The sequence below is a fragment of the Vidua macroura genome, chromosome 15, assembly GCF_024509145.1.
Source record: "Vidua macroura isolate BioBank_ID:100142 chromosome 15, ASM2450914v1, whole genome shotgun sequence".
In the NCBI taxonomy this organism is placed as follows: domain Eukaryota; kingdom Metazoa; phylum Chordata; class Aves; order Passeriformes; family Viduidae; genus Vidua; species Vidua macroura.
This window is the reverse complement of record NC_071585.1, coordinates 14,511,596-14,654,915: the sequence shown is the minus strand read 5'-3', so window position 1 is coordinate 14,654,915 and position 143,320 is coordinate 14,511,596. Positions and strand designations below refer to the sequence as shown.

The 143,320-nt window shown below is 42.3% G+C and overlaps 4 protein-coding genes and 1 long non-coding RNA gene across 8 annotated transcripts; 2 read left to right on the top strand and 3 right to left on the bottom strand.

Annotated features, from left to right (window-relative positions):
- Window positions 1-52,672: 52,672 nt before the first annotated feature.
- Window positions 52,673-98,793, top strand: CLINT1 (clathrin interactor 1). Its single transcript, XM_053991191.1, has 12 exons — window positions 52,673-52,809; window positions 76,586-76,690; window positions 77,352-77,448; window positions 78,884-78,992; window positions 79,845-80,009; window positions 82,507-82,681; window positions 87,576-87,819; window positions 88,314-88,395; window positions 92,594-92,671; window positions 95,284-95,579; window positions 96,209-96,413; window positions 97,110-98,793. Exons 1-12 carry the CDS (start codon window positions 52,769-52,771, stop codon window positions 97,448-97,450), a joined length of 1,938 nt encoding a protein of 645 aa, XP_053847166.1. The 5' UTR covers window positions 52,673-52,768; the 3' UTR covers window positions 97,451-98,793.
- A 102-nt stretch (window positions 98,794-98,895) lies between these two features.
- LOC128814888 (uncharacterized) lies at window positions 98,896-109,544 on the bottom strand. The gene is made up of 4 exons (XR_008439495.1): window positions 109,472-109,544; window positions 108,210-108,324; window positions 104,638-104,749; window positions 98,896-99,844 (listed from the first exon to the last, which is right to left on the bottom strand). It is a non-coding gene; the product is annotated as an uncharacterized LOC128814888 (long non-coding RNA).
- Window positions 109,545-110,405: 861 nt separating this feature from the next.
- On the bottom strand, window positions 110,406-124,214 carry LSM11 (LSM11, U7 small nuclear RNA associated). Its single transcript, XM_053991336.1, has 4 exons — window positions 123,806-124,214; window positions 119,712-119,851; window positions 118,891-118,974; window positions 110,406-117,392 (listed from the first exon to the last, which is right to left on the bottom strand). The coding sequence occupies exons 1-4, from the start codon at window positions 124,212-124,214 to the stop codon at window positions 117,009-117,011; spliced, it is 1,017 nt and encodes a 338-aa protein (XP_053847311.1). The 3' UTR covers window positions 110,406-117,008.
- A 1,044-nt stretch (window positions 124,215-125,258) lies between these two features.
- On the bottom strand, window positions 125,259-131,199 carry THG1L (tRNA-histidine guanylyltransferase 1 like). 3 transcript variants are annotated; one of them, XM_053991415.1, is made up of 6 exons: window positions 130,993-131,199; window positions 130,032-130,208; window positions 129,418-129,587; window positions 128,641-128,729; window positions 127,960-128,067; window positions 125,259-127,391 (listed from the first exon to the last, which is right to left on the bottom strand). In XM_053991415.1, the coding sequence occupies exons 1-6, from the start codon at window positions 131,175-131,177 to the stop codon at window positions 127,230-127,232; spliced, it is 891 nt and encodes a 296-aa protein (XP_053847390.1). In that variant the 5' UTR covers window positions 131,178-131,199; the 3' UTR covers window positions 125,259-127,229. The 3 variants fall into 3 exon arrangements, with proteins under 3 accessions (XP_053847390.1, XP_053847391.1, XP_053847392.1); XM_053991416.1 differs by lacking the exon at window positions 130,993-131,199 and having other exon boundaries at window positions 129,418-129,583; window positions 130,032-130,118; XM_053991417.1 differs by lacking the exon at window positions 130,993-131,199 and having other exon boundaries at window positions 129,418-129,492; window positions 130,032-130,098.
- A 308-nt stretch (window positions 131,200-131,507) lies between these two features.
- Window positions 131,508-138,954, top strand: SOX30 (SRY-box transcription factor 30). 2 transcript variants are annotated; one of them, XR_008439541.1, is made up of 6 exons: window positions 131,508-132,177; window positions 133,357-133,596; window positions 134,851-135,024; window positions 136,142-136,619; window positions 137,468-137,573; window positions 138,518-138,600. XR_008439541.1 is itself a non-coding variant. In XM_053991443.1 (5 exons), exons 1-5 carry the CDS (start codon window positions 131,571-131,573, stop codon window positions 138,885-138,887), a joined length of 1,869 nt encoding a protein of 622 aa, XP_053847418.1. In that variant the 5' UTR covers window positions 131,509-131,570; the 3' UTR covers window positions 138,888-138,954. The 2 variants fall into 2 exon arrangements, 1 of the variants encoding a protein (XP_053847418.1); XM_053991443.1 differs by lacking the exon at window positions 137,468-137,573 and having other exon boundaries at window positions 131,509-132,177; window positions 138,518-138,954.
- Window positions 138,955-143,320: the final 4,366 nt, after the last annotated feature.

Here is a 143,320-nt window from a genome sequence, read left to right as displayed (position 1 = left end):
ACATGGGCAGAGGACTTTGAATAAAGCTGTCTGACCTCCTTGGCCCAAGTGCTTTTACAGCCAAGCAAAACAATTTCTCTGGACTCTAATGAATAGACTTCTGTCATTGTTCATCATAATAATGCCCCGATTCTGGCAAGATTACCTAGATGCTGCCATAATCCTACTAATAAGTGATGATTATAAAACACACACTTGAGGAAAAGGAAAGGTAGAATTTGGATCTTTTGCCCCAGTCTCTTCCCAAAGGAAAGCAGGATAATAAATGACTTCTGACTGTGATATATGACAAAGAGCCCTTACCACATCAGAGTCTGCTACAGCAAAATCCAGCCAGCTCACTCAGTTTTGTCCATAAAAATACTGCTCTATTCAGTGTGAGAGGCCTGATAAATGGGGGGGACCATACTGAAGACATATAGTGAGATTTTTTTTTTCATTCTGGGAGAAACAGCTGGAGACAGGAAAAAAAAAAAAAAAAGATGAATTGTGTTTTTGTGAAACAAGCATTTTTCCAAGCAGCAAAACTTCCTCATAGTACTATGGAAATATATGCTTCTCTTATTATGTGTGACTTCCTATCCATTTTCAGCTAGTGACTTCTGTTTTCTGGCAGAGACCAGCACCAGTTATTTTACCCATTGGCAAAACTGTTGCATAAGAGAGCAAAGTGTGACTAGACAAATAACTAAATAAATAAATGAAAGTGGGCAAATTCTGACAATTTTGTTCTTAGAACAGAGCATGTGTAATGCTCCTGCTGTCCCACTTCAATTAAGCTGGTGTCTCTTGACTGTGAAAGGTACCAGAGGCTCTTTATCTCAGGGCAGAGTCCCTGTTGAAAACATGAACACTGGAGTTTTTGCTTCAGAATTTGGTCCATCACAGCTGATGGGGGATGCACACAGCAGAGTTCTCCATGCTTGCTCTACTTCTTGTTCAAGTGTAACTGCTGCTTCCAATGTTAACGTAAAGGGATTACTTCATTCAGAAGCAGTGACCGGCAGGTAAAATTCTTGCTGTACTCTGTAACCTTAAAAGCTACAGATCTTGAGCTAGCTTAAAAGCTAGAGATCTTGATATATGCAATAAATAAAGGAGAGTTAAGATCGTCCAAGTGGAAGACCTCCACAGGTACAGCATAAAGAAATCTGGGCAAATGCCATCCTGGAAAACATTTAGATACTCACACAAGAAATGTGGTTTTGTCCTTCATTCCTACTAGCAACATATGTCACCCCATTTGCACACCAGAAGTAGCTGGTGTGCAAGCCTGCGTGAGTTTAGAAAGCTCAATATATAGTTTGAAAAATCATCTTGCTTTCACAATAAAGTTATCAGCAGCTCAGCTACCACCCAATCCAAAAAAGCCTTCGTCTTCAGAGGAGAGCCTTTCTCTTCCCACTGGATTAGGTTTCAGTGGGAGCTAGGCCAGGAAATTGCTTTTATTTATATTCTCCACCCCTGGCAAAGTCAATAGCCTCATTAATCCACTGATGGGCCAGCACCACGATGGAAACTAGAGATGCAGAGGGGAAGAGTGCCAGAAGGACTGCTGCTTTTCTTCTCTCCCAAGCCTTCACCTTGTCCCCACCCCAACTTCACCTTCAGATCCCTCCTGCCAGCATGCAGAGCTTTTGACACCATCTCCTCATTTCTATCTGGATGTCCATCCTTCTTGGAGATAGAAGGAAAAATATACCCCTAAATTTCATGGACACATCACATTTGCTAGGATGAACTGGAAAAGGTGGAAACTAGCACATTGCCTCTGGGATCAGGACCAAATAAACCTTCACTTTTTAAAATATGCAACAAAATTGTAATGCAACCTGCAGAAAATTAATCATGGCACTGACTGGTAAATCCAGAGAACACTTGTCTCCCTTTTAGAGCACAGCTTAAATTCTTGCTGAACCCCTGTTGGAGGGGCTGTTACGCTCTCCCTTCTTTTCAACACATCTTTTTATGTTAAAAGTATTTTTAACCATGGGCTTTGACACTGTGACTGGCTGTGCTGTGATTTTTATTTTCCATATAATCTGTCTTGCAGTGGAAGGACCATTAACCAGTCAAACAATGTTCTATACCAATAACATTATCACTTAAAGGGAGCACGGCAAGAATTTCTGCTAACTAGTGGGCAGTAAATTTACTCTTCTAATAGGTTCATCTTTTATTAGGTATTTATTTCAGGAGGTTAAACCATAATTAGATTGCATTAGGAAGCTGAAAAAGAAAGGAATGGAGATTCCAGCCTGAGAATTTGTTTTATTTGCTCCTCGGATGTCCAAAGAAATTCTCAGTGCAATCTGTATTCCTCCAGATAGGGGGTTGCACAACTAAACAGCTCCAATATTTCTGCCAGGAGTTTGCATTTGTCTTTCCTGTACAAAAGTTATTGCTAGGCTGTAATCCTTCCCTGAAATACAGTGTGTGGAGCCAAGGCTGAACCCAATTTACTGTGGCAGATGAATATAGCCAAGGTGGTGGTCTGAATGTTTGGCCTAAAGGCACAATCCAATTTTCAACTGTTTCAAAGCTATTATGTCAAAGGCTGTTTGCATAAACATAACAATGGGAGCGAGCCCCGGCAGCGGCGGCAGCAGAGGGGACGCTGCCCTCTCGTGTCTCCTGCCTGCATGTGCCTGGAGCTTGCTGCGCGCTCCTGGTGGGAAAAGTCGGGATTTTGGGAGAAGAGCGGGTGTGTGCGGGCACTGCTCCACACACAGCCCATCCCTCGAGGCCCTGCAGAGCGACGCAGACAAATCGGAGGGTTGGGTTATCGCAGCTCTATGAAGTTGAACAAGGGCTGGGTTCTGCACCTGGGACGGGGCAGCCCTGGATGTACGGACAGAGTGGGGCTTGAGGATGGAAAGCAGCGCTGCTGGAAGGGACCTGGGGCTCCTGGTCGGTGGGAAGTGGAATTTGAGTCAGCAGTGCCCTGGCACCCAGGAGGGACATCCCTGTCCTGGGGGGCAGCATCGCCAGCCGGGCCAGGGGGGATTGTCCCGCTGTGCTCTGGGCTGGGGTGGCCTCACCTCGAGTGCTGGGGCAGTTTTGGGCAGTGCAGTGTAAGAACGATACCGAGCTGTCAGAGAGCGCCCAAAGGAGGCCGTGGAGATGGTGAAGGGCCTGGAGAAGAAGCTGTGTTGGTGTGGCTGAGAGCACTTGGTCTGTTCAGTCTAGAGGAGACCGAAGGAGAGCCTCACCGGGGGCTGCAGGTTCCTCAGGACGGGCAGTGGAGGGACAGCTCGGATCTCTGCTCTGTGTGACAGTGGCAGCACCCAGGGAACGGCTGGAGCTGTGCCAGGGAGGTTTAGGTTGGGTATCAGGGAAAGGATCTTCCCCCAGAGGGTGCTGGGCACCTCCCAGGCTCCCCAGGGAATGGGCACAGCCCCGAGGCTGCCAGAGCTCCAGGGGCATTGGGACAATGCTGTCACACACAGGGTGGGATTGTTGGGGTGTCTCTGCAGGGCCAGGAGCTGGACTGGATGATTGTTGCGTGTCCCTTCCAACTCAGGATAAATGTTTCATCCCTGTGTCTGTGCCTGGAGGTGGTGGCTGTGTGCCTGTGCACAAGTGGGTGCTGTCTGACTGTGTGGAAGTGCTCACAGTCACACACACTCACTTCAGCTGCAGGCACACACACAAACACACATAGACAAGTTTTTCACATGCACACGTGTCTACACTGCCAAGATTCTGGTTTAAAAAAAAAAAAAAAAAAAAGTAGATTCTGCCAATGGTGGAAACAGAGAATGTTAATGACTTTTTAAACTTTTCTCAAGCTTGAGAAACAGATGTGATTATTCAATTCATCACAAAAAAAATGTCTTACAGCAGCATGCATGTGATGAGCTGACTGATGATGTGGGAACCTATGAGAAAGCTGTTTCCCTTATTAGAACTGGAGGGTTTTCAAGTCAATGTTCTATTTATCTTTCCCGTTACGTACACACATAGATGCTTTCTTAAATAATAGAAGTATAGGCTAAACCTTTAAATCCATTTCATTTGAGTGATGAAAAACAAAATAGTAGACCCAAAGATTCTGTAACCTGGACTGGAACTTTGCCCAGATCTGCCATGCTCAGACATGTTTGGACTTAGGCCAAACATACAGACTGGACCCAGTCCTGATGCTCATCTCTAAATTTGGAAGATGGGAAGAGGATACACTTATCAATTTTTTGGAGGGTAGCTGGAGCAGGAAAATCATTAAATGACAGAAGCTGCCAAAAATAAACATCCGCTGCTTTAAAAAATCCTCCTTATATAGAACCATAAATGCACAGGGCTTATTAAGACATCTGGCAAATTATTTTTTCTGATGGAGAGAATTCTCAAGGCCTCAAGCACAGAACAATAGAAGTTTCACAGAGAAACAGATTTGCAGAGTCAACGTTGCACATTTGTGGGAGTCTGAGTTCGCTGGGGTCCAGCAGTTACGATGGGGCTGAAGCCAACACCAAGGGGCACAACCCCACAGCCACCCAAGGTCACAGTCTTTCTCATCCAATATCTGATTTTCAGTCAAAGCTGGTATTGGATAACACTGATTAATATGATAATGTGAAGCTGGATGTGTGTGACAGATACTGAATAGCCGGGTTCCAAAATTGAAATTATTTCTAAACTCAGATGTCTAGAATCTCAGACCAAGAAACGTAAGATTTTCCATTGTTCCAAATTTCCATTTTTGCACTGACTCCTGTTAGAAGCACACATTAGCTACAGCTGTGACTGGACATTTCAATCACCTTTCTACAACGTGGCCTAAAATTCTACCTTAATTTTGGCAAATTAAAAAAATGTGTGTCATAGAAGCAAACTCTTTACCATCAAAATATCAGCAATCTGAATGAAAAAAAATTGCAACTCATCATTATGATACCTATTTTAAACAACCCAGTGATTACACACACACACAAAAAAAAAAAAAAAAAGCAAACAAAACACCCCATAACACCAAAGTATTTATCCATTAAAAAGAATAAATAATGCAGAAGGTGAAGGGCCTGCCAGGGTTAGAGTGGGTGTTCAAACTTAGGATATGACCAGCTAACAGACAGCAGCCCTTACTCTAGGAAGCCAGTTGCCTCAAAAAGATGAAGCAGATCAAAGCAACAAAAAGACAAGTAAGCATTAAGGCAGAAATGTGAAAACTGTTCTTCTTCTCTGTAAGTTACAGCACATGATAAATTTCATCATGTATTTCTTTCCAGAACCAAGGCAGGATTTGTAAACCCTGGCTTATGCTTAAGAGGCACCTGGGCTCCCTGGGATCAACAGAACACCAGTACAGCACAGCAAGGTGTCCCCAGGGTCTTCCTTACCTGTGAAATGGGACAGCAACAACTGAGATAATTACATTTTTTTCATAGGACATCATGATGATTAATCAGTTATGGAAGGAGCAAAGCATACAGGAATTAAGCAGCAGATATTTTTATGTGATTGAAAAAAAATATTTTTATATCTCTGTAAACACTGCCTGATATTCAGAAAGGAGAGCAGAGACTTTTTGAGCCATGCCCTGAATAGTCTCCTCAAAGAGAGCATCTGCCTGCAAGATCTACTCTCAGCCTGCCCCCATGATCCTCCCAAACCCTTCCACACACATGGAAATCCATCAACAACAGCTGCTGTGATTCATGTACATGAAACTAAGCATGAACTCTGCCTTTTGGGAGGTCAGGGTGATAAGAATCACGGGACAGGCACTGAAAAGGCAAACGTGACAGTGCTTTTGCCCAACTCAGTAGCAAAATCAAGTCTCCCAACTCCCAGCCTGATGCTTCACGCACAAAAGCATCTGCCTTCCAGGGAAGGGCTGTAGGAGCAGACGGAACTGGGACGCACCAAAGCAGCAGTGGGAACGGCTGAGAGAGACAGCTGAGAAAGGGTTTAATGAAGACCAGCTTTGTTGGATATTTTTCTGCATCTTGTTGTTTTAAATGTATTCCTGTTTACATTGTTTCAGTTGCTGCTCTGTCCTTGGCTTTCCTGGGACCACTGTTAGATCTTCTTGCAGAGATCAGGATGTTTGGAATTGCAGTTGTGCTGCAATGACTCAGATGCTAGAAACCACTTAGGCATAAACAAAGCCTACAACCTTTGGAGTCACTCCCCCAAAAAGGACTGTGACAGCCCCAGAAAGACACCCAAAGGCAGGTCTCAGCTCCACCACAATGCTCTGGGTGCACCAGCTCCAAACAGGGCACATGCACATCCTCAGAGGCATTCTCAGAAGAATTTTTTTGAAGGCAGAAGTTTCAGTGCTTTGCTGAGTAAGGAGGGCTCATGCGTAAGTTTTTCATTGAATTACAGATTGATTAATGCAAAGAAACAAGAAATAACTCACTGCAGGAGGCAAAGTACACAGCTGTATGTTGTAAGGCTGGCCTCTTGTATTAGACACTCATCAGTGAGACCCTACAGACAGGCTCCTGCTCTCAGATGTGTTCCTTGAATGGCAGTTCAGCTCTGAGGGACAACTCCAGCAAAAGCAGAACTGGAAGGATGTGGTAAAGCCACAGAGCCAGGACTGGTTCTGTGTCACCAACAGTTGTGCTACAGTTTGCTTCACGCTCTCTGTCAAGTCAATTCACTCTACACTTTTAACACTCTCCTGGCTATAAGGACCAAATTCCTAGCTTTCTGAAGCACAACTATGTACAAACTGGAGGAAGCAAGAATATCCTTGAGTTCCTTTATCTGTATGGGCTCTGCTCCAGTCATACTCATGCTCCCACACCTTGATTATCAAGACCATGAGTCGAGCAGGAGTTGAGACAAAAACAAACAGTCCTGTCCTGGACAGGAGTGGAAGAAGAAGCCCCCCAAAACCAACTGGCAGCACCAGAAGGTCAGTTTAACAGTGACCAGAAACTCTGGAACAGAGAAAAGGTGAAATTAGTGGAAACTCTAGGATCCTGTAATCCCATTACATAAGCCACTGTAAAATGAGGATAACATCTGTCAAAGATGTGCAGACACCTATGCAAAGAGGTGCAGCATCCTATGTGAAACCAGCAAGTCCTCACTATGTCTCATGGCATGGCAAAGCTTCCCTAACATTCACAAAATGCTGGGAGAGCCTCAGAGGAAAGATGATATTGGACAGCAAAGCAGCATTGTTCATCAGTGTTAGAATTAAGGCGGCGTGCTGACAGCAAAGTAGATGGAACGAAAAATGTCAAAGGCTCAAAAAAACTGCAAACTGCAAGATGCATAAAGGGAGCAGCTGCTTTCCCCCTTCCCCCTTCTTCCCATCACGCTCAGATGTAATAACTTTCCCTAGTTCCGTGGCTCTCACATAGCTAATGCTGTGTTCAGTTGCTGGAGTCTTTACAGATGCAATGCATTAGCAAAGCCTGCCAGTCGGCATCCTGTTTTTCCAATCACTCTTCTGAAACTCCTCCACTTTTCTCAGAGGTTTTATCAGAAAGATGTTCCTCTGAAACATTTCAGCGAGGGGATCTGACAGCTCTTCAAACACCAGCTGAAATTCATTTGTTTTCCACTGCTTCCTGTTTTTACAAGTTCATTAGTGTTTCACCAAGATAGACTCAAGATTAGGGACTTTCACCAGCCATGCTGGATCCCTGACATATAAAGTCATGGGAGACTGCCTGAACCTCCACACTGCATACATAAAACAGAAATGCATGGCCTGTATGCAGAGGTGAACATACAGAAAGGCACACAGCAAAGACATGAATGTGAGCTCTGGGCATTTAGAAATCCCCTGGACTGTCCGAGATATCGAGGAGTGTGCGCGGCCGTGACGGGCGAACACATCCACACACATCCCTAGGAAAAGCAAAGGCCCCATTGTGGGCAGCCTGACACTGAGCCTTTCTCTTTTAGTGGAATTTCTGAGGCCAACAAAGTAAATAAGTGCCTGAAGTATCTCAGCTGTGGTCCATAGGTCAGGGCTGCTCTCAGGACAAGCAGGAGGCAGAGCTTGTACAGATACATTCCTGAGGACTCACAGGGGCTGAGTGTTGCAGCTCCATGAAGAAGGCACTGTGTGTGCTCAAGCATCCAGGCTTTTAGCATTATCTGTCTGGCACATTAATATGCTAATTGTAAGAGAAGAAACGTGGAACTAATTCCGTGTATCATTCATGTAAAAGCATATAGGTAGCAGTAAGATAGGGTTGTATCAAAACAGACATAATCACATTATTTTTGATGTATTCTAGAACAGGAGTACAGAGTATGTTCTCCTATTTAAATAGGTTAACAGGCTGTTTAGTTACAACAGCGGCAAGAAAATTGAAATATATTTCTAATTTACACACAGAAGCTGCTTTCTCCTGTAAACCTGAAATGCAGCCGGACAGCTTCTTCTTATAAATTGCAGTTGTGAAGAAAAGACTAAGGAGCAAGAGAGACAGTTTTCAGATTCAGTAAATCTGTTTATTCCAAAGTCATAAAACACCATTTTGTTGCTAATAATGATGATTTAACAGTTGGCTCTTAAACTGTCTGCCTTCTGTTTGGTTTTTATTACTACTTTCTCAAAATCTCCCATAATTGATCAATTCAGAAATTACGAGAAAAGAAAAAAAAAAAAAGGTGAAGGGAAGCATGTCTGCCTTGGTCAAATAATTTTAAACAAGCCTGATGTGTAAGCCAACAGAAAGTGCTGTTGATATAATCATGAAAGGTACTGGGTACCTTACTGTACTCCTACATTAAATCTCTATGATCCAGGAGCTGGAGTTTTCTGCTTGACTGCTAAGAAAATGTCAAATAACATCATATTTTTTTAAGTGGGTTCTGAGGCTGGTGGTGATTTACAGCCAAACGCCTGCGATAGAATCAAAAAGCCCTTTTTTGTTTGTTTGCTTTTGTTGCAGGTCAACTTCTATGATTTCAGAGCTTCATCACGTGAATAAGACCAGCCTCACTTTAAAAATGGTTCCCTGGATGACCAAAATATCAAATTCCTTTAAAATTGTCCTGAGCCCTTAACAGCACAGAACCATTATTAACTTCTTGCCAGAGACTATAAAAGAGAATATTATTGCTTGGTTACACACTGTATTTGTTGTTTTGTCTTCTGTTTATAAGGGAAGTAAAGCAACTGCTGCACATCTTTCCACTTTGGAACTATTTACCATTTCATGCTATTATTAAAATTATAATTTCTTTCTAATGACTAATGAATACTCTATTATTATGTAGCTCTATATTACTACAGTATTTGGTGTCTCTTTGTGTTCCCTCGAAGGTCTTTTGACCTGCCAAACAGAGCTGAAAACATCATCAGGTGTTTTCATGCTATTTTCATTACTGGCTGAAACCAGCAGTGCTGCAAGAGTATTTTATTTGATGTGTTTCACCTTCACCTTTCAAGGTTTTGCTCAGACCACCACAAAAGGACACTGGAGGGAAAAGTATTAAGTAAACCAGCAGAGGTTTCCGAGGCTGTGGGGAGAAGGCTTACAGTTAGCTCAAGCAATGGGGAAAGGTGCAGATCAGCACCAAACTTTATCATAAAAGATAAGAACCGCCAGCATCATGTGTCAGTGGGAAAGCTTTTTCACCTGGCATCACTGAAATTTTTACCCTGACAGCCATATAGCAAAGAAGTAAAGAGGTCTTTGGCACCCCACAGGCCCTACAAGAATATTGGTGTTTTTGTTGGTCATCTGTGCTGTAAAATACCTGCAAGTGTCTGCAAAACACGACCCTCCTACCTGTTAGCTTTGTTCAGCTCCAGCCAAAATACTTTATTATTCATGACCTACATAATACAAGTAGCACATTAGAATCTCTACAGGCAGGTGGAGAAGAAAGTAATACCAGAGGAAGCGAAGTTCACTGTTTACCTCTTCCTGGCTTTTTAGGAAGGTCTTTACAGAAACAGTGGGTTCCCCATTAACACAAAGGATAGCATGTGCTGCCTTTTGCAGAATCTACCAGCATGGGTACTAAGAGAAAAAAATAGCCTTCAGTGCTGAAGGGGGAGATCAAAAAGTGTTCTCAAGTCAGGTTGTTGAGACAAAACCCTACCCGGCAGTTTCATCAGTTCATTAGCTGTTGTAAATGAGCAATGTATCATATTTACTTGGATATAATCTTTTTCAGTCTTCCAGGCTCTTAAGAAATAAGTGTCACCTTGGGGCTGGTATCCTTGAATCTGAGTAAAACCAACAGAAACATGGGGAAAGGGGAGGGAGAAGGGTAGAACTGGAGATGATAGCAAAGTTAGCATGTTTGGAAATTATTTCTACTGTTTCCCTTTAGAAATCCCCAGATATTTAATGTGGAGTCTTATGAGTGTATAAATTACCTTTTGGAAGGAATGGGTTTTAATGATGTGCATGACAGAGGGGAAGCACAGGGGCACAGGAGAAGCCACCTGGGACCAGATCACAGTGTGACTTCAAAGAAAAAAGCCAAGAGCTCAGAGTAGGAAAATTCATCAGGCAACTTGGCTGAGGCAGCGGAAGGCAGTGGAAAGAGACGAGAGAATGGAGACTAGCTCCAGTAGATCTTCCTTCCTCATTGTTTTTCTGCTGCTACTGACCCCTCCATCTCCTTTCCCTCCAAGCAGCCAAGGCAAGGTGAGACCGTCTGGCGTCTGCAGCCCAATTTCCCGCCCCCCCCTCTCAACACCATCTGGGAATCCACACTCCTAATGGAGTTTCCAGATGTTCATGTCATTCTGGTGTTTGTGTCATTCTGGATCTGCTCCTTCAGTTCTGATATCCTGTGTCTCAGCTCTGGCATTGGGCATGCATCAAAACTTCACACTCTACAGCAGAAAGCACCAGAATCTCAGCTAGAGGAAAGCCTGATGCAGGCAGGGATGACTGAGCCTTCATTACTGGTGTTCACACCAGCAGAACTACCTTGCAGACAGTCACGGATGTGCTGAAGTATCTAAGGGGTCTAACACCCCATTTTACACACAGCCTTTTTTTAATGCTTTTTTTAATTTCAACTTCCAGTGCACACGCCTCAGTTATCACTACTGGGATGTGCATTGCCAGGAAGAGTTTCCCAACAAGTAGAGATAAATGAATATGTAAAATACCAGAAGGAATAACTTTACTACTTTGTTGGAGAAAATTCCATCTAATAGGTCATTTGCACCTACAACTTCCATGCTGTAATAGCAAAGTTGTTCCAAACATGATATTGTAGGGATCCTTCCCAACTTTGCACCTACACTGCTTAAGCCAGAGCTTCTTCAAGACAGACCTTACCCCTGACATGGCTTTAATTAATGTTTAAATGATTACAGATTTGTTTTTTCAGACTTACGATTTTTTCAGACTTATATTTCCTTCAAGTGTCCTTCAGGTGGATATTCCCATCCAGACAGTTTCAGGCTTGGTTTGCTCATTATCCTTCCTGCTTTCAAGGTATTGCTTTGACAACAGGCTTGCAGTAGATGCTGCCCACAAGGCAGGGTTTCTAGAAGCCTGGGAACAGTGCAATACCTCACTATCTACTAAAAGAGAATAATGTATCAACATTATTCTGGCCTTCTGAAAGAGGAAAAATTGCAATATGGTTCTCTGCAGCTGCTCTGAAAAGTCTCAATGTTGCTCTAGTAAAGACCTGACCATCTAGCAAAGGAGCAATAAATAAATGAGGATTAAAATCTAAAACACAGTAGCCATTTCATGAACTCCTGAGCCACAGGTGCCATTTCAGTAGTTTAAATTAATCCCCTGGAAAGTGGATCAAGCCAAACTGCACAAAGGCACTTTAGTACAGAGGAACATCCGCTCTGGGATTTAACACAGAACAGTTACAGTGCCTAAAACATAGCCCCAAACTTATTCTGTACTAACTTCCTGCTCAGATAAGCCCCAAGAGTTGAACTTTTTGCTCCTGTTTTCCCCTGTGAAGCTGTGCAAAACCCAGAGTGGTGGGAGCATGTGCCTTGGAGAACATGGGTCAGAACTAGAGAATCAATTCCATTGTTTTCTCGCTTATATGACAAAAATAAAAAAAGTTCCTTTAAATTCTCAGGCAAGGAGGAAAGTAACTTGGCAAACAGGCTTCTTGTGAGTTGTTTTACTGGAAAGATTTATATTTTGCTCACCACAAATATACAGAGCAGACATATAGCACACTGTGTACATGCCTGTGCTCCTTGTAGCAGAAGGTTTTGGCATTCCTTTCTAGTGTGAGGCTTAGAAAAACTCACGCTGCTGAGGGCAACCTGGCTGTTGTAAAAGCCAAACCCAGCTTTTAACTAGATATATTAGAGATTTAGGCAGTTGTGATTTTAGGCCAGAAGGTACTACTGATCACCCAATCTAATCTCCCGAGCAACACGGGCCATAGGGCTTCTCTAAATTAAATTCCATACTGAGTCCAATAGCTGCAGATGAATTCAACTATCTTTCAGAAAGCCATCCAATTGCAATAGAAAAGTTTCCAGTAATGGAGAACATACCACATCACAGAATACCATCTGTCCAGGATTTCTTGGACAGCCTCACTGTATGTGTGGTGTTTGCACCCCAAACAGCAATCCAGACACTTCCAGAAAGCTCCAGGCCTGCTGATCTCACGCAGAAGTTACTGCAGCCCATGGCCCCTCAGAAGTCAATCTGCCTTTGGATAAGAGCTTCTATCTACCTAGAACCCCTAGGCAAATACAGCCAACCCCCAGATCAAAAAGAATGAGGGGAAATTTCCTCTCTGTGCTCTGTAGAGGACTCTCAGAAGAACACAGGTACAGAGTACCCAAATCACAGCCCCTAGTGCTTCTAAAAGGAAATTATCCTACCTGTTAAAAGCATCTTAGAGATAGATACCTTGAGGAAAGGCAAGTAAATCCAGAAGGAGAAACAAAACCCTTGCCATGGTAAAAGAGTTCCAACAAAGCCCCTGACTCTTTTTCTTCATTTCTTTTTTAAGCTGTTTTTTTCATAGAGACTCTCACCTGCATAGGGCAGATAAGGCCCTACAGCTGCCCTACCCCTCTTCTCAGCTGTGAGCAGACTTTCTCCCCAGAGGAACAGTGTTAACCTTTTGTCTACTGACCTACTGTGCTAATTTATTCTTTGGGGTCTGGGGCACATAGAAAGTGTCATAAGGACTTGCAAGAAGTCGGTTGAAAGCAGAAATAAAATCACTGCTTCTTGAGACTATGGCAATATTGCTGGTTGCAATTGCTGAAGGAAATAAATTTTGCAAATTAAGGTGCATTTGTCTGTATTGTGGGTTACTGAAAGAAGGGAATTTCAACTGCATAATGATTTAATTTGTTCTGCACTTCGTCATGCCAAATTTTAGTGCCTCTCCTGAGACTTCATGTTCTGTCTCAAAAGCAAAGACCTAATTGTTGTTGAGCTTTACCTGTTTCATACAGTTCCTCAAAAGTTTGACAGCATAACAATCACCAGGCTTTTCAAAATGCCTGGTGATCACGAGGACTTTAATTCTGAGGGCTCAAATCATTTGATGTGTTTTCAAGCAGAGAGTCCAGCACCCACTTTCTGAAATGTAGGCATTTTTCAAGTATTTCCAGTTGGTCAAGGAAGTCACTTCCTGAGTGGAAGGGTCTCTCCCTGAGTGTCTGTCCTTAAGGTATTCAAGGAGGTGATTCAAGGTGGTTCCAGTGCTGCTGGTGTTGGCATAAAGCTGCCCTCTGTGGGAATGGTTCTGAGCTCTCAGTGAGAGCAGAGTGACAGCAGTCAGCTTTTGAAGTGGGACCACACAGCCCCTTTTTCCCCTTCACATCCTGCCTGGACCCACCCCAGAGAACCCTTCTGGTTTGTTAATTCTGGATTTTTAGAGCACTCTTGATGGTTACCAGGATGCAAGTGTTTTAGCTGGTGCAAGAAGCAGCATAGCTAATTTAACTAATGCAAATATAAATACAGAGCCCTATCATAGACAATGACTATGCTTTGGCCTAATGCACTCAGAAAAGTCTTCTAAAAACATTGCTAAGCAAAAGTTATAATATATACTTTAAATTGAATATTGGGGATATGGACAGGAGAGTAAGTATTTTTTTTTTCCTCTCCTTTTATCCTGTGTTTAGAAACAGAATTTTACAGGCCAACCAGCCAGCTGGTGCAACATCCATTATTTACTCCTGTTGGACTGGGAATCTCAACAAGACCCAGCACCAGCAACCTGACACTGGCAGCATAGAGTGGAGGCAAGAAAGATGCTCCCCAATGTCCCCAGCAGACTGTTCCTGCTGTCTCAGACAGATGAAGAGCACTGCATGTTGCTCTTGTTTGGAAAGTAAGAAAAAAGAAAGTCTATTTATTTATTTATCTACCCAGCAGCACCTTGGAAGATTCAATCCCTGCTAGGTGGGCCTGATTTTCCATTGCTGCCCTGTAAGACACAGTTTCTTACACCCATGCTCCACTATTTTTGTAGCAATTAAAATGTTGTTATTTTATGTAATAGTATCATAGAATCATTTAGTTTGGAAAAGATCATCAAGTCCAGCTGTAAAAAAATGAAGCAACATAATATTCAACATCAGATTCCTCCACAGTTATACAAGCTTTTCCAGTTTTAGCTAAGAATTCATCTCCACCCCTCCTCAAATATTGCCATGTGCATCTCAACTTTTAGGACACAAGGATTTTGCTATTAATTTTCCTGAGCTCAGTTGCATATACAAGTTCCATTGTAACAGCACAAACTGCATAGCCTTCAGGTGTGAGATAAATGAAGCAAAATAAAAGTAGAGGATGGTATAAAAAAATAAGTTGCTTGTGCACAGAACACTGTTGCTTGTTTTCTGGGTTGGTTTTCTTTTTTTGAGAGACTTCTGGGCAGGGAGAAGCTGAGTCCATCTGGTGCCATAGCACAGGTGTGAACTCTCATTTACACATTCCTGATGGAGGAAGAGAGAGGTGAGCATACAATACCCTCCACGCCTGTGGAAACCATAGACTTCTGTTTTAACCTTACCATGGGTGGGCCTGGCCCTGCAGCTGGGCAGGAATCAAAGTGCAGGAGCTGCATCCTACAGGACAATTTGTGTGAGCTGCCAGAAAGCATTGCTGGCACCAGGAATCCAAGGTCCCACACATGCTGCCCAAATTCCTCCTCTGACTCCTTGTTCCAAGCCCACCCCATCCATACAAGGTCCAAACTATTGCTGGTTAAAACCACACTTAGGTGTTTTCATTTCTGAAATGCATAAGTTTTATTTAGCAGCAGAATTAGCCTGAGAAGAGAGGGAAATTCAGCTTCTAGTCAAAACCCTTTCATTCACTCACCTAGGTAAGTCCTAAGGGATCCTCAAAAGTTAACAACCAAAATTCCACTCTCCATAGACTAAATTCATACATAGTTGTTTGCACTTCTGAAAAATTGGTTGGGTGCACGATACCAAAAATATCTAAAACATGCTGCTTTGGGAAGATGACTATAAGAAGCAGAAAGCACAAACCACAGGCATATCCTTCCAATGTATAGCACGTTAACAAACATATACATCCAATGAGTAAAGATTCTCTTTTTTATTTTTTCTACTGTAGATATTTTGCCTCCCAGCCCCCACCTCACACAGGTTTTCTTGCAGAATGTGTCATTTGTGACCAGCTTTAGGTATTTAAAACATTTATAGGGGGAGAAAGACAGATTGATGCCTTTAGTGCAGCCTGCACTCATCAGGTCTAAAGACAGGTCAGGGAGATGACAGGAATACTAAGCTTAAGGTGACGGGCTTGGCGCCACGCTACATTTAAGCCGAGACTGAGAGTCCAGAAATTCTGGACATCATAAAGAATCTATTATCATTGTGGTCACTTTCAGCAACGTTGGTTTCATTACCATCTGTCTTCATCCACCAATGCTTAGGGAATAAATATTAAATATGGAACTTTTCCTGGACTCGAGTCACAGAAGGCAGAAGGCGAAGCCGTTCTCTAGTAATATACTCTTGGACCACCTTCGAGTAGGTGGAGGAAGATAAAGAAATCACATAAGATCATTAGCTCTGTCGAGTCGAAAATAAGGGTTCCGTTTTCAGTTGAGCAATAATTCTCTTTTCAAGGTGGGCAATATTTAAGCAATCATCCCTAGAAAATTGGTCATTACCACTGGCTAATAACCGATTTGTTAGTTAATAGCCCAAGGTGAAACCAAGGGCACTAAATGCTCTGGCAAACCACCACTGACTGCAGTATTAACAGATTTCAAGGGCATCATTGCTATTACAAACCATGTTCATTGATTTATAACAACACTAATATGTTTTATAAAAGAGCAGTGCACTGTTCTGTAAAAATTAATCATTTCTTGCCAACCCAGAGCTGACTGTCCACTGCTCCCAGTCCTGCAGTGAACTGGATACCATCACGTTTTGTTCTTTTTAGACTGAGGAGCACAAGGAATGGACTAGAGGAAGATGGGGAAAAGAAGGATTCTCTTCCAGAGCTGGGCATGTATATCCATGTGGTCCTGGTGAGGAGATATGTGACTGCCCAGTCTCCTCATCCACAACTGAGGTTTTTCCCTTGGTCTTGCTGGTATCACACTCACATCCATTTCTTCCACACCACCCAAGAGCCATTCATAGGTGGCATCTCCTTCCAAAAGTTTTCACAGTCATCCCCCAAAAAATAAAACAGACAAGTGGCTCAGATATACATTCATACCACAAATTACTGCATTCTGCTGGACTACAAGCCCAACACACATGAGCTCCAGGCATCATCATATGTGATGCAATTTGACCCCACTTGACCTTAAGGAAAGACACTAAACTGGGCTCCTTTGCTTTTGGAGCAAGCCAGGAGTGCACACAAGGATAGTACTGGAGCTCAGTTGATGGGTTATATCTGAAATGAGGTGACCCCAGCTCTGGCCACCACTGAATCCAAAGATCTGCAACTGAAGATGGCAGCTATCACAGAGCTAATCAGATCAGAGCAGAGCCCAGGCATGCCCACATACCACACAGGGCTGGAAGGAAAAATCTGCAGCTTCCACTTGACCTGTGTAGCAATTCCTCCAGCAGCATCTTTCCCATGTCACCCCACAGGGCTGTGGGTATCATACATGCACATGTACTGCTTATTATTTACTATTCTTTACCAGCAGCTGAAAGGGATCTACAGACCTGTGTAAACATCCTGCCTGTGTGCACTTGACTCTAGTGAGAAAGGTGAGGAACTCCAAGAAAAACAGTTTGCAGGAGTTTTGCCTCTTAGCATTACCACTTCGCATGCTGGGAATTCCAAGTGCTGTTGCAGGCCTGGTTGAGTCTTGACAGGACTCAGAAAGAAGAGTGGTTAAAAGAAAAAACAAACAACTTTCTGTTAATCATCCCCTGTTGGCAAAAAGCAAGATTTTCCTAATTGCTGTAGTACTTGAACTGAAGCTAGTCAGCTCACATAAGAAAACTTCGGGCAGGACTATTCCTCATTTAGAAGGATACTGGGAGTTCATTCATCCCTTCTGTTTGTAAATCTGTTCTTTTTGCCAGCAGTGCCCCTCAAGCCTGAAGGAACCTCCATACTTTCAAGGGCAGGACATGGCAGCTCATGCAAGCTTTCCCCAGCTGTAGCATGAAAGCCTCAAAGAGAAAAACTTGCAGGTGCTGGAGCTCAGTTTCCAGATGGCCAAGAAAACTCCCATGATCTCCAATGATGTAGCACTCTTTAAGCAGCTGAAGTTCTTGAAGCCTTCCTAGAGCTGCAGCTGGGATGGTCAGCTCCTCAGTGCACTTACATACTCCTAATACTTCAGTGGGAAGTTGGCACCTAAATTCCATTAAGTTCTGGAGCAAAGTCTTCAAGCAGGGAAGGACTTTACAATCTCTGCCTGCTGTTTCCCAAAGGAAATTGAATGTGAACCCAGTTCGGCCAAAAGAGACAGAGAGATGAGTTACATCTACTATATGTACATACCTGCCTGTATATAGATTAATCATAATAAGGATCTGGTGTGGACATTTCAACCCAGTAATTTTAATGGAAATGAGGCTCTAAATCTGTATTATCACACCAAGAAAAATTGAGCTATTTTCACATCTCAGTTGCCTAATGGACTAGACACACATTTTCCTTTGTCTTGGGGAATGAGCTGCAAGTGACAGGCTCTCCCCTGGTTGTTAATGATATTTTTTTCTGTTGTCTGGCCCACCTCAGCCTGCTTAGCACAGCTGCTGTGAGAAGCACCACTCCCTGCCCTAAAGCAGTTGGTGCACACGTGGGCAATGTGCAAGCACAAATGCACACCTTGGTGAGCAACCCCTTCTACTTCTGGAATGAAAATTCCTGCTGACCTGAAATTCCACTTAAATGCAGCTGTGAACATTTACCTCATGCAATAGTGCAGGACCCCATGACTTTTTTCACGGGTGAATTTTTCCACACAAAAAACCCACCCTGATGATCTCATAGTAAAGACTGAGCAGAAACCAAGTCAGAGTTTTGGGATCTGCCCCAGTTTCAGCAGGCACTGGAAATGTGTTTCCATGTATTACACAGGCTCACTCTAAGATACGTTCTGAAGCTGGCCCTGCCCAACAGACCCAATAAAGATTGTCGACTGCAATAAAACTTCTTTGACAAGTTAGGAAGAACAATTGGAAACATAAATTCCTGCTGTGGATCCAGCACCTCGGCAAACATTTACTGCTTCTTTTTTTTTTTCTTTCCCACAGAAAAAAAGAGAGAAAGAAAGAAAGAAAAATGACAAAGAATTAGCTGTATGTTTGTGGTTTATTGGTTTTCCTAGAATTTATTGCGATGCCAGAAATTAATTTATGAATAATAGCAAGCATGGGATCACAACGAACTTCATGCAAAGGAAAAAAAACACCTAAAGAATGTTCCAGTTGGCAGGAAAAAGCCCCTGCGTCAATTTGAATGCCAAAAAAGGAGGGTAAATCTCACATACCAGCTTTGGAAATCATTAGGGGTTTGTAAATTATGAGACAATGTTGCATTGTCTTCCCAAACATTTTTTCCCATTTACTTCTCTGTGTGCCTAAGCTCACAGTGTCCTGGAATTTTATTGCTTTATGGCCACCGATATGCAGAGATTTGGGAAAATGTCACTCTCTTTTTTTTTTTTTCCCCCAACAGTTGTTCTTTCTTTTTCTTTGAATGGAGATCGCTATGTGTTACTCATTCCCCTGTCTCTTTGACAAGGCTCATTACTTATGTTTATCATAAAAAGATGCTCCATATTACTGTCATATGGTTTCAGGATTTGTTATTAAAATGTTGCAGAGTCCGGAAATGGCACAAAACAAAGACCAGTTTTACTTGGCATTTTTGGGATAGTCTTTTACAGGCAAGCTCCTCCCTTATTGCTTCAATACAAGCATCTCTAAGGTCTAAAATAGAAGAATTAATTTTGCATAGGGGAATAAAAAATGGGACAATTCTCATCTAGGAAAAACAGGTAAAAAATCAGAAGATTCATACAGGAGGTTACATTAGTTTGGAGCACACTTCACATTAGCATTGGCTAATACACAGAATTGTCTAGGGCCTAGGACTGTTTAAATCCCACAAGTGCCAGGAGGAGCATTTCTTCAGCAGGAAGAGGGATTTTTAGGACCAGTAGCTCAGCAGAGAGAGGAGCAGCTGGAAGGTGCTGCTTTAAGCAGTTCAGAGAACACAGAGGTAAATCAGTGACACCTGGGGGAGCAGGACTGGAAGTCATGTGCATGCAAGGACTTTGCAGCTATATGGACAATCCTCCATCCCACTGCCAGAAAAATGCCATGCACTGTGGGATCCTAAAGAAAGAGGGAATACAGCCTCCTTTATTTTTCCTTCAACCTAGCAAATTCCTCCCAGACAAAAACTCTCCCATCGATGTGTAGTTACAGAAGCACTGGAAGCTGCCAGTGCATTGCACAACAATGTACTCGAGAAAAATTTGGGGAAGATACAAGAATTTTCCAAGTGCTGATGTCTGAGTTCTGGGGACGTGCAGAAGGAAAGACTGGCTGGCCAGACAGAATCCACAGTCAGCTCCTGCATGGCCAAGTATCCACTCCACTTTCACCTGTTCAGGACTCATGATACTGGCACAGACACTGAAGTGACCATTTTGTACAGCAAGTTGTCTATCCATTAAATGAATATAATATTTTCCTTACCCAACTCTTAGCCAGTGTTTATGTGGATTTTTACTATCACCAATCAAAGTTATAATCCAGTTATTAAAGTAGAATTTCTCAAGAATTCCCATATAAGGCTACATGCCAGTAAATGCAATATTAATATTCTTTTAAAGACAATTGTGTTCCTAATCTGTAGGAAAAACTGAAGTAGTAACATCTTGACCGTGTAGTTGCCAGTATAATAAACTCTTGCAGTTCTTGGAGAAAATTTAAATAGTTCTAAACATAAAAATGTGAAAAGGAAAATCAACATTTTTGAAGTGTGTTTCATTCTGAATTTTGAAGAAAACTAAAAACTTCAAACTTTCCATTGAAACAGTCCTCATTTATGCTGCATAACCATGTTTTCTGTTAGAAAGGTCAAAATGTGTTCACACTGTATTTCCTTTTAATTTAATTCATACATTATAAGAAATCATATTGAAATTGAAATGAAACATTTTGACCCTTTTGGAATTAAAGGTCCTTTCTTATCAAATGAAGCATTTCAGTCTTATGTAAGTGAATTTTGAAATATCTTCCCATATAAATATTGATGAAGCTGTTACACTTGTGAAAATATTTGAGTTTTGTTAAATGGATATTTTTCCAGTGGATTAATTCTAGTTCACTTGCCACACAGAAATATCTTTCAGAGTAAGACAGACCTAAAAGTGAAGTTCTTCTTTTATAATAGCAAAAAGTACCCAGTGCCTCTGGTAATTGTTAATTTGAGAGATGTTTGATTATATTCAGCAAAACAAAAAGATTTGTACTAGCCAGCAAAACAGAATACTAGTCAGGTTTTGCAGAATTCTGACAGCAACCTCCAAATTGCAGCACACAAAAACCACCTTGTCAAGCTCCCACACTGCAAAACCCCTGCAGCAAAAGATCTTAGATGACTTCTGCAAAATCTTCTGCATGTGGCCAAATACTGGCTTGTCACACACAAGGCCAGGTAAAAACCAGCTAGATTTTGAGGTCCACAAGGGCTGTGCCAGAGAGATTCCAGCTCATGAATCAGAATTAGGTTTCAGAGGCTCGTAGCTGGTGAATCCTGCAGCAGCTCTGCGGATGGCTGCTCGGGAAGCCGGGAGTGCTAATGAACAGAGAGCACAGTTAACACTTCCTGCATTGGAAGTAAATGACAGAGGTGGTTTATCTTATTGTTTCCAATGGGTGCATTTGACAGGAGTTCAGCTGGAGCAGAGGAGGAAAAGGAAAAAAAAAAAAAAAAAAAAAAGAAAAATGTTAAGTCTGGACCAAAATAATAATGACTGTGAATGACAGCGCTTTCCTTTCAAGCAGCTCCAAAGAAACTGTCATCTTAAACAGGGATACATCTTATCAGGAATGGAGTGACAGCTGTATAGGTGGCTGTAGTTATAAATGCTGGCTATAGAGTCACTGGAGTATAAAAAACACATTGAGAGGATGTTTTCATTACACATTTGCTTTTGTCTTCCTTTGTCAGGTTAGTGTTGCATTTGCTCTGTTGTGTAGTAGCAGTGACTTTTATTGATTTGTGTTTTTTATACTGTAAACGCTCCTGGTCAGGGGCTGTCATCATTGCTTGGCATGACTACTTTCTGTATCGTACTTAGCATGAAATATATCAATAAAAATGGGGGAGCCCCTGGAGGATTCAGCTGTGGAGTGCTGAGCATGTCCCTGACACATCTCACCTCAGGATTCACAAAATAAGGACTCACAAAGGAACTCAAAAAGAACATTTTGCTCTGTGTTCCTTTCTGAATGTATCTGCTCCTCTGTGCATATGGACAGGCACTGGCATTTGGGAAAAAAGGAGTCACGATTATATCGGCTTTTCTTTAACCTTCGACTCTAAGAATTGTAAGTTTTTTAAAGATAGAGATAGAGATAGATAAAGATGCAGAAATAGAGAGGTTTCTAAAATCCCAGGACCCTGGAGATTAATTTTTAAGAAAAAAAGATCCATTAGCACGAGAGTACTACTAACATAATGGAAGCCAGCAATGATCTGTTCGGGACTTCCCTTATGAATCCTCCTTAGAGAAACTTTTCATCTTTACTATTTCCTCATGACCCAGTTCAGGATTTTCACTGTGAACCTCTGGGGGCCTTTATGCCACAGTTACTTGTCTAATTCGGGTCCTGAGTCAGCAAGATACTTTACATCTCTGCCTGGTAGCCCCACTGGCTGTACTGGGATTACTCCCATCTTTAAAAGTCATATCTTGCTAAATTGAAATAACATGCCCTACTTAAAATCCCATAAACCAGAAAGTGCTGGGTCCAAACCCCAAAACCATCAGGTGTCTTTAAGCAACTGCAACTATCTAAAATCATTCATGTGATCAGCCTGAACTCGGTAATCTTGTGTCACCAGCTGAATGCAAGAAATGTATATATTTTAGTCTATCACTTTTCACTTTCAGGTCCTTGGGGTACAGAGGATGACAATATTTCTCTGCCAAACAGAAGAAAAGGTCTCAACTGCTTTTAATTTAAGAGATTTCAATCTAGTTATTTGTTAGAGTGATGGAAGGGTAATGGAGCAATCCTGTTTTACCCAGATGAATTTCCCATGACAAATGATATTGGCTCATCATCTCTGGTCCTGATTGAATTCCAGCATTTTCCTTGCTCCAAAGCATGGAGAGGGCTGTAAAGAGCTCTTGTTTTCCTTGGGACATTTGTTTCCAATTTTGCAAACACTGAGAATGTGGTTATTTTTGTAGCGCTGTTATGAAAGCCTGGCATTTTCTTCTTCATGTTGGAGTTAATTATAAATCATCAGAGTTGCACTGCCCACAACAAAGTTCTCAGACCCAGAAACCGAATCACTGCTGATCACTGCTCTCCCACCCCTGCTCTCTCTCTCACTGTCAGTTGCTCTTTGAGGAAGGGAGGGGGCGTTATTTTAAGATGTTTTTATTGGCTTCGGAATATAAAGTGTCAGTTCCAAGGTCTTTTTTTCCCAGAGCAAGATAAACTCCTCTGGGCCATATATCATGGGGCTTTCGCATAACTTGACAGGACCTCACATTTAAATGCCTTTGCAATACCATATCTGATGACTTATGGGAGGACTGTAGTTTTTCAGGGGATGTATCATCAAAAGCCCCTTTCAGTAGCATTGGGCTTAGTCCCAGGTTTGCTTCTTTAACACTTTCAATAGCCACTTTTCTTCCTTAAAAAAAAAAAACAAAGCAAGGAAAAGAAGCACATGAGAGCCCAAAAGCACACACACGTGCACAAGTTAAATCATCACAGGCTGACTGTGTTTCTTGGGGGGTTGTTATTGCTGTGATGCTGTTGTTGTTTTAAATTAACAGCTTAGTTCTTTTGTGAGTTTTGCTGTTGATTTAGGTTTAAGCATGTTCTTTAAAGCAGATTAAGCCTGAAAATTCAGGTCAGAGGATCACATCAAGTTTTGTTAAAGGAAATTTGTAAAAGCTCCCCTCCCACTAACCTACTTAGTGTCAGGTCTGATTTGAAAGTAGGGCACTTATAAGTGTAAAGAGTTTAATCAGGTTTCCTTTTCTTTTCATTAGAAAAGATGAAAATCCAGCCTCTCTTTAAAATAAACTGCTCTATTTTCATTTGAGTCATGGTAAAGGCATTTGTGTTCATTCCTAAGGATGAATGCATTTGCAGGAGCTGTTTCCTGCAGACTCATGAAAGGGGATTGTCTCTGGAAACAAAATAATCATATTTAACTTAAGTGTGCCCTTGTTCAGCAAAGCACTTAAACACAAGTATAAATCTAATCTTACTCAAGACAAGACTTATACAAGCACTTCAACCTGAAGTGCTTAATTTCCAGTGGAGTCAATGGAGCATTCCAAAATCATGACTCAGGTCCTAGAATCATTAGACTGGCATGACACTGGGAAAAAAAAAGCATCCCTGGATGTTATTTTTTTTGCCTGTCACTATGCTGGCTAGAATTTTTTTTTTTTTAAATAAAGGTTCTTCCTTCAATCTTAGTGGCACACTTAACTTCAAGATTTTTTTCCTGAATTAGAGCCATGAAGCATGTCAGTGCATTGCAGCATAACGTCCCCTGAACGGAAGATCTTTCCAAGGCCTGAGAAATCCACTTGTCACCAGAAGACAAATGCAGTGGTATAAAGAGATGTTAGCAGAAGGCATCACTGGAGGTGGGGTCAGAGACCATAACCATTACATGGAGGTTACCATGTAGCACAATGCCCAGTGGTGATTGTGAAAAAAACTCACAACCTCTGGTTTTTAGACTGTAGAGTGGCTGGGGATAATTTACAAATCCTTCCACTGCCTCCTTTAAAATAAACAAGAATTAATGTTGAATGCAAATACCAGAACAAAATGCACATCTATAAATGGTGCATTAACTCCCCTTTCATTTAAATAAACAGCTTTGTGTTTGTGAAGAGGAAAGACAAAAGACATATCTATTCTGCAGTTTCAGGTGTACTGGTACTAAAATATGCCTTCTGGTAAATGAGCTTGTCAGCTTGCATGCATTGTATATTAAGGAAATAATACATTCAGTGTTAAATTACTTCCTGGCATAATGTGTGGAATCCTATTTCTGGCCATACAGCTGCATGCTCATTTACACCAGTGGGCATATTGGCCTTAATTCTACTATTCAACAGGCTCAGCTATTCCTATTTTAAAAGCTCAAACTCATGACAATAAACCTGTGGTTGTAGTAGTTATGTCTTTTCCTCACTTTTCCACGAGCCTAAGACATTTAATATTCCAGGCAACTGCAATAAACTGTTTGCATCTGGGGTAAATCAGCCTTATTCCAGGGAAGACAAAAAGGCAGTGGCAAATCCCTCTAGCTGAGAATCTGGCCTACAGTGCCTGCAACTTCTCTAGAGAGGCTAATGGGGAAAATGCCTGTCATTTTGCGGCTTCTTTCTCTCCACAAACACATTTAAGACAAGTTTGGTCAATTATCCCCATGTCTCCTATATCCATTTAGTGTAATTCCTATTAAGTGCAGTTCCACCTACAGCACTAATGGGAGAAATACTGATCAACCACAGGTCCCTCTCTGCTATATTTAGCGAAGGCAAACGCTTGTGATTCCAGTGCATTGGCAGGGGAATGAGATTGTTACAGGCTGCAGCATTTCCATTTGACTTCCCAGGAGGATAGACCAGCATGGGTGAAATCCAGAAACCTGCTTCAGCAGACATACAAATAATAACAGGCCTAAGTGACTGTGGGCTCTGCAGTCACAACATGCTGGAAGCCAGGCAGCTGAGCTGAACTAGCACTAAACCAGGCACCAAGAAAGCTCAGTTCAACTTCTGCCACCATCCTGTTGTGTGACCCTAAGCAAGCTACTGCATCACTTTGTGGTTTCTACGTTATTTCTCACCATCTTTGTTTTCTCTCTTTGCAGCAAGAACAAGCCCCAGCCCGGAGTGTGTTTTCAGTGAGTCACACCTTGGTCTATGTGCTTATTTTAGCTTCCCCCTCAGCTTTGCCTGTCAGGCAGTGGTTTCCAGGTTGCCTGTCAGCTGCCACCGTACACAGTGCCCCAGCAGAGAGGGAAATGGGTGTTGTCTGCTCTCAGGGACACGTTACTGCCCTGACTGCAGGCTCTGCATGTACACCCACGGAAATGTGGTCCTCTCTCACAGTGCTCTGGGCCATCACTCTTTCTGTAGACACTGGTGCCTGGCATTCCCCGTGGTTCTCTGGGCTGAGACATTTTGGGATCACTTCCCTGATGCTGACCGGAGAGCTGTGGTGGCAAACTGAGGGAGAGTTTTTGATGAAGAATCAAGACACAATTGAGTTTGCTCCTCCTTGGAATGAACTCTGTCACAATCAAAAGCACAGCTTGTGATCTGACCTTACGTGTTTGAGCACAAGTCTCAGACAAGAATCTGCCTGGAGGCTCTGTGGCAGAAAGAAGTATGATCTGGCTGCACTCCACACACCCCCCACAGTCAGAAGCAAACCAGCCACCCCAGTACTCCTGATATCATTAGGTCTGCTGGGTTGTAGGTTCTGCCATAAGTGCGAATAAATAAGAATACTGACTCAAACAACAGTCAGTTAAATGTGTGCTCGCAGCTTGGGATATTTAAAAAGCTTTGTAGAGGTCAGCAGTCAGGCACATGTGCACATCCGCCTCCAAAATGGCTTTTTATTGGGCAGGAAGAGGATGTAACAGATAAGCATGCAAAATCCAGTGAGCAGGAGGGAAAGAGATAAGGAATCAGACCTCTAGAAGGAACGCAATGAACTTTGTTTTAAAAATTTATCCCTGTATCTTTAGGCCTGGGCAGACTGTTCACACACAGACATCAGAATCCTGCACACTCATCCTGCTGCAGAGCCCAGAGCACAGAAAGGAAATGTGCCAACCCAAAATACCAACCTGGGCACATCTTCTGCTTCCTTCCCACTGTGAGCACAGGTAGTATGATTCCCAGGAATCGTGGACATGCACAGTCACCCAACCTTAGATATCTATTCTCCTTCATTCTTCACATGTTTAAAATTGGTCAATTGGCTCCAAAATTGTTGGAGAGGAGGAGGATAGACAAGCAGAAAGTCTGTACAAGTCCTGTTTCTTCAGGAAATTAGTCTCAGGTAAGGTCTGGAAAGGGTCTCAAAAGATCACCTAGACTGTCTGGCTGCCCCAAGGCAGGAGCAGCTCTGCCTACATCAGTCATGACAGATGTTTGTCTGCCTTGTATCAGGCATTGAACACTGGCTTGGGAGTGTGCCCAGGAGATGAGAAAACTAACAATCTTTAAACTACCTGGCAAGCTTCTCCATGAGCTTGACACAGCATTTCTCAACACCTGGAAACTTGAGAACATCTGCTTTCCACACAGGCAGAGCAGGGCTCAGTTACATCAAATCCTAGCATCCATATTTTCACCTTATGCGGCTGAATACCCTGCCATCAGCTCAGGAACACAGGAGCAGGAGTGACTCCACATTCTCTGCAAACACCCCTCAGTTCCTGCCAACGTGGCTGTTCTTTCTTACACCAATTGCCAGTGAACCCCAAAACATTCCAGCAAAGCAGTTCATTGCAGGGTAACGTTCCCTCTCCCCCACACTGCTGGGGTGGCTTTGTTCAAATGCATCTACTGGTGCCATTTTATCCACATACTCTGTCCATACATGGCCCCAAATCAGTGCAACACACCACAATCCCTGTAATGGCCATCAAAGATTCTCTTAAGATGCTGCACCTTTCTGTTGCCAGAACAGGAGGAGATATGAGTTATAGCCAGAGGAAAGGGGGTTTGCTGGGCTGTCCCTGGGCTGATGCTGGGGTTTTTAGCACACCCAAGAAAGACCACACATGAGGCAGCTCTGAGCTGTCAGATGGAAGTGGCATCAGGATTACAGTAATGTGAGAAGAAGCTTCAAATCCTCCTTTTCCAGATTACTGCTTGCCTTTTATATTTTCTATTCTTTTGAACCCTGAAATACAGCTCAGTTCATTTCAGTGCTTGACAATTAAAAAGAGAGGAGTTCAGCTAGGACAGAATAGTGACCTCTCCTTTTTTCACGAGCTGCTGTGAGACTGCAGGTCCAAATGCAGTCACATGCTGGGTTAGTTAGGAATCCATTTCAATCCCAAAGTCCTCATTATACACATGGGTCACTTTGTTGTCAAAAAGTGACCTGCATAACATGAGTAACTCAGTACATGTCAGAAATATTTCTGACTTTATTAAACAATCTCAGTGCTCGGAAAAGAGGTTTTCACTCATCAATCACCGTTTTATTCACGCACGATAACAGCCTCATTAAATCATACGAGAGTTGCAGGAGATTTTATATGCTAATTTAATACCAATGTAACCAATTACACAAACTTCACATAGTATCTTTAAATAATCAAGTGGGTACTCAATTAGCATTCAGTGACCATTTATTAAAATCTCAATTAATTCCTTGTTTAAGGCTTGTGCAGTGATCAAACTGTGCAAATTCTAAATAAACCCACCAGGAGAAGCCCTGGCCCTGAGACAGAGGCACTGCCCAGCACATTAGCAGCAGAGATGCCTCTGTTCTGCAGGAGCTCTCTGACACTGCCTCTGCCCTGAATTTGATGAAGAATCAAGTAGCAGATGGAAAGAGTACAAAAGCTTTGGCTCTGATTCTACTTCACCTGTCTCAGATCAGACTTTTAAGGTCCAGACATGCAACCAAAAGCAGTTTAACAAGTTGCCAACAATCAGCACAGCCCAGTAAACGACTCTGTTGGCATTAGAGATGAAGTAAGGTGTGCCCCACAGGGAAAGTCAGCTGAAGGGCAGTAACTTTCCCCAGGGTTAGTCAGTCACTTGGCCAGGCACTCTGAAGCACATCTCTGAGGAGTACTCCAACCTTGGGGTGGAAATTCCTGGGGCCATTTAAGGCATTCTTGCCCCTTTCTCTATGTCCCTGTTTAAAGAATGTAAAAGAATGAGGTTTGGCCTTTGTAGAGATCTGACTTGCATGTGGGAAGGCATGAACCTCTTTGACGCAGCGCCTTGCAGGGCTGTCTGGTCATGGGAAATTCAATTTGTCTGTGCTGGTGATCAAGCACCACAAATGCAGAATCTCTAAATCTTATAAATAAAGATTTCTATTGTACCTCAACAACAACTGGTCATCTTTGTCGTCACTGTCATCGTAATGCTTCCAGCTCCTACACAAAGTGCATCACAAACATTCCACAGCTTTCCAAGAGCAAAAAACCACATTTGGCCTCTAGGCTGCAGTGAGGTTTTTATGTATTTCCTTATGAAAGACAATTATGTGCATCACTTCCAGCTGAGCAGCTGAAAAATCTGGTTTATATAGACAAAATGTTTCTGTGCACTGAGAACTCCTTTCTCACCTGTGAAAACAGAGCAAGGGTCGTGTGTGCAAACAGTGGTACTTACAAGTGGCACAGCTGTGTTCTAAGAAGCCAGGTGGAAAATTTAGCCCATAGCAATTTTGCATCTTTCACAGGGTTTATTATGAGCTCTCTGACAGTTTTACCCTATGGTCTCTTGGGATTGTGTCACAGTTGGTTTTCATTTAATGGTGTTAATCAAGAAGTAACTGTGAAATTGATGTTTGTCACTGCTGCAGTGCAATGACCATCCACCTGACAGCAAAAAGATCAGATTTGGAGGAAAAGGTAAAAACTACTACCCAAAGTGCATTCTCCTTGTTCATTCAGGGACCTCCTCCTTTCTCCCGCAACAAATCCTTTGGCGGTGTTAAGAGCAATAAAAGAAACGATCATACAGACGAATGGTTGTTCCAGCGAGCCTCGCAGGGAATCAAACCCTGATCTTTCCTGCTCGGCTTGAGGTGCTTTAGAGGAATTGTTCCACTAGATGTCAGGGCCGAGCGCGGAGCGACGCCGGGGCTCGGCTCCCCGTTCCGCCGGTTCCTCACCGCGCTGGATCTTTACCCCGCACTCGGGGTTCGCTCGGACGGCCAATTGTTCTGTCTGCTGCTGCAGAAAGGCGCAGAGAACAGGAGAGGGTCCTTCCCAGCTGGAGTTCTGCCTTCCTTAATCCACAGAGGAGATTTGCGTGCGTGAATGGCTTAGGGAGGAGAGCAGAGTTAAAAGTGACTCTGGAATGTGCTGATATGTTATTCCATGGTGTGCAACCTGTGGACGTTTCCAAGAGTCCCTGGGAGGTTACTGGGGGTGCAGCTCTGCAGCAGCTTAAAGCAGATCTAATAAAGGAGGGAAGAAATGCTCCTGGGGAAAAGCATACTTGGAATTGTGGAGTGTATGGAGGGTTCACCCTACTCATTCTGCCACACAGCAGCCTGTGACCTCTCACACATGGGAAGATGCATGGTGTGTATCAGCTCTCCAGATCTGGATGGACAGAACTCTCAGCTGTGGTGCACAAAAGTGCCTCTGACAGGGATTCCATAAACTTCACTGCTCTCTCCTGACCCTGAGCTGCCATTCACATCCTCATTCTCCTACCAAGGTGTGAGGCTGTGGACCTACACGGCTGCAAGGCCTTGCTGCACAGGGCTGTCTGTGGAAGAACATAATGGGGGATTCTGTCATGGGAGTCCAGAGCTCCAGGCATGAGATTTTGGGAGATCTGCACTGGAGAGTGGTGGCTCAGGGAATCACAGAGATGTTGGGAGACAGCCTCTGAGAAAGGCTGGCTGCGTGGCAGACACTGAGCATTGAAACTCCAAGGTGCAGGACAGGATATTTAGGATTCACACACCTCTTAATAGAGCTGCCTGCACGCATGTTATGGTGCCTTTAATATCTTGTTACCCTTTTACAACTTGCCCTGGCTAGAATAGGAGTTATTGGACTCCCATCTGGAATGAGCAAAGAGCCCATACAATGGTGTGAAGTTTATTTCTCCTGCTAACTGGAGTGAAGGAGGGGCCCCCACTATCATCAGAGATCCCTGCATACAATGTCTGGGTCATGCCTGGGGGTAGGTGTGTCTGCTTAAATACATGAGCTTCCCTTAAAAGAAAGGCAGAGCCACCCTGACTGGTTCAGCTCGTTTTTCTCTGGATTTCTGACAAATGCTTTGTATTCAAAAGGTCAGGCTCGCAATGGCACCTCACGCCCTGGAGCAGAGAGTCATTCCTCACTGCTTCACTCTGCTCACGGCTGGCTGCTCAAGCTTGCTCCATCTCCCTGCATCTGACATCCAAACTCCTCTCAATGCAGGGGAGAGGCAGCCAAGTCCTGCCATCAGCTGTCAGCTCAAGTAGAGGGGAACAGCACAGTGACATCAAAAATGTGTTGATGGGTATTAGCCCATCACCCAAGTCCTGCCTGTAACTCCCATGCAAACGAGTGAGTTTTTCTCTTCCAGCAAGAGCCTTAATTCTTTTGCTGCAGCAATAATCTCACAGTCCTGGGTTTGGAGGGGAAACAGGGAGGCTGTACTATTTTTCTCTACAAATCCTGTAGTAAATAGCTGCAGGTCTTGCAAAAGATACTTGTCATCTTTTGCATATTCTTGTAAGACAAGAAGAAGCAGAGATAGAGTGTTCAGAAGGTGTGTATAGTCCCAAAAAGGGACAACTCCCTCCTCTCCAGCAGTCTCCTCTCATGGGCTGAATTTCGTGTCAGGAAGTACCCACCAAGATTTAACTCTTTTCACTTTCAAGGAGAAATCATTTACCCCAGAGACCAGTTTTGATGACTCTTCCATTAGTAGGTGTGAAAGTGCCTCTAGCAACCCTCTTCTCTGTGTACTGGCAACCCTGGGGAGTCTGTAAGGACTCTCAGCAGAAGGAAATGCATTGTCAGCTGGCAGAGCAGGGAACAGACCTGTCCCAGACAAGAAAGAGATGTGTATAAATAACAAAAAAAGCAAACACGAGTGTGTTTGCAAATACACTGGAAAACCAAAACAGGAAAGTCCTAGCCCGAGTGACTGCATCAGACGTGCTTCTCTTGCTGACAGTCTCATAGCCTCTTTGTCAAGGTCTATCCTAATAGATACTGAACTCCTGTGCACATTACATTTCGTTCTTGGCACAGGAAAAGGCACTCTTTGGACTCCCTCCTGCATCACCGAGTTCAGGTCGCGAAGGTGGCAAAGAAAATAACACTACAAAAAGAAAAATGTCATTAACTTGTGAACTCTGATCCAACGGTGAGCGTGGAGGGAATGCGCAGCCAGAAGCTGTGCCAGCCCCAGCACAGACTAGCTTAGGCTTAGCTTTTGTGAAACCATGCTCCAAATGATCCTAACTTTCCAAAAGACCTGTCTACAAACAGAGACAAGAGGGCAAGACCAGTCGTCTGGGCATTGTGCTGATTTAGATCAGCTCAGGGTAACTGTGAAACTGCTCTGCAAGTGTAACTGCTCTTCTGTGGTATTCAGAATCTCCTGAAGGCCAGAGCTGGGTGGTTGAAGAGGTATCCAAACACACAAACCAACTGTCCTGGGAGCTAGGAAGGGTCCTGTGTCTAAGCATAACTTTAAGCACATGGAAGGCTTTCTCTATAAAACCAAGTTATTACAGCCCAAGAAATGAAGGAGGTTAACCCAGCCTTCAACAAAGAGGAACAAAGCTGCTCACCCTTTCTCCAGAGGATTAAAGCTGATTGCTTAACAGGAATCCAACTTAGGCAGTTTATTTTTCAAAATAGTTGGCATCTGGTTTTATTACACAACAGAGTTTCAGACACAGACTTGTTGAAAGAGAGAACCTTGCACCAAGCTGTTCAAATGAAACCTTCAGCATCTTTCTCAGCATTGGCAATATTTAACACAAAACATCTCATGCCCTTTAAAAATATTCTTAAGCATTTTCTGGTGAAACAAAAAGTATCTCTTCCTGTCTCCGCAACAATACTTATTCTCTGGGTGTTGGGGAACCAAAATAAGAATAATGTCTTCATGAGCATTCTGGTTAAAAAAATTGAAGAATATTTGTGGAGGTGTAAAAAAACCCAGAAAGAATCTTTGCAAACTCCTTGAAGTGAAGGTTTTCAAATGCTAGATTTTTTTCACAATAATACTTTTGTGAGGTGATACAATATGCAGAAAGCCTTTCAGAATTCAGGATCAGGTTCTACTCTCACCTGTACCAGCATAAATAAGGAATAATAGCTATATATAAAAACCACCTGGCTATTATCTTTTCATTAAATATACACATTTTGTCTGACACTAAAACAAAACCGATACTTATATCACTGTTGTTGCAAATTAATCTTATTTGATATTGTAATTAAGATGTGATTTTTTTCCTCCAGATTATTATTTTACATTTCTCTGAAGGATTTAAAATCAGACTGAGATCTTATTTATAGTTTCTAATAACTTATGCTAAATTTTAATCCATCTGAATACCAAAGACTCGTATGAGGACAATATTATTACAGTGCATAGGAAATTAATCTGGAATGATGAGATCCTTCAGATAAGTTACCACATGGCATTTTAAAATGACCCTAATTTCTCTCTTATTTTTATAATCTTAATTTTTTTTATCATCTCCATTGAGTTAAAAGGGCTATCAAAATGTTGGATTGTGAAATTACTCAAACTTATCACAGAAAACCTCTAGAAACTGAAAGTTTACTAATCCTTTAACCTTGTCTTATCACAGAAATTCTACCACTGCCAACATCTGGGGCCACTTCAATTCTCATTAGTGATATACCTGTAAAATGAGAGATGCCAAAGGCACTCCAACAAACCCACTCTTTGAATTGCTACTTCTACCACTCATCTCAGGCTCTGTCATAAATGTGTGACCAGACCATCCCATTGCTTTGACTGGCTCGGGCTGGACGTGTTGGCTGTAGGCTGTGGGCATCCATTAGGCTGAGCACAAATGCATAAAATCCATTCTTTTTGTAAAAAGTAGCATTGCAAGCCTCATCTGAGCTCCTTAAGAGTAGCCTCAGCAGGTTTTATTAAAGCCAACCTCTGAAGCTTTTACAAATGTAAACCTCATAGAGGCTTGAAAATTATAATTATTGACATTCTTCATCACTAGAATTAATTAAACAACAAGCTCAGCAGGCCTCCCTATAAAGCTTTAATGGTTTATTATATTTTCAGGCTGCCAATCTATCCCTTTGCCTCCATACTTCAGTCACTTTTATGTTTGTAGTCCCCATATAACACTTGTTTTCTTTTTACAGTGTCTCTCCTTTAACAAGCTGGAGAGTCAGCAGGAACAAGCTGTAAATGAGACACAACATCTCAGTGTGGCCATCCTAGGAGTATATATTCAAAAAATATGCAAATCAATTCATGTATATCTCTCCTCAGGTGGGAAAAGGTATTGGATTATGGTCAAGATTCACTTTAAATTATCCTCTCAGTTGAAAACAATAACATTCTAAGAAACCAAAGAAAAGGGGAAGAAAAGAACTAAAATTAAGGGGCTTTTTCTTAAAAAGGAGAATTTCTTATGCACAAGAACTTCACCTTCAAAATCCAACTGATGGGCTGATTCAGTGTGAATTACATACATGAGGAGCATAATGAACATCTCACATCTCCCTGTTAGAAAACCCCTTGTAAAGCCAGAGCAGCCACAGTGACCTCAGCACTGCCCAGCATGGCTGAAATGGGGAGTAAATACAGAGAACTTTTGCTGATGTCCATTATTCCATTAATAGGTCAGATTTTGGTATCTTCTTGTTGGTTACAACTATAAATGAAAGGCAGATTTGTGCCCCAAAATTTAATGGATGCCTCAGATGAACTCAGTAGAACACAGGTAATATTTGGAAGCAGAATACTCACTAATGCTGCCACAGAGTCATGGGGCCAATCCTGCTTTCAGCTACACCACTGTAAATCCAGAGAAAGCTTCACTCAGATAAATGAATTAGTTCACATTTTATTAGGATAAATGAGACAACTTCTGACAAATCATTCACCAAGCTGCCACTCAGATGATTTATTCTGCTTGATATTTAAATAAACACATAATAAATGTGCACCATCAATGCACATGGGAACTGAGTGCCGTGTGGCAGCCAACTGACTTGGTTTTCTCCTTGCCATACAGAGACAGGGAAGCCACTGGTGGGAACCAGGCTGCAAGGGGACATGCCAGGTCATTGTGCCTCTGCTCCTAATCTGCTGTATAATTTTAGAAACAGTTTTTCCCTGCCCCGCACCCCCATCTCCCTTTTTATCATGCCTACATAGACTGACAATTATTTGGCATAATAACATTATGATCTGGGTTTTGACTCTGACCCACCAAACTTTAACGTAATAAGAACCTAAGAAATCAGGTCCCATTTTAAAAGAGAGGCTTTTTTCCCTGAAAATCTCTCAGCTGTGACACACAGTTTGGAGCACATAATTTTCTGCAATTAACACCACAGATACACCAAGTCTCTAAACCAGCATAAACCAGCACTGCTGCTGAAGGAAATGGCCCTTCCTTCCCCACACCCGCAGCCCACATTCCTCCTCACTCCCTCTGCTGCTCCCTACCTTGTGCCAGCACAAGTGTTCTTGTGGCCCTGCAATGAACCACATCAGGGAACTCATCCAGGTCCAAACTAACCTGGGGAAAAGGAAATTGTTTCATTTTAAGCTGGCAGAGTTCCCTGGCCTGGTTCACTTCATAATCATGTGTGCGCTGGTGCCAGCATTGGGAAAGGAGCAGTACTGGGCCAGGAAGGAGAAGGCAGAGGAATGGGAATGGTGGTCTGCCCTCCGAAAGAATTTGCTGCAGAGCTGGTTTATGCCAGCTTAAAGTGTTTGTAGAAACACAGCACATATTTAAAATCTCTTCATGGAATATTTGTCTTCAGAGGATTAATGCTTCCCAGGATATTCCAGCCTTGGACATCTGTGGAGCATTGCTTCTCTCTCTTCTCCCAGCCCAATATGCTGGCATGGAATTAAAGCCTTGAGAAACTTGAAAGCGACAGGCCTGGGGATTTTGTGACAAATGCAAAAATGCTCATATTTGTCAAGCCATTAGCAAAGGGGCACAGCTGTTGTGAGAGCCTTGCCCCTGTGCCAAGTACTCTGGAGCCTGCTGAAGGCTGAGAACCTGAATCCAACTCACTCTGGCAACTCCCACCAAGATCCCTTCTGTGGATCTGTGGCAGGTGCCCAGAGAAGCACAGCACACTCCAGGATGTCCAGAGGAAGGTTACTGCACATCACCTGAGCCAGAGGCATTCCCTAAAATGCAGCTGTTGGTTACAGCACTTCCAAGGACAGTCAGGCTCCAGTGCTGCAGCTGCTTTTGCCCACCACAGAGCCCAAGTCCTGCCAGGCAGGAGCCAGCTCCTGAACGCTGAAGCAAGAGCTCTGCACTGTGTGAGAGAGCCCGTGATGCTGGAAAGCCTAACACAGGAACAGTGGAGCAGCTCTGGACAGCAACAGCCCAGACCATGCCCAGCCTGAGTGGTGGCCCTGGAACTGGAGGCAGAAGCTGAAATTTCAAATCTGGAAGAAGACTAAATGAAGCCACAGCCTTCACTCCACATGGCTGGGAATGAGGGAAGAAGGGAAGAAGGAGCAATGTTGAAGGTGTGGAGTAAGAAAAGAGGAGGCAGGAATTGGTAAATCCCAGGGTAAAGAGCAGATGACAGCAAGTACTTCTGTACTAGCACTGTTTCAGGGTACCATTTAGATTGGTAGCTTCTTTCACTAACCCCACTGACCCTAAAAATGTGTAAAGCACAAAATAAACATCTCAGCCCAGATCTGATGGTCTAGGTTGAGTCTGCTACAGACAAGGGCATTAGTCAGACTTCCCGGGATTTCATGGAGATGATTGGTGCTCCACTCACAGCACAGAGCTCTGGACAGACACTGTTAATAGCTAAGCCCAAAGCATTTCATTTTGACTAATCGTCCAAAGTTCAGAGCTGATCCCAAAGTCCTTGGTCAGCAAAGCTGGCTAGAAATGTCATGCGGTTTGGGCTCCACCAGATTCCCAGAAATCTTTGGGCTGGAAATGCCATGAGGATTAGGCAAAAGAGAAATCTTTCTCTCAGATTATCTAGATACTATTTGTCCCTGCTCAGCAGAGCAAATATGTTTGCTTTCCATATTTGCCTATCAGTTTAAAGCTTTTTTTGTTACTGCTGCCAATTTTGGGGTACTTTAAAGCCTGACAAATCCTTCCTGTCTTCTGTACCATGCTATGTTTGCTGGGAGAACTGATTAATCCCTTTCCACCCTCATTCTTTAAGAGCAACCTTCACTGTGTGTTTAGGAGGAATGACTCCAAGGCTACAACAACCCAGATAGAACAACAGTTCAAAATAGAGCTGCCTACTAAAAATAATCAGTTCTCATTCTGGCTGATTTCCATGTCACTCTCTGACCTTTGGTTAGACTGCCACTTTTCTCAAAAGATACAATTTTTTTCTTTCTCTAGGGTTTGTACTTCCATTGTACTCTGCTGGGTAGAATGAACACTAAACATTTTGTGTGCATAGACTGAGCGACACTTCCACCAGTTCTGTTCTGTGACACAGCCAGAGGAGTGAGGAAGGTTTGTTATGACTTAAACCAATGAGAGATTTCCTCTTCTCTCTGTAGTTGTGCCACTGTGAGACCAGCTATGTGACAATGACATGCATAGCAGGCTACAGCACCTTTCCCTCTTTAAACATGCTGATAGACCAGGCTCATGTAAGCGTGCTGTAGTTTGCTTCCTGCAGAATCATTTGGATTTGTCCGTCCATCCATCCATCCATCCATCCATCATCCATCCATCCATCCATCCATCATCCATCCATCCATCCAACCATCCATCCATCATCCATCCATCCATCCATCCATCCATCCATCCATCCATCCATCATCCATCCATCATCCATCCATCCATCCATCCATCCATCCATCCATCCATCCACCTGGTACTGCCTGAACTCAGGATCACGTGGGGTATTTCACTGGCAGAAGGGCTGGGGCAGTAACCCCTGCCAAGGTATGATGATGATCTCTTGGGAACAGCAACATCTTCTACCAGCACAGCTGCATTTGTTCACAGCTGTGTAAATTTTGACCAGCTAAATCCAGCTAGTCAAAAATAGACTTCCAGATGAATCCCAGGCCCCTTGAGCTCGACTTGAGTGAAGTCCCCTCTATGTTACACAGCCCTTCAGCTGCTGGGAAGAGCTCCAGCAGCTAAAAACTACTGAACAACAGGGCTTGTAAAGCTTCTCGGTGCTCCCTTCTCCTAACAGAATTAAATTTTCTCTCAGATCAATCTGAATAAAAAGCATTAAAATCATTGCAGTGCTTTAAGAGAGCAAACATGATCAAGAAATAGTGAGTAAAATTGATAATTACAGAAGGCCACACAGAGATCAAAGACAAAGCAGAACTCTCAATGTTATTAAACTCCCCCTCAACCTCTCCAGCAGTGGATTTAAGATCTGTGGACAGCTCCAGGTAAGCAAGTTTATAAAATAATTATTGTGTCAATGGAACGCCAGATTTTACCCAAATACAGTAACAAATGTTTCAGGTGTTGGTTCAAACTGCAGAGCCAAGGAAGAAAGATGTTTCATGGCCATCCCACTCTCTTCACATGCATGCCCACATTCTCACAAAGACACAGATCCTTCCCTGGGACTGGGTCAGCAAATAAACACTTTTTCATGGATATTTTCCAAACAAAAAGATGAAGAAAAATTCAAAACTGAGAAAACACAGGGAAATAAAACTGTACATATAGGTTTCTCCAACTGTTAGCTAATTTTCTCTCACCAATTAAAGGAGGAAGTAGATTTAAAAATAATAAAATAATTCAGGAAATATCCCAAGTGCAGCATTTAAGAGGTATATTCAGAGGGATGTTTATAAACCTCTTGTGAGGCAGGAGAATTAGTTCTCTAGCTTGCCAGTCAAGACAGGCAAAAGTCGAGTAGAGTGAAAATCAGTGCTGTGATCATTATCAGGAGGGGAAGAGATGAGATGGAACTAGAACCTGTATCTCCTCTGTGATGTGAGTACAGCTCAGTCTTGATGGAGCCACAGGATGATGTCTGTTCTTCTCAAAGGATGCTGAATCAGACTAACACTGAAAACAGAACATGCAGAGACTGGAATGAACATGAACCACTCCAAGTAAAATTCATCTGGAGCACATACAGGGACAGCTGAAATTTCAGAGCCTTTTGTTGGAAAATGTCTACTGGAGGAGCAGGGGGCATTTAGTGAGAACTGGCTTTTTCATGACAATATTCACCCATTATTATGCCAAGGATGATTTCCTTTTATACAGAAAATGAAAAAGGATCTAAGAAAAATGTTAATGAAACAAAAAACTGTAATTGAAATATTTTCCACTGGAAATAAGGAACTGAGCCATTTGCCTGCTGGCTGTCAATGTGTTCATTCATCCCACTGGAACCAACTCTCCACATCCCACCTGATGCCTCTTCCCTCTTGTGCAGACTGGCCTCCCAGAGCTGCAGAGCAGCTCAACCCCCTGCCTGAGATCACAGGCAGAACAACCCAGTCTTTCCAGTCTGCCCCAGCTCCCCAGGTATTTTGGCACAAGTTCACTGACAGAGGCCTTTTCACTTGCAGAGGGTCAGAACTGGAAAAACTTGAGATATTTGAGGTCTGAACCAAACATGTCAGCAAAGCTGAGCTGAAAGGAATCTTGCACAATGTCTGTGTAGTCTGTGCCAGGAAGCAGTTAGTCCTAATGTGCCTCCAGTTCATTAGCATCAAATTGACTTACCAGAAAAAAAAAAAAAAAAAGGAAAAAAAAATTAAGCTGACTGTCCTCATTCCTGATCAACTGGATTCTCAACATAGAAATTCCCTCTCCTCCTTGTAATGGTGTATCCCCCTTCCACGTCAATGCCAGTGCCTCGGGCAGAGGGTGTCTCTTTCACAAGGGGGATTACACTGCCTAAGTGCCCTGAGCTATGGAAACCCAGTGTTCTGCTGGGCTGCACAGCTCCTTGAACATTCATCCCAGCGCTCTCTCAAGTGCAGCTGTGTGTTTCTCAAGAGCCAGTCTGGGCTGATCCCATTCTCTGGAAAAGGACATACATTGTTGCTCAGCAATGGGTGTGCTGGGAAGAAATGCTAGATGTGGCAAGATTTCAGAAGGCTGTTGCTGTCTGCAGTAAAACTGAATTCAGCTGGCTACAGCCAAGGCTTGTGTGGATTCCTGGTGCCAGTTCACTCCCAGATCCCAGTGCTGACTGTACCTGGGCACTGACCCATTTTCACAGGACATTCTTCCCTTGTCTTGAGCTCTGTCAGTGGGCATTACAGACACATTCAGTGTGTGACCTTTTCTGTCTGATTCAAAAAACCAAACTGAACCTCAAGTGAGACCATCCTGCAGCCAATTGACTGCTCAGCTCTGTGCATGTGCAGATGTTCCAGAACAGCAAGAACTCTTGCTAGGAGAAAATCAAGAATCAAGAAATTCTGCTAAGAATGACAGAATCCTTAAGGTTGGAAAAGACCTCCAAGATCATTGAATCCAACCTGTGAACAATCCCCACCTTTCAACCAGACCAGAGCCCTGAGTCCAGGCATTCCTTCAACACTTCAAGGTATGGTGGCTCCACTACTTTTCTGGACGGTCTGTTCCAATGCTTGACAATCTTTCCCACAAAGAAATTCTTCTTGGTGTCCAACCTGAACCTCCCCTGGCACAGCTTGAGGTGATTTCCCCTTGTCCTGTCACTAGTTTTCTAGAAGAAGAGGCCAACCCCCACCCAGGTTTGCCCTCCTGTCAGGGAGTTTTAGAGAGAAATAAGGTCCCCCCTGCACCTCCTTTTTGTCCAGGCTGAGCCCCAGCAGCTCCCTCAGCCTCTCCTCATCAGCCTTATTCTCCAGATCCTTCCCCAACTCCACTGCCTTTCTCTGGACACGCTCCAGCACCTCAATGTCCTTCCTGAATTGAGGGGCCCAGAAGTGAGCACAAGACTCGAGGTGAGCCTAGTACAGAGGGACAACCCCCTCCCTAGTACTGCTGACCACACTATTTTTGATACAGGCTAGGTGCCATTTGCCTTCTTTTGTCCCCCTGGGCACACCTGCCTCTTGTTCAGCTGCTGTTCACCAGCACTCCCAGGTCCTTCCCCACTGGGACACTTTTCAGCTGCTCTGCCTCAAGCTTGGAGCACTTCAGGGGGCCAAAGTGCAGGACCCAGCATTTGGCCTTGTTGAACTTCACACCATTGGCCTTGACCCATCAATGCAGCCTGTCCAGATCTCTCTGCAGAGCCTTCCTGCCTTCCAGCAAGGTCACCCAGTAATACACGTAACATCTTTAAAAGAGTTTTGGTTGTTAAAGTTTTCAGTGTGAAATTATTCTTATTGAACACAAACAGTATTTTCAAATTCCACCAAGCTCAAAGAGCATTTCAACCACCTCATTTTGTTCATACACATTTATTGAAGCCCTGCAAATAATTAGTAATTTTTTTGCAGCTTCAGACAGTGTAGAAATCCATCCCAAAATTTTCCTATATCAACATGTTGTTCTGACTCTTTTGTATGCTGGCTGATTTGCACAACACAACTCTAAGCAAGTAAAGTTAAGTGGATAAACAATTACAAGAAGTTCAAGTTCGGTTTAATGAAAAGTACACTACGTAGAAATCCAACAAAATCAAGTTTTTCACAGATTTTGTATAGTTGTATGGATAGGGAAATTCTGGTTATTGTTTGAGTTCAAGCCTGACAAGAAAAAGGGAAAGGAATAGAGTGTTGTTTGATTAAACTCTGCACTGCAGCCTGTGTCTGGGTTGCCTGAGCAAAAGAGGGTAACCAAAGAGTCCTTGTACTGCCCAAAGCTGTAAATTCTCTCCAGCACCAGATGGGACTTAATTCAGTCCAAGGAGTGGTGAGAAGATTCCAATGCTGTTCCTTGCAGGAAAAACGAAACCCTTTCAAATGGCTAGTCAAAGCCTCTGGGCACTTCTGATTCTGTTTTCTTTATTACTTTGCTGTGAGTGAGCAGAATTTTCCTTCACCAAGTCACTTGCATTTTTTACACGACACACATTAAAGCCAAGCTGACTAATACACAACCCTTTGGGAGCTCTCTGGGCTGGTTGCAGATGCAGTGGTGATATGAAGATGGTTTCAGCAGCTCAGTTATTCCTTCCTGACACTTCATACCCACGGCACACATCTACACTTGGATTCAAGCAGTTTTTCACTGAGCCTTCATACCAAGATCAGAGTTTAAGGAAATGAAACCAAATATAATAATAATTCTATTCATTAAGGCTAAGGCTTGTAATGGTACTTAGCCATGAAAAGATGCAGCCAGTGGGATTTTCAAATTGCCTAAGTAGATTACACATCTAATTCCCATTGACAGCCAATGGGAATTAGGTCCCAAACTCCCTTAGGCACTTTTATAAATCCTATTAGGTGTCTGTCTGCATCTTTGTATGTTTAAATACCTTTGTAAACCTGAGCAAGGTTGTGTTCCCATGTTCCTCATGTTGTTTTCCAGGGTTTTGGAATAGAACAAAGTCAGATCTTCTAACTTATTTTGTAGAAGTCAAGATTTGGAGTATGAACTGCAAATCAGGTGATTTTTTGCTACCTTTGGAACCTCTGACGTTAGAGGACTCCTGCTGAGATATGTTCAGAGGTTGCTCACTACTACTGACTTATTGCTGCTGGAGCAACCCTTTTATCATCAGATCCCAATCCTTTCAGCAGTGCCAGAAAGCTCAAGCCCTGTAGAGTTGAAACTAAACACTCAAAAATGCTTCCTCTTTATTTTATGGTGCCATAAACACAGGTACAGATTACAATGACTTGAATTCAAGTGCACTTGAATTTTGCTGTGGCCACAGCTGGGTTGTATGCTCCTGGCTGAGAGGCACATGGAATATGTTCAGAGTGCTAATCAGACTAAGCTGATTCCCTGGAAGCACAGTGGTGCAACTTTTAAAAGACCACAGCCATGGTTTTCCTAAGTTTTTGTGAATGTATCCTTTAGTGAAATGGCTCTGTCACAATGTGGAACCAGGCAGGCCAAAATGAAAGCAAACTTCCCCCCTCTGAAAGGCTCCAGTGTGATCACAACAATTCCAGTTGAACTCTACTCTAAGCTAGAGCAGTGCTGGTGACTATTTAGAAAATAATTAACTGAACTTTACATGACATTCAGATGTTTCTTGGCTCAAATACAGTCTATTCCTCTACTGAATTCTAGGGATTCTGCAAACAATGAGAAATATTTGCCTAATGGTAGACTTGCATACCATGCTCATGTTGTGCTGAGTCACTGTATCAGTGAAGACACATGCTGAAAAGAATGCTAGATAGAGAAAACACTGCTAGATAGACTTTGAGTGTGATGAAGATTTGTCATAAATATGAAGCAAATATGGGGTGTTTTTATGAAAACGTGCTACTGGGTTTGAAGGCAGATTTTTTTTTTTTTCAGTTCCCCAAGGAGATTCTTCAAAGAATGTGGATTTTTTGCTTGTTGAGATAAAACTGTTAATGTCATTGCTAGAAATGTTAAATAGTCTTTGGCTGAAACAAGAGTTAAATCCAGTTGGAGCACTTATATTTACTGTGAGTGTTCATATCCACTCACAATATATGAATAAAATTGTGCTAAACAGTTTTCTCTGAGGCTGGCATGATGCAAGACTTGATGGCTGATGCTCCTGCAACGCTGGTGCTTGACATAATAATGCCTGATAACTCTGGAGAGTGGGCTCAAACTTATGTCAGGGTGACAGTGTAAACAGATGCGCTACATTTTTCCCTGAAAATCTGAATAAGGAGAAGCTTGTTGCTTGGCAGCCCAGAGAATGTTCCAAGACCAAACTGCCAACTTGTAAAGAGAAAGAGAAAGGCAGACAGATTATGAAATGGTTGAAACAATGGGAGTAAAAAATAAATAAAGACAAAAAACTATGCAGCTTTGTCACCAGGACATTTTTCCTCTTACTGATGTCTGTGTTCATGTAACATATATGTGGGCACACAGTGTTGGTACTGGAATTTCACATAACTGAGGGAAACTGCATTCTGAATTGTCATGAAAAACTGGATATTTAATTTATTCTAGAGAACATCTTCTAAAAATCACCATGACAGATCTGTGAGAACAGACAGACACAGCAGTGAACTAGATGGCTGGTAAAAGAGGCAAAGGTTTCAAATCTGGCCATGGCAACTAAGAAAACTTATGAAACACTTGCACATTATATACATGTTCTTAAAAGCATCTGTTGTCAGCCACTGTTGCCTGTTTTTCCCGAACAACTGTTGCAGTGTTTCAGTTTCACAAAGATGTTTTTGTTATGAAACAATACGTGTGCAGGTGCATCCTAAAACAAATGGCTTCGAGGCCAGTAGTGGGGCTGGCTTTCATTATTTGTGAATCAGAAAATAAAAATTACCCAAAATAGACTTCTTGCTAAGAGGGATTTACTTGTGATAATAACTGTGGACCCGCTGAAATCAAGAAGATGGCAAATAAAAAGTACACAGATTGTGCAAAGTATAATGTAATCTCAAAAGAAGAGAGATGGTACCTATTAAATATTGGTGTGGAAAGATAAACTCTGAGCAGGAGATGTACATAAGACGCTTCCTCACTCAAAAATGGAAGACTGTCTTAATGACTGCAGCTTGCAAGCTCCTTACTTAATGGAGCCTTGACTGGGTTAAACCATTTAACACAATCCTTTAGGCAATAAATAGCTTCTACTCACAGGATTGTAAAAATATCTCCAAACCAAAAGCATCCTTCATGTGCACTAAATACAAGCTGCAATTTAAAAAGCTTTGATGTCAGACAACTCAGAAGGGTTAGAGAAATGATTTTGAGTGGCTCGTGCAGGATGTGTTTGTGCTGCAGAAGAGCTCCCAGTGGTTCAGCACTCCTCGCCAGCCAGTGGAGGAGCCAAGCAGGTTTGCAGGGAAGCACACGTCACTTAGAGCAGGGACTCAGTGGCAAAGAGCTAAATAGTTTTTGAAAGATCTGATTACTGAACGGTTCCCTTTTATTGGCCATGTGCTTTCTCCATGGATGGATTCATTGGATGTGCAACAATAATTGAGTTTCATCCCAGGGGTGAAGTCCATTTGGCGACTTAAGTGCAGTCACTTGTCAGGATGGATTTTTCCACAAATGTACATTTTTCAAGTTTGCATGTCTTTTGTCAATACCTCGGCTCTCCAAGGGACAGCATGTCAACTTCCTACACTTTTACATTTGACTGGTACTGAAAATCCGTCTGCTATGGTTCTCTGAAGTCTGTTTGATGGGGAAGGCTTTTTGACAACTCCTGCCTCTCTAGAGCTCTTACCTCTTTGTTTCTGTGGTAGGTTGGGTCGGGTTTTTTTTTTTTTTTTTTCCTTTTCCCAATAACAAAACCTTTTATTCAGTCCAGCTGTTTTTTTGATTTTTCTGTTCCTCTCTTCCAAAACAGCAAGGAGTCCCCAGACTGATGAACTCTAATGAACAAGCACCTCAAAGCTTAAGGGCTGCCAATATCTCCTCTCTCAACTCAGCCCGCAGCCTGCATCCAAAGGTAACCATTTAGTTCATGACACAGTGGGAGACAGTAAATAAAGGTCACACCAATGGGAACCAGAAGAATTGAAAATATTGGAAATCAAGGAAGAAGCACAAAATTAACCTAACCACTGCATTCTGGTCTTGTGCAACATGTTTGTTTAACTGGGTGGCACTGCATGCAAGGCAAAATTTTAGATCTGTCTGGCAATTATTCCACGAGGAGGAGACAGGCAGCTGGAAACGAGTATCACTTTGTTCCCAAAGTGATCCTCAACATCAGAGAAAGAGTAGATGGTGGCTCTCTCTTGTTATGATGGGATCTAAGAATTGAAGGTCCAGACACAATAAATTCAATACTGAATGAATTGCCAAGAACCTCACAGAAGAACTTTGGACCTGGAGATAATCAATATGTTCAATTCACTGCCTTTCACCTGATGGTGGCCAAATAATCCTAAGAAAGAAGCAGTAGTAAATAACTGTGGATAAGGTTACTCAGTGCTGCAAAAAATGTCCACTTGAATCCCAGTAGAACAGATCTGGTTCTTTTAGACAAGAAATACATGCTGTTTATGATACATTCTTCCATCTGACATTTCTCCCAACTTAACAATAAACCTTATCAATTTCACCTTTGAAACTGAGTTTGCTCTTTCAACTTTCCTTTTCTTTCATTAAAACCTCAGTAGCTTTGATGCTGGTGATGGTGTTTGCACTTTGCTTTTGTAAAATACTAATAGCGAACAGCACCTTTTAAAGCCGTATTTTTGTTAAAAAAAAAATGAACCAAAACAACCACATTCCATGCAAGTAATGGAAATAGGGAAGAGGCCATGAGGGAAGCATGGAAGTCAAAGTTGCTAAAACACCATTTCTTCCCCCTAACAGGACTTACTCAGGTGGGAACTCCTCATGACAGGACTTGCATTTGCACTGTTTTCCTATTGATGCATATAAATCATTATGTGAACTAATACAGAGAAAAGAAACGCATTAAACAGCACTTTCTTGATTATTATTTGAATGTAGAAAAATCAGCAGCACTTTTTCCCATTCTTTTCTTTGAAACACGACCTAATTAAAAACTGTGGTGGGTGGGAAAAAAAAAAAAAAAAACAAAAACGCAGCATTTTAAGGCATTGTCTCCCACTTTGAGATAGAAAGCCAGTTCCTCTGATGAAAACTGGCTGGATAATTCCAGCCTGGAGAGTCCCAGTCTGCCAGTCTGTGAAAATGTCTCCATCTACTGTGTTTTGATCCAAGTCCAGCTAAATATTCTGAAAGGGGGATTTTGAAGACCAACCTATATAGTGTTACCGTGCCAGTTTTAATTTCCAGCCAAAATTGAAATGAGACTAATTTTTGTCTGTTCAAGCACTGTTTTCAGTTCTCCCTGGGTTTTTTGTTAGCTTGCATCCATGAAAATATGTACCATGACCTTTAAGAGAAAAAGTTGCAGTGATTTCTTTGACCATGTTTCTCTGCCTTACCAAAGAGCCTCTGCCTTGGACTACAGCTTGAAGATGACTTTGAATTGCCATTTGTTTCAGCTGTTTTGGGGCTATTAAGATGCACCAACAAGCAAGACTACAACTCTGTCCTCTCGTGTTCACAGCTGACAGAAAGCCATAGTAGGGCTTTATCTGATGCGCTATGTAAGATATTTATGGCACCAGTTAATCTATATGAGAATAGGCAAAGTGAAATGAGGTCTTCAGAGAGCAGTAAAGGAGACCTGTCTTCCTTTTTGTGTCTTGTGGTTGGATTCTCCTGTGTGTAAGACAAACTCCCTGAGGAACATGGGTAAGAATGCTCTCCAAGAGGATCCTCAGTATCCAACTGAACTCCTGCTACAGCCTTTTCACTCCTACTACATCCTTATAGAGCTTTCCTGTGGTATCTCTCTCCACACAGCTGTGCATTTTCACAAAACACAACTTCAAATCCTTAAGCCGGCCACCCCTGTATCTCATCTGATTGAAACTGGCCCAACAGTAATTGCAAGGGGACTGAAAGATACAAATACAGAGACAGGGAGATCTCAGAAGATTTGTATCCTTAGGAAATCAGGCAAACAAGATCTTTCTGGTACGGAGATCTGGCACAAAGCTGAGTGACTTGGACTACAATCAAACTGACAATGTAATAAATGGGAACACTTACATGCTGCAGCCATCCCCAAGAATTCTGACCTCACTAGTCTGGCATGTGCTTCTGGTTCAGCCCTGTTCTGCTACCAGTTTTCTAACTCTGGCCACTGTCATAGGCATTTTGGAACTTGAAACCCAGCCTGCTAACCAAGACAAATCTGTCAGCAGCTGACTGTTACAAAAAGCAGACACTGACCTGTCCTTTTCTTCTCGTCCTATACAGTTTAAATGGCAGAGAGGTGAATTGTTGTCAGTAGACAAAAGAACTTACTGGAGCAGCTGCACAACAGCAACCAGCAACAATCCAGGCTCTAGAGTCTTAGAATGTACCAGAGCTGTAACAAAAGACTGAGGAATCTGGACATGAGTTTCTGGGAGAAGAATAAAGATCATGTGTGGTTCATACGAGAGAATTCTACTGAGGATCAGTTCTCAAATGCAAACTTCTAAATTTTCCATGGGAAGTACCATATCCACTTAAAGGAGGTGTCTAAGGGTGTGATAGAGACAGCTGTGGTGACATAAGGATATAATTCACACGGGGTTTCCCTGTATTTTAAACTTCTAGCAGTGGTAACATTTTAAAACCTGTATCTCCAAAGCCTCCCCAAGAACAGTGTCAGATCAGATGACATCATCAGCCTGAAGGAAAGCTCAGAACATCTAATATTATCCATTAACTGGCAATCCCCAAACCCCACGTTTCCATCCTAATTTGGAGACAAGCATACACAGCCAGTTACTAATGTGGGAGAAAATGAGAAACCAAAAAAAAAACAAGTAGCTCTGTAAAAATTGGAACTAATGAAGATTGCTTCCCTGGGGACATTTGTCTCACAGTTGATTGGTTTGATAATTAAATGGTAATATTTTGGCAGCAGGAATTCACCCCTTTCTAGACATCAGGGAATCCACAACAAAAAAGCAACGCTGTAAATGCCCCAGGCACAGGAAAAGCCAGAATTTACTTTTACTGGACAATGGAGAACCCTGAGAACTCTAACCTTAAATGCTTTTCATTAGAGGCTGAGCACATCTTTTCAGGAGCAGTAACAATAAGGTCTCTCCTGTTCAGTCATTTATTTTGAGACAACTTGTAAGAATTCTGCATAAATTTGTAATTCACTTTGAGAGCAAACCACCTCTGCCTCATCTAAGTGAACTGGTTCAAGCATTTCAAAAGACTGTGAGAGACAGAGTGAAAATCCACACCATGGAATCAACCTTCATTTCTTCAGGCTAGAAAAAAAAGTAGCACTGGGTAGGATGCAGCCTGATGTTAACATTCAGCACAGCCTCCATGCAGGGACTTCTGCCCATGTTCTGCTGGCAGAAGAAGCTGTCTGAAGGGCAGGGTTGTCCTCCCAGTTCCTGAGATAAATCATCACCTCTGCCTGGCACTCCCAGTCCTCCACAAGCACAACACAGGCAGTTGTAGTCTTGGCTCTAAAGCTTAAAATAGAATCATCTTCAGTTCTTAAAAAACTTTGAAGTTCTCATCTTATGCTCCTTTACAGTGAGTCAGACTGGTCCTGGCCATGCAAAGGCTGTTAGTAAATGGGAGGATCATCTCAGCAGGGATAACATTGGAACATCACTCACAGTATTTTTTTCACTCCCCTCACACTTTCCACCATTCCCTGACAATATTCCCTGTTACTGCCTGCCCCTCAGATTCTCTCCAGAAACGAGTGTGATGTGGGCTCAGGGAGTGGAAGCTTCACAGGCAGTTCTACACCCATGGAAGGGACTGGAGGATTTTATCAGAGACAAAACCATTCTGTGGCAGAGCAGGAAGATAGGTTCTGAACCAGCCCACCTAGAGACCCTCTGGTTGGAATATGATGTTTGTGCGGCGGGGATGTTTAACAGAAAGACACATTTGGACTTGGAGAAGCTGCAATTTTCAGAGAAGTGTGGATGGTAACCAGCCTACAAATGGGAAACATTATCCCACTGTTGCTTCTGCCCTACTGACTAATTCTTAGAACAAACAAACTTTATGGAACTCAGATTTCAGCTGTGTAAGTGGGTAAAAAGTGGAGCTTTATGAAATCATGGAAACAAATACTGCTTTAAAAGAAAAGTTTTTCTCAGTCTGTGCCATAGCCTCCCTATGCTGCCATAATGTGATTTCCCTTGACATTCCTCTTTTCCCCCCTTGAATTTTAATTGTAAATTAATCACTGACTTGGACATGTCTCTACTGTGCATTAATATGGTTGATATTAACAACAATATTGCTCTCCAGGCATTTGGAATGTGCAAGACTTTTTGTGCACCAAATGGCCCATATTAACTTCTGGAATAGCCAGGTGCAAACTCTATTGCAGTGCTCAAATTAGTTCAATTTCTCTAACTGCTCTCCCTGTAATTGATGGCTCAAATTATAATAAAGTACAGTTCCTCTACATGATATATGTTACAAGTACTACCTGTTATGCTGAATATTGCATTGCTTTGAAACTGCATTACCCTCTCCCTTCACTGATCAGATCTTTTTTTTTTTAAAGGAATTACTTATGAACCAGAAAGTGTCTTCACATCATTCAGACATTATACATATGCTCAAGCACTTTATCAGCAGCTGACAGAATGGGGATGGCAAAATTACTGTCAGTCATGTTGCATTCAATGTCACATAAAGACCTGCTTTTTACTATACCTTAAAATTGACAATAAATGCCAGTCATCTCTCCTTGCCCCATTACTGCATCCAATGCTTAGAAGATACCCACCTTCATCTTTTAAATCCCAGCTTCAGCCTTTCTTTCTTCTGCATATATTGTTATTCTCCTATGCCTGCACCTAAAATACTCTTTTTTTTCCTGAAGTGTGTGATTACAGTGGGTTGTACATTTTTTTTTTCACATGGAAACAACAATTTCTATAAAACAAACAAATCAGCCAAATCCCAATGGCATATTGACCCTTAACTCTTTCAATTCAAATGTTATCTCTGATGGGAAAATAGTGAGGAGTGGGCGCATTTGATTTTGGGGATATGTGCACTGTGAGGTGTCTCGACCCTGAAATCTGCCTCTGGCAGCCTCCCATGAGTTGGCAGCTCTGCCCCAGCACTCAGAACTCTGCAGCTGCTCAAGGAAACCAGCTCTAACAAGAACATCAATCTCATTGCACCACAGCAGAATCTGGGGAATTTGCAGTTCATCAGAACTGTATTTAGAAATCTGATCTTGATCCAATATGGACTGAAGCCACACTTAAAAATAACAACATTTCCAGCCAATCAGAAAAGGTGTGATTCTGCAAGCTCCAATTATTACACTTTCTGCTATTTCTTCATTAAACAGAGGTTATAAACATCGTCTGCTCCTGAAGACAAATGTCAGTGTACTTACAGAAAAAACCAAAAGGTGATATTAAACTGCAAGAGTCCTCGCCCAGCTTGCTTTGCCAGGTTACAGGATGAAATTTAGCATCTCCCTCCTCCAGTCCTTGATGGCCACATGCCTCACATTTGTGGGGCCAGCAAAACTGATGCTGAGTTCAGTTACACACCAGCCACAGTCACCGTAAGTATTGTGCTGCAGATTAAAATATCACCTCAGGGTTCAGTAGCATTCAAAAATGAAAACTCTGTTATGAACTCTTATGAAGGGAACTGAGTAAAAAAGCCATAAACCATCTCTAGGCTGGTCATAGCCTTCTGCAGAAATTAAGTACATTGCAAGTCTTAGGCAGTAATAAACAGTGCAGTAAGAAATCTACAGATTTCTAAAATTGCAGTTGATGAGGAAAGGAATACTAGAGAATTGTTATGTACTAATTCTCACACTATTTGAAGTGGCAATGCTATGAAGCAGACAATTTAAAACACACAAAAGGAACCATTTTGTCATGTGACAGTTAGAACACTGAATTCATTGCCACGAGGTGTAGTGTAGGTTCATCTAAAAAGGCTCAAAAAGCAATCAGTTAAATCCATAAAACAAAAGTCCATCCAGTGCTCCCAAAGGGAAAGTTTTAGCATGAATACTTCAGAACTGAGTCCCTAAGCCACAGAAAAATGAAAATTTGAAAGATGTACCTGAGGACTGATCCATCCACATCCTTTACATTAATGAACCTCTAATACTACTGTTAGGAAGAGGATGCTGGATTTGATGATCTGTTCAGAAAGTTTTTATATTCAAATAGATTTCATGGACATGTTCAGGAGACAGAAGCCATGAAAGTGTCTGTGAGAAAAGGTACAGTGGGGTGTCAGAAAATGGGCAGGAGTTCAGCTGTTTAGCTTTCCTGACAAGAGAACCACTAACTTCTAAAAGAAGTGACTTATTAGAGCAGCAAGTGCCATTGCAACTGGTCTTTCTCATGCCTTCTTTTGCCAGCTCTGACAGAATAACTAAAATGAAAATATTTTGCATTTGTCTTTGGATAAAAGTTTGCAGATATATATTGTCATTTGGCAAGAAATATTTATTTATGACACAAACAAAAAACATACATCAAGAATGAAACTGGGTCATTTAAAACTCATATTAAATACAATTTTGTAAGAAAATAAATGTATGTAATGAAACTGACAATCCTGATTGCAAACTGACATTGATGACTTCACTGTTTTCATTGTAACTGTGATTCCTGCTCAGTGCTTGCATGGACAATATTTGAAGATGGTCTTGCCTATTGGCAAGAGTGTTAAAACAGCCAATATTCTCCTGAGGCAGCTTTTATGTGGGTGATTGTTCCCTGGGTTTTGTCAATCAACTTGGTCTTTCTCCAGAAGAGCAGACAAGGTTCCTGCCTGTGCAGTGCCTCGGTGGGCAATCCACATGCTGCACCTTCCCCTCTGCTTTTCCAGCCATTTACTTCCAAAATCTGGGTCTTGGGGATCTGGAAATTCCAGCGGCAATTCGCTCCAGACCGTACATCACGATCAGCAGATGGACGGCCATAAGGGCAGAATGCTGCTCTTAAACTTGAGTTCCTCGCGCTAAAAGCCGAGCATAAAACCACATTCTGGTCCCACATGGCTTTTACGCCAGTGTTTTGACTTTAACCAACTATTTCACAGCCTTTTTCCATCTTGTGCCTCGCCGGGCTGCGGACGCAGGCTGCACGCTGCAGGGGTGTCAGGGAGGTCTGAGGGCGGGTTTGAGCCGGGCTGTTCGTAGCCCCCAGACGGGCACAACCGCTCGGTGTCCCCGCCGTGTGAGAGCGCCCGTGCAGCCCTCAGGACACGGCCGGGAGAACCCCATCCCACCCGGGTCAATTGCAATTTCACCCCGCGCAATTTCACCCCGGGCAATTTCACCCCGGCCCGGCCCCCCTCACGCCCCTCACGCCCGCTCCCGGCAGGCCCGCGCGCACAGCCGCGAACTACCACTCCCGGCAGCCCTCGCGGCGCCCCGCAGGCTCCGCGCCCGGCGCCCCCCCTTCCCGGGACTCCATCTCCCAGCAGCCCGCGTGGCCACCCGACCCTTCATTTCCGGGCGCGGCGCCGCGTCCCTTGCTCGGCGGAGGCGGCGGCGGCCGGAGCGCGGCGAGCGGGGCCTCCTGGGGCCGGCGGCGGAGGGAGCGGGGCCGGGCGGGTCTCCGGGCGGTCGGCTCCATGTTGAACATGTGGAAAGTGCGGGAGCTGGTGGACAAGGCGTGAGTACGGCGGGGCGCGCGCAGGGGGCCGGGGGCGGCTTGGCCGTGGCCCCTCAGCCGGGCCCGCGTTTCCCCCGCCCCCCCACAACATGGCCGCGGCCCCTCCCCTGCTGAGGTGGCGGCCTCACACCCCCTCTGTGCCCTGACCCCGGCCCCGTTGTCTCTCCCTGCTCCCGTCCCTGTCTCCCGGTGACTGCCCGGGATCGCCCCTGAGCGTCCTCCCGGCGTGGCCTTGTGGTCCCTCTGGGGCTGCAGGCAGGCAGGGGTTGCTTTTCAGGTAGTCTGTGGCCTTCCCATTGTGGCTGGCTATTTTCCTGCCCCTTTCGGGCGTATCTGGGCCCTTCCAGCTCTTGGCGATCAGTGCTTCAGCTTCGGGTGCCTCTCTGTGCCACGGTCCCCGTCTGTGTGTGCCTGTTTGGTGTAAGAGCCCTTGGAATCTGCTGGATTGGCTCCCAGTGCGGCCCTTAGGCCCCTGAGGGGGAACAGAGAAGTCTCCTAAAGCAGGACAGGGGTAAAGAATCACCTGCACGTTTTCAGAGAGCTTCCCAAGTCACCATATGCTCTTCATAGCCTTTCCCTCCTTCCTGAGTTTAGGTTTGCCTGCCATTGCCATTGACTCACAATCCCGGACCGTTCAGAGTGGTAGAGGGCTGAGATGCCCATTCGAATCCCTTACACATTTAAATAGCTCAGATATTTACAAGTTTGTTTCCTTGAATAGAGCGTCCTTCTGCTGAATACTTGTCTATGGACTTGGTTGTCGTGATCATTGTGTTGTAGATGGAGAGCATGATGTATGTGTCAGCCACTCCTTCATTTTTGGCATGAGAAAAATTTGGTATGGTGGAGAACCTAGCAAAGGTTGTTTTTTCTCCTCAAATAGTAAGTCTGTAGGGGAAAGCTTGGAGCACTTCTCCATCACTCTTTTCAGGGGTGCCCAGTGATGGGACAAGGGGCAGTGGGCACAAACTGAAACACAGAAGTTCTGTCTGAATATGAGGAAAAGCTTCTTTACTTTTGGGGTGACAGAGCACTGGAACAGCCTGTCCAGAGAGGTTATGGAGTCTCCTTCTCTGGAGATATTCCAAACTGGGCTGGATGGGATCCTGTGCAACCTGCTCAGGTGTACCTGCTTTAGCAGGGGGTTGGACTGGATGGTCTCCAGAGCCCCCTCCCAACCCCAATAATTCAGTGGGTTGAAGATGTCCCTGCTCCTGGCTTGGCCTAGATGCTCCCTAAAGTTATGTTTCAATCCAAACCATTCTGTGTTGTATGAATTGTGGAATGCTAAGAGGAACAACTGGCTGAAAGTCTGTAGATTGGTATATCCCAGATGATGTTAATGACAAACAGTTGTACCTGCCCTTACAAGTCAAAAGTCTTTCAAAACTGAGGCTCTGTTTTAAACCTTTTTTTTTTTTAATTTTTGTTTCTCCAAACAGCTTTTAAAAGGGCCTGTGTGATGTATGGGCTTAAAGATGGCAAACTGGAAAGAAGTGTCAGCTTATTCATGATAATCAACTGTTTTGTTCAAGGTGCTTTGTACTAGACTGAGACTTTTCTAGGCCAAGATTTGGATGACATTCAAAAACCACTGTGATTAAGTCTTGTCCTGAGGAAGTTATTTACTTTTTACAGCTTCTTGTATACAAAGTCAGCCCGGGGTAAAGTAGTTTTAATAATGTGATAGATGAGGTATTTAGGAGTACAACTGTGACTTGAGTTCCAGGACCTTTCAGGGAAATAAAGTTTTTCCTAAGTTTTACTTGTGTACTTTTTTTGTCTGTAGGATTAATGATCCCTGTAGCATTATAATATTGTCACTGTTTTTAAAATGTTTACTTCTAAGGCTATAACTTAGTAAGTCTAGCAGTAGATCAAAATCTGAATTGGAAAACACATTCTACTTCCAGAACAGGTGCAAGAAGTGAACATTTCCAATAATAATAAACGTTTTTTTGAATACACTTCAGTTTTCTGGGAATAACATTATCCAAATAAAGAAGATTGTTTATTAAAAGAGGGGAGGAGGGGCAGAAGGAAGGTGGAGCCTGCAGAGTAAATAGTATTTAGAGACATCAGGATCAATAGTCCCATTGTGTGTGGTGCAGATTTGTCATAATGTCTTCTGTCTTAAGGCCATGACTTACAAAATTCTCTGCAGAGGAAGCTAAATAATATAATCTGCCTCATAAATAACAGCTGATGCTGTGGCAGCAGCATACTGAACTTCAACAAGAAACTGCTCTTCTTTCCTTAAAAAGGGACTATGATTATATGAGGATTTTGAAAATATGCAAGTTGCTTGAAATTTTCCTAGTTCAAACCCTGATGGCTTTGATAGTGGTTTTGAGCTCTGCATCTTGGTTCCATATTCAGCTGATACTTATCTCAGAGTTTCAATTTACTCATCTGGGGTTTATTTTGTTATCCTTATTTTTGCTTCAGTGGTTGAGAGCTTGGTTAGGTCAGCTATTTCAACATGAAGGACTTTTCTTACACAATTCTCAGATACTTTGATTCTGTAAGTGATGATAAACAGCTGTGAGTTACTTTAAATATTAAAACCCAGGTAAAAATGGTAAGCTGTTAACATTAATCAAAGTCTTAGAACCAAAAAATAAGTCCGCAACTGCAAAATACATATGGGAAATTCAAATTTATATTTAGTATTTTTGAAGTATTTGGTCTCTGTATTTCTTTGGTGTGGTTGGAATTGGGCAATGAAGTTCATCAGGTAAATTCTGCTTTGTAATTCTCTTCACAATCACCTCTTACTTTTATGGTGGCATTTTCTAGTAACTCTGAGGTATGGATCTGCATGTTGTTGTGCATGAGACAGTTATTTTAGATACTGAGTGGTAGTCCTACTGTATTTGAAGTTTAGGAGGAAGACTCTGTGGTAGAGTATTAGATTTACTGTTCTAGGATGTGGTGGAATCCTTTTGTTCTGTCCTTTGTTAACTTCACTGCTTTTCAATGCCAGTGCAACTCCCTCCCTTAAATATTAAGTACCTACCTTGATTAGGTTTGGCTGAGTCGTAATACCTTGTTTCTGGCTCGGCCTTGTAAATAAGGTTGCAGTTTAAATCAAATAATTAATAAAACCTGTACGTACCTAGTAAAATCTACTTATCATGAGATTTATTCTTGCAATTTCAAAATAACTGTTAAAATTCTTACACCTTCCAATTTCTTAATGGGTACTGCAGTGTGTTCAAGAGTTCTTCAAGTGTGTGAAATTATATTGAATTTCTGGTTGGTTTATAGTTTAGAAGGTGCAGGTCTACATAGTCTTATTTCTTCTGATGTAAATTCTATTACATATTATTATATGAATAGATTAACTTAAGAAGGCAGCTTTTCACTTTTGTGTTCACTTCTGTGGGTTCTTTTTCCCCAGTAATTCAAAACTGAATTTGGAAAGTAAACTAAACAGTTGGAAAATAAATGCAGCCCTCTGTGCTCAGCTCGTTGGCTCCAGGACAGTGAACACTGTTTAAATGGCAGAGGTTTCTGATGGCTCAAGGCCAGGGTGGTGCTTGGTGCAAAGTTGGTGAGTCAGGTGGCAGTTCTGAGTCACTCCTGAGGCAATGTCAGAGATTTCTTGTTGGGTTCTCTTTTGTCACAGGCTTAGCTGAGGGCTGCGGTGTAACTGTGTTGCCTCAGCATTCCAGGCAGGAGGTGGCCAGTTGCTGTGACAGAGCACAGAGGCACATGTCACACACTGGAGCTGCTGGTGGGAGTGTGAGCTGCAGGAACATTTGGCAGGTGGGAAGGAGTCTGGCCTCCCTCCCTCCCACTGCTCTGCTGCAGCAGGGGATCTGCAGCTTTGTGTCTGGATGCTCTGGTCAGAGCAGTCCCAGATATTGTGGCACCCATGGCAGAGTTCAGGTTACCCCATGCCTGCTCTGAAACAATTCTGCAGTTGCGATGAAACTTGAGGCCAAGTGTTGCATTTACTGCTTGTGAGCTGTGTGAGACTAAGGATCTGCAGGCTGCCTGGTACTGTGTAGAAGCAGCTTACACAAGAAAAGTCATATTTTTATTGGTACAGGTGTATCAGTACTTTGATAATCCAATCACCAAGGGCCTTAACCAAGTTTGTCCTCACTATATGATAACAGAGCTGGCAAAAGCTGTTGTAGGCACTGAGAGGGAGTTCAGGAGTCCAGGCTGCGGAAATACAGAGTGGTGTGCAACTTGGTAACTTCACTTTTAAGTCTTACTGGACAAGTACATGTTGTGCTTTGTGTTCCCTGTGAGATTTCTAGGAGAGGTCTACAAAGAAAACCCCATGGCTTTAAAAAACAAAACATCCAAGGAATATTAAAAATTCCTGTTAAAACAGGTTTTAGCTTGTCATAAACTTGGGGATATCAGCTTTGTCTGGTGGCCAAATTCAAAAGCCAGACCATCATTTCACTTTAGATTTGTTGAATTTCGTCTTCTTGAAGCAGAAACTGCTGATTATTTTACTGAAAGGTTCCCTCATGTTGTTACCCTGCACAAGGGGGTTCAGCTCAAAGCAGAGCACAGTGTTTGTGTATATATAGGTAGCAAGGCCAGCTGCACTCCTCATTGCAATAACTTCTCTCTTAATATGTCATGTTAACATTTTTGCTGCCTGGTTTCTGTCACAGAAATGTAGGACATGCAGCAGGCAGGCTGGAAGACCTTTGGACCCATTGAGATCAGATTGCTGCCCATGTAACAGTGTGGTGAGACCTTACAGCCACTTTCTTTAAAATTCCATTGCCATTCTTAGCTTTTGTGATCTTCTGCATGCATGACCTTAATGTGAGAGCTCCTTTAAAGCACCTTTCCACACATCAAAGGATAAGAAAGGGATGAAGGTGACAGATCTGAATGTAGTTAGGACAGTATTATCCAGATGTTCATTAGTTCAGGTGAGTGAGGTAGTTGTCACTTACTTTTACTTAAAAATTAAAAGGAGAGAGCCTGTGAATTTCTTGCTAGTAATAGGAATATGACAGTTGCCATATTCCTGTTTGTGCCATGCTCCTTCCAGTTCAGTTTTGTCCACCTAACTGAGCCCTGCTTTGCTACTACTGCTCTTAGCCACACCGTTCTAATGGCCCAGCAGGAACGTGTTTACACTCCGTTATGTTGCAGAGCTGTTTCCATCTGCTTCACAAGCTTGATGAATTGCCCAGTATGTAATAGTTTAATTTCTTTTTAAATGGAGAGCAAATAGTCTTATTTAGAATTGATTGTAATAAGGAAGCATTATAACACCTTAAAATTTATTTTAGAGGTAGGCACTTGGGTCTTCTATTATTTATTCTGTTGCTACATCTATGCAAAGAGAAAGGATTTTTAGTGTTTGGGGAAAAAGAAGGATTAAAGGAGCTGTTGTCTGAGCTCCAATAGAACCAGGCAGGGGAGAAGTTCTGGTTGATAAATAGCATGTTTTCTTTAGTGCTTCTAATTGTACAATCTGTACAGAGGAGTGTAAATTACTGGTAAAATAGCATGAATTACTGCTTCTATTGTCATTGCAATTTCTTGCTGTTGTAGCCTAAAGCACATAATGAGACCCTACACTTCACTCCCAGGTCACAGATGAGGGAAGCTGGTAAGATAATTCTGTCAAGTAAACCAAGTCACATTGTGCTGGTAACAGTTAAAAATCTGCATTTGTTGACTTCCAGTCTCATGTTGCTGTCTTCTACCTCATGCTATGTCTGCAGGATATTAATGTGATAATGCACCCCAGTCATTTACCCTACAATTACCGACCTTTGACTTTTGATTGCTCTCTGCCTTTGGAATGCTCATGTTTTCCCCAGAAATAGGCAGGATCCCATGTATCCTTAGTTGAGGGTTTTCAGTCCTCCAGCCTAACTGCTTTCTCTTTTTAATGTACCTGTAATTGATCTTATTTACAGGCGATTTTCTTGTGGTCCATGGATTTGTCCACCCAGACTCCTGAGCTCTTTAATGAAATGCTGTTTGCTCATTCAGTAATAGCAGGGATTATTGTAAATGATCCATCATAAAATATATTCAGCAGAAGGGTAAATGACTGTCTAACATTTGTCCATTGCTGTCTGAATCTCCTGTAAACTCCTTTGCTTCAGTCCCAGGATCATTTAGTTTTCTCTATATTTAAGATTTATTTTGGTTTGCATAAGCAAGATCTTCAGGGCAGTGAACACTTCCACAGCTTTATGTAAGGGACAGTTAGTTAACCCTCACTGCATGAGTTATTCTCCTATTGCTGCTAAAGAGGTGCCCTGCTGATAACTGCTTTAAGAACAGCATTTTGTATTATTATTACAAGCCAGATGATGATGATTATCTTCAGCCCTGGAAGGGTTTGTCCTCTGCCTAGTTACCAGAGAGCTGAGAGAGAGAAGAAAGTCTTGGCAATACAAAGGAGGACTGGATTTGAACGTAGCATTTGGCTCTGCAGCCAGGCATGGCTGTGTCTGCCAAGTACTTGTAAAAGCAAGTTACTTCTTCAGGCTTTCCTCCTTCCCTTTAAAAAACTTATAGAAAATTGCTGATATTAATAAGGAAGAAAAAGGGTTCTAGTCTTTGGGCCATGTAATTGAGTATGGGAGATAAGCATCTGTGAAAGTATTATGCTCTGTTATCTCACATACATAGGTACAGTGTTCTCTTGTTTGAATATTCAGCTGGTGGAGTAATCCATCAAACAGGCAAATATGACAAGTTGATGGATTTATTAAGAGTTGGCATAAGGTAGTTGTGGCCAAGCACACAGTTTCATCAGCTCACTCCAAGTGGTGCTTTTGTTAGTGCTCTTTCAGATGTGTTATTGCCATTTTACACCCTGTGGTAGCTGACAATAGTCTGTTTTATGTTGTGTAAGGCTAGCTCAGGTGTTGGCTTTATGTATTTTCAAGGAATCTAAGTGATGTATGTGTGACAACTTCTGTGTTCTTGAAATGGTCTCTAAAGCAGAGCTTTGTGTGTCCTTGCCAAGCAGGACTGGGCTCCTGCTTGGGGAGTGCATGAAACTGTCAAGGATAAGAGCCTTACCTACATCACTGTGTGCAACTGTGGTCAAAAGGATCAAGGTGCTTAACTCAGTTCTATGCTAATTCCTCTTGGTTGTGTTGCCAGTTAGTGTATTACAGAATATTAGCTGATTTACATAATTATTTCTTATAGAAGGTATAATTACTTCCAAAGCGTCAGTCACACTACTGCTTTCTCTCCTCAAGCTTTGCTATTTCAGTGTGCAACTCTAAAGTGTTGCAGTTGCCCTAAAATACAATCTTAAAATGCTGATCTGATTCTTTTATATTTGTCCCCATTCATTTCAAGTGTTAAATTAATTTCTGTATTTACATGAAAATGATGTTTATTTCTAAAAACAAAGATGAGCCACTGCAGAATGAGTGAAGCATTGCTTCACAGGATGAAGAACACAAAAATGTAATGATTGAGAGTTTTATGCTTCATTCTGGAACTTTTGGAATATTGATTTATTCTGAAGTGTGAGTACAGCTTGTCCAAAGTCATAATACAAGAATTCCAATTTGAACTCATCTCCAACATAGAGAGTGTGACTGGCCTGTTGACCTGTTGCTTCAAGTATGTTTCAAATACTTTGCTGGTATGTGCTTGATGAGGAACTTCAGCTTCCAAATTACCACTGTGTGCTCTGAACTTAAACTGAGATGGTATTTAAAGAAGAGGGGCAGGAAATGGAAACTCCTTGAGAAGAGCTGTTCCCTTTAATAGTTTTTTTACTGATATAAAGATGTACAATAGCATAACATTTTATTGAAAGTTGGCTGTATCACAGACTTTGTTTAAATGCTTATTTCATTTTTTTTTATTTATAAGGCAAAACTAATGTAGGGCAAGAGAATGAAAACCAGAATTAGAGGCAAATGTACCAAGTCAATCAAATAGTCAGATTTGCAGTTGGTCTTTTTCCAGCTCCTTGTAGTGATCTGGGTCTTATTGACACAGGTCAAATATGGACCCAGTTAGACACAAGGATTGACAGCTGCTGTCGTGTTTCAGTTTGGAGCAGGAGCTTTATTTACTTGTTCCATTTGGAATGAAGAGCTGTTACACATCTAAAACTTGAATGATGCTTGGTAGCCTCCTTAGAAAGAGCAGTTGTGTAGAAGAGCAGAACTCTCCAGAACAAAATGGTCCTTCTCTTCCGCCTCTGTGAAACAAGATCTGATTCTAACTGGGGTGTACTCATTTATTTCTAAGATATGCTAAGGTAAGGTCATGTGAAATTGTTACAAGTTGGTACCTTACTTCTTTCCAGAAAGCTGTATAGGCTGTGGTGCTCTGAGTACTCTTGAGTATTTTTTCAGTACCAGTTAGTGTATTCATTACTTATTCTTGCATTGTGTGCTCTGTAATGATGGTGTTTGGTTTGCTGCGTGAGGAATTGGAAAGAGGAACAGACCCAACTGGAAGCTCTTTCTCTCCCAAAAGGACTTTTTAGATTGTTTGGGTTAGAGTAGTTCCCTAAACTTATTTGCCATACAATTGTGTTGCGCATTTGAGGAAGCGGTGTTGAAATGGGAAAGGAGAGGAGAGGGACCTAAAGTTCTCATGTAAGTGGAGGACATTGGAACAGGGTTAATCTCCCCTTGTAGTTGCCCTGAAATTTCAAACACAGTCAGCACTTTCACCAAAAAGAAAACAAAACCCAAGCCATGAAATCAGAGTTTGTAGTTTCACAGTTGGTGTAAGCGTAGGCTGATGGTGAAAGAGGTTTCACAGCCTCCTGTCTGCCACAGCCTGCACACTTCTCTCCCTTTGCTGGCACTTGCAGACTTTCTGCTTGATGAGAGAATCTCTGACTAACCAGTTGTTTTTGCCAATTTAGTTCTCAACTGGATTGATTCCCTGGTATAGTTAACTCCATCGTCACACAAATATTTGTACTGGCATAAAGGAAGGAATGGTATTTGGGCAAGAATTAAGTGGCTGGGGGCAAAGTACAAGTTGAGTGCAGTACACCCTTAGCATGTGATTTCACAAGCAGGTTGAAGAGCTCGAAGATTATTTTTCTTCTAAGAGAGAACTAACTCATTTTTATACCTGGCTATTTCCTGTCTTTGTCTTCCTTGTGCTGTTGGTGTGTGGTTCAGTATTTGCTTGTGCTCTCTTTCTGATAACAGCTGAAAGAGCCCCCTTGGTTTTAGGGCTCATAACTGATTTGGTCACATGTTTTACAAACAGCTGCTCATGGCACCACAAACACTTGTGGCGATGGGGAAAGGACAGGAAGGTTGGCTGTGATGCCTTTTTCCATGATAAGACATTTCTACATATTTTTGTTATTTAAAACTGTACCATTAGTGGTTTGTTAGCTGCAAGTTTAAATTTATTTAAAGTTGTTCTCTTGTCTCATATGTCACAACTTAAAAGTCCCAAGCCAGTCTTTCTGTTTGTATCACTGTTGTGATGGGGAAGGTAAGCATCAATATTCTGGTTCCACTCTTGGGTCACAAACTTCTGAGAAAGGATATGAACTGAAGTAGATTTGTGTCTTGTGTGGTGGTACTTTGAGTGATTCAGGCTCAAATTGATCTCAAGGTCCAACAGATCTTCACATGAGAAGCTTTCAATTCAATTTCTGCAGCTTATTGCAATAGAAATACTGGTGGTATATATTTGGGTTATATCAGAATGGTGAAGTGGGTATTCTGTGTAGACTGTTACTTTAAATAGATTACATCTTTCTAGAGGTGTTTGGTTTTCCACTAAGAATGAAACTCCTATGACACCAGTATTGTCAGTGTCTATTTAGGGGTTATAAGGAAACCACCTCAAAGTTGTTGAACTTTTTTTGTCCCTTCATCCAAAGGGTGTGTCTTGTCCTGACCAGTTCAATATTGACTGCATGCTTAATAGATATTAACTGGTTCATTTGGGATACAATTAGAAATATTAGTGTATATTCAACTTATTTAATGAGACTGGCCTGCATTTTTTTTAATCTGTTGTAATAATAATGAGACCTATTGGGAGTTAGTTAGGGAGGTTTTTTTCTCTACTCCATTCTGAGTCAGAGCAGTAAATATGTTTCTTAGTGGTTATTCTCCCCATCCTGTCAAGCTGTTTAGAATCATCCTAATGTAGGTTACAGGCTGTGCTCAGTGTTTCCTCTCAAGACATTACTTTATACTTAGTAAACAAATACCTCCCTGTGTGATTTTTTGGAGGTGTGTGTTTTGTTTTGCATTCCCCAAGACTACTACTCAGTTGAAAGATTCTCTAAGATCATTTCGGATGTGAAGAGAAGAAGTCTTTTAATAACCTTAGATAATTTTATTGGAGTTGCAGCAGGTGAATGCATCTTCTGAAAAATAAATTAGTCTTGGTAACTTACATCTACAAATAGAGCTGATACCTTAAAGATTGCTGTCACTTTTAATTATTCCTTGTTTTGACAATTACTGAATTATTTAAAATGTTTCTCTATATGATCATATGAAGTGGGAGGGGGGGAACTCTGTTCAGAGGTAGTTATTGTCTAAATGAGTTAACTTCTATCACAGTGTTCTAGCTTTCCTTGCTACCAAACAGATGATTGCATTTCTTGAGACAGCTTGAAAACGTAGTGCTAATAGACTCCTAATTGGCAAGTGCAGTCTCAGCCTTCAGACTGCCAGTGTTGTTTTTTTGTTAATTACACAGTAACTGTAACTCCTGTATCTGCAGACATTAGCTCAGAAAAATCCAGTGATCTTACCATTAGTGAGTAAATAAATAAATAGTGCCCATATTGAGCCATTGTGAAATTTGTTTGTTGCAAATACACGGTGTCATTTGAAATTACCATCTCTGTGTGGTCAGGAACCAGAAACTGGGTCTCTGAGGCAAATGGAACAGCTCCTGTTACCTCTTTAGGACAAGAGTTACTTGATCTCCTGAAGGAACCAGTTTAACAAAGGGATACCTATGAAAGGAAAGGAAACATCATTATCCTCCACAAATAAACATGGCTTGGAAATGTGAAAGTTAATTTGTCTCTAATTGACCAGACTCGTTTCACAAAAGAACACTTGCTTTCAGTCAAAGTGCATGTTTGTGAACTTGTGGGGTTTTGTTTGCCAAGCTTTTTAGTTAATGTGAGATACCAACCTAAAAATTCTAATGAAATAACATTAATATGACATTGCTGTTGCAATACTTTTTCCTAATGGCGTGTTCTTACTGCTTGTGCCCATTTTTAGATACTCAGCTGTGAATAGCTCTGGAAGGACACTTTGTCATTAACTATTAACCAAAATTTCTTTGTCCAGCTGCTTAATACAGCAACAGAAGGACTGCTAGGTTGTAACCTACCTTAATGGAAAATAGAATGACTAAAGACAATTGGTATTAAGCAAGTTTGGTCTATTTAGTATTACGGTGACTACTTTTTTATTCTTGGATAAACTCATAGCAGAGAAGAAATGTGGTAATTCGGGTTTATTAACAGATGAAGGATCTGAAGTAGGAAAGTGTTTGGGGTTTTTTGTTTTGTTGTTTCTTTTTTTTTTTAACTTACTGCTGGAAAACTAAATAATTGTGCTATTCCTAGGAGCTAGCAATTCAGGACTAAAGGCCTGAGGGCAGAGCAATTTCAGGAAGAGGACTGTATTTTGTCTCTACCTGTAAAATCTTGGATGCTCCCAACTTATTCTGCAGAATTATCACTGCATACTTGCCTTTACTCTTTCCAAAATATAATGGGCATCTTTTGAAATTGTCAGATTATGATGCTGAGAAGGTTTCCCCTTGCACAGCCCTGCTTATGCTAAAGGTGCACAAAGTACTTGCTGTGAGACTGAAAAGTCTTAATTGCAATTTAATTACAAGATGTTGAATTTCTTTCTTGTTAGCAAGGTGGGATGCAGGGAAAGGTTTAGTGTTTCAAATAGCTTCCTTCTTGGGAAGAGGGATAGGATAGTTTTGGAGACACTGAAACAGAAGTTTGAAGGACCTTGATTGTGTGTTCTCCTCTGTCCATGTGCAGTGGAGTCAAGAAATAAGTTTCTGGCATCCAGACATATTCCATGTAATCTTACATAAAGGCAGCATCTTCCTTATATTGTCTGACACGTAATGGTCTTCTGGATTAGATTTCAGTATTGGATATAAAAGGAAATTCTTCAGGTATATTAGAGCTATTGAGTGTAGCAGTTATTGTAGCTCTTCATGGGATAATGGAATAATTCTTGCTTTCAGCTTCAAATAGCAAACAAGCAGACTGAAAGGAACCAATTTTGAGAAGAGAAGCCGATCAGCTTCTCTGTAGTGACATTGGTGTTCATTTTTTGGTTTTGTTTTGATTATTTTCCAGAAATAAAAGGTCTGAGATCTGATGTTGAGGTGGTGCATTTTGGGTCTTTTTGCAAACAATAGCAACAATAGAATTAATTCCTGTAAGCTTTGAAATAAACTCAGTAAATGATAATGCACTTCACTTTATAATAGCTAGGATAAAGGTAGTGATCTCGCTCCTCCTGAATACCTCCTGCTTAGCAATTCCACTGCAGGACATTTGCATAGATGAAGGAAAACAACTGCCTATGAACCTGCAATTAGATTATTTTGTATAAACTGTTGTTTCCTCTTCCTTTCTCCTGCTCAGAAGTGCAGTTCAGCTTCTGCCTCAGCCTTAGGACATTTTCCAGGGCACAAGGCCATATTAAAAGTGCAGTTGAAGGTTTTCTGGTTTAGTTGCTTCACCTGCTGCTTGGACCATGCTTGTGTTGATGAGATACATGTCCCAGGCTTTCCTAGGTAATGTGCTGGTAATACTTTGCTACCACACAGGTGGAATGGGGAGTTGTACAGGGACATGGCTGTGTAGTTAAAGGCAGGAGGAAGCTGCAAGCCCTTCACAGCAGTCTGGGTGCTGGGGATAGCAGCTTGTGTTGTAGAAGGTTTAGTATGTTCAGTGTGTGTGATTTGAGGTACTTCCTCAAGTTTTCAGAGATCTACAGAACATTTGTGAGGGTGTGGAGTGTCATACCTACATAATACTGTGTATTATTTTTACTGTGAAGTTGGTGCTTTGGTTTCTTTCTTTTTCCTCCCTATCTTCTGCCTCCATTCAAGGTCACTCTCAAAATTTTTTGTAGTCAGAAGTAGGAAGTCTGAGGGTACAGGAGCAAGTTGGATTTGCACAGCTTCAAAGCTCACTGGTGCCTCATGCTGAGCATAGCTACAACTTCCTTGTCCTCTGAAAACTTCTGCCCCTTTTGTTTGTCTTTTTGAAAGAAGGATAAGACCTTATTCTTCTTGTAAATATTTTGTTCTCAGCATTAAAATATTGCACCCTAATCCTGAAAACTCAGTGACTGGGAGTACTTGTGAGTTTCTATCTGTTGAAGATTTCTTAAAATGCTTGAGCTGTGCGCTTGAATGTGGTCTCAATTCTGTGTGCATACAAGGAAGGAAGTAGCACTTGATACTGATTTGGAGAAGGACTTAGGCCACACCTTATGAACCAGCTTTATATCTGAAACCAGCTTTTTATCTTCAGGGAAAGTTACACTCAAAGTTACATGAATACTACGAAGCCCAAAGAAACACATTATTGGAGGGTGTAAGCTATGGTGAGAAGTGTCTCAGTCTCTCTTGCCCCAAAATAATGTATTTAAATTTTAGTTTTATGTTGTAATTTTCTACCAGGGTTTATTGGGATTGACATTTTTGTGCTGGTATTTTATTTATATAGAAAGTATTCTACAGAAGTGATTTGTCTATTAGATTTCACTTACACTTTGTCCTACTTGGTTAAACCTTTGTTTCCAGTAAGGAGTCATGTTACCTGACTGGATCACAAATAGGGAAAAATTTAAAGATAAATCACATGGTGGAAAATGTGTGATGGCATTTGCTGACTCTTGAAGGTTGAAGTGCAATCTGAATTCTATAATTCGATGTACTTAAGTCTAAAAAAAAGTTTAAATTGTTGCAGCTTGTTTGCTACAGAAGAAAAAACCTGAAGTGTTAGGAGCAGAGTGGCAAAATAAGTGTGAGGATTGAGCAATAGTAAATTGAGTCACAGCGTGATCTGGAAGTCTCTTTAGTTCTGCAGTTACAAAAGGTTACACAAATTTCATATGTCCACTTCTTTTTGGACTATACAGCTGCTGTTGTGTGACCATAGTATGTTGAACTTTGAAAGAGATTAAATCCACAGGAATAGGAGCTGCAAAGCAGTGACTCTAATCTGATGTGCCAGATGGAAGCTCACAAGAGGCAAGGAGACTGAAAACCTGCACAGGGCAGTAGCAGCATCATTTTTATGTCTGGATCAAAACCAGAGTTACTGTTTAGTGTGTCACTGTCCCAACAAAGTGTCAAGTGTGGCCTCAATGGCAGCTTTTTTCCCATTTGTTTGTGAAATTGGTTTTCATACTTAAATTTAATCAGATTTGTCACAAGAATGCTTTGTAATTGTCCTCCAATTTCAACTAAAAATGTGACCTAAAAAGTAATAGTGAAAAACAGTGGAAATACTATTATGGTGCTCTTACTATGTAAATTAAAAGGAAATATTTTGATTCATTCTACTTGCTGGAGTGTAGCATTTATTTTTGTAAGTTACCTTTTAAAGAATGTTTTTTGAATTAAGTATAATAAAATGACAACACTATTAAGCCTTCAAAAATAGAACTGCAGAAATATTCATTTGAAGGGAAGATCATCTATAATGGGTGAAGTTTAGGGGATGGTAACTGAAGAATGTGAAGGTGGGTGTTTGGAATGAAAATTTCCCATTAAAAATGGGGAAATAAAGAAATGGGTCTGAACTTTAAATGAAGGTATACTTTGTATAGAGGTGATGCAAACACACAATCAGTATTATAGACATGGCAAAATTCTTGATGACTTTGAGAAGTTATTTATTGCCACATATTAAGATACATAAAGCAGCCATATATCTGTTGGTGAACCACAAGGGATTGTTTTATATAAGAGTATGAAAGTATTAACACTGACATACTGCAGGGAATCTGCAGTAGGAGAGGTGAAATCAGTCTTAAATCAAGTGGGGGAGGAAGTGTTTGTTCCTTGCACAAATACGCTTTAAAACTGCCATGTTCCCGTGCTTCATGTTCCCAACATCTGCAAAAAATAATTCAGCTGTTGCAAGAGATTACAAAACCTTTTAGGATATAGCATTCTGCAATTGGGCACTTCTGAGATGGGCAGACTTTGAAAGGGAAGACTTCAGTAAGGTGTAGTGTTGAGATATCTGAGTTCTCTATCAGGCTGCAATTTAATTTTCAGTCACTGTTCCTTTTGACAGTGTGTGTGGTGGATTTGGGGCTATTTTGTTTACTTGGTAGTCTTTTGTGATTAGAAGTTGTAAGGCACAGGAAATAGCTTTATAGTTCCTTCCTCCCACAAGTTATAATTCATTTGTGGCCATCAGGATGTTTTTCTTGGCTTATCTCTTTCTGTGCAGTTTGCCTTGTACATCTGCCACATAAATTATGAAACTGAACTTGAAAAGCTGAAAATGTATTTCAAATCCTACTGTATATAATGAAGATTGTATCATTGGCCAGGAGTATGACTGCTCCTTGCATAGAAGGTCTGGAATAATACCTGGCATTCATGGACTAAACTGACTGGTGTCATATTTGTAATGGTTCTGAGGAGTGGCTGAAGAATAAAGAACTTCAAACGGTCAAGTATCGCTAATGTTGTGCTGTTACCTCTCTGTAACCTGAGGTATTTCACCAGACATTTTGGCAGATGGGTCCCCATCTGTTTCTTTGTTGAATGTGGACTGCTGGCTTCCTATTTGGTATCCATATGTTTTATCTGTAAGGCTCTCAATCTAAGCTGCATGTTTTATAACAAAAGTGACATTACTGACAGGAGCAAAATAAAAATGCATTAAGTTTGTTACATGTTTTTTAGTTAGTTTTTCTTCACCAGCAAGGGGAGAGAGGCTGGCTGAGATGGAATATATGAGTTCACTGAAGAGAAGAGCAGCACCATCTTTATTTGGAAGGCGATTAATGCCTTCTCTGAATAATTGCTAATAGCATTAGGTACATTGATTCCTGAATAGCCATTGTATTGTTTGGGATAACAGGTGGATAAATTATATCCTCTGTCTGTGAACTAGTCTGCACATTGAGCTCTCTAAAATAACAAGTGACAGTATCATAGGGTAGTGAAATCTTATCCTGAAATGCATTTTTAAATCTGATCCTGAAATGCATTTTTCTGTTTGACTTTGTATTAAATCCTTTCAGTTTGTTGGAACACAAGTTTGGACCAGTGATCATCTGGGATCTCTCAGAGCCTGAAGAAAGGGATGCTCACAGAAACAAGTGGAGTTGGTAGATGCTGCCCCTGGTTATGGGGTGCTGCTTGCTCTTTGTCCTGGCCTCTGGTGGTTTGGGTCGGGATCAGTTCTTTTTTAGCTCACCAATTGGAATGCTCTGTTGAAAGTATTTCATGCCCAGATGGATAAGTATTAAGTGATTTTTTTAATTGGCAAAAGCGTTTCTGGAAACTAATTAACAGCTTAATAGATGCCAAGATTCCTACACCTGGGAGTGGGGAAGATGTATCCTGTACTTGGGCAAGTTGTGTAGCTTTTTTATTTACTGTGCGTTCTCAGTACTTGAAACGAAGTTGTGCACGCAATTTAAAAAAGGATCATTTAACATTAAAGCAGCTGCTTTGCATTCTCAAAAAACTTTCCCTTTATTTCTACCCCTCCTTTACAGAAACCTTTTAATCTAGATACTAAAAATAGTTCAGATGCATGACTCACAGGAGTTAAATGGTGAGGTGAGGTGGTGTTCACTCCTCTCTGAGGGCTTCATCTTAATTGCATGTGTGTCTGTGGGTGGGGGTCTTCTTGATAACTGTATTGTGAAAATATTGCCAGGGCCTGCCTTGTCTCTTCTCCAGATGGTGAGTGTTCACTTGGCTCATTATATAGTGCATTTAATCCCTCACTCTTAAAAAACAAATACAGTTACAATCTCAAATGTCTAGAAGCAACTCTACATTATGTTAGTGTCATTTTGCCTTGTCAGCCCCTCTACAGGTTTTTGGGAAATCTGAGCACAAATTACTGCTGTTGCATTTGGATAATACTCCTAAAACATGCACCATAGGTCATGTGAGCAGTCACTCGTGGTCACTTTCTTGTCTTAGTGGGTGAAGACCTTCTCAGCCGAGAGGGAGCTTTTGGGAAAATCAGCTGCTGGAAGACAAAGGTGGCACTCCCTGCAGGGACAGGGAGCTGGCCCAGCCTCCAGGTGTGAGTTACTGCAGGCTTGGTTCAGAGCTCCAGCTTGCCTGGAGCTACCTCCGTGCTGGTAACACCCATCCCTGAGAGAAAGCACTGCAGTTGTCACCTGGGTGCCTTTCCTTAGATGTGGTGGGATGTTAAGGTGGAGATAGGAAAGGTGAATAAATGAACCATGTGCGTGTGTTCTTCTCTATTCAGTTATTCAGAAGATAAAATCATGTTATGTCTGTTTTGGCACATTAAATAACAAAATATTAAAATACTTGCTTCTTGTAAAACTTTGGCACCACACTTCATAGTGCTGTACAGTAACAGAGCTTCTCTTGTCTTCTATTTATCCAGACCCTGCCTGCTCTAATAGATTAATTTATTAAAAAAAAAAATCTTTAGTGTTGCTGTTTGTTTGAATAGCATTAATGTTCATACTGCATGAGTGAGTACATACACGTGAGTAAAGCTTGAGTTTTTATTTTTCTGTGCTTAGTCCTTAAGCAGATATTTGCAGAATGGTGTCTCATTGGAAACTGTTAACAGTGGTAAAATGTACAAAGTTTCTCATCTCAGCTTTTAGTATTTTAGTGTTCCCAGTTGTAAAATTAAAAAAAAAGGAAAACAGAAGGTGCATAATCCAGTGGTGTCCTTGGAGTAATAGTTAAAGGCATAATATTATGCACATAGGAGTCCCATGTATACATGATATTGTAATTGGTTTGAAATATACATTGAAAAAAATGTGAGTGTGTAGCCAGGTTTCTTGTTCCTGCAGCCGAGTCCCTCAGCACAGTGGGCAGCTTCCCAGAGGCTTGAGAAGTGTTTCTAATTAGGCTCACCCTGTCCAATCCAATACCTTTATCATCACTATAAAGAAACGGTTGTAATGTCCCCTCTCTGTGGCTTCTGGTTATTTTAGTTGTCATAAGATTAGACCTGGCATTTCACAAATCTTCTGTGGATGTGATGCCCAGAGTTGTGCTTGTGCCCTGGGTGACGCCACCCACATCAATGGCAGCTCTAATCCTGACCGTGCCTTCAATGCAGTGCTCTGACTCTCGCCCCAGGGCATATTCAAGGCTTTTTTTACATTTCTGCAGAAACATTGGCAAAGATTTGTTAGGTTTTCTGATTCCTTAATAGGTTTTCAAGTAAGTTCTATTCTGAATGGATGGATAGATATTTATTATTCTTTCATTACCTTTAGTGTATAAATACCTCCTTTTCTCATGGTGCCTATTTTTTCAAGTGCAGGCTAGCTGTGCATGTTGTTGAAAGGTTTCTGCATATTTAAGAAACTGCTGGTATTTGAGCATTCATACAAAATGCTGAGTTTACTGGATAGTTGAAGATCTGAAAATTTCATGTATAACACTATTCCTTTCCTGATGAATGATTATCTTAGGAATAGTTCTTCCAAAGAACATTGCTCCTAAAATCTGGCCATGAGCTGCAAGCTTCCTTTATGAGTTGTGATTTCATGCACTTGAATGTATTGTCAGGGTGGTGAGGGAACAGAACACCGCTGACCATGGAAAAATGTGGAAGATAGAGGAGATGCTGGGGGGAAGCATGAAGTGGAAATACCTGTGTGATGTTCTTTAGGGAGGACCATGGGCAGTGAAGTATTTACTCCTTTCAGTGCTTTATGCTGTATCCCGAGTTCTCACCAAAGTGTTAAATCACATAAACAAAAATTGTTGCATCTTTTCCTTTAGCAGGTTTGCTAGCAGTGTATTTAAATCATTGCTATGAAATGTTGTTTGAGGATTAATTTTGGAGTAGACATTAGCTGAGAAAATACTCTTCCATTTATGTTGCTGATTATATGCAGAGCCTTGTGTCCCCACATCCATGTTTCCAAAGAGTTTCTGATTCAAGGTGTATGGTATAGAGAGAATGAGGATGGGATTTTTTTTTAGTGTGGAACCAGCAATGATTGATGTGGATAATTAGTTCAGGCACAACAAAACTAATTGTAATGTTACCAATTCAAAGCTATTACTAGAAGCAGTACAGTTATAGTTGTGTATAAGTGATTGTAATCTCCTAACAGATAATTGACTTCAGTTAGAGCATATGAATCTGTAGAGAACACCTTGTAGTCCTGAGCAATGAAAAATCTTCACTCTGAAACCAACATTTCTATTCAGGATGTAGTCAAATAGTATTGTATTAAATAGTGTTTATTTATTTTTTTATTAGCATCTTGGGTGGAAGTACAATGATTTTACTTTGCTAGCATAAAACTAGTTTTAAAAATAATTTCTTAGTCTGGAATAGAAAAAACATTCTTTTTCAGTAATTATTTTGTGACTATTTTATGGAGGGAAAAAGAAGAAGTACCAGTGATAAAGCACTAATTTGTTACTGAGAGCAGAATATACCTCATACCCATCAATATTGTCCTTCTGAGCATTACAGTTTGTTTCATGTGTTGTGTAAAATCAGAAGCCTGAGCAGAGTAGGCAGATATATGTTGGAGTCTGTTGAAATGAAACACAAATAGACGTTTTCTGCAGATACATTTATCACTTAGTAGTGGTCATGTGTATTTATGTCCATATTGTGGGTTACATTCAGTATCTGCTGATAGGGAGGAGGAAGACAGAGCTGCTCTTAGTCTGCCTGTTTTGTGTGTCATCTATGAAGGGTTCCTGCAGTCTGTAAGGTTTTATTTTCATGCAGGTCATCCACAAGCTGTCTTTCATTTCCCTGTTTCAAAGAAAAGTGCTGAAGACAATCTCAGACCTGTAGTATTTTTATCTTCTTCATGCCTGAAAGTTCAAGTGCTCTCAGAGTATTGCAACTGTAATGTTGAAGTGGCAGATACTGATGAATGTTTTGGCTGTACCTTCACAGATTCTCTGATCTGAATTTTATATGAGCAGGTACAGAACTTCTGGTCCCCTCTTGCTGCCTGTTTGTTCTCCCTAATACCAGCTAAACACCATTCTTACCTCAAATTACACAATTGAGATATGTTCAATACTGCTCTCCCCTTTTATTTACATTGCTCTTCTCTTCCCCTCTTGCTTCTTTTTTGTTTTTTTAGCACACTGTAGGGTATCACACCTGGACCCAGATGATAGCTTTACCTCAGATGTACAAATCTCAAAATGTAATTCAGAAAAAAATTTGAAGCTATTTACAATTGATTGAATTATTTGAAAAATGCAGACAAAATTGTGGATAAAGTAGGATTTCAGGGTATGTGGTACAACAACTCATTTCAATATGTCATATGATAATTAATAAAATGCATGTAAGACATTTAAGGGGAAATGTTTTTTTTTCTGCTGCAGTTGGAGATGGTCAGGTATTTACAGCTATTATCCACTGATTTTATTAGCAATGTCCATTTATTTGCTTAAGAGGAATTTAGTCCTAGGCTTGAGCTACCTATTCAGTGTTGCTGTAAATTGCAGATGCAAACATGTAAAGTTACAAGAAAATTAAAAGCATTTTGCTCACTGCCACAGTGTTTCTTGTTCCATAGAGATGTGACAGTGCCCCCTCTTGGCTTTTGAAAACAATTTTGGTTTTTTATAAAAAAATTATACTGAAATCACCTAGGAGGGGTACAATAAAGAATAAAAAGAATCAGTTGTGATTAATCTGTTTTAATAGATTTAAATGTAAGACACAGAAGAATGTAACACTTTCATGTTGATGTTCATGTCAGCCCCTTTATTGCTATACCCTTATTTTGGATGTGACTTTCAAAATATACTTTCCTGCTTAGTATCTTTGTCCATGTCAGAAGTTTCTGTAAATGTTCTTGTCACGAGAGTTCAGTGGTGCAGGGTCTCAGTGATTCAGGGTGAATCAGATGTAGTCTGGCAGATAAGGGGGTTGTCAGCCCTGCCTGAAAAGTTCCTTTCTGTTAGCCCCGAGTGTTGCAGTTTGTTTGCAGAGCAGCCTGTCCATGCGGTCCAGCACGATTCCCTGGAAGCTGCCCAGGATAAACTAATCAGAGAGCCCCCCCTGGTGTTGGAAAGTGTCCTCGGATATTAAATTTATATCAATCACAGGAAGTCTTGGCAATCAAGCTAGTCACTTTTTCCCTTCACATCTGGACATAAATTATTTTTTTGCTGCAAAGGTCACAGGAATCATGGGTAGGGCAGGGAATGAGGGCCATAGAAAACATGGGAAAGGAAGAATAAAACTGTATTTCCACCTTTTTAGAAATGGTTATTTTTAAGTGACCTGGAATGATGCCAAACTATACAACAGTGAGGGTTTTTTTTTTCCTCCTTGAAGTTTACATTTGTTCCTGAATTAAATGTGGCTCTAAGATGCTTTGGTTTGGAATGGTTCATTCCATTAGGTCTCAGCTTGGCATTTATAAAAGAGCTTTCTCCTAGTTACTGAGAACAATAACTTTTCTGCAGGAGGGGTTTAGGAGCCGAGCATGTTTCTGTACTTAGAGAGGCTTAACTGCACCTTTTTTCTCTTGGCATTACTTAATTTCCCTTGTTTTCCTTCCGTTTCCCCCTTCCAGCCCCGCTGCTGCCTTAGCCACGTGCCCTGAGCTCTTGCATAGCCATTGCTGCCGTTTATTTTGTACACTAAGTTTGCATCTCTTCAAGCATTTTCCATTCTTAAATTCTTTGCTCTAAGAAATTAAGGAAATACTTCATGTTATGCTTCCTCCTCCCAAGTCTCCATCAAGTCTCTCAAACAAATGCTGAAGGAGGGGTTATAAAAACAAGCAGAACCTTTCCATTCAGTTCCCTGCCTTTCCTTGCTTTGGACAAGGGAACCAGTGTGCTGGAGGCTGCAAATCCTGGAGCTTTGGGGTTGTGTTTTTTCCACACATATGGGAAATAAAGATGGGCTTGCTTTACATTTGTATGTACAGTAAAGAAAATACCAAAAACAGAAGCTTGAAGTGTATTCAGCATAAATGAATTTGTAAAACCTTAATTGCTGTTGTTCCAAACTGCTGCTGTGTTCTTACATGCTTGTTGTAATATAGATAGGTTCTGGGAGCTTGCTGATTATTTATTCAGTCATGTAGCTTATGCTCTCTTTAGACACAAAGTTGAATAAAATCATACATCAGGATCTGACAGCAGGAATTCTCATGCTGAGAATCCAAGATTAAGTCCAGAAATTTTATTCTGTTTTAACAATTACCTTCTGTGTCCCCTTTCAGACTTAAGGAGATTTCATTCTTGTTTCTGCTGTTTATATCTCCCAGTTCCAAGATCTTTGCTATCGTTATGCCAAATAAAATTGAGCAGGACTTGCTTGAATGCTGCTTTGTGCAAACTCCTACATGGACAGAGGGATAACTGTTGGAATGACTATTGAGCATCTTGGGGTTTTTTTTCTCCTTTTAGGTCATTCAGGTTCAGAAGTAGTTCTTAAGCAGCAAATGCTTTCTCCACAATGCACTATAAATCATTAGATCTTTCCTAATTTGTTGTTGTGGGTTGGTTTGTGTTAAAAGGACTCGCACGGGTTTTTCTTAGCTTCTGAATCAGTTATGATGTACTTTTAAGTAAGCTTTCAAACTTCTGACATGCTAGGTGTAAATGTGTTGAGTACATTCCAGCTATGAGGGGAAAGCAGAGACCAGGAGGTTTCTTTTCACTGCTGGTTTCATTGCTGGGGTGAGCCCTCCAGAAGCAGATAGCAGTTTTCAAACCTTCTCACTATGAGTGAGGTTTTAGGGCAGCTCGCTCGCCTTAGAAGATGAGGGGCATGATTGTGTTATCATCCTGGATGCTTTTAGGTGCACAAAGGAGGTTGCTGGGCTCATATGTTACCTGTTTGGAGGATTAATTAAGAAGAAATCATATTAAGATCACAGAAAAAATCTTTTCCAAGTAAGGTTTTTCTGTGACCTCTCGAAGAGACAGCCCGAGCTCCTTGCAGTATTTGCATTGCTATAATTGTAACTGAGTGCTCTGCAGCTTCTCTTTTGCTGTTTTCCCTTAATTAAATTCAAGCTAGGAAACAGACTTTCTAGTGAATCTCATCTCCCTTCCTTTAGGCTTCCTTTTTTTTTATTTTTATTTTTTTTATTTGTTAGTTTTTCACTAACACCTGTTTGGCACTGATGTTCTTGATTTTTCTCTTGTAAAGTCATTCTAAAAAAAAATGCCTCTGATTGAGTTATAAAGCCTCTTGCAAATAACTGTACCATTACAAACCTGTAAGCAAACCATACCTAGCTGCAGAAGCCATCAGTTTTGACTCTGGTGGTTTGGTTTGCATTTTAATTTGACCCAAAGCCATTTTTACTGGACTGAATCCAGCTGTAATGTAATCCCCAGTTTCTCATCTGTATTCTTGAAGACTAATAGAATAGTAAAACCTTCTTAAAGATAACTTAAATGTGGTGTATAGTGTCCTTAGGGTAACTGGTGCACTAAAGCTGTTTTCTTTCCCACTCTGTAGAGGTATCTCATTAAGTGAGATCTGCACTAGTGTCATTATTAAGTTTTCATGTGTTTCTCAGTTTTGATGCTAATCTTCATGTGTGTGATTTTTTTTTTTCCTTTGCAGCACCAATGTGGTTATGAATTATTCAGAAATAGAGTCTAAGGTTCGAGAAGCAACCAATGATGATCCATGGGGACCTTCAGGGCAACTCATGGGAGAGATTGCCAAGTAAGTGATAATTTGACTCAGTGATGAAGAAAAGAAAGGTACATTTTATATAAGAATGTGAAATTTGATGCTAAATCAAGTCTGCACTTTTCAGACTGATAATGCCCAAAAGTTGCTGTAAATAAAGTCTTACGTTTTTTAATGCGTAATCATCAAATGTATTGAAAACTGTCAAAAAATGAAGCCCAGGTATTTTTAAAATTCTTGATTCTTTTCATTTATATATCCTCGGAATTCTTTCAATATAGCTGATTTTTTGGAGTATTTATTTTCAAAGCGCTTTCTTGTAACTTCTACAAAAACAGCAAAATATGGTGAATTCTTCCTTGAGCTTTTTTCTTCCAAATCAGTTTGGAAGTTGTGTGTTTGATCACTTGCAGTGGTTATTAGGGTATTCATAATTCAGCATTATTTTCATTACAAATTAGTGAAGGTTCTTTTACTGCCTCAGATATTTAGAATTACTCTTTTCTTTTGTAGTCCTGGGATGTAAATGACTTAGCTAGGAGTTAAAACAGGGACAGCTTTTTCCCTTTAATGTCATCGATGTGGCTGAGCTTAGACCACTCCTGCCATCTACTGCCAGCCCTGAGCATGAACAAGCTCTTGTGGCCAACCCGGGAAAACGACATTTCTGTGCTGCTTTTGTTCCATTCCTTAGGGCTACGTTTATGTACGAGCAGTTTCCAGAGCTCATGAACATGCTGTGGACTCGGATGCTGAAAGACAACAAAAAGAACTGGAGGAGAGTTTATAAGGTGTGTAAGGATCAGGGCTTGGGGCTCATGCAGTGTCCTGGTGGAGTTCTTGTTTAGATAATCCTACAGCACCTTCTCCTCTAGCAACCTAGAATTTCTTCCCTAATGCTGTTGGTGAAGTCAAAGGTGTTTTTCAAATGCTGTATATGGACAAAACCCTCAGAATTTCTGGTTTTAGAAGCACGTTAAGATGTTACTTAACGAGCACAACAGAGCAATTCCATTTTGCTGCTATTCAGGTGTTAGAGTAGCACTCAGAGTTTCAATTTACCCAAAGGAATTGCTATGAGCTCCATGAGAAGGAGATGTTAAGTTACTGTGCTATCAGGAAAACATTTTTTGAAGCAATTCAGGAATACCTGAAATAAAATGCAAACTAATCTTAATTTTCTGCCAATTAGTAATGGTTTAAAAGTTGTAGTTTGCCTTTGAGTGGGCCCAATTTCCTTGCATTTCCTTACATGACAGTTTTATGTCCTAATTGTGTTTTGGAAAAGATCAGAGTAATTTGCATTTTTCTTGTCTTTGGTACAGAAACTTTTTCCTTGAGATTGTGTTGTGCTGCACTTAAAGTGGTGTTCAGTGTTCACTGAATTATGCAGATATAACCTCCTTTTTTAGAACTGATGTATTAAGCTAGGTTATATTTTGTTTTTCTTGATGCCAGGATTGTTGCAAGACACAATTAATTCTAAAGCATGGTCTGTGCTTTTCACAGGTGCTTGATGTTTTGTAGTCATAGTAATTGTTTTCCCTGAAGTACAATAGAAATTAATATTTAATGCTATCACACACAGCTACTTATGTTATAAAGACTTCTTGGAATTGCTTATCAAGTTTGGATTGGTTGAAATAAAATGATAGTTTTAACTGATAAAGGCACTACTTCAGAGAAAATGCCTTATTCCTTTCTACATATAAATCCTCAACATAGAGAACTGAAATGAAAGTATTATATAAACTTCATTTGTTTTGTCACTTGTCTAAAGTTGTCCTGAAATGCAGTTTTGTATATCCATTGAATCCTGCAGAAGGCTTCTTAGATTCCTGTACAAGTTACCTTTCAGTGAAAGCCATTGGAAAATTGTGAACAAAAGAGGCAAAAGAAAATGCCTCATTTCACAGGTTAACTTTTTCTCCTTAATTGCTACTAGTTTATCTTAAAACAAGCAGTAGCTGATAAAGGTAAGTATTTGTGATTTAGTTATAACAAGCTAAAGTTTTAAAAATACAGTTTTAATAGTCTAAAGAGCAAAAGATTCATGTGAGGAAGAAAATTTTTCCATGGGACTCATATAATAAGCACGTATTTAAAAAGGGAAGGCTAGTATTTACTAATTTGGGGAGGGGGGTAGGTTTGGGGTTTTTACAAAAAAAAAAAAAAAAAGGTAGAGTTTTTGTTCATGCAATCATAAGGTGCTTTGTATTTTTATAGTCTTTGCTGCTCCTAGCTTACCTCATAAGGAATGGATCAGAGCGTGTTGTTACAAGTGCCAGAGAACACATTTATGATTTGCGATCCCTGGAAAATTACCACTTTGTAGGTGAGCAATAGAAAAATCTTATAAGCAAATTAAAACAGTAGTTGGAGTTGTCAGTCACCTGAACCAGCTTAGAAGCTTCCCCAGTCTAATTAAAATGTGACTGTTGCCAGTTGTGTGAAGAGTGCAGAATCCAAGACGTGGGGCCCTAGAGTATTAATTAGTGAAGACAAGAACTTGCAGAAAAGACTGGCTAATAACAACAGAACCAACACAACATGAGTGTTGGGGTTTATATTAAAATATGCACTAGAGACTGGTCCCCTGTGGTGTCCGTAAAGGAATAGCTTTAATCATATGGGAAGAAAAGGTTAGAGCTCCAAAACACACACATCTGTTTGAAGCTGGGGTTTTTTCCTCCCACCAAATAATATTTACAGTGCAAAGGCAGCAAGGCCAGTGTGTGTTTTGAATGTGAAAAAGGCTGGAAAGGAGCACATTTAGCTTATAGTACTTCCCAACTGAAAGCAATTTTTCAAAAAATGAGTTCTGCCATGAGACTGAGTTCTTGCAATGAAACTTTCAAAAACTGTTGTGAAAAAACTGAGGAAAAAGGGTGATGTTTTGAGGGGTTAAAATTGTTCAAGTGGAGAATGAGTTCTGTCTCAGTCTTTTTTAATCTCTCCTATGTTTAAGTACACCATTCAGTGCAAACCCATTTATCTAAATTTTTTGTTAATTAGTCCCTTTTAAATAGATGCAATGGACCTCATGTAGTAGTCACGAAATCTTTGACCATTTGTGTTTATGATTCAAATTTTTTTATCAATTTTGTTTTCAGTATTGCTGCCTCTTACTATTTTCCTTTTTTCTTCCCATCTTCCATCCATCATCTGTCCTGCATTACCTGCACAGATGAGAATGGCAAAGACCAGGGGATAAACATCCGCCAGAAGGTGAAAGAAATGGTTGAGTTTGCTCAAGACGACGATCGGCTTCGGGAGGAGAGGAAGAAAGCAAAGAAGAACAAAGACAAATACATTGGGGTGTCCTCGGACAGTGTCGGAGGGTTCAGATACAGTGAGTACTGGGCTGCCTTGGCAGGGATTGCCAATCCACTTTTGCTTTCCCAAATAATACTGTTTGGAGCCTTGAAATGCATCTGTGGATTTTGTGTGAGTTTGCTGGGGTCTGTCAGAGCTGACTTTAAATACAGGCACCAAGTACGTTACTCCTTGCTCCCATTGCCTGCAGTAGTGTGTGGCAGGGGTCTGAGCTTTTGTTGGGGCTTCCATCTGATGTATCCCAGCATGCCATCCATGATCCAGCTGCCAGTCTGTGTTTACTTTGGCCTGAGTAAATCCTTGGCTGTTTTTAGTAAGGGATGAGTACCAAAGTCCCACTGGCACAAGGCTCTGGTTTGCTCAAATTGGTGATTTCTTTGAGTTTACTGTAAGAGCTCAGTAGTAGCTGTGCAGGGTTTAAACTTCACCTGTTTGTCTGGTGCTTTATGGGTTTTTTACTTTTCTTCTCTGTGAGCCTTCCACTTCGATTTGATCCCTCCTGGTTTTGACAGGTTGCTTCTCCATTCTCCCCTTTCCTCATATGCAGAGTAGTTAAAAATTTCCAAGGCAGGATATTTCTTGTTTTATTACATTCCTTTAGGCTTTTGCTACCTGCTTGGAATTGTGGTGATTCTCTTTTTAGGAAATACTTATGAGTCACTGTATTTGTACTTTGAGTACATGTCCCTTTGTTCTTTCACTGAGCTTATCTTTGACTTCTCTGTGCAGAGTCGTGATCTATCCTCGTAGGCTGGGTAGAATCATTTCTCCATGTGCTCTTTAGGTATCATTCAGTTTTTTTAATTTAAAGGACTAGTTTGTCTTCTATTTAATTTTTGTGGTAAAGGGTTTTGAATTGTTCCTTCCGTTGTTGAGTAAAGATTTTTAAAAAGTCTTTCTAGCAGCATAAAGCAAACCCTTTCCCAAGTGAGATTTCTAGTCAAAAAGATTCTAGTTATTTAAATACAAAATGCTTGTATTAAGATATTTCATTAGTTTATTTTGTCCTGAAAATACTGAGCTTCTAGTTGGTGTCTGTTTTAATTTTAAAATTACTATTGCACAGGAAAACCCCTCTAAAGGAATTTGCATTAAAATGCTTGAGAGCCTGACATAAACTGAAATAAGACCATTTTATTCTCCTGCAAAATTTAACAGCAGTACATTTCTGAGCAGTGTCTCCTTTTCCAATGATAAAGATCTCACTGAGTATCTCATGGATTTGTAGCAGATTCTCTACTGGAAAAGTTTTATGGATCTAAACAATTATCATTGGAGACTTGCATCTATGTCTTTACTAAGAAAATACACCCTATATGATACAAAGTTATCGAACAGGTATAATTCAAATTTTGCACCTTGTAATGCTGGAATCATCATTTTCTATTTATTAAAGTGGCTTAATTGAATACACCTTGAACATCACATGAGCTGCAATATCAGTTGTATGTAACTTGAAGTAGGGATTATTTCATTGTCCTTCCTTTCTCATATTCAATTTTACACAGCCTAAGTAAAAAAAAAATCACTATTTCACATTTTTAAAAGATGTACAAAAATGGTTTGTTTAATGTGTATAATAGCTCAGAATATAAAATTTTTGCCTACAAATATTGTCTAGGAACTGAGCTGGTTTGGTTTGCTTTATACACCTATATTTTGAGCAGAAGATCTGATACAAGATCATAATACAAGTTCAAGTGTGCAGTGCTTCTGATAGTCAAGTCTTTGTTAAAATGTTGGTTTTTTCATGTGAATTAAACTCAAGTTGGCTGTGTCTGTACATGTTAGTGTTTTAGACTTACTTGATGGGATTGTACAACAAATGTGCTTATTTTATGTAAAACTGGCAGCTGTTTGTAATCTAAAATACCAGTATGGAGGTCTGGAATACTAAATTAGAAGAAAAAGTTTTTGATTTCTTGATAATAGTGCTCAAGAAAGATGTTCAGGGTATTCAGTGGCCCCTGAAAAGGTGAGTTTACTGCCTTTTCTTTTTTAATCTCTCTTAAATAGTTTTAAAACTTTTTCTAGTTGCTAAGTGTGGAAAATGAAAAGTTATTATGCACATTCCTTTAGTATTTTAGTACTGTTTGTGTATTAATGTCAGTGTATAAAACTCCCAGTGATTTTCCTGTGATCACACAGCTCACTAAGGAGCTGTTCCAGAAGTGCCATGTGCCCTTCCTGATCAGCTGCTTCTGCAGCCAGGGCTGCTCGTGCCTCTGGTGCTTGTCCAGCAGAGCCCAACAGCATCCTCATGTGCTGGGCATTGAGCTTGTGTCATTGCCATAAACAAAAGTCTTTGAGCCTTCATTCCTGCCACTTAGTGATGGGCATTCCATGCTGTGCCTTGCTGTAACAGAGTTGATTCAGCTGAGGGAGCTTTGTTTGCTCTGTAAACTTGTGCAGCTCAGGTGTGTCAGGCAGGGGGGATTGAGAGGGATTCCAGAAAGGCCACAGGATTTTTTTTTTTTTGGTACCTTTAATAGTTCTTATCTTTGTCTTACCAGGTGAAAGATATGATCCTGAGCCCAAGTCCAAATGGGATGAAGAATGGGATAAAAAGTCAACTTTTCCTTTCAGTGACAAGTTAGGGGAGCTCAGTGACAAGATTGGCAGCACCATCGATGACACCATCAGCAAATTCCGAAGGAAAGATAGAGAAGACTCTCCAGAAAGGTGCAGGTACTGGAGTTGTTTTAACCTGAATTTATCTGTTGAGATTGCTCTTAGGAAGCAGTTTGACATTGCTGGATATAAGCTACAATCCTCTGCCATTCTTTTTGTCTGTAGGGGGAAGCATATTTGAGTTCAGTACCTGCTTCCTGGGCTTCTGCAGCTCCCCCTGGCCTTGGGGAACAGTGTGGCTCTGGCAGTAGTTAACTGCTCTTGGCTGCCTTCCATTACTGCCCCAGCTGCTGGCAAAGCAGGGAATTTGGCTGAAATATCCTGAGCTTTTCCTTGTCTCAGCAATTCAGTGCTCATGTGCCAGTGTACTGAAGGCTGCCACTTAATGCTGCACACACTCTGAATGCTGGCGTGCCAAGGAAGAAAATTGAAATTGCTTTGACACAGTGCTGCTTCCCTGAGCTGGTCTCGGGAAGAACAGCATGCAGATGATTTCTTAAAAAAAAAAAGAAGTCAATTTCAGTTGAGGCTTTTCAGGAAAATTCTTGTATTTTACATCTGGTTATTAAATTTCTTCAGTAAGGGAGAAAATCTACCCTGCTTTGGCTATGGAAAGAACTTTACATCTGTCACACTTCAACAGGTGCATTGAATTTAATTATCTGGAGATCAAGTTTGTACTTAACAGAATCTGAAATTGCTGTAGAGAAGGTGCTCAAGTATATTGAAATAATTCCCTTTTGGGAAACAACTGAAAAACCAAATTTGCACTGAGATTTGATTAATATTTTTACAAGAATATCTTTAGGTAGTCACACATGTATATGAACATAAACGTACACTTGCACACATCTGTGTGATGCTAAACTAAAACAATTTTGCACGGAAACAAAAAAATAATAATAATGGCAGCATTTCTGGGGGAAAGCCCCTGTGGTCCTCTTGCTGGGGCATTAATAAATCATAAAACTGGTATTCTTTGCACACATCAGGGTTCTCTCTTAGAACCTAATATCAATGGACTACAAAGAGAAGGGATCAGAAGAAAAGTAAACAATTTCACATGTAACAATGGTACATTTGTGTGCATTTCTGTACTTATCTTTCAAAAGCAACTTGTCCCATGATGTCTGCAGATCTCACCAGCCACGTTTCACATAGGGGATGTACAGTAAACTTTTTTTTTTTTTTAATCTTACTTCCTTTGTCTTATTTCTGAATGGCTCCTGTCTCTTACTTGTGCTGGATAAAGTCTTGTTTTTCAGTGGTGTAGACAGTCCTTTCTGAAGTCTAATCTTTAACAAAAGCAGCTTATTTTGATGACTTCTCCACTGTACATCTCTGCCCCAAGTTACACTGCTCTTTTTCTCTGGCTAATATTACATTTTACATTTTTGCTTTGCTCTTGTAACCCTTATCTCTTCTGTTTGGTTTTTTCTCCTATTTTTTTTTTGTCTACGTCAGGTTTTTTTTGGTCTCAAAATTTATAAAAGTGATAAACTTGGCACTCAGAATAAAAAGAGGAATTTTTGGGACATACATGAGCAAAGGCAGTTTGGTGCTTGCAGATTATTCTGCTGTAAGAAGGAATTCAGGCTGCAGTATTTCAGCTCCTCTAACATTGCTTTAAATCCCAGTCTGAAATTTCTTTTTCTCTAATCTGGGCATGGGGATGAAATACCGTGGAAGGGATTTTATCCAAGGGTTTGAGTGAAGAGGCTTGTTTCTACAAAAGCCATCAGAGGACCTAAGAAGATTGAACAGATGGTTATAGAATGTCTGTATTTATCCTTAAGGATACTGTAAATACATGCCTTAGTGCATGCTCTATTAGCAAAAGACTATATTTAAATATTAAAGCTGAAGGTGGCATAAAATTTTAATTATCATATAACTTAGGCTCAAAATAACATTCTTTTGTAAATGCCTCGTGAAATCTCTGCATTTGTGTTTTCACACTTCAGCAATTTTTCTGTAGAAAAAAGTGCCAAAAATGTACTGGCTTATTTGTAGCCTGCTGCCATATAATAACAATTAAGTTGCCATTTCACTTGGAAAAGTGACTAAATGGTGATACTCACTCAGCTGGCAAATGTGCTGTTATGTTCTATTGTTTCAGTCTTAATAACTTTATAAACCATTATTGCTTGAGTACTGTAAAGCCAATAAAAGCCTTGAAGCACAAAGAATAAATGTATCTTACACATCTTACCTGTGGCCAATAAAACTTGGAAACCATGGTCGTTACACACCAGAAGAACTTGGCCAAACTTGTGGATTTCTGACTTTACTTGCAAAGCCAGTGGCTTGCATAGATGGAAAAAAATGCTTGAATGAAATAAGAACTTTACCAGAGAGCTAAATGATCCAAAATGATGAGTGTACAGTAGATTTCAGTGCAACTGCTTTGCACAGTGAGATCTGGAGAAGCCAAGTCTGCTGCCTTTTTTTTTTTTTTAATTTAGATGAAAAATTCTAGCAGTGTTATAGGGGAAATGGATTCTTTTTTCCAGTAATACATCCCTGTGCAAGTGGTGAAAACCACAAGCCATGCCCCATGGGGTGGGAAAGCCTCTGGTTTTCTTTCTTAGTGCTTGTTAGTTCTTAGATGAATAAACCAGCTGCTGTCCTGAGTGCAGCACTGCACACTGAAAATCTTATTTCTGAGTACCTGCAGACACACAGAGGTGCTTCTGAAACACTGCATTTTTCCTAAGAATTCTTAGAACTCTGTTAATCCTTGTTTCTCCAGTACTCAGGTTGATGTAGGTAACAGAATAGAAAGGGAGCAAAGCTTCCAGTACTCCTCTGAAAGGAGGGAACAGCCACATTTAAAGACAACTTGTATCTAAAGAATGACTTTTATATTGGGGTGTAATTTAGATATACTTAAAGTCTCAGTAAACTGTTTTTGTTTTCTTAAAGTTTGTTTAAAAAAAAAAACCTCACTACAAAAAACTTAAGGCAAAGAACATGTGTCCATACTTTGATTTCTCGAAGTTGTAATTATATACATTCTTTGCAGAAGTTTTTTAATTATTTGGTACATTGCTGTAATTTTATTTTTAAGTTCTGTGTGCAATTCTCAGATGAAGCACTGCAATTTTACTGAGCACAGTAAACACACTTAGAGCAAACATTAATCTGTAATTTTTTTTTGTTGTTGTTAATGTGACCATTAAAGAAAAATAAAAAGTGGATCTCCTGAGAGAGTTTGGAAGAAGTACAGGTTGTCATAGAAAATTGAATCTTGTAATATTTATTCTCCTTTCTGGCATATATGTTTAATGTCTTTCCTCAGAGCCTTTATTAATTTATTTTGCTGTATATCACCAAAGACAGACTTTTTTCATTCTTGCATTAGTGAGATTGAGATATAGCAGTTCTGTATCAATCAGACTTTGCTTGTCACTTGTTTCCTTAGCCCACAGAACATTCTTGGACTCTGTAGTGTGGACAAGAAATGCATTGCAGGTATTAAATACAATACATGGACAGACTGAGCCTTAGTTGTGTTGTCCTGGTCTTGGATGATTCCAGCAGCGTTCTCCACCCTCCTCCAGGGCCCTTGGCATGGATGTCCTGTGTACACCATGATAATGTGCAGATCCCTCCGCTCTGTTAAAATCCTCATGTCACAGGTGGAGGTGTGGCTGTGGTGGAGTCCCCTCTGGGGTCCCCTCTGTGCACACAGGTGGGGCAGCAGGGCTGGGCTCACACTGCAGGGTTGAAGTGATAAAATAAAGTTAAAAGATGCCATTTGAGCTCCCTTATCTGTGAAAGGCTGGCTCAAGCCAATGCCAGGAGCTGCTGGTTGGTCAGCAGCTGTAAAATTTCTTTTTAACACTAAAAGAATTGCAAAAAGGAGTGAGCATTTGTGTTGAGTGATGATACTGAACTGAGCCATCCCCAGTGGTGAGCAGGTAACATGCACAGAGGAAATGGTGCATGCAACGTGTTCCCAAAAAGCCACTATTGTTAGCAGAGAACAAAGGCTCCCCCCCAGAGTATATTGCAGTTACTGTCACATTCCCTCTGACAAAGGGACAGCCTTTCTTAAATTTTTCAGTTTTAGTATTCTAATGTATTATTAAAATATAAAACCCTTCCACTTTCAACTCTGTTGCTAAGGGAATTACAATTTCAAAATACATTCCAATGTATTTAAGCTTTCTGTACAGCAATTCTCACTGTTATGTACAAATCCTGATGGTAACAGGCAACATGAGTGGTGGTGGGGGCCAATTACTTTCTTTGTGAAAGACTTAAAATACAAAAGTAGAAAATGTAACAAATGAATCAAATAGTGTGCAACAACACCTAAAAAGTTTTTGCCTAAAAGGGTGAGATTTTTATTCTTTTACATTTTGAGAACAACTCTGTGTGCTCTGATAATGGTAACATTGCATTGCATAATTCTGTAAGCAGTCTCTTCCCACAAACATCTTAAAGAATATGAAACCCTGTTTCCCTGGAAAAGGAAATGAGCTGAAATACAAATGGAGTTGTGCAAACGCGAAAGACAGTACAGAATGTGGTTCATTGCTTTGTCTCTTGGTGTAAGTACTGAGCACACCTGCCAACTTAACTTTCTGTTGCTGAAGTGTTACATAATGTGTGGGGGAGTTCCTGTCAGAAGGTGACTCAATGTGCTGGGTTTAAACACTGATTTCCTATTATCCTCTGTCGTGGACTTGCAGTTCATGCTTAACAAAATAACCTGCTTTTCTCCACTGCTTCTGTACAACAGGTGCAATGCTGTGTGGTGTGATGTGTTATGTAAGGGTGGAACAGTTCCTCTCTCAAATGTAGGAAAAAGCAGCATTTTTATCATGAACTGTTGCTACAAGAAACTGCAGTAACCAAAACTCTTGTTGCTTAAGCCAAACCATCCACTCAAGGAACTGAGAAGTCCATCACGAATGCTGTGCTATCACTTTTGTTTTTCTAGTGACAGTGATGAGGAAAAATCCAGAAGAGGCAAATCTCCCAAAGCTGAATTTAAAGATGAAGAGGAGACTGTGACAACAAAACACATACATATTGCACAAGCTACAGAAATTACCACCATCAGACAGAAACGCTCAGCAAATCCTTCAAAAACCATTGACTTGGGAGCAGCAGCTCATTACACAGGAGATAAAGCAAGTCCAGAGCAGAACTCTGCTGCTCATCCTGCACAGCCTACGACAAAGGTGAGACAGCAGGACAGCACATCATTTTGGAAGCTGTTTTCTTCTATCCTCTAAGACAATTTCTGATTTAGGGTAGGTTTTGTGATGCAGCCTTCAAGGGAGCTGTTCTGTCAAAAATATTTCGTTTATCACGGTTGTGGAACAGTGTAATTGTAATTAATTGTGATTGCTTTAAGGTGTAGAATTTTTAAAATATAGTCACTAGCGTGTTTTGCTCTCTTCAGGACAGCAAAGAGAATTTTGGCATGAAGTGTTAAAGATTCTGTGAAGCTGCCCACTTACTGAAAACTTACTAAATTCTTCAGTTATAAAAAAACTATGAGCCTTTAGTTTTTCAGTATTTGATTTCACATTTAGCCACATGATTGTTGGCTTTAAAGCCAAATCTTCAAAGCAAAGCAAACAAAATCCTTCAAAAAAACCCCAGAAAACTTCATGTCATTTGATTGATTAATGACATCATGAGTTGAGATCTGGTGTCATTTCTTCTCCAGGCTGCTGTCCCCTCTGGCAGCAAGTCCTCTAATGACCTGGTGGACCTGTTATTTGATGGAGCCAGCCAGCCAGCTTCCACAGGTAGGTTTGGATCTGTTCCAGTTCTGATGAGAAGCTTGTTTGTTGCTAGAATGAAGTAAAAGTAGATAAATAGAGAAATGAATACTTGAAGAAACGTAAAACTGCCTAGAAAGAACCCTTTGTAGCAAGGTACTGTGTGTGCTATTGCATGGGACTAATAAATGTTAGGAGCAGAAAGATTAGCTGCTAGATCAGTCTGTCAGAAACTGTGTATGTAATGCAGTTATTTATAATTAACTCTAAAAGCAAGTGCAATCCATTCATATTCAAGCATTTCTCATAGTGCAGTTCAAAGGCTGGGCAGGTGGAGATGGATGATCTTCATGGAAGCTTTCATCTGGGGTATATGGCAAACTTGTTTCTTTGTCTTATTTCCTCTTGGCAATTGGTTGATCCAAACCCTAGAACCAAAAAGAAATTGCTACCTAAAAGTGAAATTACTAATTTAAAAACATATCCTTCACTCTTTAAATGTGTAGCAAATCTGTTAATCTTCACATGGACTTACCCTTATGCTCCCAAAATGCAGATTCTTTTCAGGAGTGTGTTAAATTTCAGTGCATTCCTATGGGGTAGGAGTTCAGAGGATTGCTGCTTCGTTTTTCAAAACCTAAGACTTGAAATTCAGACTTGTTCTTGTGCTTACAGGTTTCAGGTATCAATGGGTTAGTGGTGGCATGGAAGAGAAAAAGAACTTCTGTGCACTTGTGGTCTGATGGCACAGCTGGGAGAAAGTGAACTGGAACATGAGACCACTTTGAGTAGCAAATAAATATGAGTATTTCCTAGAGAGAAACCTTTCACAGACCTTCCCACTGCAGATGAGGAGTGTCCCCTGATGGACATGCTGGTGCTGGCACTGCAGAGGGGTGTGTGAATCTCACTGAGCCAAGGGTCTGCTGGGCCCTTGTTTAAAGACAAGGTGAAATGACAGAGGCTGCACCACGGAATGGCAGTTCAGAGTGGCTGGAGGCCACGAGTGTGGCCCTGTGGCTGCAGTCAGGCATCTCTCAGGACTGGTCTTGCTCACCCCTGAGTGAAGCTGCACCACTCCTGGGGGTGTTGTAGGGTCACACCAGGGTTTTGATTGTCCTGTGTGACCAAAGCTGTGACCATTCTGCGTGACTCTGTGATTCCTTTCATCACTACCCTACCTCTGTAAGTGTTTAATACACTATAAAATATATCAAAACTACTGCAGGGGAGGGAAACTGCTGTGGTAACTTATTATCAGACATCTATCTTAATATTTTCTTTCTTATTTTGAGTAGATCTTTAAAACTTTGCTCACTATTATTTTTGGGAAAGTAGACAGTGTTTAATGTCTGTTCTGAAATGAGTTAATTCCTACAGATTAAGAAATAAAAGTCATTTCATGTGTCTGTTTTTATGAACAAATGCATAAATTTAAGGAGCAACTTAATTTTGTTTAATTTCCTATTTTTTTAATTTCATGTACAAAGGTGTTCATTGTACACCAGAGTTACCACATTTCCATGAAAGTTAAGATCATGGATCAGAACCACTATCCCAAGTCAATACTGAACAATTTTCAACCTAATTCTTAGGGCAGAAAGGTTTGGAACCCTTTTTGTCTTATATACCGTGTGTATGTTTTTATAAAAATAAAAATAAGATCTCATTGAGAATAGATGTTTCCACTTCAAAATGAACCTGCCCATATTTCAAACAGAACTATGGCAGCTTCTGTATTACAGTATATTTAAATCTTTCATCAGTTTGCCTCATTGCTGTAGTCAGCCTTTTTTCTTTTTTTTTTTTAAATCTTTTTTTCTCCTTTTTCCAAAGCAGCATTTAGAAATGGTGCTGAGAAGAGGCACATTACCAGCTGTCCTGCTAAATAACCTCTGCTGACCCGAGCAGGCAGATGGAGAGGGTTCATTTGTAGTGGCAGATCTCGTATGGGAATCTTTGAGGCTTGCTCATGTTGAGATTAGCACTGTCCTTCACATGCAGGTCACTTGTTATGACCACTGCTCCTTGCAGCACAGGCTGTGGGAACATTCCCAGTGTCAGGCAAGGCAGAGGGAAAGGGTCAAATGCAGCCTTTGATGTGTCCTGTGAAGGAACTGGCAGGGAAGTGATGTCAATTCAGGGAACTTAGGGTTTGCTTATCTGTGTATTTTCAGGTGCAGAGATGTGAAAGGGTTGATTGGGCTCAGTGTTACTCTTTGCTGGAGCAACACAGTTTGTATGTGAGGGGATGCTTGTTTGCCATAAAAGAGAAGATGTAAGATCGCTGGTTAGACCTGCTGGGAGGATTTTTGGTGTTACTGAGCTGAGGTTCTTTAACCTTTCTTTAGAGAGTTACTGCATCCAGCTTAATCTCTGTCACCTCTCTCTGAAACTCACTTGAAAACAGGCAAGAGATGGGGAGGAAAAGTTAAACTTGACCGAAGATGTTAAGAGGTTATTTTGGGTTTGAACCTAGTTCTGTTTTTAAAATTAAATTAATCCCTAGGCACTGTCAGGCAGCCCAAGGATAATGGGTGTAGCAGGGAACATCGATTTTTATTTTTTCCTTCGAGCATGTGGTCAGGAGTGTGTCATCTGTGTTTCTCATTCTGCATATAAACTCTCAAATCATTAACCTGTTCTGAACTCTGTAGGCATATATGTGGGGAAAAAAAACACTTGAAAATGTTCATTGCAGTAGACAGGGTAAACAGAGTCAGATCAGGTTTTTAGTTTGATATTTCACTGTCCTTTTCATTCTTGGGTGTCAGAATAAAACATGTCTATAAACACACATGAGTTGTTTATTAAATCACTTCAGAATTTGTGTTGAAGAAATTGCTTAACTTCGTGTGAAGTTGTTTCCGTCTTGAAAAGGTGTTGAAAGAGCTTCTGTAGTGCTGTGTCTGAAAATTCAGAGACCATCCTTGCATTCTCTGCTCGTGTTTTATATCCTGCACTACGCGCTCAGCAAGAAGACATTTCCCCTTGGAAGAACAGTCGCCTTCCTGGCAATGTCTACAGTAAAATAACATTAAAAAGAAATACAAGTACACATGTATTAGGAAGTGAATGGTTCCTTTTATTACTGCTGGCCATTTATTAAAAAGGAGATGGGTCTGCTTTAATTAACCCAGTTGAGAGTAGCAGATGGGGCAGAATGTCTTGCAGCGATAAGACAATTCCGAAATGGCACCAGATGTTGGAAGCTGTCCCTGGTGGTGTTTGAGTGCAGCACAGATGTTCCAGTCCCACCTGGCTGCCTCCTAAGCACTGCAGGCTAAGCAGCTGTGATGTAACCTATATAATGTACGCAGAACACTAAAAGCAAAATAATTGAACTGCTGCGGCTTCTTCCGAGGGTGGGACTGCTTGGAGGTGAAATCTTTAAGGACAAACAAATAAGGTCAACTTCTTGGCTTCCTATGGTCAGTGGAATACCTGCTTAAAAACAGTACCAACCATAACTAGGTGATTTTTATATAACTTTTCTGAGTTTATTTTAAAAATCAACTTTACAATATGGTTCTTAAATCTTCTGCTTTTATACCTTGGCTGTATCTTTTAGTGAAAAATTGTTTCTATGCTGTATTCAGAAGTCAATAATTTATATGCTGTATACAAATGTCTCATTGGACAACTTAATGTTCTTGCTGTAGAAAGGAAGCAAACTTATAAAAAAATGAACACAAATGCAAGCTCTGTCCCTGAAATCCTAATTCAAGATCATTGCAGAATCATTCATGCTTTAAGTAACACAAAAACTAAATATAAGGTGACATGTAATTTTTCATAGGAAGCATAATAAATTAACTTTTATAAAATAACAATGGTTGGCCTTTTTATTTTATGCTTCCAAATTTTTAATTTTACAAAGTGCCAAACTAGTAGCGTAACTCCCCAGTTAAAATCTTGTTAATCCTTTTAATACCTCAGAATTTATTTTTAGAGGTGACAAAAACTTGCATGTTTTAGTTCTTCCCATGGAAAACAAAACTGCAAGATCTGTAAGGCAGTTGGAAATAAACCAGTTTATTGTTGCTCAGGCTTGTTTGAACATAGTGTGGGGATGAACAGGAAAACGTACCTGACTTAGGGAGCAGAATCAATAAATGCATCGTGTCAAGTGCAGAACAGCTTTTCTTCATAAATCCCACATGCAGTTGTTGCAATGGATCTTTGCACAGTCTTGTAACAGCTTTTGGCTTCCCTCTTTTCCTAGGTGGATCAAGTGACCCATTTGGAGGATTTGCTGATTTTAGTTCACCTGCTGCTTCAGCGAGTTTCCCATCATCGCAAGGTAGGATTGATTTAGGGACTGCAGTGCTGCTGAAGGGTGGAAGGAGGGCAAGAGATGCCATGTGGCATTATTGAAAGTCCCTTCCCTTTCCAGGGTAAAGTGTGTGTGTAACTGGACCACAAGTGCTCTGGGAGGAAGGAAGATGCAGCCTGGCTCAGTGCATGTGCAAACATTTTACCTGCAGACAGGACAAGCTTATCAGGAGACATGGCCACCATCTGAAAAGGTTTCCCTTAAAATTGGACTGGAAATCAATAAAATATGTTTGGAAACCTCCTTAAGTGATCTATTTTCCTTTGGTGGAATCTTTGTGGGATCTACAGGGCTGCAGACAGCCCTGGAGTGGAGAGAGCTGACTGGCTGTTCTTTGTGAAGTTAATTTGAGCAGGAGTGATGTTTGTGATGAGGGGTTCTCAGCCAGGGTGCAGGATCAGGTACAAAATGAGAAAAGAACAGCAAGGAGGCTGAGCAGCAAATCTACCTGGGAGCCAGCTTTTAGTCAGCATGTTTCCATCTCCCTTTATTTTGCTGTGTTGGGAAGGCTCTCTGTGCCTAGATTAGTTAAACAGACTTTCAATTTACTTGGTGGGAAAGAACTGCTCTGGTTTTTTACAAGTATTCACAGTCAAACCCAAGTTGTTTTGCAAACACAAAGCTGCCTACTATGCATATAACTCCTGTGTTAATACAGTCTAAATTGATATAATCCTTTATCTGCATTAACATGATTAATCTATTCCAATCACCATTATGCAAGGGACAAGGAGTCCTATGAAATTATTAATCATTCCTGAACAGTGTAAGCCCCTCTAGAAATCTTTTCCTTCTTGATTAATCATCTTTGAAGTCCTACTGAAGGGGCAAAACCATCTCCCTTTTACCCCCTCTTCCATTATTGGTGCTCAATGCATAGGTCTGAACACAGAAGCACACTCAGCATTTACTTCTCTATCAGGAATATTTAAAGTAGGTTTTAATTTTTAATATGTAATACTAATTGAAACATTCTAATATAGTGCCTCTTTGTGAGGAAGATCAAAGCAAATGTTCTAGTAAGGCCCTGAGCTAATGAATATTAGCCCACTTCACGCACTGAAGTGGTTGGCTATACTTGGAATTTGTGAACAAATTTACTCTTCTACTTTTCTTTAAATGGTAATGTGTTGGTAAGGAGAAATGACTAAAGGTTGAAGGTGTACATTGATAAATATTTACACAAAGTGTTAAAGACTGCTGCAGTTACCCGTGAGTGGGTGGAATACATCATGGAAGCAGCCATTGCATAGGGCAGGAAATAGAAACTGGCACTGGTTTCATCTGCCCCAGCTCTACGTGTTTGAGTCTTTGTTCAGTCAGCTAAAGAAATCCAAGAGGTGATTTAAATGTTCACCAGCACTCAGAGTTTATTTCCTATGGCAGCACTGTTGTTTGTGATGTAGCTGAAGTACCAAAAGTGAAACAGAGGGAGAATCAAAAAGCTGAGCTGGCCAGTGGCCCAAGCTCAGAGTGTGATTCACTGTGTAGCCTGTGAGCTGTTTAAATGGTGTTGCTTTATATTCAGCATCTTCTGCAAATGCTGTTTTAAGCTTTTCTTCCCCCATCAGTGCTGTGAATCAACAGTTTCCCTGTTAATAGGGAAACACGTGTTTTGAGGGAGGGAACAATTCCTCCTGTTTGACTCCAAGGTTTGACATGCTCTCAGTTCACTGGTTTGTGTCACAACATCTGTGATGCTGAAGAGGTGCCCTTGCAGGTGTCTACAAACAGCTCATGCTGTTGGCTCTGCCTTCACAGAGAAATACAGAGAGAGAGAGCTCGGAGTTCTGTGTTCTGATTTAAACACTTGTCTCCAAAAACCCCATCTATTGAAATGGGAACAGCATTTGTGATGAACTGCAAGAGTTCAGCAAAGCTGCTGTTGGGAGAAATTATTGATTCAAATCAAGGCATTTAGTTCAGGAATCAAATTTAAAGAACCTAATGTGTTTTACATGAGCACTGCATGGATGGGAAGTGCTTATTCCTTATCACCTCAAATAAGCTTTTCCTGGCAACCTGCTCTCAAAGTTCTGGGTTTTATTCCCCTCAGTGTGGTTTTATACAAAAAGCTGCAGTTGTATACAACCAAATTGGGATGTAGTTGTCTTTATTATGATGGAATTTGCTTTATCCAGCTGCTTATTCCTGACAACTGCTCTCTCTGCAAATATCAGAATGCCAAGATAAAAGGTTGATCAATATTATCCAAGTTCTCCATGTTGTTCTGATTGTAGTCTCCAGTCTACCCCAAGTTATCTTCTAGTTCTACTTCAACTGAAACAAACCTGTCCCTGCATGCCTGGCATCCACAGGTGCCATCTTATCAAACTTCCTCTACTTTCTGTGTACGGGTGTTTCATGTTTCCTTTCGTACCTTGTTAAAATTGTTGGAATATTCATGAGAGGGAATGATGTCCAGATGGAGGTTCTACCTGCAGATGTTAATCTGGACGGACACAGATCAGCTCTCATTTGTTTCAGTTCATGGAATACGGCATTTTCTCAGTGCCTTTCTCTAAGTCCCATCTTTCTTCTCTGTTTTCCTTCCTCCCTCACTGTTGCCTTTTCTTCAGGTACAGCAACAAGTGGAAATGGAGACTTTGGTGATTGGAGTGCCTTCAACCAAGCTTCTCCTTGTGCCAGTGCTTCATCTGGCGAGCTCTTCAGTAGCACAGCACAGCAGCCAGCTCTAGAGCTCTTCAGTGGCTCACAGCCAGCTCCAGGCCAGCCTTCAGCTGCTTCCAATTCTATGGATCTTTTTGACTTGATGGGACCCTCTCAGACAACCATGACCACCTCACAAAGCATGAATTTCTCCATGATGAGTTCCAGTTCCGTGGGTGTCAGTTTACCCATGTCCAGGTCACAGGTATGCTGCTATTGCTACAGTCTGCTAATGACCTTCTTCTCCTGAACCACAGCTTTGAAAATGAATCCATTCCTCTGCTGGAATGCATTAGACCTGGTCACTCAGATGGGATCAGCATTTTGTCAAAAATTTTTCAATTGCATCCTAAACAGAAAAGTCTCTTCTTGAAGATGGGCTTCATTGCTCTAGGAAGTGTAGCTGCTTTTTTGGAGCAGTAGAGTTTGGTAGTGTAAGGCCATTCTCCACCCAATGTTACAGGTTTCCAGCCTCAGGTAGGTGGAGGTGAGGACTGGTCTGTTCTCCAAAAGACAGAAGTGCCTGCTGCAGTGGAGAGTGGTTTGGAAGCTGTAATGGATCAACTTGGTATTAGGAGGAAAGAATCAGCATGTTTGAGTTCAAAACTTGGCTGCTGCTGGTCACTCCACGTTGATGTGGGACTTGACCTCTGCTTACAAATACTCTTCTAATCTAACTGGAACAGCACCTGGCAGCCCTGCTTTGGAAGAGCTAAAGTTCAAGGCTTCATGGGGTTTTATTATCTCCTGTGGAAAACTAAATACCTTTTGTTTAGTCCTGTTTCCTGCCAGTAAATTGTTTTAAGTGAATCCCAACAAACTTTTCTTTTTTAGCCTCTGCAAAGCATGAACCCAATGATGCCGAAGCCTAACTCACTTTATAATGCAAGGACAGAGATGGTCCAGAAAAATGCAAGCAAAACTCTACCCTCAACTTGGTCAGATCCCAGTGTAAATATCAGTTTGGACAATTTAGTACCTGGGATGCAGCCTTCCAAACCCCAACAGCCATCGCTTAATACCATGATGCAGCAACAGAGTAAGTGATGGTTGCATTGTTATGCACACTGAGCCCTGTCTGTGTTCCATAGGCTGTCCCTGAGATCCAAGTCTTCTGCCCATTACTGTTTTCCTTCCTTTAGTCACGCTTGTTTCGTAAACCACTGTGGCATTGTGACACAAGTGTTCTTTAAATGGAGATTGGTGTGTCAGGAGGCTGTGCCTGTGCAGGTTCTGCTGTAGAGTTTGCACCATGGCTGTATCTTGACTTCGGGCTTCCTAATCTTTAGAACTTCTCTAGAATATTTTTTGGTATAAAATAATATTCATACCCTCTGTAGAAATTTTCTGAGTCTTCACACAGAAAATAGGGAAACTAATGCAACAGAATCATGGAATCATTAAGGTTGGAAAAGACTTCAGGGATTGCCAAGTCCAACCTGTGACCCATCCCCACCTTGTCACCCAGCCCAGAGCCCTGAGTGCCACCTCCAGTCCTTCCTTGGACACCTCCAGGGATGGGGACTGCAGATGTCCCTGGGCAGCCCTTTCCAGTGCCTCACCACCACTTCAGTAAAGAAATTCCTCCTGATGTCCAAATCAGGAAATAGCTGCAAGCCTGGCCATCATATCCATGTTCACAGCAATGACCACATGAGTTCCTTAAAACACATGAGCTCCTTCAGCATGACCAGGTTCCACCCAGTGATTTTTGTGCTCTTTCTCTTCGCTGCAGATATGCAACAACCGATGAATGTCATAACGCAGAACTTTGCAGCTGTGAACCTCAGCCCCCAGCCCAACATGATGCCCGTGCGACCGCAGAGCAGCGCGCTGCTGGGAGGGCCCATGGGGCTGGCAGTGCCCGGGGTGATGTCAGGTACGATGGGCATGGCCTCCATGGCCCCCACGCCCATGATGAACCAGGGAATGATGGGCATGAACATGGGAGTGCCGGCCACAGGAATGGGCACTATAGGAATGGGGGTACCCAACATGGCTATGACCTCTCTGACTCCTGGGACTGTACAACCCAAGCAAGATGCCTTTGCAAATTTTGCCAATTTTAGCAAATAAAGATTGTAAAATAAATAAATAAAATGAAATTAAAATAAATGGGCAGACTGAATGAAGGATTTTTAGCTGCACAAATATAGCTGGGGAAGGGATGGGAAACACTGATCAATTTTTTTTTCTTTAGCAGTTAAAGTGTCTACATAAAGAACCAAAAGCTATTTTCTAAGTGTTGAAATAACTAGTGTTCAAATTCTGGAGAGGTCAGAGATTCTTCTAAGGAATGTGTTTGATGATTTTGCAAAATAATTTGTATTAAGACCATCAAAAAACCTTTCCTACATAGAAGAACCGATTTTAACTTTGAGACTTGATGGAAGACTGGATTGGGGACTGGGTAAAAATGTTTGAATCTAATTTTATACTTTTCTTTTTTCTTGAAGAGCTTTGACTTTCTTTTCCCCCTCTCCCTGATCGCTTTGTCATAATTGGATCATTCCTTTTACTACCACTGAGTTCACAATTGTGAAGTCACTCAAGTACTATGATCAGTTTTTTATAAGAATATATATTTTTGTCCAAAAATGGCTTACATATGTGACTATGGCTAATTCAAAGGGACCTGGAATGTATATATACTTTTGCTAATGTTCCAGCCACACTGCTGTATTACCCAAATTTTTATTGTAAAAATCCTCTCTCAGCAATTCGGTGATCAACAGATTTTTGGGGTCTTAACGTGCTTCTAATGTTACAACTGATATCCCGTGCAAGTCTGGGAGAAGCTTTATCCAAGACTGCTGGAAGATTTCCTTTCAGAAAACTCCAGAAAATGCACTTTCTTGGAGTTCTTTTCCAGTGGCACTTGGCATCCTTTGTAGCATCAACGTCCCTAAGGAGCCACTGGTTTAGGGCATCAGCAGCAGGTGAATCACACTTCAGTGATGTAAATCTAGAACCTAACTTAATCCAATGGCATTGGATCCTGACTTTTATACAACACTTGGTGATTCTTTTGTGTAAATATGGCATTAGCAGCTGTGGAATCCAATAGAGGAGTAAAAAAATATATATATATTAATAAAGGAGACCTGTAGCAGTCAAAGATTTTACTGATTTACTGAAAGCAAAAGAGTGAATTAAGGTTTTGGGGGGTTTTGGTTTTCCTTCTGTAATTCTGCATTTAAGTTCACATGAATCAAGATTTTAGAATCTGGAACACAAAGACATTGTTATATTCACAAGCTGGGAATATTAAGAATAAGCACTATACTATAGGTATGAAATTTATTGCCTCCCTTTTCTTATGTTGGATTTCTTTTTTATTATTAAATTGATAAAACTTTGTTTCCATTGTATTCATAATGTTCTGTTATACATAACATTAAAATGTTCATTAAAATCAATGTTGGGCTGCTTTTCCTTTCATTCCATTTGACGTTTATGAGAGCATTTGGGAAAAAAAATAATTATAATTTGGGCAAAGTAATTTTTATAAATAATTTAAAATTGTTTAATGACTTCTTATCTGAAGCCTCTCCTATCTGGCTCTACTGTTAGGAATTAAAAATGAAGCAGGCAAGATATCCTGACCCGCTCCAGCCTTGCTAATGCTCCATCTACAACATTTCTAATTAGGCAGAAATTCATGTACTTCAGCTAAGTGGTAATGAAAAGTGATTCATTTGCTGAATAAGAGATGAGAGTGAGTGTAATTAGCTGACTGCGGTTTTTAATCTTTCAACAATTCAATGTGTTTAAATTAGTTTCAAAGAATAGGAGCTTTCAAGTGTTGTTACATCAAAGTAATCAAGGCAGCCTTCAATGGCTGAGTAGGAGAGATGGCTCTGGTTCCTGTTCTGAAACCTTTACACTTATTTGGAATAACCATCTTCAAACCCTCTCATTGGAACAGATGGGAGGGCTCAGACTGGTTCAATGTATGCAGAATTATGGTGGGAAGGAAGCTCCTTCCAGGGCTGGGAGATGGGGCTGAGAAAAGCTAAACCTGGAGTCAGTGTTGTTATCCTGTCGTGCTGGTGCAGTGTTTCTCAATCCTCCTTGGAAGGTTTTGGGATGAATAGGATGAGTCTGTTCCTTATGCTGTCCTTCTAAGGTGGGTTTGGCCAGTGAAATAGTCAGCTCTGAGTTGAAGGACCATGTGTCCCTGTTCAGGTTGTTCACATCTCTTCAGAGGAACCCTTGGTTTTGGTTCTAATTGACATTGGTGATAATGAAGCAGATTTGTCAGGGGTTGCAGTAACTCCAGTGGAAAACGTGGTCCCTTTGGGCTGGTCTTTGTGGTTGTGCCAATTACACCTCAGTCAAGGGTGCCCTGGCTCAGGGAACAGCCGTAGGGAGTGACCTGATCTCTGTTCATCCCATGGGTCAATATCCTCCATATGAAGCAGGGAGTTGTGGAGTGTGAGAAGCAGCTTTGTCAGCCAGCCAGGTTCTCTGCAGGTGGGTGAGAACAAAGTCCTTCAAACAAAAACAAACATCAGAAAACAAACCCTGGAAAGATTCCTTCAGAAGGTGGGCCAGGTGCATCTCTGTGCATCTTTTCTACAGTGATGAGAGGCTGCAAGTTTTCTCCCCAGCTCAAGCACATAGATCATGGGTAGCAGTGCTTAGCAGAATGTGGTTTACATCTTTAAATAAAGACTGAATATAAAATGGGTACTTGCTTAAAACAATATTGAACTTGTTTAAGATAAATACCATAAAATGTTTCCATCTCTGATATTTCAGGTCTGAACCAAATAATATCCTTAAGCTAGAAATTACCTTTCTGGTTGAAAATAAAAATGAGCTACTGTGTGAATAGGGACAGGTCTGCCAGTTATCAACTGCTGTATTACAGAATTAGAATATAACCAAAATCATGCTGCTGTGTTAGTACAGTTGCTTTCTTTGTTTTTGAAGCCAGGTCCAGCTGTACCTGTATCTCTCCAGAAGAGTTTGGCTGGCTGGATATATCTGTATACAGAAACATAGAATTCAATATATAGAATTACGTGATTCTGTAAATTAACTGTGTTTGGTCCTGAGAGTTAAACCTTTACCACCTCTGGATTCTGTAGCTCCTAAACCTCAAAAGAGTTCAATTAAAATGAGTGCAATCCTTTGTAAAGGTTGTCTCTATTTCAGAAGGGGAGATAAGGGCAGCAGAACCCAACTCTGTGTTTGTTTTTTTTATAGAATCATTAAAAAAAATGCATCTTGATGTGTACAAAGGAGTAATAAATTCCAGCACAGGTGCAAGTTCAATGATAACTAGAGCATCCACCATGTTCTACAAAAGAAATTATATTCAAAACAGCTAAACAAGGGTATTTATAGCAGCATCTGTTTCAGCTCTATCTGTCAGCTAAGAACAGTCTGACACAGCTTAGGGGAGGTGGGGGAGGGATTTATCAATGGAGTGTTTACATAATGCAGGCAGGCATTGTATACTCAAGGTGATACCAGCTATAACAGGATAACAAATATCTAAAGACACTTTTATTCTCAGAGGCCTTTGCTCCAGGAGTCGCTCTACAAAATTGCCTCCATGTTCCTCTGTGCTCAACTGTAAACACACTCACAGCAGATGACATTTTATACTGCCAGGCTTTTAATGCTGAGGGCATTTTTGGTTTTAATTTTTTTCCCTCCTCAGAAGTTTAATTCCAAGGTGTCACTGACTAAAATTTAGAATTGTTTCAGGCTTTCAGTTGTTTGGGGGTTTCAACCGCTTCTTCCTTTCCTGGTGATGGAAGTGCAGCTCCTTCTTGGGATGGAGTGGGGTTGTTGCTGTGTGCAGTTAGCCAGAAACCACAATCCCCAGGAACCTTTTTTGCCCAGATCCCGTGGACTTGGAGCTGACTTCAATGTTTTAAACATTTCCATGGGCAAAGGGCTTCCTGGGGGTAGTGGTGGTAGCCCTGCTTCTGGGAGCTACTTTTAGAGCTTTGAGCAAAGAAGTTGCAAAGACATCTCGGTGAGCTGGGTTAATGTTGTGAGACTCAGAAGGATGGCTCCTGGAATTTGTAGGTCAATCTCTACAGCTTGTTCAATGATCTGGTCACAGTTTTATCTAGCTGGGATGCTGTGGAGTTTTTTTTCTCCATGTAAAATGACCTTTAAAAACTGAGATGTGTCTCATTTTCATTTTTTATGTGCTTCTGCATCCACTATTCACCTAAGGAATGATAAGAGGTAAGAGAAAACTGCAGAATGGGGAAAATTAAGAAAGGTGCCTTTGCAGAACTCAGTGTATCCCTGGATTCTGCAGCTGGGGGTCCTTTACATGGAGTAATCCAGTCTCCACTTCTACGTAAGTCCTGTGTGTGTACAACAGCAAAGGCTCAGCTCATCTCTGTTTTTAAAAATGTCTTTACTCCTCACAAATTTCCAGACTTTTTTTTTTTTTTTAATTGTGCCATAAGGTACCAGCTCAGTAATTAACTGGTTCTTTAATCGAGCTACAATTACTTTGTTTCATGAGAAGGGAAAAAAAAGAATGCATACCAAGACAGAGCTACTTTCGACATCTGGGAACCTCCTAACAGCTGGCTATCTAATGAATATGCATCTGCTTAAGAGGCTGTAGGCCATTAATAAACCAATAGATATAAAACAGAAACAATCTTTGTCAGCTTCAAATGAGATTGGATTCAATGTGCTGTGAAGTGTCACTGTCACATTGAATCGAGCCGGGGAGGTTAACGGCGGCTCCGCGGTGGAGAAGGCGGAAAAGCGGCTCCAGCGCCGGGGCAGGGACAGGGCTGGGCCCGCCGAGCTCTGCGGGTGGCTGCTGCTGCCTTTTGCCTCCTCATTTCTCCTGGTACCAGTTGGGTTTGAGGCCTTTTGTTTGCCACTGCAGCAGTTGTGTCTATTTGGGTCTGACCCAGGAGGATGTGGGGTTTCCCACACAAATGATTGGAGCGACGCAGGAATCGCTCACGTGAATAAATGACTGGGGAGAAGTTACAGGAATGTGATAAAAATGCACCTATTTGACTGAGACCTGGGGCTTTGTAAGGAGGCTCAGAAAAGCCCCTGAGCCATGTTGTACAAAAGGATTGTTGTAGGGTGAAATAAATCCCCTCAAAACAGTGACAGTGACCTCATGTGACTGTACAGGTATCTCTGACCCCTCAAGAGTTGTATCTGTGCTTGTTCCAAGGCACAGATATGTTGTCCCAAGCTGTACCAGCATTTGGTACCTTACAGTTGTTCTGTGCCTTTGTTTCCTGTGGCAGCTCCCATAAAATGTGAAATGGATTTCTTTTCGGGCTCTCTGTCCTTTCTGCACAGCCTGTGTTAGTCCAGTTTGTCCCTCCTTTCAAGAGATGGTCACCCCATGCAGGGGCCACTCGCAGCAGTGGAGGAACGGTACCTAGGTGGCATTTTCCTGTGAGAAAATCCATTATTTCAGCTAAGCCCCACTACTGGAACAGGGCACTGTCAGCTGCAGTAGAGCTGGGCTGCGGGCACCCCTGGGACAGAGGCAGCATTTATTTCATTTATTTTGGAGTTTGGGGATGTGGCATAACAGTCTGGTACCTCTCCTGGACTCTGCTTTGGAGCCAGACTCACACCATGTATGTTTCAGTTCCCAGGAAACTCTATAAATTGAGATTTGGAGTAGTTTTCTGTGCAGCTCAAGTGTAAAGAGCAGTCTTCAGTTTAGCAGAAATTGTAACACAAAGTTTTTTGCCCCCGGATTTACAGGTTTTTGTTACAAGAAAATGGAAGCAAGAGAAGTTAAAATGGGAAGATGAGTGCTCTGTAATTACTGCAGATCTTACTAGCAGCTTCTCAAGAGAGAAAATTTGCACTCTGTATCATCACATCAATATAATTTAAACGAAAATCTGTTAATAAGATTGACTTAATTCCTAGAACAGTGTTTGTCTTACCCTTAGTTTTAAGACAGTAGATTACTCAAAGTCTCTTTCAGAGCTGCAGCCGCCCTGGTGACAAGTCTAACTTCTGAGACTTGAAGTTTTACTTCAAGGCTTGGTGTAAAGGGGAGGTGCAAACCTCTGCACTACAGCCGGGCTGGAATTTTCTCTCCTTGGTTTGCTGCTGTGCTGCCACAGCCCCTGGGCAGCAGCAAAGGCTGCACACGGTGAGGGGAGCAGGTTGGTCAGTGAGAGCCGCCCACTGCCCTCCCCGGAGCTCTTCCTTTCAGCCCAGCATCAGCAGCGCTCTCAGATTGCCATGGGTTTATCTTTTTTGAGGCAGACAAAAGACCACGAGGCAAAGGAGGGCTGTCCTTTTAAGTGCTTTCACTTTTCAAGGTCATTTGTGGAGCTTTTATCAATCAGAAAGCTAAATCCATACAGAAAGCATCTATAATGAACCAAGCATATCTCAAACCTTATCCCTTCAGCTGAATACGAATTATCCAGGAAGGTGCTTCAGTGGCCATGTTCACCAAGTTCAGCACTGTGAACATTTATAAAGTAAGCAGAGAAGCCACTACCATTGTGATTTGGCATCTATCAATTTCTTGTCTTTTTTTCTGTAACTGATTTATTAATTATGGCATCTTAATGATCTATTTAAAATAAATAAACCATTTACACAATTTCAAAGGTATTTTGTGATGTTCAGCTGATATTAAAATAGCACCAGCCTTATGTGCTTTTTCAGCAAGTGACCTAATTAGTTAATAAAGTAATTGAATATTAAAAAGGATGTTGCAAGTGATTAAAATTTAAGAGCCTTCAGAACATTATTAAAGCTATAAATCATACATCACTGTTTTAATTTGCATAGCTACAGAATTACTAATGGTCCCACATGCATAAGCTACTTGGCAATTAGTCTTTTAACAAACTGTTGGTGATACTATAAGGTTACCAAAATCTTTCCCCATTTTTGATTTGCAAACAAAATCCAGGGTTGGAGAGCACTAAGGTTAAATTCCTAAAAGCCAGGAAATTTGGTTCCTTCAGTGTTCTCCCTACCTGCCTCTGTTTGCCCCTTCTCCCTCCACCTTCCAGGCAGGAGAACACATGCTCCCAAGTCCCCCCGAGGTGTGTAAAGGAGATGAGGAAGTGTCTGCTTCCACCTTGAGCTTCCTGAACTGGCCTCCAGGTGGTTTTCCAGCCCAGTCCAATGCGCATAAATTTTCCTACCTGGTGCTGGGCCATTTTCCATTTTTCTCTCATACGCAACAGTCACAGAGTCACTTTCCTTCCCAGGAAAATGGCACTGCGCAGACAAAGGGAGTTGCTGACTGCTGGCAGTCATACCTGAGCTTTGTCCCATGGACATTGCCTTTGGGATGTGGGAGAACCACACCAGATGCTCATCACCTTCTACTCCCTATGCTGGGGCTTGCAGCTCATGGGAAATCTCAAATATCTGCAAACAAAAAAGAGTTGGAAAAATGATGGGAGCTTCTTGCCCAGCACCACGGGGCAGCCGTGGCAATGAGGGTCAGCTGCCCACGGCCCCTGGCCGAGACCTCGGGCAGGCTGCAGGCAGGAGGAGAGACAGGATGACAGTTTTCAACTTAATTAAACACAAACTGCACTGGCCAGATGAACTGCCCCGGTCTCTCCTCTCCCCAGCATTCAGCATCTCCGCAGCGGCGGCTCCTGGCCCCGGGAATGACGGCCAGCAGAGCACGGTCCAGCGCACAGGCAGAGCGCGGGCCTGTCTCTGCCTTCAGCACTCGCAGCCTGACAAGAGGCAAACAGTGCTGGGGCAAAGGGAACGACCTGGTGTGCGACGGAGCACAGCCCGGCTCCGGCAGCTCCGCGCCGGAGCGCCGAGAGCTGCGGAGCGGGGAACGGCCGGAGCTCCAGCACAGCCGCTGTGTCAGTTCCGCAGCCTCTCCCCGGAGCAGTCCTCTGGGTCGGATCGCACTGTCACCTCCTACCCGGGCTCCCCCGGGGCTCCTGGAACGGTTTCCCTGCTGCTGTTCCAGGGCCAGACTCACAGCAAATGGGGCTGCCTGAAGAGTTGCTGATTTCCCCACTGTTTTCTTTGAGGTGAGGTCTTCATAGAATCACAGAATCGTGGAATGGTTTGAGTTGGAAGGGACTTTAAATATCATCTAATTCCAACCCTCCTGCCACCCAACCAACTTTCCACTAGACCAGATTGTTCAGAATCCCATCCAGCCTGGCCTTGAACCCTTTCAGGAATGGGGCAGCCACAACTCCTCTGGGCAACCTGTGCCAAGGCTTCAACACCCTCACAGCCAAGAATTTCTCTCTAATATCGAACCTCAACTTACTCTTTCAGCATAGAGCCATTCCCCCCTTGTCCTTTCACTACATGCTCATGTCCTCTCTCTCTTTGTGAGCTGGGATTTCAGCATCCCAGCCCATCACAGGGACTGGTGCCTGTGTGGATCTTGCTCCCTGCTCCTGCCCTCATACCCTGCCCAGCTGGGTCACTGCAAGTGGCTGCCTGAGTAAGCTGTACCTTCATCTTGCCTCAAGTCTGTACCTTCAAAAGCCTCAAGACTTTTTTTTTTTTTTTTTTAAATATATAAATGGAGCAAAAAAAGACTGTACAGAACAGCATTCACATGTGAAACAAAGACACTGTTTTGCCCAGTCAGCAGAAGCCTTGGTGTAGGTTTGGCTATTAAAGTGCTACACTACCAGAATAATTTCCTTTTTGGGCAGCAAAAACTTTTCAGGAGTTTCCTTTGAAGCCCTTATTGAGGTCAGGGGCTGCAGCCCAGTAATCTCTGTGTGTCAGCCTACAGCAGTTTTGGGAAGCCCTTACACTGGATATTGTGACCACCAGCAGCTCTTTGCTCATTAGTTTACTCTTGCTAATAGATGTGAGGCTGGGGTGGAGGATGCTCTCAGCAGTGAAGCACACTGCTGCACTAACACTTGCCATGATTGCAATAGAGGGAGACAGAATCACCCTCTTTTAAGGGTCTTTTTAATTAAAACTCCAAGTTGAGGAATGGGTGACTTCAGAGCATTTTGACCCAACAAGGAATGACAAGCACGTGGCTGCTTTTAAAATAAACTAATTAATAGCCACGATCTTATCAGTATAAAACTGTCAGCACATGAGGAGGGTGGGCAAACCCAGATGCAAAGCATTTGTAAATGAGGCTGTGCACACACACAAATGTTACTGCAGTACCAGCAACACACCAAGGAACAAACTTTGAAATATCCAGCTCCAAAGGCAAACAGGAGGGGTATGGAGCTGCGTACAATTCACACCTCTGGGTTGATTTTAGGGAAAGTTACATCAAACAATCTGTTTCAGTGCACCTTGACTGCACCACCCAGTATCACTTCAATGTTGCAACATCACCGGCCAGCCCTCACGACATAGGAAGGGGACCAGAGCCCACCCAGGGTGACACATCTGCCTTTGGACCAGCATACTCTGCCCAGCTGAGATACTAACTTTTTAAACACCTGGTTTTCAAAACACTACAAACACAGGCAATTTCAGAAGCAAACACAGCTGGTGCCCCTCACCCAAACACCCTTTCCTGACACACAGTCAGGAACTGTCCCACGTACACTAACTGCTCCTTATTCCCATCTGGGATCCTTTCCCTGTGAGACACTCTTCCAAAAGACAACTAAAAGCCATTTCCCTGCTCTCACATTGGCACTCTGGACGCAAAGAGTGTGCCAAGATTATCCCCCACCCCTTTGTTCAGCTTCCCACTGCTCTCATTTCCAAGCCTCCAATACAACTGTAAGTTTTTCTCCAGCTGGTTTTTCCACCAACTTTGGGATGTTGCCTAAGAGTTGCTCACTTTTCCCCAAAAGAATCAGCAAGGAGCCCTTGCTCCCAGCAGAGGAGTGCAAGATCAGGAATGCTCTGCTTTCTGGTCCAGCTTGTCCCATTTCACAGAACAGACAGGGTCCTCATGCAGTCACAGAATCACTGAGGTTGGAAAAGACCACGAGGATAATTGAGCCCAACCTGTGACTGATCCCCACCTTATCAGCTAGACCAGAGCATGGAGTGCCATATCCATCATTCCTTGAACACCTCCAGGGGCAGTGATACCTCCCTGGGCAGCCCTCACCTCCAGGTCAGGGCTGACAACAAGGGGTGATGGCATGCATTGGTCAAAACTTAGTCGCCGTGTGTTGCCTTAGGTGCATCTCTGCAAGCTGACTTCTGGTTTGCACCAGAGCCTACAAACAGAACTCCATTATAGGCAAAACTTCTCTGGATTTGTCACAGGGAATGTGCAGACACAAATCTGAAGACCTTGCAGGGAGGCAGCACTTGGTGGAGGAAACCAAAACCATGGCAGGAGTGACAGCACAGCTCTGCCAGAGAACTCCTGTGGGTGCTTTGGGTACAGGAGCAGAGGAGTCCTGTAGCTGTCCAGCAGGGATGAGGACATGGCTGGAGGAAACACTGCCTGTGGGAGGAGTGCAGGAGCTGCTGTTGGGTCTGCTGGAACACATCGGGAAACAGCGACTGCCAGCACTGCTGCCCAGGCTGCAGAACAGGACTCTGTGGGTATCCTCACCTTGTCACATATTTACAGGCAGAAATCACAAATCATTTCTACACAATCACCAGTGAAGTAAATCCTATATAATGCTGTTGTTTGAGAACGTGGGTGCTGTGGTAGAGTTATGTGTAAATGCACCAGAGCAGGCTGGAAGAAGGAAACCAGCCCCTTGCTGTCCTGCCCTCTGGGGGACGAGGCCCAAGCTCGGTACGTTTTTTCCATCAGAAAAATGGTCAATGGAACAATTGTACAACGTGTTGATCAGGAAAAGGATGTGGGAGCTTAAGTGGAAAACCTGATGCTATCATGCTAATGGCAGAGAGCAGCAGGAAGGATGGCAAACAGGATACTCACCACGCTCAGAGGAAAGAGCTCGGAGCGATGCTGGGGCTGCATGAGGACCCTGTCCCATGACTCCAGCCATGGCACCACCCCAGGACGGCTGGATTTAGGCAGAAACGTCGGCCTGCTGCGAAGGGAGAGATGAGGCTGTGCAAACACTGCTCACAAGGCAGGGACAGGCAGCACCCAGGGCCCGACCGGGCTGTGTGAAGCACAGACCAGCGAGACACAGAGAGACACAGAGAGAGAGAAACAGCGAGACACAGAGAGAGACACAGACACAGAGAGAGACACAGCCAGGCACAGAGAGAGACACAGACACAGAGAGACACAGCCAGGCACAGAGAGAGACACAGCCAGGCACACTTCAGCACACAGACACACTCAGGCACACCCAGACACACCCCTGCACACCCAAACTCACCCAGGCACACCCGGGCACACTCAGGCACACTCGGACACACCCAGGCACACCCGGGCACACTCAGGCACACCCGGGCACACTCAGACACACCCAGACACACTCAGGCACACTCAGACACACCCGGGCACACTCAGGCACACCCGGGCACACTCAGACACACCCGGGCACACCCGGGCACACTCAGACACACCCGGGCACACTCAGGCACACTCGGGCACACTCAGGCACACCCGGGCACACTCAGACACACTCAGGCACACCCGGGCACACTCAGGCACACCCGGGCACACTCAGACACACCCAGGCACACCCGGGCACACTCAGGCACACCCGGGCACACTCAGGCACACCCGTGCACACTCGGGCACACCCGGGCACACTCAGACACACCCGGGCACACTCAGGCACACCCGGGCACACTCAGACACACCCGGGCACACTCAGACACACTCGGGCACACCCGGGCACACTCAGGCACACCCGTGCACACTCGGGCACACTCAGGCACACCCGTGCACACTCGGGCACACTCAGACACACCCGGGCACACTCAGGCACACCCGTGCACACTCGGGCACACCCGGGCACACCCGGGCACACTCGGGCACACCCGGGCACACTCAGGCACACCCGTGCACACTCGGGCACACTCAGGCACACCCGGGCACACTCGGGCACACTCAGGCACACTCAGACACACCCGGGCACACCCGGGCACACTCAGACACACTCGGGCACACCCGGGCACACTCAGACACACCCGGGCACACTCAGGCACACTCAGGCACACTCGGGCACACCCGGGCACACTCAGGCACACCCGGGCACACTCAGGCACACTCGGGCACACCCGGTTCCCAGGAGCGGCGCCAGGGCGGTGTTTGCGGCCCCGCTGCCCCGAGCTCTCCCTGCCGTCCCCTCACGGCTGCCGCGGGGTTTCCCTGCCCGCTGCTGCCCCCTGGCGGGGCGCGGGCCCGGCGGCGCTTCCAGGCCGGGAGCGGGAGCGGGAGCGGGCGAGTGAGCGGGAAGGGCCCGGCCCGTCCCCGCAGCCCCCACACAGCACGGCTGGGGGTGCCTCCGCTGAGCCCGAACCTCCCTGCACAGAGAGGGAGCACCTGTTGATCCCACAGTTCCCAGGTTGCAATGGGAATTACTCCTTCTGGCCAAGGGCAGGGACGCCTTTCACTATCCCAGGTTGTTCCAAGCCCTGTCCAACCTGGCCTTGGATACTCCCAGGGATGGGGCAGCCACAGCTTCTCTGGACAACCTGTGACAGGGCCTTACCACCCTCAGAAGAAAGAATTTCTCCCTAAAAAGAAATTTCTGATCCAAATGTATCAGCATCACTTACCATGGGATTAGAAAGGGTCCTGGAAGTCACTGGCTATGCACACTCTGGAGCAGATGCTTGGATGCTGGATCTGGACCTCCCCAGCTCCTGGAAAACCATCTCCTGATGGCATTGTGGAAGACCACACACTAAGATAACAGCCCTTTGAGTGATCAGGCAACTGGCTGTTACATTTACCAACATGAAGTTCACTTCCCTTCTGCATCTCTAAAAAAAAGTATCATGGTATTGTTACTTTGTAGATGAATACCCTTTTGTAAACACAAATGACTGGTTTGTCCCTAGTTATGCGACTAGATAGCAGCGCTTTATTCACATCTGGGAGTCTCCACCTCCAGCATCTGTCCTAACCACAGCAGTCCCAGCTCCTTCACTGACACAATACACATCAGTGTATTGGTAGAGTACAAAAAAATCATGCTTTGAGGCAAACTGTTACATGGATATATTTATTGCATTGCATTCTTAGCAATTTTAAATATAAACATTTATATCTGGAAAGCAGAATATCGCAAATTCAGTATTATCCAATATGTTCATAGCAGCATCAGCTTCCTAAGAAATAAAATGTTTAGGAAGACAGAGAAGGAATTACAAACAAGTTACACTCTCATTTCTCACCATCTGACCCAAACATGGAACTGCAGCTGTGAAACAGATATTGAAGTCACCAAATGTGACCTTGAAAACGTCAGTGATTTCAAGACTGAAGAGTGTTTTTGTACCTGATTCCCCACATGGTTTTCGTGTGCCAAGGTGAGGTTAACTAACAGTCACGAGCCTGGAGAGGGCAGAGGGTTGATGTATCTGCATTACCTGACAGAGAGAGTTTTGATAACAACACTTGGCACTTGTATAGCATTTACCACTTCCCCAGCTCCTGCAAGACAGGCAAGGAGTGCTCTTGGATGTGCTACAGCTGTGGAGCGTCAGGGAGAGGGATGGAAGCGACTTGCCAAGGCCATTCAGTGAGCAAGAGGCAGTGAAGAGAGTGGAATTTGTCAGCCCCCGACTTCCAATTCCCCGTCAGTCTGGTGGCTGGCTCATGCTGCTCCTCTGTGGCTCCCTAAGGAAGTTTTACAGGTGACTGATTGGTTAACAAGTCCCAGCCCGTGCAACTACAGTGGGTGTGTGCACCATTGAAAAGAGGTCAACCCATCTGCTTCCTTTGTAATGCCCATTTTAGTTTTAGAGAAGCCAAACATTTCTCTCATCTTGTCCTCCCCGAATAATGTGCCAGCTGAAGACACCTTGGCACAGCTGCACTTTGCTCTGAAGCAGTGGAAATCAGAAGCAATCGCTATAGGAGCAGCTTTCATTTCTTTCCTGAGGGAGAGCACTGATCTTTTGAGAGGAAAAGAGGATGGATATGTTTTCACACAAACTGATCAAACTACTTTTCATTCTAAACGAATACAAGACTGACTGAAAGTCTCAGGTGTACTAATTTTTTTTCAACAAAGTCATCCAGGTGTACACCAGAAAGCTAGAAGCTAATAAGATAGTTATCCAGGAACATCAGGAGGCATTTTCCTCCCCTGACAGGCCTTCACTTCCACCAGCTAAAAGCAAGAGCACTTACAGTGACATCTGAAAGGCTCGTAAACATCACGAGACAAGCATCTCTGCTATTTCCCCATTAAAATAGTCCTTTCTCCTGCACCCCAGGAAGCCAAGGAAAACCAAGCCTTCTCCATCCCCACCTCAAAATGGCAAATTTGCTTACTTCCTTCTCCTCCCACTGGGTTTCCTCTGCAAAATGTTGAGGCAAGCTCAAACACGTCAGTGATTAGGGGTGGATCCTGGCAGAGATTCCAGGGGCAGTTCAGGTGCTGTGAAAGGCTCACAGCCTAAGGGAGGCTGCACTCAAGAGCTGGCTCAGCATCCTCCCCTTCATCTACAGAGCTCAACTGCCCAGTGTGGCAGGATTGTAGCCAAGGCACAGGCTAGAAAACCCCTTCCCATGTCGAGGAATTAGCACCTGAGTAATTCCTGTCCCCTCCTTTGTCTTGGCCTAATCTGATGCTACTCTTGCCATCTAACACTACTCTCTGTCAGTGTGAAGCCATTCCCCCTTGTTCTGGCACTCCAGGCCGTCGTCAACAGTCTCTCTCCATCTTTCCTGTAAGCTCTCTTCAGGTACTTGAAGGCTGCAATTAGGTCATCCCAAAGCTTCTCTTCTCCAGGCTGAACAATCCCAACTCTCTCAGCCTTTCCTGGTTCACAATACTTTAATTGCAATCAGAATTTCACAAATTCTGTAAAAATTTTCTTTTCCAATACTATTTCTAGTCAGCAGCAGCCTTTCCTAATGTTCTAACAGACTGTCTTAGGATTGCTATTAGTACAAACTTGAATTTTTTAAGCCAATATCAAGAAGCAAAAGCACGAACTGAAGTAGTTCTGGGCTGCAGATGCTGCAGACCTCGGCATTCATATTTTACACTTGGCAGTGCAGGTAGGAGAGAAAACATCCTCATATTAATTGGCAGTATTTGCAGTTATGCTCTGAGGCAGACACTGGCATATACCTGAGCAGCTTCTCAGGCAAGAGCTGTCCTGGCTGAGGGAATCACTGCATCACCTCTGAAAAGGTGCAGGACTGTGCCTTCCAGTTTTATCCAGTGGCAGAGCTTGCAGTGTAAGTTGGTGCTTATAACTCTGATCTGTTTAATCAAAGACAGAAAGTTTACCTGGAGATAAACATCTTCATATACTCAGTGTTTTCAGTCTGCTGTCTCTGCTCCACTTTCCTTCAAGATTCTGGATCAAATAATTTACACCTGTCTCACTTAGGTCAGTGCCAGTAAGAAATAGAAAGGCTGAGTATGGGCAGAATGTTGGACAGAATGTCAAATTCAATAAAAATTACACAACTTTTTTCTCTGCCTCTTTTTATCCTGCACACCTATTCACCCAGTGATTCACAAGTGCAAGTGGGTGACTGCAACAACAAACTAGGAAAACCTAGCACTTTGTGAAGGAAAATAAATAACATTATTTTTCAAAAGTTAAAAAAAAATGACTTTACTCCAAAAAGTAATATTATCCAAGATAAATAATTCTTCTGACCAAATAATTCCAAAACTCTAAAGAGAACAGTATGAAAATCAAGAATAGCCAAAGGCTCTCTGGAGTCATAACTGGATGGGGTAACATTCCTTAGGGAAGGGTAAAAACCAGTGGGCACTCAGGCCTCTTCCTGCTGAGACATTGCCCTGCTGAGGGAATGCTGCAAAAGAAACAATGAATCCAAACACTGAAGGAGAAGAAGCAGATGGAAAACAGCACTCACTGATTAATTCAGTAATCACCTGCAGAGGACATGGTAAGAACTTCACTCTAGGTCAGAAAAAACCCTTCCAGGCAATTAACAAGCTGGACAAGTCAGTTGAGAGAAGGAACCAAACCCACACTTTTTTATAAGTTTTTTCCCCCTTTGGCCTTACCTTTTCTACAACCACAGCCCAAGGAGTGTTTGATAAAAAATGAAGCACCTGTGCAAAAACATTTCCTAAGAAATAATCCCAGAAATGAGAAAATATTTTAAAACTTCCTCAAATTTCCCCAACGCTTCTTTGAAGTTATTGCAGAAAACTGCTCCATGCAGTAACTGTGTACCTCACCCCAAACACACTTTAAGAAGCACTGCTGAGCACCAGGCTGAGCAAAGTCCTAGAAATACAGGACAGGTGGCAACCTGTGGATCCTTTCTAGGGAGGCTTTCATATTTGCCCAAAGCTTTTTCACTCTCACGTTGCTCTCTGTTTCTTACTCTTCATTGCTTGGCACAAAGACTCTGGTGTGTTCGTGCTCACAGCATCACTGCAGCAAGAGAGGAAAGGCTGGGAGCAAAAAAACTTTTTGAACAAAAAATTTTATGTTGAGTTTGGAAAAGGAAAATCATAGAAAAAAACAAGCAGAAACAATGAAAAAAAAACCCACTGGAAACCAAAGCTCATTTGGTTCCAACAGTTGTTTTCTTTTTCTTTTTTAAAACAGATTTAGGAGAATATTTCAGTGAGGTAGAAGAACTCATTTCAGAACATGACATTCCATTTTATTTAAAGAGCAATGTTATCTGAAGTATCGAACAAGCAAGTGACAACACACCTATAGGATCACTTGCTTCATCACAATCACGATGCTTGAAAGAGCCAAAATCCATAAGACAGCATTTTAATAATGCATTTAAAAATACACAATGCCAGAAAACGTGGGAAAAGGAAGACATTTTGGAAGATCTGAAGTTGTAGAAGAGGAAGCAGCGGTATTTAGGAAGCAGCTTGGAAATAATGAGAAAGGTGGACAGGAAAGCAGGATACAAATGAAGAACCAACAAATAATTCATTAAATCTAAACTGGAAGAGAGCAGTTTAACCAACTTCACAGATGAGAGGAAGAACATTTTAACAATGAGGTAGTGCAAAAAAAGTAGATAAACTATAATCCTTAACTAGGTTTGCTCACCAAGATGATGATTCTGGAAGAACAGGTCAGGGATGATATAAAAATCAAGGCACAAACTTAAGCTTAAGCACCAGCATTTTTCATAAAATGTAAACAAAGAAACTCATAGACGTGAAGCAACAAACATCTGTAAGGTTTCACGGAAAAACTCATTATGAAAAGAAACACTGAGACTTCCAGAAGCAACTGAGAACTTGGGGAAGTGTCAATTGACAGGAAGGGCAGCACAGCCACAAAAACATTCATAGTAGTTGTATCTTAGTTAATGCACAAGGCATAAACTAGGCAGACAAACAGAATTAAGAATATGAGGTGAAGAAAAGCAAGAATTCAATGAGATGTCACTGTATATCAGCCTGAGGGTGATCTGACACCCTTTGGTCAAATATGAAAGAAAGAGGAGAGGTCAGAACCAGTGGCCTTTGGTACTAATAGAAAAGGCAGAGAGGAGTTATCCCAAGCAGCTGAAATAAGAACAAAGCTGCCAGAAAACAGAGAGGAAAATCCCCACAGCCATAAGGAAGAAAATATTCACTTGTAATAAAAGCTGCTGGGAAGTCAGGAGCAGAGATAAGCACCTTATTTCTAGCTTCACATGTTTCTAGTAATTTGTGAGGGTTCTGGTTAGTACATAGAAAGCCAACCAGGAAAGGGTGCAGAAAGCCAGGACAACAAGAGCAGTCTTTGTAAACCAGAGTTTAGAAGGTCCTGAGGAGACAAAGTATTGACAGGAGAAAGGAAAAAAAGAGAGGGGAAAAAAAAAAAAAAAGGGAAAAACTGCAGAGCACATGAACACAGAAGGAGGGAGGGGAAACAAGAACCTCCATGAGAAGAATCTTTTCAGTGCCTAGTCTCAGTTCACAGAGGCATGGGATTACAACAGTAAAGCAACATTACAGAAGAAGCTGTAAAGAGTATTTAATTTTGTCTTTTCTTTTTTTTCCCTTGATGAAACTATTTTGCCTCAACAGTACTTTTTATTCTGTCCCAGGCTGAACTTGGCTTTGAGCTCAGTGGCTGAGCTCATCAAACCCCATGTCATATGAAATGTTGACATAAGTTTCAAGCTCCCCCAGAGGCAAACAGCTGCTTTGTGTGCCCAGAATGCCTGCTAAATGATTTCTGTGATTCACCCAAACACCAGACATATCCCTAACAACCAAGCAAGCAGAATGCTGCATCTGCAGCAACAGAAATCCATATCACCCACAGTACAGCCACTCAATTTGAGAACTCAGGGCATCTATATGCAATGTAAGTCCTGCTACAAAGCAATTTCCCAACTTCAGCTTAAACACACAGAGCTGCTGCAAAGCACAAGGCAGTTGAAATGAATACAGAATAGCAGCATGAAATCTCCTTTGACAACAAAGGGAACAGGCTACATAATGGAACAGCTTCATTTACCCTCAAACTTCTGCAGGTAGGTTTTTTGGAAAGCAGTTTATACCTGCAGAACCCTAGCTTGACCTGCAATAATTCAACAGCCTTGCTAAAATGAAACACTGATGAGTTGAGTTTGACTTCTATACTTCAAAACCTTTTCATGCACATCTCCAAAACTCAGCTGGAATTAGATGATGCATCCCTCACATGGACAGGAAAGACCCATGAAGGTTCCTGCTCCATGAGAACTGCTGGAGACACAGCAGCTCTGGTTTCAATAGAGGGAGTCTGAAAGGTGTTTAAAATACAGGACAGGTGTGCTCAGCACAAACACACCTGAGAAAAACCCAATCTTTGCCAGATTCACTCTTAACACTAAGTAGCAAGTGGGTGAAAAATAAAAGGACAGTTTTCCATCTTCACCCACAGATAAACTCCAAACAGGGAGGTCTCTGAGTCAGCTACATCATCTGCTTGCTGGTGACACAGGGCCAAAGCACAGCATTACAAAGAGAGCCTAAGCTTGATACTGGAAACAAGTTACAGTCCTGCCATCACCCACATTAAAAGAATACTTTGCAGTTAAGAGGTTTTCTATCACACAGAGCATTACAGAGCTAACTATGGTAAAGAGGCCAGTAGCCATCAGCAGGATGTGATTCCAACGTTTTATAAACTATTTCAAAATGACTGTCAAAATTATGTCTGGAAAAGAGGACATCCATGTAACAGCAGCAGATAAACTGCTGGTTTCATTAACAATTTCCTCTTCATATTACTCAGAATGTGCAAAAGAGCATTTCTGATTTATTGCCGGTCCAGATCTTATCCTTAAATGTGTGTCAGAAGTAGCTCCTGTAACAGAGTACACCAAAATTCTTTTACAACCCTCTCCATTTATCTTCTTTTTTAAGAAACAGTGGGATCTGTGCTTAACTCCCTCATATCACAGAAACAACTCTGTTGCTGACCTTCTCCTGAGACCCTCAACAGGGATCTAAGGAGGCTGCTTTGGCATCAAGCCCAGGATGCTTAAGTTACAATTCTTTCCCCTACCTTGAGGTGGCAATGGGAAACCAGCCACGGTACCGTCCTACTCAATGACAACTCTAAATAGCAATGGGAGCTGCAGCAGCAAGTCATGCTATCAAATAAATACGCTGACAAAGGCTCAGCCAAGTCAATGTGCTAAATGGACAAGCAAGACATTCTCTCCTCGAATAAAGATCTGGTTTATGTGGCGTCTGAACACCTGCTGATAATCCACCTTGGGCCGCCTCCTCCTCCGGGACTGGCTCCTCGCTCGGGCCCCACCACTGGCCCCCTCTGTGTGGGCAGTCCTGCTGCCCACATCAGCTTCACTTCTGTCACCTGGGGTCTTCTTCTCTCCAGCTCTGCCCAAGTGCTTCTGCCTCTCATGCTCCTCTTCTGCTCTCCCTCGTCCAGATCCAGCCTTCAAACTCAGCATCTGAGAGTCATTTGTCAGGGCCAGCTCCTCTGAGACAGTCTTTGAGTCAGCTCCCTTCTTCCCCGAGGATTCCTGCAGCTTGAGTCTGTCAAACAGCTGCAAAAGGACAGTTGTATCTATGACCACACTCATAAAACAAGAGAGGCTGCTTGTTCCACACTTCTACATTGTATTTTCATGTACAATCCCAAATCAGCTCACAAGACACAGTGATAAATCTCCACCAGCAATAAAGACCACGTTTGCTTACCAAAGTCAGTGACAGAAGGTGAATGAGTCTCTTGCATGGTCATGACTGTCTTAATGTGAGCTCCAAGGAATTTAATTTCAGGAGCAACACTGCTGTGTGGTAGCCTTTAACTTTGGTAAGGAGAAACAGAGATACCAAGTTGCTCCTACAGCTCACTTTTCCCCATGTTCTTTTAATGTTGTCAGACAGTTTTAGAGAGATTTCCATCCTTGTATCATGAATCCCTAAGATAAGGGGCCTCCATTAGCAGAGTCTGTACACTGAAAAACTGAGGGATCTTTTGTGTTCCCCAAGACAAACTAAAAGATGACATGTGGGTATTCTGGGAGGGGAGCAGACCACAAACAACAGAAAAATAATAAAAATTACAGCAACAGACCCAAAGCAGTGTATGAACTCATTAATCTAAGAACACATGGTGCTGAAACTGGAAAAGAAATTGCTTTTACTCTGGCAGCAGACAAGCTTTTATGAAATAATGACAAATAAGATTTTTCGATAGCCTGTCTCTTCCCAGCAACAGGCTGGAGAGCCAATGCTTGTGAGAGTGAGCTAAAGGAACAATGACAACTTGATTATTTTTAACTAAACTTTAAAAGAAGGAAGGGTGGGATCTATCAGAAAACAGATTTAAATGGCAGGAATTTGAAAGCAAACTCCTCACAATGAAACAGTTTAAATGCTTTTGTGATGCTTCTCTGATGTTCAAAAGGCCTGGAGCTGTTGCCATTCAACGGGCACTGCCCTGTCACATTTTTTTCCCTTCATTGTTCAGAAGTTCATCTATCATCTCTTCGCTTGTCAACATGGTAAACAACTCTATTTGCAGCTGGATCCTAGAGAGTGGAGAGCTTTGGAGATCTTGGGCTTCACAGTACCCAGACTGGAAGCTCAAGTGACCAAAGAGCTGTGCTGCTTCTCTGGCTGCAGACATAGACTGTGCCCTGAGGAACTTCAGTACCAGAGGGATGCTCTGCCACATTCCCTGGCAAGACAAACACGGACCCGATCAGTCACAGGTGCAAAAACCACACAGAACAAATCTCACATCAAAACCCACAGAGTGAGCTTCTAGAAGTTCAGCACATCACATTAAGCAGAGGCAACAACTCTGATCTGATTCTAAAGTGGAGCTTTAGTAACACTGAACTACTAAAGTATTTTCAGAAAGATTAGAAAACATTTTGGGTATTTTTCTGCTCAGTTCAAGTTATTTTAGAGTCATCTGTAATAAAAGGAGGTAAAATATTTCAAATGTAAGCATGGGTTCCAAATCAATGCTCCCCTTTTATTACTTTGAAAAAGGAGATTCTAATAAGAAAGAAAACAGCAGATGTCACCTACTCGGGTCAGTGAGAGCTGAGGTTCTGCATAGAAGGCTTTGCCCATTACTGGTTTCCTGTAAGTCTCATCCACATCTGTCAGGGCCTAAAAAAGATAAAAGAAACTGAAAGATTGAAATTAAAATAAAACATGAAGCAGCTTTGGATCAGCTTTGTGTCAAAGCATTATGAAATTATGTTCTGAGAGAAAATCCATCCCAGGAACAAGCTGTGCTTTGGAGCTGGTTTGTTACTGAGGTATAAAAGCAGCAGCTAAGTTCATTCTGCATTACTTGCAAAATCTCTGTGATCCTCGTCTGCAAAATCCTTCCCTCCTCCCCATTTCCAAACTTTCCACACCTCCAGGCTCACAAATATTTAATAGCTGCTTTTCCATCTACTGTCTTTAAGATCTTCACAGGGTAAAAAACAGGGAAAAGCTTTTGTCACTGGCAGCTCAGTGATGTCAGTGAGAGAAAACACACCAGCACCCACCACTATAGAAAGATTGGGTTTTGCAGAGAAAGAAAGCTCTGGAAGCTTCTGATATTCCTCATATTCCACCTTCCTGTGTTCTTACACAAAACCTCTGAAGATGCTGGAAACTCTTCAAAGCTTCTCTCTCACCTAAAACCTCTCTAAGATGGTTGGGCACCTCCCAGATGTACCAGTCCAACACCAAGTACCACTCAAGTCTGAAACCCAGCACTTGGTACCAGAACAAATTAGTTTGTGAACCACAAAACCACATGAACCTTCCCTATATGTCATTTGCTTAAACCTGTTGCAAATTTCAAGTTTTCAATATAACAGTTACAAATCAAGGGCTGGAACAACAATTACCATATTCCAGAATTTGTCAAATGCAACCAAAAACCCTGTGCAGACTCCACGAAGCCCTTTGAAAGTGCGGATGTGGACATTAATTCTGACACCATCTCGGACACAGCGATGAAGCTCCCCCAGTGGGCTGCCTTCATGGACTAGAACAGAAAGAAAACATCACAAAATATACAGAATTATAGAACAGAATTGTAGAATGGCCTGAGTTGGAAAGATTGATTAAAGACCATCTTCTTTCAACTCCCTCCCACAGGTAGGGACAGTTTCCAGTAGACCAAGGTTGCTCAGAGCCCCATCCAGCACGGCCTTGAACACTTCCAGGGTTGGGACAGCCACAGCTTCTCTGGACAATCTGTGCCAAGGCCTCACCACTCTCACAGCCAAGAATTTCTCTCTAATATCTAATCTAAACCTACTTTTTTTTTTCAGTTTGAAGCCATTCCTGCTTTTCCTGTCACTACACATTTTTGTAAAAACTCTCTCTTCAGTATCTGTCTATCTAAAAACCATGTAGAAATCCACTCTATGTACAAGTATGGCAGAGCTTGGCACAACACTTGTGTTCACAACAATAGCAATGAAGAAGCCCCAAGCACTGTAGCACACTGTGGTTGCCATTACCAGACCACCAAAATTCTTCTTACAATGGGAAGAGCCAAGACTTTAGAAAATATGAAGGTTTTGCTTTACATAGCCTGCAGCCAAATCAGCCTTAGCTGAAAATCTTTTTGCTACATTTCAAAAACATGCCAAGTAATCTGAACTGTAAATAAAAGTGGTTGAGAGGGAACAGAAAGCTCACGGGGGCAGAGTTAGTTCCACAGAAAAGACAAACGCCTGGTTAAGGCTACCTCGGATTAATTATGAGCTGTGAATAAAGAATTGTAGCAGATTTGTTCCTTTTCTGAATTTCTGAAACAATGAATGACTCAAAATCCTTCAACTTACTAAACTGGATCAGTTTAAACTGATGAAAATGCATTGTTTCGGTTAAGATTTCAGCAGCCAGCTGAACATCCTTCAAAGTCCTACAAGTCTTTGGCAAGGAAATAAAATTACTCTAAGGAGCAGCCAGCAATTAAACCATGCTAAAGCCCAAGGCAACAACGCTTTAACCAGGGCAAAAGTGAAGGAATTCTGTAAAACATACAGCTTGCCTGGCTCACACAAGCCTTGTCTTCACACCAGAAATCTTTGCAAGTGTAGCCTATCTAGAGGGGTAGATATTATTTACAACTTCCACATGCCTTAGTACCCACTTGCTTGTGCAAACACAGCCCCAGAATTGCTGTATAATTCCTACTAAGAGTCAGGGAAAAGACTTGGTCTAAAGTCTCACATGGTTCTCCACATTAATAAAATATGTGAGCCAGAGATGATCTCTCACCTTGTGCTTTAGGGACTGTACATTCAAGATTTGATTTGCACACCAGAAAATGCTTCCTGTGAGTGTAAAGTGACTGTGTAAAACAGCTGATCTGCAGGACTGGGCTGCAGGGTAATTCATCGCCACAGCAGGGAAATCGAAATCAGTTTCCTCTGAATTAACCTAATCACATTTATTTTTTGAGATCCATTGTCTTCTTGCCAGCCCTCTCCAGCTGGATAACTGCAGGAAATTGGTTTCACACAGAGCATAAGCTGCCTCTGCACCTCCCAGCCTTGCTAAGGGGTCTTTCCATGAGCCTCTGTCTCCTTCAGCTGAACTGATAACAAACATGTTATGGATGGACAGATCCATCACAGGAACCACAGATGACACCATCATGATATCAAATTGATGCTTCCAATCAGAAAATGGTATTTTTTCTAACCAACCCTGAGAACTTACATATTAATTTAAAATCCAGACTTATTTTTAGATTTTAAGTTCAAGTATTCCCTTTACTAGGAACTCTATCTACAGCTTTTTATAGAATTCTACATCTAACTCTTATTTTCAATTATGCCTCTGTCTCTCAGCACCCAGGAAAACACTACACAGCTCTATCAAATCTACACTCTGCCCACTTTTCCTTGCTGTGTAAGGTTCTGGCCCCTCCATGGCAAACTTCCAGCTTCATCTGAGCAAAAGGGCAGAACACATCATCCACAAACCCTTCAACAACCTGACATTCACAGAAAAAAATAAAACCAGCAATGCAAGGCATTTATTTTTGGAACAAACCTCCTCTGCAAGCACCAAGGGCTGTAATGAGCAGGCTCTGCACACAACTAAATCTGCCTGTGCCTTCTGCAGTGGTAGGGACCAGCATGAACAATGTTTCAATAGACAGGGGGAAAAGTTACCTAGTTGGTACAAAAAATCCAACCCTCACCTGGATAAAATAAGCACATGCTTAATACCAGGACTCTGAAAAATGACTCAAAAACTACTGTAAGCAGAGGGCAAGCACCCCAAAGGGTGAAAATAAAGATCTAAACTCTGGTTAAGTTCAAGTCCTTGTCCTCAGGGCAGATTCCATTAAGAGGCAAGATTAGAAAAACCTCAAGAGAAAAGTTGAAATAATTCAGAACACTGTCAAACACCTTCCCACCTGCCCTGCACATGAATTCTCTGCCCCTTGGTTAATACAAAGTAATGAGAAATAGCTCCTCCTGAACTGATCCACACAGTCCAAGTTCCAAACACCTGTGGTGCAGACATGCCCTCAGTTACAGGGAAAGCACACAATTTTGGCTATAAATCACTCTTAAAACATCCCAGGCTGCTAATAGCACTTTCTGTATCAGTTGTGCCAGTCTTCTTTGAAGTCCAGACATGCATGCGTGGATATTAAGGAGGTGCTCTTAATTGTTCCTAATTTTTACAGGGTTTATTTTTTTCTCAATTTTCATCACCAGTGCAAACTGAGATATTTTTTATTAAGATCTGAAATCAACATTTCAGGTTAGTTTTCTGGAAATCCTGGGCCAACAGAACCTCTGCATTTGTGCAGAACACTAAGTGTGATACTTAGGATCATGCAGCATCTATAGTAATGAACACATTGTGTTTTAGTGTCTAAGAAAGAAAAAGGTTTTGCCTTGGGCATTCAGAATTGAACATTCTGGGCTTTGCCTTTTCATTAAAAAAAAAAAAAAAAATAAGATGATAGTGCAAAGATAATTTGATTCCAAAATGAACCCCAGTATTTTTTAATTAAGTGCGCTAAAGTTACATCTCACCTGACAGCAATGCCATTTGATTCTTGGTGTGGGGGCACAAGTAGCACCTTTTCATGTTTAGGGGATGTTTACCCTGACCGCACACAAAACATTTTTACAAGAAATATGTATCATCATCACAGCTGATGAATTTAAATTTACATCACAGCTGAGTCTCACCTCAATCCACTGCTCTGACATCCTGTTATCAGAAATGCCAGTATTTCTGCCTGCAGGATGTTTAGTTAGCAACCAAGTAACAGCAGTGTGTTACAGACTTACCCTGTGGTTATGGTTTTACTACACCCTGGACTGACCCAAATATCAGTCATGGTTTAAAATAGTGCTTTTGAGAATATAGCAGTGTCTCATCATTTTTCTCCTTAAAACCAAGAGGATGTATGTAATTCACTAATTAACAGAGCAGAACATCACCTCAACAGTCAGTGTCATCTCTGCGTGAGCAGCTCTGTGAAATGCTGTTCCTCATTCCTGCACACCATTTCAGAGAATCGCGGAATGGTCTCAGTTGGGAGGAACCTAAAAGCCCATCTTATTCTAATCCCCCTGCCATGTGCAGGGACACCTTCCATTATCCCAGGTTGCTCCAAGCCTTATCCAACCTGGCCTTGGACACTTCCAGGGATGGGGCAGCCACACCTTCTCTGAGCAACCTGTGCCGGTGCCTCTGCACCCAAATGTCATTTCCCATCACACTAAATCATTCCCCCCACACCACCCACACCCCACTATCACCCAACCGCTTCCGCCAGCCATCGCTCTCCCCTCACCCCCAACCTCCCCCAAACTCCACCGCAACTCCACGCCGGCCCAGCCGCAACCCTCCACCCAGCTCAGCACGGCCCCGGCCCTCACACCGCCCGCCTCCCCTCAGCCCTGGCTCCCTGCGCCCGCCCAGCCCGGGGCCGCGCTGCCCGCGCCCTTACGGGGCATCCTGGTGAGGACATTGCGCGGTGCCCGCCGCCGCCGCGTCGCCGTTCCGCCTTCAGCCGCCTCCTGCTCGGGGCCCGCGTTGACCATGAGGCTGCGGAGGCGCTGGATGCGCTCGGGGTCGGCGGCGGGCGGGCCCCGGCGGGACGCGCGGGCGGCGGGGGCACCGCGGCGGGCGGGGGCGGCGCGGCGGCCGTGCGGGCGGCGCAGGCCGCGCTGGAAGCTCTCGTACTCGGCGAGGTTGTTGAAGCAGGGCGCGGCGGGGAAGGGCAGCGGCGTGCGCGGCGAGTAGAGCGCCAGCAGCGGGTCGAAGCGGCTGGAGCTCACATCCAGGCGGCCGGGGCTGGGCGAGCGGCGGGAGCCCCGCGGCTCCGCGCTCGCCGCGCCCGCCTCGTCCTCCTCCATGCCGGGCTGCGGCCGCCCGCACCGCCCAGGGCCGCCGCCAGGGGGCGCTGCCGCGCAACGCCGTGGGCCTGAGGGCGGAGCGGCCGCCATGGGCGGGGGAGAGCCGGGGGGGACCCGGGGGGGACCCGGGGGAGACCCGGGGGAGACCCGGGGGAGACCCGGACACCTCCCTGCTGCATCCGGCACCGGAGAACGTCCAGCTAAGGCCGCAGTGATGGCGAAGGGTCTGGAGCATCTCTCTTTTAGAAGAGGCACTGCGGGAGCTGGGCCTGCTTAGCCGAAAAGACTCAGAGAGGGGCGTTATCAAAAGGATGGTACCAAACTCTTCGCGGTGACAGGACAAGGAGCAGTGCGCACAAATTAAAACACAAGAAATTTCACCTCAAAATGAGGAAGAACTTCTTTACGTTGAGGGTGGCAAAGCACTGGAACAGCTGCCTGGGCGTGGAGGTTCCCTCTGGATCGGGGACCAAACCCCCCCGCCCCAGGCTATGAAATCCACCTGGGCAGCTGGCAGTTGCAATGCAATTTGCACTTTAACGCATAAAAGGATACACAGGGCAGAGTAATTTCACTGAGGGACAGCAAGGAAATGCTTTTTATAGGTTTTACTATAATGATTCACCATCTCCATTAATGTTTCATAAGGAGTTCCCGTATCTTTAATGCTTCTTGTTACGGCAATACATCAGCCACAGTTGTTCACCAGCCTCAGAGGAAACACTTCTTTCTTCACTGGGTCATGGAACAGGACTCCTGCAGCTACAGAAATACCTGTGTGTTGTGTGTGCCAACACCAGGCTGCTGCTTGAGCCTTGGGAATAGTTATTTTCCCCTACAGCTGCAGCAGAGTCACATAAATGCACATCTTACACATGAGGACACCACAGGGAGTTTCTTTCTCTAGCATTTCTCTTAATACAAATTAAAGGCCATGGTTGTACAGACAATCCTGATCTTGGTTCCGAAGTCTGCATCCATATGTGAACAGCTATGTTGACTTATTACATATTATTTTAAGAATGAGTCAATTAGAAAACACTATGACCTAATACAGACCTGCTTTTTATATACACATACAATGTACATACATAAAGATACTGTAGAATGTATCAGTCATAAAATATAAAATAAAAAACCTATATAATACTTTCCAAACATAAATCATGGCTGCCAAATTATTTTTTTTATCTTTCATCTGTTACCAGGCTGAGTGAATCCAGCTGTTACCAGTTCTGGAACAGTTGCTTCGTATGTAATGTCCAAAGTCAGGCACCAAGCAGTTACATGGAATTTCAAAGTCAAGTAAATTGCATTTATGTTAGAAGATAAAAAACAAACAGACAAAGTTCTTAGGAGTAAATTACTGGTGCAATGATTCATTCTGAATCATTATCTTACCATCAAGCCACATCCTCTTCCTAGGAACCATGCAGCCCATTCTACAAACTAAAAACGAAATACAATCTCTCATTGCATGTACTTCACCAGTACAGAGAAGTAGGGGGGAAGCCCTGTGCTATTATAAACTCACAAACTCATTGCCTAATCTCAGGAAAAAACTCACGAAGTTGAAGTTTATATCAGCACTTGGTCAGGGTTCTTTCTGAAAAAAAAAGAAAAAAAAAAAAAAACACCACCAAAACCACATTGCCTTAAATGTGTACGTTCTTCTTCAGGAAGGGGAAAGAGAGTAGGCTGATAAGAGAATTCACAGGAATCTAACTCAGTAAGTACTGTGGCCAGTACACATTGATCCTTTCTTCCTATTTCTTACAGGCAGTCCCAACTGCTGACCATATCTTTGTTAGCAACAACTGGCCCATGTTTTTGGATGTTTTTGCAACCAGCTTGGTTAGAAGCAGTAATAGCCATATAAGCACCTATCATTATAGCTGTATTTCTACACTGAAATAGGTTATTTCCCTCAAATTCCTGTTACACTGGGACAAACCCCTATCCATTAGCAGAAATATTTCTGCTCTGGGAGGTCAATTTTGACAAAGTGACAGTTAAACCAGAACAGAACTGTGCATAGAGCAAGCAACACACTCTTCCCTTCCCTCTAACAAATATGGATGGGCAGCACTGCTCTGTGTCATTCCCAGGGAGATCAGAAAGCAGCAGCACAAATTGTTGTTGGCTCCCTCTTTGCAAGCACCTGGAATGTTCTGCTATGTTGTGCTATTGGTATTTTTTTTTTCAAATATGCTGTGTTGTGCACAATAGGAGACAGGTGAATTCCCAGGCCATGGAATATGAGGAAAGATATCTATCCATGTCCTAACAGAATTCCAGCCTGTACAGTATCTTTATTATTAACTTCACTGCTTGGAACTGTCACCACTTACTAGGTCAAGTCCCAGGAATGAGAAAGGCCGCATAACAAAACACAGCAGGGAAAGTACAATTATTTATATTTTTTAAAAGTATAAAAATCCTGTACATTTGACAAATACTTTTAAAATCAAGCATAGAAAACTGCTGGGCTACTCCATTGCATTTCAGTAAGAATCAGACATCAGGCAGCTGAACAGTTTGTCACTCATCTGACTAAACTCACCAGCCTTGAAATTTAATACTAAATCCCAAATGAAGTATTCTGGTCCATCTCAGTTAAAACAAAAATCAAACTAATAATTTTCTGTTCAAATATTCGGGCTTTTTTATCATTCATCAGTACAATAAGATACCTCATTGTTTAAATGCTATAGAAATACAGGAAATTTCTACATACTTTTTTTACAAATACACATGTACAAGGCAGGAACAGTCTTAATTCATGATGAGTTCTTAACATTCAAAATACAGTATGATTTTAGCTTTCCATATGGGCATATCCTTGTATGCCAGACAGCACCAGTGTCTTCTTTTTAGACAGCAACAGTGCTAAACCCAATGCAGCTGCTGAAGAGGGTTCCAGGTCAAACTCTACCATCCACCATTTGTATTCCTCACTTGCCAACAACCCAAGCAGAGCATAATGTAAACTACCAGTTATGCTCATCAGAGATATCAACTATCCTCAGCCAGAATCTCAGGATATTCCTCCCAGAACTGGTCCCCAATGATGTCACAGTGCAGGGGAACAACTTTAGTCTTAGTCCGGGTCACTTCCACTTCTTTTTCTTCTTCTTCCTTTGGCAGTTTTATTTTCTTAGTGATTACTTCATTAACCTGAAAATACAGTTGGCACATTAGCAGATGTAAAAGGCTCCAGAGTGGATTCAAAAATTCTATTAAAATAATTTAATACAAAAACACAGGACAGGAATTTCTCCCACTAAATGAGTGATACAATCGTAGAATAATGAACATTTCCAAGTTACCTTAAAGCAGAAAAGAACTAAACCAACTGTGAGCTGAGCTACCTTATTGAACAGAAGTTTGTAATTCCTTTGCCATGGATATACTTGGGACCTAACCCTGGGAAGGGCCTGGCCCAAATGATACACAAATTGTCATCTGCTGATACATGTTTCATCTCAATGGTCATAATTTGTATCTAAGCCAGACTGCAGAGACTGGTTTTTATATTATGCTCATAGAAACAGCTCTCAAAAACATCTCCAAAACAATGAGTCATCTTACAGAGAATTACATAGCAAATATAGTTAATTTTAAGATCTATTTATTCCCAGACATACACTGGAGATACAGGTGGTGCTCTTACAGTGCAGTCTGTCTGCCACAGTGTAACTATTTAAAATATCAGCCCAAAGCAAGTGGCAATAGGGTTTTTTACCTTCTGCCATATTAGGACAGTTCCTTTTCTATACATCAAAGGTTCATTGTTGTAGTTGATGTTGAATTCAGAAAATAAGATTTCATTCTTATCTCCAGCCAAAGTTCCCTGAGAGGAAAGGAACCGAAAAATACTCTTAGAGAAAACCCCTCCTATAGGATAGAGGAGGGGTGAATACTGGAAGCAAGACAGACATTTGTAGAAGTTTTTCACCTTTAAGTCACAAGGCTTAATTACTTCTCTCAACAGAGGAATTAATTCCAAGAGGGTTTTTATTACATTTTCAAGACAAATGGAAGACAGTCAACAGATTCCAGGAGAAAACAGGAATAATCTGCTAAAGTCTGCACAAGGACACAAAACACAACAGAAGGGACTGGCAATCAACAGGACCTGAATTTTGCAACTGTTCCTCACGGGTTTAGATGCTGAACATTTTATGACTTTTCTAAGATTTCTGAAATTGCCAACTAAAAACTTAAACCCTGCTAATAATTGACCAAAATTATGTTATTTGCTAGTGGTATTAATATTTGCACAACTGAAGAAGCTATTGACTACACCTACAAAATTATTACAGTAAGAACAGACAAGCCAGGGCTGCTGGGCAGGCAAGACACTTTGCAAATCTTATTATTTAATTTTTAGCTATAAAAAACCATGACTTCGGCAGACTCTTACCCGGAGCCTCTCCTGTGCTTGCACTGGTGTCAAACCACCTCGCTGCACAAGCATCCAGAACACTGTATTATAAAGGTTATTAATATGGCCTAGAGAAAACACAGAAATGAGTGTGAGGATGGTCATTTACCAAATCTGAGTGACTACTTAGGAAAAAACAGCTTTATTTCCAGAGCTGTATCTAAGAAACAGCCAAGAGTAATGGGGAATTAATATAATCAGTTTCTAAAGAAGATACAATGTTCATAATACATTTTTAAGGTACTGCGTATCATGACTAGAAGATAGATTTCATAAATGAAAAGGGCACAGCAGAGGCTGAAGGGTGTTTATGTATAATGTAAATTATTTTCATTTGACAACAGGGACTAGGTACTGACAAAGGTCTAGAGACAAATCCAGTGGTCTGTTCTAACATGGAATATTCAGCACTTTTGATTACTACCTGCTGCAAACTTGAATATTCACATCATTAAAGATTACCTTGGTTAAGCCACTCTGAACACCAAAATTAATTGATTCATTCTATTAGCAGCTCTAATATTTCTTGTGCTGAATTCACTCAGGATGCAATAAATTTAGTTGTAGCCTGAACACTCCAAATTTCAGCCAGTACCCATACAAAGCCCAGAAAAAGTGTAATATTATTGAAAATCACCACTCTACCTGCTGCTCTTTCACTGACAACTGTATATGCAAATACACTGGCAGAAAAGACATTTCTGTTCAGAGAAATGAACTCAACTGCATAAATCTCTCTTTTCTAGGAACACTTACAATCTGCTTGCCTCCAGCTGAGGTAGTCCTTCAAATTCTGGTTGCTGGGATATAACACAATTCGTCCATCAAATCCTGGGGGGTACAGAAGCTGCTGGTCCTTAAAGTAATCCTTCCAATAGAACACGTAACTTGAGGAAAACTGGGAGACCACATGAGTCATGAACTTACTTGCAAACACAGAACAAGAGAAAAAAAGAAAGAAATACATGGGTGTGACTATGTATCTGTGCTTATCTGAGGTATCAGTAGTGACAGCTCTAGTGGAGGGCAGCATTTCTTAAATAATGGCCAAACAGATGAGGAATGGCACAGAGACTTTTGAACAACAGAGGTACTGAGAATTGTAACATTTTATTAAAAAAATGTCTGTTTATAATGTTTTGATTGTTTATATAATAAGTTGTTTATATAACTTTTTTACAAGCTCTGTATTATTGAACATATTTTCCTGAAACATCACATGTAAAGAATCTATATAAAAAACTTAAACTAACTGCAGTGTAAGCACCATCCCTCCTCCTAACTTCTTTGTGTAGGTAAAGACAAACCTGAAGAAGAATTATAGAGAGATGTTAAAAACAAATTCACTTCAGTATGAAAGCAGCTGTTACCTTGCTCTTCTTTTAAACCACCTGCTCTTCTTTTTGAAAACAAAACTATATTCATCACTCTGTCCATAAGCAATAGCAATATCCTCCAGTTCTTGCATCACTGTCTGGGCACACTTGGTCATCAGGTGCAGAGCACGGTCATCATTTGGCTTTTTGAATTCATGCTGCTCAGAAAACCTTCAAAGCAAAATTGGCTGCATAAGAATCCCTTGAAAAGCTACTAAAAATGCTAACCCGTTCGTTTTCATCATATTTGCTTTATATGAATACTGATTTCCAGTATCCTGTCAATACTGACAAAAGAATTCCCTCCAGGTATGAAAAGCAAGAACAAAAGTCCTCGTTATCCACTCTGGATAACCCATTCTCTTTCTCACTAGTATCTGACCCTAACCAGTCTTTTAAAGAAGCTGGTTTGTGTAATTTAATTGGAAATGGATAACAAATACTACTTTCTGTAAATTCCCTTTCTCACAGGGTGTCTTTAATATTCAGTCCAATAAGGGCAACATTATCAATAAACTTGTCAAAACTCAAGAGCTTTACCAAAACCAGAGATAATATCCCAGCAAGAACTTGGGTTATCTACCAAGCGAGGGAACTGTGCCCCATTTATGCCGAGGGAAGGCAAATGCCACACAGACACTGACTCCAAACACCAGTACACATCTCTGTATAGCAGCTGCTGTCCCTCCTCAGCACACCCAAGGCAGGGAATCATTTTCCTACTCGGACCATTCCCTACCACCCGGCTCTGAAAACAAAATCCCGGTGGAATTCCGTGCCCTGGAGAGGCCGAGTGAGGGACACGAGGATCTCTAACCCCGCACCTGCAGGACTCCCACAGGCCGGACAGGAACAGCCCAGCGCAACCCGGGCACCACCAGGACCCCGCTCTCGGCGCAGCGCTCTCAGCCCGCACCCGCGGGGTCCCCGCAGCGCCCGCCCGGCCCTGCCGCACCTGTGGAAGTTGCGGCCGTCCAGCCGCACCACGATCCAGCAGTTGGGCAGCACCGTGTCGTCCGCCTCGAAGTCCCGCACGTACTCGAACTTGCTCTTGGCCATGGCGAGGCCGCGGCGGCCGCGCGGGGAGCCCGGAGCGCAGCCGGCAGCGATGGCCGCGGCCGCCCGGCAGCAGCGCAGCATGACCGGCGCGGAAGCGGAAAGAGCGGCGCCCGGCCCTTCTGGGCGGCCCGGAGCAGCGCTCGGTGGTGCCGGCGGAGGGCGGGCGGAGCCGGCGGGCGGAGCGCGGGGCGGCGACGGCGACGGCGCCCATGGCGGCTGCGGGGCGCGGAGCCGGGGCCGGGGACCCGTGCGCCCCGGTCCGAGCGCGCCGAGCGACGAGCACGGGATGGGTCGGGGCGGCCCCAGCGGTGGGCGCGGGACGCGGGGAGGACAGCGCGACCGAGCGGGCGGGGCTGGGGCTCGGTGCGCGCCCCACGGTTGGTGCGGGATGCGGGCTCGGTGCGCGCCGGCGGCGCGGGGCCGCGGGGAGCGTTGGCGCAACGGTGGCGGCGGCCGAGGAGCGGCAGCGGAGCGATGGAGCGCAGGGTCAGGCACTGCCGCTTCCGCGCCCGGGCGAGCCCCGCCTCGGCCCCCCAGCACAGGGAGGTCATGGGCTCCCTCGGAGGGCTGCGCGTCCAAGTGCAGGAACACCCGAGCCGGCCCGGGCACAGCGAAGGAGCGGCGAAGAAGAGCAGTTGCATCTCGGCTCCAGCGGCGGTTGAGAATGAGGCCCGGAGTGCTATCAGGAGGGAAAGGGACCATGAAAGGGGCAGCGGTGACCGCCAGAACGAGGAGAATATCCTGGAGCAAGCTGGCAATAAGCCCTGGAGAAGAGCTGCCGTCCAAACGGAGCGACCCGACGTGGCCTATGAGGCCCGCCCAGTGAGGCTGGAGAAGATTGATGCCCCGGCTGGATCCCTGCGCGAACTTGGGAACGCTCCTCAAGATCAGAATGTCCCGGTCTTGTTTCAGTCCTTACCTCCCATGTCCCACGTACAGCTCCAAGGCCCTCTGCCCTCGCAGCTGATGCATGCGACGCCAGTGGCGGTAAAACAAGTGCCAGTTCAATTGCAGCCTCTACTGCAGCGGCCAAAGATTGAAACAAAAAACGTTCCCCTCACAGTCCTGCCCTCGGATTCAGGTATTATGGTCAGAGAGCTTTCAGGGTGGCACGCAGGTGACTGCTTATCAGGCAGGAGAACACAAGTGGAAAGGTCATGTTAGAAAACCATCCCTTTGCAAAGGCTAGGTTTAGCACAACTCCTGCACAGTTTAAGACACAAAAGCACCGGAGCACGGAGTTCTGTAGTGGTTTGTTACAATCAAGGCAGTTTTGTCATGTTGCTCCCTGTCTGCATGAAGCACCTTGGGACAGGGTTCAGAATTACACTGAGTTGTGATTGCAGTTTTAAGGTCAGGAATCTGCTTTATTTTTAAAGGTATAAAATAGTCATATACCTCTCTGAAAAAAATCTGGACATGTTAAATGAAGAGCATTTTGAAACATCTATATTAGAAGCTTTTTTTTTTTTTTTAATATCTAGGCATTCAAAATTAATTACTTAAGTAAGGTCTTAAAGACGTTTTCCCTTTATCAATGATGTGAAAGTTAATTTCTAAACCTTTTCCAGGAGGAAATTGCTTGCTCAGGGATCAGTTTTAAGGGGCCTGTGGATTCATCATGTTGCCAGCTCAATTTAAATGCAGCCTTTACAAAGAGCCAAAGCCAGGTATCATGTAACAATCATTTGGGAACACATGTTCCTCCAACAAAACAAGTGTCCAAATCCAAAAAAAAAAGAAAAAAATATATTTATGTCTCAAAAAAAAAAATCCCAACAAAACCCAAGCAGAAACCCAAAATAGCAACGCCCACAGTTGAGCAGGCAGGGACTGCACAGGTGTGGGACTAAGCAGCCTCCCCATCCTTAATCCTAATCCCTGCATCCTTAGGGTTTTGGTTACATAGTTCTGGTGTGATAATGAATTTGCAGTGGTGTGGTCTGTGCTATATAATGATTAGGTTACAAATTCATAAGAAAACAAGCCAACTGAAATCCAAAGTAGTGTGTTAGCAGTCCCTGTTTATTTCCTTTTTTTTTTTTTTTGTTTTTGTAATTATACATAACAAAAGCCAGGTAACTGATTCCTTGTGCAGTGACCCAGCAAAGGGCAGTGGAGGATTTTGTATGAACTGCACTGAGTTTCATCTGTCCAAAGCTCCGGTGATGCTGTTGCCAAATATCCTGTGGGTGAGTTATTGAGTGTGACCTGCTGTATTCCCTGGAAGGTGATGATCTTTCCTTGCCTTGTTGCACAGGCATGCCAGACACTCCATTCAGCAAGACCAAAAGCGGCCGCGTGAAGCGTCCCATGAATGCATTCATGGTGTGGGCCCGCATCCACAGGGCTGCTGTGGCCAAAGCCAACCCGGGTGCCAACAATGCAGAGATCAGCGTTCAGCTCGGCCTGGAGTGGAGCAAACTCACTGAAGAGCAGAAGCAGCCGTATTACGAGGAAGCTAACAAAATAAAACTGAGGCACAGGGAGGAATTTCCTGGTAAACATCTTAGTTATTTGCCAGAATGCTTTAGAAGTGCAGGGCTTTTTGGAAAATTGATCTCTTGCATTATGGCAATTAATAGAGATAGGAAAAAAGTACAGATATTTCACGCACACAATCCTTCTGTGTGCTTGAAACTATTAATTTTTTAAAGTGTCCAAAACGCTGGTGAGAACACTGCAGCTGCAGCAGCTTTTTTGAATGCTATAGTAGTCGAGTGGCCAGAGAGTGAGTTTGTGTGGCCTGCTACATCAGTTTCCTTGCTCCAGAAGCAGCTGCCCAGGTGGCCTGTGGTGACACATGTGTCCATTTCTTAAAAGCAGGAAAGGGAAATGTCACAGGAAGCACAAACAGCATTGTATTCTGTGGGATTCTTCAACATGTAGACTTGAGGTTCCCACATAATGCTGTGGAAAATGTTTCACAGCCTTTTGTCAAGCGTTAAAATTTGTACCCTTAACAATTTCATTTATCCAAAAAATAACAGAATGTAAAACACTTTTAAAAAGCTGTTGAGATACCAGGTGTTGCCATCCTTTCTCTCTCTGTTGTCATAATGCTGCTTGTTCATGATCCTGCCTAATCTGTCATAAAGAAAAGAGCATCACTCTCCCTCTCTCCTTGCATCTTTCAAAAAAAGAAAAAAAAAGAAAGGCGTTTCTTTAAAGTTGCATTAAGAGTTAACCTGTGTAAGAAACCAAACAGCTCAGTGTAAATTCATGATATATTCTTATGTCTGTTAGTTTGGTTAATGTCAGGCAAAGGCAAACCTGCTCTTCCACAATCTATCCAGGGTTCCCAGTGGATCATATTTTCTGTTGTTTCTTGTAACATGCAGATATACGTGAGAGTTAAGGGGTTAAGGAAACCATGAGGAAAGACCACATTTTGAGTAGCTCTGGTTTTCCTCCACACTGAATGCCCAAGGTACAGTGAGTGTCATCTTCTCCTTAATGTGGTTTCCTCAGCTGGGCCACATCACTCCCCAGTATTTGGTATTTTTTTGTCTCACAAGCAGCTACTACTTGGTAACTTCTAAACAATACCCAAATATTTCTGTTTCATTTCCATCTCCAGTAAAATTCCCCATTTCTAGCTCACCAAAACAAGTGGAGCATTGCCATTGCCTAAAGGAGCAGGTTTTGGACTTGTCTTATCAGATCCTTCAGAATTACAGATAACATAGCTTTAGATAAATAATTAAACCATCCAAAATATTGAGTGTCTGCATCTTTTTTTCATCTCTGACAGGTTGGGTTTATCAGCCAAACAGAAAGAAGTGTTCTCTACCACCTGGCTCTGCTGCATTTTCAGGCACTTCCCAGAGTACCACCACTACAAATCCAGCCGGCACCCTTCCCTTCTCATCACCTACTTACTCTTTTGTCAACTCCAGTGTTAAGAACAATATTGGACGTCCAGTCTGTGAGTTTTCAGTAGTGAATTGTTTTAAAAATTCAGAATTTACCTGTTCCAGTAGTGACAAGGCAAGGGGGAATGGCTTCAAACTGAAAGAGAGTAGGTTTAGATTAGATATTGGGAAGAAACTTTGCTGTGAGGGTGGTGAGGCCCTGGCACAGGTTGCCCAGAGAAGGTGTGATTATTTACCAACACTTCTTTTCTACTTAAGATGCTAAGCTACAGCTGCTTCTTTCCCTCGTTTGGTCTCCACCTCACAGATACCCTGGAAGGATCCTTCTTTTTTACAAAAAGTCCACACTGGCAGTGAAAGAGTGTGAGAGCCCCCAGACCAGTGTAAAAGATGATCTGCATATTCCTTAGAGAAAGAGCTCTGGCTCTGTCAGGGCATGGATAGTGGATTTCAACAGCAAATAGCTCAGATCCAGGCAGTGGCATTTTCCTCTAAGTATCCTGGAAAAGGCTGCTTTCTTTGCAATGAGACAAGAAAATTAAATGCCTGATTATGCTGTGTGGTAATACTTGCAAAAGAATACTCAGCTTTGTTCTAGTGTAGTTCTGAGTTAGTGATGTTTGAAAATTCCTATGCAAGGTGTTTTGAAATCTTTCCCTATAAAGGCAGCCCTGTTGATGAGGTGTGATTTGAGAGTGTACATTGAAGTTTGTGCTCTGTAAAACATTTCAAAGTACAATTGTCTAGTAGGTACATTCATTGATGAAATAAGGAAACATACTGGGGATTAGGGTGTTCCAGGCTCCTCAGCACACAGTTTTGTTATAAATTTGGCTTACTTCACATCAGTAGACTTGTGAGGTCTTCTGAGCTGAAGGCACAGTCCAGCCCATTGTGGGGCTTTATTAGGACAAGACATAGCCTCACCAGAGCAATGTACCCTTGTTAGCCACTTCCTTCCACCCGTGGGTTTCTGTGCAATGAAGCTTTAATGTGTGAGCTCCAAACCCATCTCTCAGAATGGTGTCACGTGAGGTGTATGACATGAATTGCTGGGAAATTTCAGGGGGGATTATTCTGTCTGTACCCAGAAATGCTGTGGTTTGCTATGATGCTGTTTATCAGAACTCTCTGTTCATGTCTGATAAATAACTGTTTTGTTTCCTGAAGGTGAGTCTCCCGCCATCCGTCTGACGGCTTCTTCAATCCAGCACGCTGTGCCCATGACCCTTTTCCAGACCACGGCTGCAAGCACCACATCAGTGGCTGTTGCAGTTCCAACCCTGCCCCTGCGCCCTGTAGTTTCATCACAGCACTTTGCTGAGCCTGCTCAGACAGAAGCTTTTGTATCACCTGGACTCAATTTCTCCCTGAAGAGACCTGCACCCGTTTTTGCTGAGAGCTTCAGCAACAGAAACCCAAGTAACATTAGCAGCACTAGTGGCAGGTTTTCTGTCTCTAACAGTGAGATCCCAGGGATTTCTGTTTTTCCTAGAGGCATAGCTCTTCCCCAGGCTACCCCTTTTATTCCCTCACCTGCCTATGTGTCTGCTCCCATTGGACAACCAGCCAGTTTGTTTGGAGGAACTCCTCAGTTTCCATTTTGTCACCCTTCCTTTATACCTGGACCTCGCTGTTTGCCCTCAAGGTAATGAAACCATTTTCAATACCAGTAAGAAAAAATGCTGAAAGGCAGAGAATCTTTTGACTTTTAGACAGCAGGCAGAGCATTAAGAGGGAAAGGAGCTCTTACCTTCCTGTGCTGGGACCCCCTGGCCTCAGCCTGCTCATAAAATGTGCCCAGTTACTGGAGGCTCCATAGAACTGTTGCAGTAATTGGCACTCCCAAGGCCACGACAAACAGAAGTATCTTCTTTCCACTTTATGGGTATAAGTGCAGTTGATTTTGGCAGAAGAGCATTAGGTAGAGATAATGTAAATATACTTTGAAAATGGTCAGATGGAATTAGAGTGGGTGTGTCCTGGAGGTGTCTCCTGGGTGCACTGTGATTGCCATAAGTGCTAATATTTCTGAAACCCAGCCTGGTGGGAAGTGTCTGCAGAATTCTTGTGTAAGTAGTAATTCCTAGTTCTTCCTTTTCAGTCAATCAGAGGTCCCCTAATCCAAGAATTTCCAGGCTAACACAAGTAGTGTCCCATGGGTGTTTGTAGGCTGAGCATGCACAGAAAGCACCAGTGCCCTGGTGCAGGTGGGCAGCTCAAACACCAGGCATCTGATGCTTATTCTTTACATGGCATCATTTTGTTTTCATGACTCTGCAGTAGCAAACCTAACAAATTATTATGATTATTAGACTTAAATTTTGCCTGTTTATTCACTGCTTCTACTGCTGCTATTCTCACTAGTAGCAGTAACCCATGTGTTCCTGTGGCAGTAAGACCACCTGGTCTTTAATTAGGACTAATGATGACCCATCAGACTTAGAAGAACTTCATAAGCTGACAAGTGCAATACAAGACATTTCTGTTTTTGAGGTACTTTGAAGAAACACGGAACACATATTCCCAAAATTGCTAAAAATTATCTTTGCCGAGGCCTTGGTGTCTGAAATGAGATGGTTTTGTGAGGCCTCTGAGAGAGGTGAGTTCTTCTAGCATAAAAGACTTCTGATTTCACACATTAATGGACTTCTGAAGTCCATTAATGCCAGCTGAATGCCAGCTTTGCTAATGCCAGGGTCTTTCTAATGCAGTGATTTATAAGTTCTCTGTCCTATAAACTCATTTCTTGCATACAAGAGTCATGATTTCTGAACTGAAAGTGCAGATTTATGCCCTAAAATTTTAAATATTAGATTGGAATGATGATTAGTCCCCTTGAAACCTCAATAGATATTGTATCAATGTCTTTACAATGCCTGCACTGTGGAGCTCTATTACTTCTTTACATATTTTTGTTTTTTTCACAATGTAGTGAATTTCTCTAAAGCACTGTAAATTGCAATCCCTTTGTCTTTCTGCATCAGAATAAAAATTCAAGCATGTGCCACTGGAGGAATACAGTTCCATTTGACATAATAACTTCCTGCAATTTACTATGTGGTTACTTTTAAAAAATGTATCACTGTGCATTCTTTAAATATTAACATTGACAACCACATATTGGGCACAAGTACTCCTTGCCCTGTTTGATAACAGTGTAACAGATGCAAGATCTCACTAAAAATTACAAATAAGAGTGTTTTACCCCAGGTCTGTCACAAAATTTGGCATACAGAAATTACACAAACTGACTTTTGATGCTTTGTTTTATTAATCTGAGTATGTTGGTTAGCTCACTGCATGCTGGTTTATTTATGGTATTATTTGATTGATAAATACAGTTTATGTTTGTTCTCAGAGCAACCTCATGTGTGCACAGAAATGGAATCTGAACTACTCTTGTTATGGCCCTAGTGCTGAAATTAGGCATGGTTTTAAATTTGTATGTTTTAAAAAATGGCATGAGCTGAGTAGCACAGAACATCAGTGTCATTGTGCAGCTCTGCATTTCTGAAAGCCAACCTTGAATCTCTTCCCTTGCAGCACATTCCCACTCAGAGCTCCATTTGGCTACGGGAATTTCTCCAGCTCAGTGCCTCAGTGCTTTGGCTTTTACGAGGAGAGGAACCAGAGGCAGGAGGTGATATTTTCCACTCTGGATGAAGACTATCGTTTCAGGGCATACTCAGGAGAGAGGCTATGTGAGAACCAGCGTGTCTGTGGGAGCCCTGAAATCGTGTCCTGTCAGAGCACCTGCAGTGAGGAGCGAGTTCTGAGCCCCCTGCCACAGCTGAACGTGGAAGTGGTGGAGGAGGTTTTGCCATCTCCTCCATCTACTCCCTCCAGCACTTACATTGTCAATGTAACTGACAGTGATGAGGAAGAGGAAGTAAAGTTTTTTCAAGTATTGTAATTTTTAAAACTTAGTACAATCCAGAGCAATATTATAGAATGGGAAATAAATGTTTTCCTCAACACCACCTTTTCAGTCAGTGTGTTCAATGGGAAACCCTGGTGGCTTTAGTAAGTTGCACAGGTCATTTTGAAGGGCTGTTTAGATAAGTGGAAAGTCTTATAAATAGCAGAAAATGCCTGTTCATTTCTGAAAGCTGATCTGGCCTGCAGGAATGCATGTGGCCACATGTACAAATCCCTCCACAAGTATGTTTTGGGGTATAAAACAGCTGCTTGTGAGATTATTCTCTAGATCTAACTTCCCTCTTCTCCCATCTTTCTTTTTATACACTGTGGAGTAGGATATCAGACATATTTCAATGCACCAGAATCAAGAATGGTACACAAATGTTGTGATTTATTCTACCAAGCCCAGAGAAAGGGAAGACTGGTTTAACATATCCTGGATATACTAATGGGAAACTACATGTGAGGGTGATCCCTTCTTCCCTCCCAGCTAGAGCTGATGGCCTGGAGTGGTTGTTAGGGATCTGTGTCTGGAGGTCTGTGTTGCTGCAGCCAGACCTCAGCTGAGCTCTCTTGAAGCTCTCCTGTCTTGTCTACAACAGAAGTGAAAGTTACACAAACAACCCACTCAAACCTGGCTTCCTCTGCATCATCCCTTAGCATGTCTGGCGGCCCTGCAGCCAGGAAAGTGTGATAGAAGAGGTTTTTAGTTCCCATTTCTAGGTGATTTTCAGCTCACCCACAAACTTTCCCATAATGCAGATTCCTGAAGTGCCAAGTATCTGTGCCAAGTGCTGTTATTTCTCCTCCTGAAATGTGTGAAGTGGCCAGTGTTGGCAGGGCCAGTGCCTAGTGTGCCCTCCTGCAAGCCTTCATGGCAGTGCAGAGGGTAATTGGGGCATAAGAGGGACATGTTCTACTCTCTTATAATTTTTATTATAATATTTTATTATAATAATATAATATAATAATTTATATTATATATAATAATTTATATTATAATTATTATAATATAATAAATAATAATTTGTTATAATTTTTATTATAATAATTATTTACCTTAATCTAAACTAAAAGCCACCTTGTGTCCTTCTCAGCTTGAAAAACACATGAAGATTTTCTATGCAAAGTTTGTTTTCCTCCTGCTACTTTAAAAGTCTAAAGACACTTGATGCTTCCCAGTACATCACTGCTATCCATTTACAGAGACAACTTTCTTCTCCAAAATTACTGGACAGTTTTATGGACTGGATATTACTAAAAGCCCTTGTGCTGTTATGCCTGTTTCCCTTTTCTTATTAGAATTAACTATTTTAGAATTAACTGGTATAGTCACTGTTGTGTTGGAGAAGGTTGCAGGCAGCACAGAGAGGATTATAAGTGTTTTACATGTGGAAAGAGAGTTAAAAGATGTGTCTGCAGATATAATCCATCTTCAAGTTCACTTGCCTGTAGGAATGAAGCAAAAGTCATAGCAGAAAGTGGTAGCAGTGACCCACCCTTTAGAAGAAGCACAGGGAGTGCTTTGATACCCTTTTGCTATCAGCACATCAGGACAAGCCCTTGTCTAGCTCCTGATCATCTTACAGCACTTCTCCCTCTTTGGCAGGACAGCTGCTCCAGGGCCCTTCCAAATATTCCTGCTGTCCTACATGGGTGGTGGAAAAGCAGAGCTGAACAGAATATTCTGGGTCTGCTGAAGCTGCTCTCAACTGTTAAGACACTGGATAAAGGAGGTAATTCTTGAATCTCCAGTTTCCTTCACGGATTCACAGCCTCCTTCCTTTGATCTTTTCAAATGATCTGAACCAGAAGAATGTTCTGTAAAATGGAAGATTTCACATTCCATTCAAGTCAGCCAAAGTTGTAACATTTCTCTCATCAGTGAGAGTGTCCGTAATGCAGAGGTTAGGCAGGACAGTCCTCTCCCTTCTCCTGCTAAGACTTTGATTCTGGGTAAAGTTTCCTTCAGTGTCAGCAGGAGTCTTCTCAGAGCACTTTGTTCCACAGGCTTTCCTGAGAGAGAGTTCACATGAAATATTACTGAGCTGTGGTACACGTCTCAGTCATTCTCTGCTCAAGTCTGGTTCTTGAACAGGCATTTTCCTCTCCCTGGGTCCATTTCTTTCTAGGTGCTTAATTCCTGATTTACTATGAACATAAAGGGAGAATCCTCATTTTTGCACTCCAGCTGACAACAATAGCATTAAATCATCTTGAAAATTGTCAAGCAAGTGCAGAACCCCCTCTGCAAAAGCTCTGTCATCAGCTTTGCCCTGGGGAGGCTGAAACACCTCACCCTTGCTCCGGGTGCTGCATGGAGGCTGCTGCTCCATGCCTGGGCCACGGGGGATGTAACAGATGAGGGAACACAGCAGACTTTAAATTCCCAGCTGATACTCTTAATCAGACAGTTTGGATCCCGGAGGAAATGAGTCTGAGCCTGTGTAATTCTTAGATAACCAGAAGTCTGACCTTGTTCTGTGAAATCCAGCAAATGTCCCACTGACTTGGGGAAGAGATTTTGAAGAGGTGGGCACAGGCAGGATCTGACTCACCCTGTGCCAGAAACAGCATTACAGCACCTGAGCACTGCTATTAAGGCTAAAATACCCTGAATTTTTCCATGCAACAATGTCTCAGTAATATAAATGATATATCATATATATGGGTAGATTAACCCTATATATAACCACTGCACAGCCTGTTGTTATATTTTTATACAGGGACTTTCTGGTGGTTTTAAAGTGAGATATCTGTTCTCATATTACCAAGATCCAAAGGTAAAAATATCACTATATAACAAATGCAAATATCGCACATATTTTATTTTTATGATATTGAATGCTGAAAACAATCACAAGCAGATAGTTGTTGGCCTAAATATTTTAATAATCTTAACATAAGGGTCATTTTATTCCATTTTGTGCTTTTTTGACCTGACTTTCTTTTAGAGAAATACACGGAGCAGTGCCTGTGAAGATTTGTTGTACTGGGAAGATTTGTGACAATCTTTTAGTACAAGCATACATATTCCTCATCAAAGTGTTTTTTTTCTCCTTTGGATAGGCAGAAATTTTATGCAGGGATGAAAGCAGGGTAGCTAAATTTGTGTCTAAGTTTGGCTTGCATTTTTACTTATTTATAATACAGACATGCACAATAATGGCATTGTTTTCTTCTATATTACAGGGAGCTATAAATAAGTAGGGGAAGTCACAGGAAAAAAAAAATCAAGATTTCCCTTCAGGATATTCCATATGATTAGAAAAGAGCTGAAATTTTGCCCCTGTATTTTTTACTCTTTGAAACAAGAAGATTTAGTTGTGCAATGAAAAGTCATGATCTCTCTATGGGTCAGCTAAGATGTCACTTACAGCCCTCTCACCCTGATTATTCCCTCTAGGTGTCCCTACAGTGCCTGACTTTCCTCTGCCAGGGTGATACCAGGAATAAACTGCCCTCCACAAGATCAGAGAGATTCAGTTTGTGAAGTGCTGGGGGACAAACGGGACATATGTGAGATATAAACCAAAATGGTATCTGCAAAATGGAAGTCACCTTTCCTTTGGGCAGCCCTGGCAGGAGCCTGCAAAAACCTTCAGAGCAAAAGACATTAGAGTTTTCAATAGCATAAATAATCCTCTGGACAAGAGTCAAAATCATTACTGTTATGTGGCAAACCTTTATTTTGAAGGGAGTATTCACTTCCTGCCAGCCTGATTTTCTGATACTCTCTGAAAACCTGTCCACGAGCAAATTCTCCCCATTTCTCATTTCCCTGGTGGTTCACCTACACAGACACTTGAATTATAGAGATGAATGGAAAGGGTTGAATGGAAAATGCAGATCAATGTCTGTCTGAAGAGTGTGGCTAAGAGGTAATGGCTCTTCCTGCCACTCGGAGCTGACCCCATAAAAATCCGTGTCAGCCAACCCTGGCAGCCTTGAGTGGGGCTGCAGCTGAGCTGGCTGGGAGTCACGCACTGACGCGGGGGAGGAGGTTGCTGTCTGTGGACTCAGCGTGTGCAAGGAGCTCCGACAGCACCATGGAGTCCCCCAGTGTTTGCAGCTGGTAACCTCAGCGTGGCCCCACTAACCTGGACTCTCCTGTCCTGGTGTGACCCCGACCCCACGGGCTAATTCAGCAGTGAGACGCAGTCGTGCAGTCCCCCAGGTGCTCAGCTCCCTGAAGGCCAGAGATCCAGCAAAATATGATGTGTGGACTTCAAGCCTTGGCTCAGCCCTGAAGGATGCAAGAGAAGACAGGGATGCTCCTTCGGGAGCCTCGTGGCAGTGGCTGGATATCTCTGAAGGGCAGCACCGGGAATACGAGCTGTGGATGCTCCCAAGTCCTTCCTCAAGCCCGGCCCTCCCATCGACCGTAAGGGGAGAGAGGCAGAGAACATCCTTTTGTTCTGCCCT

Bases quoted from the DNA above. Each gene is read 5' to 3' on its own strand.
- CLINT1 (XM_053991191.1), top strand. From the start codon at position 52,769: ATGTTGAACATGTGGAAAGTGCGGGAGCTGGTGGACAAGGC. The intron at 52,810-76,585 runs GTGAGTACGGCG...TTTCCTTTGCAG, and splicing joins CGGGAGCTGGTGGACAAGGC to CACCAATGTGGTTATGAATT. The intron at 96,414-97,109 runs GTAAGTGATGGT...TCTTCGCTGCAG, and splicing joins TACCATGATGCAGCAACAGA to ATATGCAACAACCGATGAAT.
- LSM11 (XM_053991336.1), bottom strand. From the start codon at position 124,214: ATGGAGGAGGACGAGGCGGGCGCGGCGAGCGCGGAGCCGCGGGGCTCC. The intron at 118,975-119,711 runs GTAATTGTTGTT...TATCTTTTTTAG, and splicing joins TTGACAAATTCTGGAATATG to GCCCTGACAGATGTGGATGA. The intron at 117,393-118,890 runs GTAGGTGACATC...GTCCTTTTGCAG, and splicing joins CTCAGCTCTCACTGACCCGA to CTGTTTGACAGACTCAAGCT.
- THG1L (XM_053991415.1), bottom strand. From the start codon at position 131,177: ATGCTGCGCTGCTGCCGGGCGGCCGCGGCCATCGCTGCCGGCTGCGCT. The intron at 128,068-128,640 runs GTAAGAGTCTGC...CTTTCCTCTCAG, and splicing joins AAGCACAGGAGAGGCTCCGG to GGAACTTTGGCTGGAGATAA. The intron at 127,392-127,959 runs GTAAAAAACCCT...CTGTATTTTCAG, and splicing joins CTGTCCTAATATGGCAGAAG to GTTAATGAAGTAATCACTAA.
- SOX30 (XM_053991443.1), top strand. From the start codon at position 131,571: ATGGAGCGCAGGGTCAGGCACTGCCGCTTCCGCGCCCGGGCGAGCCCC. The intron at 132,178-133,356 runs GTATTATGGTCA...CTTGTTGCACAG, and splicing joins AGTCCTGCCCTCGGATTCAG to GCATGCCAGACACTCCATTC. The intron at 136,620-138,517 runs GTAATGAAACCA...CTTCCCTTGCAG, and splicing joins CCTCGCTGTTTGCCCTCAAG to CACATTCCCACTCAGAGCTC.